Here is a 108,764-nt window from a genome sequence, read left to right as displayed (position 1 = left end):
AAATACTCTGTCTGATTAATGCTCCAATTTAAATCAGATTTTATCTTCACTACTTAATGCTACAAAAGATATTTATTTCCCTGAAGGAAATATCACGAGGTTGGCTGTTGTTATCTCCGACCCCTTGTTTCATGTCACCTTTGTTGGTGGAGCGGTTGCCATTAATCTAAGAAAGAATCATAACTCCCACCTTCAGCGACATGCATGAGATGGCTAAGCTAAGCCGTCTCTATCATATAAATATTACGAACAATTAAAATCTATAAACACTTAAAAAGCACAAAAAACACAATGAAAATGGTTGTTATATTTATGACATTGTCACTTTCAAGCAAAGATGCAGCAGTTCTTGGGAAAGAACGCCGAGTGCGTCCTTTAATTCGGTCCACGAAATTGTTGACATCTTACATCTTGATTAATCTCACCCGCGGACGTTGACACCCTTCCTTTAAGTCCGTGCAATAATACTCCATGTTCTATAATATCCTCAACATTTAATGGAGCCTCTTATATAATAAATAATATTCACGTGTTACGTTTATATTTGGAGTTAGTCATTTATATTTGCTAACAGAAACTCCAGCGGTTGCTTGCGCTTGTTTGATACGATACGTATAGTAATGGTAACGAGATTCACGTGTTCTCACACGACTCATGTGACACGAAACCGCGTAGCGGTCGTCACCAGCACGCGTCCGACGCCGTGGCAATCGCGCCCTAACTCGCACGTGCGTTCCGCCGCTCGTGTGATGATCGATCTGGATCTTGGACCGTCCAGATCGATGGATCTCTTTCATCTCGACGGCTGAGATCGAGGGATTATTCCTCACGCAGATCGACGAGGTTGGGCCGATTTGGTTCGTGCTTGCTGGCCCGAGGTTCGACCTAGGTGGCTTCGGCGTGGCTTCGAATTGAGCCGCCCAACCTCTAAAGTAAACTACATAAGGGGAGCGAAACATCTTGACGTGTAAGCTCGGCTGGCTCGGGTCGCCGAGAGTGGGAGCCGGCTCCTCTGCACAAGAATATCGTACCGCCAACGAGTGCTTATCGTCATCATCGGATGCCGGTGTCCAACTTCGGATCACGATGCCCAAACCCGTACATGAGCAGGTGGGGGATCCTCTCCAATACTACTTTGTAAGGGAAGCTCCATCTGTCAGATCGAAACCGTTCAATAAGCTAAAAGAACTTACGATCTATATATCCAACGGTCATATCGAGGTACTTCTTCACGATCGTCGGAGAGAATCCCAATTTGACAGATTTGGATCCCCAAATACACCCGGTCTCGCTTCCCACCCGTCAACGGATCGAAGAATTCTGTTCATCCCCCGAAACTCCTCTTTGCCAATCCAACCCCTCGGCTTTCCAAACTGGAAGCTTCGATGTCGGATTTCTTCTGGAGCGAGGAGGAGCGGGGCATGGCTGCCGCCGTCCTCGGCCCCGTGGCCTTCGACTACCTCGCCGCCAGCCGCACATCCTCCGACGGCCTCACCGCCGCAGCCTCCTCCGCCGAGGCCGACCTCCAAAGCCGCCTCCTCGACCTTGTCGAGGGCCCCCCCGACCGCCCTTGTCTCGGCTGGAACTACGCCATCTTCTGGCAGATTTCCCGCGCCAAGTCCGGTGACCTCGTCCTCGGCTGGGGCGACGGGTCCTGCCGTGATCTCCGTGACGGCGAGGAGGCCGCGGCGGCGGCTGCGGTCGCGAGGTCCCCCGGTGACGATGAGTCCCAGCAGAAAATGAGAAGGGCCGTCCTCCAGAAGCTCCACGTGTATTTCGGGGGTTCCGACGAGGACAACTACGCCCTCCGCCTCGATCAGGTCACCGACGCCGAGATGTTCTTCCTCGTCTCGATGTACTTCTCCTTTCCTCGAGGGAAGGGCGCGCCAGGTCGGGCTTTGGCGGCCGGGAAGCACCTGTGGATCTTATCGCCCTCCGACTACTGCTACAGGGGCTTCTTGGCGGCGTCTGCCGGGTTCCGCACGATCGTTGTAGTGCCATTCGATACAGGCGTTCTCGAATTGGGATCCGTTAGATCGCTAGCTGAAAGCCCTAATTCATTGCAGACCATAAAGTCGGTGTTTTCGGGTACGACGCCTGCGGGGATGCCGCAGTCTCGCGAGAAGTACGAGAGGAATGGATCAGAGGCATGCCCAAAAATCTTCGGAAAGGATCTAAATCTGGGGACTTCTAATGTCAATGACAAGCCTCTAGTTACAAAGGTAGAGGATAGTTCTTGGGATACACAACTAAAGAGAGGCAGCGGGGATTGGGTGCTGTTTCCTAATGTTCGGAAAGGAATGCAGAGTTTCAGTTGGAACCATGTCCGCGGCCCGAGTTCTCATCAGCAGCAGTTTGGTAATGGCGCTGTGATCACTAGCAGTGAAGTCGGCGATCACAGTGATGGAGTGCGGGGAGATACTTTGCTTGGGCAATTGCAGATTCAGAAGAATCAGCATAACCCCCAACAATCACTGCAGCCACCACTGAGGCAGATCGATTTTAGTGGAGGGACTTCGAGAGCTGGGACTTTGATTGCCCACGTTGGTGCACTGGAAGGGGACCATGCAGACATAGAGGTTTCATGTAAAGATGAGAGGGTTGGCCCACCAGATGAGCGGCGCCCAAGGAAGAGGGGAAGGAAGCCTGCAAATGGGAGGGAAGAACCTCTCAATCATGTTGAAGCAGAGCGCCAGAGGAGGGAAAAGCTTAACCAGAGGTTCTATGCTTTGCGTGCGGTGGTGCCTAATATTTCAAAGATGGATAAGGCATCTTTGCTGGGAGATGCCATTGCATATATTACGGAGCTCCAAAAGAGGTTGAAGGAGATGGAGTCCGAGAGGGAGAGATTCTTGGAATCCAATGCGATGGATCATAGCATCCGAGTGCATCAACCTGAGGTTGATGTGCAAGCTCTTGAGGATGAGGTGATTGTGCAAGTCAGCTCTCCATTGAATACCCATCCTGTTTCTAAAGTTTTTCAAGCTTTAAAGGAGGTGCAGGTTAATGTGGCAGAATCAAAGGTCACAGGTGGTGGAGAAACTATTCAGCATACTTTTATCATCAAATCACCAGGCTCCGAACAGCAAATTAAGGATAAGATAATTGCTGCTTTGTCTCATGGAAGTGACTCAACAGAGCAATTATACTAACAATGACCCAGACGGAGTAGGAAGGATCATGTTATCTTATCACTTTGGAGTCTGCTGCAAATAGTGATATACGTGCTTTTCATGGTTTACTTGTCCTCATCACCTCAGTCAAGATCTGACCTTGCACAGCATTTGACTAACCTGTTGGTTCACCAATAACTCTTTTGTTATTTGTGATGGTAAGAATCTTCATGATAATGTTTTACTGACAATTTGTAACGTACACTTATTTCATAAAGTGCTATATGTTCACTATTTCATAAAGTCCTATTTGTAGTGTACACTTATTACAGTTTATAGCTCTATCTATATGCAGTATGTCAGGGCAGAGAGTTCTGGTCATCATTTGGTAATTAGCAATGGCGTCATCATATGCCTAAGAAACCCATGTGTAAGTTCTTCATATGTTCAAATCCTAGGTTGCCTAGATATCAGCAATTGGATGTCTCTCCCGGTGGGCACTTAAGATAATTTTCATAGAATGGTTGTGCGTTTCTTCTTGAGAATCTGTATTTGTATTAGCTTTCTCCCTGTTTTTGTATATACATCTTTTATTGAAAAATTGTGGAAAGTTGAAAACTTGAAATGAAGTGGTAGTACTTTTGTCATGCTTTTCACGTTTGCAATAAAGTTAATGTAGTTGAGATGAATATGTTCAGGTAGATGTTTTCACTTATGAGCAATAAAGAATAAAAGTGTTTTAATATTCGAATAATTGCATATAGCTCTGATAGAGGATAAAAATAAAGGAAAACTATCCGAGATGGTATGAACATATTTAAAGAATACTTTTACATGCATTGGTTGTGTAAGGTGAATCTATTAAGATTAGTGATATAAACAGTGATAAAGGGAGATCCAAGAATTCTATGTTCGAAACAATAAAATGAGATTTAATAGCTCTAAGTTTATTGTCCTATAAAGACCTTACTGATGTGAAAAACTCCAAGTAGATGGCCCCAAACAATCGGGACATTATGACTTGTTGTTGTGTTTTTACCATGCCGAGTTGTCAAGATATAGGTGGCGACTTGTGCTGCACTTTTAGTCTTCTGAGAGGATTCTGGTGTTTGGTTCCTAAAATTCTAATATCTTGGGCTTGACCAGCCTACACATGGTAAGTTGGATTTGATTTGTAGGTCACTATATACTTAGATGATAAATTTGAAGCTGTCTTTCTTGTCGAAAGGGAACTAAAAGAGAGATCCAATTATTCTCATAAAAAAGGAACTAAAAGATATCCAATTAGCTCTTTTTTCACCATTGGGCACACAAACTCTGTATCTTGTCACATTGTTTAGGTCTAAAGTCATTCATTCATTTGCACATACTTATTTTCCTAGCTACGACAAAATTTTGAGTTGTTCTACTGTTGTGTGAAGATGACAGATGTCCACCGTTCTGTTAAAATTCTCTTAAAAGATGAACCAAAATAGATCCACTTGCATATTTATTATCAACTTTGTAGCAAACTATTTATCTGATGAGAGTGCATACTTTAGATTGTGTTACTATTACATAAAGCTGGACCATATGCTTATTTTCATTGACCGCTACTACTAGCATGACGAGTCCCTTCATGGCAATATGCCTCTTGATTCTCCTTGGTGGGTGGATGAATGAATTTTTCCTTGATTGTACTGTGGTCTAATTGATTATGAGTTAATATCAAACTTCAATATTTATCTGGATGTTTGAATTCGAGGAACAGAAAAATAGGTTGGATGGCTGAGAAATAAAGTTGAAATTGCTTAGTAATGATTTATTTTTTCATCCATGATCCTTCTACATGAAACTCCTCATTTCTGTTCACCTTATCAATTATCGACTGTATTGTAGGAACTGGGTGCTACCCTCGGCATAAAACAATACTTAAAGACTTTGTTATAATCATATAATTAGTCTTTTGTGTGATATAGTCATCTCTTCTTTCTTTAACCTGGCGGCTGCCTTTGGTGTTGTGTTGGTATTTTGTCCATGCAGGTTTCCTACACTGGTAAATCTAATGCTGGCTAGAGTGCGACATAGGCTGGTATTTAAATCATTGAATGTGAGATCTGATGATAAAGCAAATCTTGCTTTTGTAAAGCTTGTTGGAAATCCTTCTATTTTCTTAAGAAACATAAAGATGTTAAAATGAACAAGACAACATGTGAATTGATTGTAAGTTTTTGCTTTTTTTGTGTGTTTCTTCCATGATGTATCATTACCATGCTTGCACTTCAATTTTTTCCTGCTCCAACACAGAAATTTGGACATGACATGCTCAAATGCTATGATAAGAATCGCGCAACTAACTTATGCAAATATGTAAGGCAGAATTGTGTTTCTAGTTCACTTTTGTGCACAAAGATGTGTATTCTCAGCAACCATCTATCTACTACTACTGACATGTTTTCCTTATTGCTTGGTCTAAATTGACCACAAATTTGTTACTGTAGTTTAGCTTCCTCTTTTTGTGGTGAATAATGCTACTTGTGCATACATGTTGCTTCATGGCTTGGTAAATCGCAGTGTTGCTATGTGGTTGGTGACAACATTTAAATTTATTTTTGAAGCTCACATGACAAAATGGCTGTCTAAAGGTTGTAGAAGGATGAAACTTTTTCCTGCATCGAGGTGCTGGTGGTGCTTCGGTTCAGTTTCTTTTTCTTTTGTTCTTTGATTCTGAGTACATGAGAGTCTGTTTCCCTTGCTGAAGCTTGTCAATTCTTTTCATGGCTGTTTGGTAACATCACAGGTTACATATACATAATATGGGTATAATATCTGTCCCAAAAAGTAAAGCTCATAGATGGACTCACCCTACAGGTCTCTCTATGCATTCTTGACGACAGGGAGTGAGTGCACAAGGAAAGAGACAGGAAACATTTCAAGAACACAAATGTGCGAGGCCGAGCATCCCGACCCCGAAGGAATCGACGAGGCGCCGGTTCAACCCAGAAGGGACACACATGAACGGTGACGAGGAAGGAGGGACCGACGGGGCAATCGATTGCGTCACCCATTGCTGTCCCCGTTGTGAGAGGATGCGGCCGATTGGTTATCTCGATTGGGACGCACATGATTCCTATGGTGGTGGCGGCCGCGTACGTCAAGCACCGGGGTGGGCGTTTCTTCGGTCCGGTACGCTCGCTCTGTACGTTTAGCAGCTGTCGTTTATTCTTAACGCTAAAGATGGTAACAGGAAGCCCCAGGCTGCGTTCCTCCCCGAGTCGCAAGGTAATTGGACGACTCGACGAGGTAGCTTAATATACCCACCTTCGCGGTGTTCGATAACCGACTGTGACACAAGTCGTAGCGGTATGCACACCTTCCCGGTGCCGCAACCGAGCTGTTTACCAGAAGGCATACCTAAGGAGCAACGCAGAGCTCCACGGAATTGACACCGACTGTGGTGTGCTTACTGCCCATGCCATTTAAAGCGCCCTGTTTCCCACTACTTTGCCGTTTCGGGCCTCTCGGCTCCTCGTCTCTTTCATTCCTTCCCTCCCTCTCTTCTCTCTTTCTTGTCTTCACCACCTCATTGTCGTCGAAACCCTAGCGTTACTTTGCGTCGGTGGAGGTGTCCTCGTGTCTCTGGCTGCCGTTTTTTAAACTAAAGTTCGTCTCCGCGGCGTCTCGTCTTCTTGTAGGAGGTAATGGCTATCGTTCCTCTGTCCAACGAAACACTGCATCGCTATCAGAGCATCGTGAACGTTTTGATCCATTCGAAGCCTTCTTTCTTGATGCCCTTCACCTTTCTTGCCGCTCTTTCTTGTTTGTGTATGTTTCTTCGTGAGGGTTTGTATTCTGCATCCCCGTCCGACAGTCCGTGTGCTAGGAACGTCTCGGTCCAATCGAAACCTTTTTGCCTCTGCCGTTCCCCCGCCTTGTCGAACTTTTCTTGTATGCGTTTGTTTCTTCGTGAGGGTCTGCTCGCGTACTTGCTTTCTTGAACCGGGTGGGGTGTGTCGTTTGTTGGACCAGCGGAGAAGTCCCAAAAAAACGACGGAAACCTTGCATCGTTGCTTAGAGCGAAAATAAAATTTTGATCCGATGGAAATCATCATTACTTCAATATATCACTCCGATTAGTCCCACCTCTCGGACTAATCGGAAGTGGGTCTTAACGAGAACGTTATAATAGGCAAGTATCTCATTATCATTTTACGGTTTGATCTTGGCTATGTTGGGTCTTGACGAGAACGTTAAACTCTTGAGCGAAAAAAATTACAATATCCTGACTAGTCCTATATCGGAAGTGGGCCTACATCAGTAGTTTGAGTCAAATGAAGTTGATAGACTTGTTAGTCCAAGTGAAGTTGATAATCAATTATGTCATGTAGGTTTGATCGGTTTAAGTCAGTTTAGGATGAATCTAAAATAACTTGATTAGTTTAAGCCTATTTGACCTAATTGAAATCAATCAAATCTAAATTATACCAGCCTAGGATGATTCCAAATCAGTTCTATAAGGATTTGAGATTGGTTCTGTTAAATCGTAATTGAATTGAATTTGGTTTAAGCCAATTGAGCTATTTTAATTAGGATTTTGGTTGATTGAGGATTATTGAGAGATTGATGTTTCATGTATTTATGATTTGATAAATTTAAAGTTTTTTTTAATGTGTCATCTGAAAATGATTATTGATTTTTATTTTTTTAAGCTTATGATATTGATAAGAATGTTACCATGTATTATATGTGACTATGCTAGTGGTTCACACTGGAAGTGCAACCTGTGAAAGGAGCTATGGATCTATCACAGTACGGAGCCACCAATGGACATAATCTAGCATATCATACATCAAGCATGGTCCATCGTAATATTTTATCATATTATTTTTTGGATTCATGCGTGAATGAATAAATTAATGTAAATGAATGATCATGGTTGTTTATAACTTTATATATCCTTGCTAAGAGTAGGTAGGGCGATTCCCTTCGAGGATTAACGGGTCATCCGACGTGACGGTTAGGTGGTTCATCTATCTGCTATTGAGAGTATGATATGGGTTCTCTCCATTTGCTGTTGAGAGGAATCCATCCCGTAAAGTATGCCTCTCCATCCGTTGTTAGGAGAGTGTACCATCGGGTATGATGTACGTATTTGTTATCTAACTATTATGTATGTGTTGCATGTGACTAATGTATGATTTTATTTATTGTATAAGAATTATCATTATTTTTCTGATGCATAAGTTTTATAATGGATCGATATATTATCATTTCTTATTAAATTATTAACATTTGTATATATTTCACGAGTATTGAAGATTATTTTTATGATTTTTCAGATGTTCTTACCAACATGTGTTGTTGTTGATATATTTTTATCTTATATTTATTTTCAAAGTAATTTGTTACTTTGTAATAGGTCTGAGGCTTGAGTTAAAGAGCATTTTTTATCACTTGTGGTCGTACTAAGAAAATATGGTCCTTTTTCTAGTTAATAAAATATTTACTATATAAAGACAGAGATTTGAATTTAAGGATGAAAAAAAGGAGTGACTTCTATAAATTATGAATAATAAAAATGATGATTTATTATTATTTTTTATAAATTTAGGATATGATAATTTAATGGTATCGGAGTCGATTAAGTATTTGAGCATGGTGAGGGGGTTTAAGTAGGAAAGAGCTACCCGTGGATGGAGTCAGAGGACTCGTCATGACGTTGAGTCACAATTAGGTTACGCCTCATATGCACGATGCTAGAGTTTGATCTGGGCTATACTGGGCATTGATGAGGATGTCAAGCTTGAGTGGGAGAAATTATAACATCACGATTAATCCCACATTGGAAGTGGATAAGATTAAGAATGACTTATAAAGATATGATGATTATATTACTATCAACTTTCGCTTAAGCATTTTGTCTAGTGGTTTGGGTCAAACGAAATTGATAAGCCAGCTAACCCATCAAACTTGGGTCGTGATAGGGAGGATTGTGACACGTGACTTTCTTTGGTTCTATATGTTTCTTGGTGGTTTCTTTGATCATTGAAGACATTGTTGTTTGTTTCTTGAATCATGGAGGCTCTTGTAAGTCAAGACTCCTGTTTCTCCTACCATGAGCCAGACCTTTATTTTAAATCTTTCATATATGGTTTTTGGAATAAGATGGTTCTATCACATTATTTTATGATCAAGTTCTACTTCTTCAGATTTGGCCTTCATCAATTCAAAGCAGAGCCTAAGCTTTCATTCTATCAAAAAAAAGAAAAAAAACCTTAATGCATGATATCATTGTTTAGTTATTTATCTTTGGTGTTGGAATGTAGCATTTCCTTTGCCTTGATATTCATAAAGTAGGTTTTTAAAAGGAATTTTTAGCTGTGCCCCCTACCTTTTCTTGGTTTATGATCGACTCATATTTTGAAATTTGAACTGCTTGATTGGTTTTATTGTTTCTACATTTTAAATCTATATTTAGAGAAGAAATGTTTTAAATCTGAAACTTATGAGAAAAAAAGGTGCATGCTGGTCAGTTTTAATTTTTAAGCTCCAATCTCAAATTATACTTGTTTTATGTAAAGAGTTTTATCCATTGTTGTCCCTTTGAGTCACAGACTATATGTTTGTTAAACATTTATTTGGTTTTTTAGATTGGGCATCGTGTGGTCAACAACATCTTACTATGTCATTTTCCCCTTTTCTTGAATTTATCTATTATGGATATAATCTGACATCTTCAAAATAGTCTTGCCATGTGTTATTATTTTGCTTGTATTTGTCTTTATACTCTGCCCTTAAAATTTCACAAATTTTTTCTTCATAAAAGAAGCATTAAATTACTGTTAGTAAGAAAAATGGCTATAATGTGCTATTATGATTATACAAGTTTAATGTATCATTTAACCTGACTTGTTTCTCCATTATAGTTCTCCAGTTAATATCACTAGAAGGTGTTTTGCTGTAGTGATTGGTTTCTTTCCTTCATATATTCAATTTGTTTTAGCTTTTATACTCAATTCTTATGTGATAGTTAAGTTAATTTGGTATACACGAAGCAAGTTCTTTGTTATTGAAAGTTGCTTAAAATGCTGTTGGAGGTCAAAGCTAAATTTTTCATTATCATGCTCCTCAGAGCACATTGTTGCAAATTTAACGTGAACTGGAAACTGATTTGATTGAATGCATGTAGCAATCACATGATTCACTGGACATGGCATGAGTCATACTGGTGCTTTCTTGTGTCTTCCAGACCCTTAAATTTGTGTTTATCAGCAATTCTGTATTCTTCATGTCTATGTGGTTTGGAAGCGGCATATATTGTATACATAAATCTGTCACTTGTACTAGAAATTTATAGTTCTTTTTTGTCTTTCATACAGTAAATTTATCAATATTTTAAAAATGGTTTACCTATGATCACATGATTCAGAGACATGCATGTTTGATTTTTTAATTGAATTTTATTTCAAATTATCGTCGACATGATCTTGACATGGTTGACTGAAGTAAGATTTGTATTATGTTATGCTTTCACATTCAGGAAGATGGCAAATCGAAGGTCATCTAAAAGATCATATTTAGAATTCTTAGATGGAAATGATGATGGTGATTCTAAAGTATACAGATTTCAAATTCTCCTGCCGAATGGTGCAAGTGTACGGCTTATATTTAATGATCTAGGGGAAGATATGTTCTTGGATGAGTTTATACACATCATCAGAAAGGAACTTGAAAAAACTGCAGAAACAACAACAAAAGCTAGTCGAAAGATTTTCTGGAATGGAAACATCTATCTGGAGGATATGTCTGACAACAAGATTAGAAAGAAAATCTCTTTTAGCCATTTTCGCACTAACAAATGTCACATACTAAGGCTTCATGTATGTATGTTAGACATCGCATTGTCTGCTATGTTAGTTCAGTCCGATCTCTTTCTTCTAACTTAAATTTAACTTTAGTCATCAGTTTGATTCTCAATTTTTATTAGTTTCTATTTTCTTAATCTAATTTTTCCTCTCTTTTGTTTATTTTTTGAAGGATGAGGGAGGTGAATCTCTTGATACTTACCATGTAAGTGTTCATTTGTAGGCTCTGTTTTTCCTAGTTCCTATAGTACTTAAATTTAGTGATTCACAAATCTATATTTGCAATTGTTAATTTTTTATGCCTTCTGTGTATTTCTTATTTGGTTCTATCTGGCATTTAATCAATTTGATGTGTTGTAGAAATTGCTTTGTCCTATATCGCTGTGACTTGTGATGGACAAAATATTGGTTTCCTTGTCATTTTGCAGAACATGTGGGATCTGACACCACATACTGATCTGCTAGCAGAACTTCCAGCAGAATATACCTTTGAAACTGCTCTAGCTGACTTGCTTGTGAGTTACTTGAAACATGTGGTTGAAGATTCTGATTTCTTCTACTGTTTTTATGCCATGATGTTCTTGTGATTGTTCTGTCATATTTTTCTTCTTTGGCTGTAGGATAATTCTTTGCAAGCTGTATGGTCTAATGGCTCTGGTGAAAGGAGGCTAGTTAGGTAAGCAAATGAATGTTTACTATTTAAATGGAGCATGACCAAAAATTACTTAGAAAGTTATCAAGGCAAGTGGTGTGTTCAAACTTATGGGTTGCTGCATGTCATGCTTAAACACATCCTCGTACCAAGTTTGTACGGCTACAATATACTTTTTCGTGCAAGACATCACTATTTGTGTGCCAAGGCATCATTGGTACATGCAGTATATAGGCATTCATGCAGCAAATGGTTCAGTTTTGCTCCAATATATGTTATTTAGTTTGATTATTCATGCAAATGTTAATTTCATTATTAGTTTCTTGCATGTTGTGGTTTGTTTAGCCTATGATTTTATTATGAGGTATTATACATAATGCTTTTAGTTACACTGGTTGTAACTAATTTTGATGTAAGGCAAAACTTTCTTTTAACTTGCTTCAAAAAGAAAATATTCACATTTTAGCAAAGACTTCGTCATTTTGTGTTTTGGAAACTATTAAGGATGAAATAACTAGCAATTAACATGTGAACTTAGATGCCTTATACCTTTTGATAATATGATCTGTACTACATTGACACAGAGTGACAGTTGATGAGCAAAAAATCGAAATTTTTGATAGTGGCCAGGGGATGGATGGTAGTGAGGAGAACTGTATCACAAAGTGGTATGTTATCTATGGAACCCATTCCTTTCCTGATGATCTTGTTTGCTTGCATTCCTAATGTCTATTATGAATTGATGTTGCAACATAATATTTGATTCTTTAATTGCAATCTGTATTCCAACCTCCGTTGCTCATGAATGATATTTTAGTTCTACCATTGTTCTTGCTTAGTTTTTCAATAACCTTTCCAACCCGTTTCATTATTCATATTTTGCATGATGTTCTATGATCTAGATTTTGTGAAACAAATGTAATTCTGAGTAGCTCAACAGATTTATCATATAACATCTTTATTATTTAGGGTCACTAGATTTTGAATTAGATGATCAGCCTCCTACTAGAAATTGATAAATAAGGTGAGCACATGTGAATTTGACAGAGGGGAGGAGCGAGGGAGATATAAAAATTAGTCTAAATGTTTGAAATAAAAGAGGATTTACTGCTGCGATTGCAATGTGATGGCAGCTTAAAAACTGTGATATGGAGCTTTTAAGCTTTTCACGATAGATTTGACATTTTCCCAATCATGTAACTTTAATAAGCCTCTTTCTGCCAAATAATTTTAGAGATCCGATCATCACCCACCACCTTCTGCCTCTCTCGAGCCAGCCTTCGATGATGAGCTCTTTCCAATTCTCAGGCCTTACCTATCATTGCTGTTGCTGCTGTTGGGATTCGGCCACCGTCACCCGGTCACCTCCCCGTACACTTCTCTCTAAGCTCTCTCCTTTCTCTTAGTGATGGGCACCCTACTTCTCAATTCCTTTCCTGTTCTCTGACTGTGATAGCTACATAGTCAACCCGTTCTTCCGTACTACCTACCTCTTCTCTCTGCATAAACTGAAAACAACCAATCAGCAACCGGGATATCTAACGTCTCAGGAAAGGAATATCAATGTTCAGGTAGAATTTCAAGCTTTCACATTGTTGATTCTTCTTGTTGCATATTTTTTTAATTCTTAATTTCTTTTTGAGCAAATTCTGGGGCAACAAAATTGAAGTAAACAAGTTAGAAGGAGGATCTTTCTAAATACAAGTTGATTAAAAATAATTGTTTAATTTTTCTGGAAACTTTTTAGTGATTATTTCTAGTCATATATATATATATATATATATATATTAATTTTGATGTCTTTAATTATCTTAACATTGGCATGGTGATGATTTATAAGCCACCTATGTTACCTTATTTTAGCTGTTGCTGGCATTTTCTTTCTTTATATGTTATTGGGTTGATACACGATGTGTATGTTCTTATAGGGGAAAGATGGGTTCTTCTAAGCATAGGGCTTGTAGAAGCAAGGCCATTGGTACTAAAGCTCCATATTTAATGGTAAACATTAGACACACAGACATATGTAATGACTCAAAGTCCTCTTTCTATCATAGTCACTGTGTTTTGAAGTTTCATGGCTTTCTTTTATGCTTTGATGGATTGTACATGATGTTCGGTGATGACCTTATGATTTGTTTTGTGGTTTTATCCAAAAATGTTTCTTTTTTATTAAACTATATTAATGAACAATTGAACATAACAAGTATATTAGTAGGAGCAAATGACACTTTAGTCCATTTGTGGTGTAGAAAAGTATACATGGTTTTGCATTTGTGGGTAATGATGCATAAGCTGGTTATTTGAATGAGGCAACATGTGCATCTTTTGTACCTTGTTAGACAATGTTTCTTATTTTGCGTATAGTGTAAGTATATGACCCAATGATCATCAATAAAGAATAATACCATTAGTCTACCTTTATTTATGTTAGTTATAAACTTATAACTATTTGCTTGGTGAGAGATTAGCTCCATGCCAACAAATAGTATTTTTTCATGGCATGCCAATAATTTGTGAAGGGAGGGGAAGCTTCATAAATCTGATACCTTTCATGCAAGAAAGGTTAAGGAACCTAGAATGTGCTCTTGGTTAGCCACCTGTTCTTCCCCTTGCAACTCTTGCAGTGAGATGTGGTGGAAATTGGTCAATGATCTCTTCGCTTACAGTGAAGCACAAAGGCACAGATTAGCCTTCCAACCTCGATTGATTTGGTTGGGATTATATGGAACCTATGATTTTATGTTCTTCCATAGCCCTTTTTTCGATTCGTATGGCATGGAGTGCATTTCTGCCAATCATTTGTACTTGATGGAGATTACTTGATACAGACCAATAGTTTAGTACTTTTTATTTTTCTAGTATTAGATGGTTTATGTCTTTTGAGTTTTCTTCCCATTGCTTAGGTAAGTTTGATATGGTATTATGTTCAGGAAATTGACTAATCTAAATACATGGTTGATTGTTGTTGTTGTAGTATCCATCCTACTTTGCACTTTTGGTAACTTCTTGGGAGATTCATTTATAATGATTGAAATTTTATATGCATCTTTTTGTTGTCGTCTTGGATCTCTTTCTCAGTGTAACTTTTGTTAAATTTTTTAAATTGTTTGGTTATTTGTTTATTGAATTTTGAAAAATGCTGGCTACATGTGTTATTTGCATGCATTTGTATTTTGGCTACAATATGCCACACTTGTGGGTTTATCTTATGTCACCATTGTTTTGTTAGATCTGTTTGTTATTCTAGTAAAAGTTCTTTGATTAATGACAGATTATCTTTTATCTTTAGTTCTGCAGAATGTCTATATCCTGTTGTATGATAAACTTATGTGACTACTTCAGCAAGACATGAACCTGTGTACCTTCACTAATTATATGTGGTACATGTGCAGCCTTTCTTTGGCATGTTTGGTTATGGTGGGCCAATTGCCACTATGCATTTGGGAAGGCATGAACCTTATTTTATTTCAAGTTATGCTTAAAATTAAATGACACAAATTATTCGAGTACATTAAGACAGATTAACTTTTTTGTTTTATGCTGGTATTATCTCTATTGGTTGCAGGCATGCTACTGTGTCATCAAAAACTAAAGGTTCAAGGAAGGTGTATTCTCTATATTTTTCAAGAGAGGCTTTGTTAAACCAATCAACACCGAAATGTATCTGGCGGGTAAAGTACTTATATATGACCTTTGTGAAATTTATATTTATGATATATTTTATTATAAAAAAATGTGTGCAAAGGGCTAAAGATATTTTCTGTTCTTTCTTTGCTACATTTCAGACTGATGGGGGTGTGAGGGAACCTTTAGATGAGGAAACTCAAACATCACCTCATGGGAGTTTCACCCAGGTTTCATTTTGCAAACTACTACTGTCAGTTACTTCTTTCGATTTTGGTGATACTATTTCTATATAACGACAACAGCAATAACAACAACAAAGCTGTAATTTCTATCTCCTTGGTTATTATTTTAAGTGATGTGCATTGAATAAAATAGAATAGAAGTTTAGCACGATTTATTTTACTAAATGAAATGACGTTAGTGCTTGACTTTTCAATCAAGGGTGGAATGTTGGCATTGCGAAAGACACATACTTGTATGTGCGATTGTGCGTGTGTGTGTTTCTCTCTCTCTCTATATTTATATATGTATGTTATGTATGTATGTATGTATATTTGTCTACATTATATCCGGTTGAACTTTGGTAAGGAATATGAACTAACATATCGATGTGATGTTATGATCTTTTATTTATTGGTCTGATTCAAACTCAAGTATATAGGGATGGTTGAATGGTTGAAGAAGCTCAAGAATTTGCATATGAATTGTAAGATTTTTAAACTTATACATGTGAATTGTAAGTTAAAATATACATATAATGTGAATTGATTTCTGTTATTTATCACCGAAACATTAATGTATTGCTTGAGGTTGGTTAATTTAAAAAGGAATTCATCTTTTTCCATCTAATTTTTGTCCCATTTGCATTTTGTCCTTTTCTATTTGATATATGCTCTTTGCCCATATGATTTGGTTGGTTTGCTCCCATGGTTCTGCTACCCACCATCCAGAAAGAGAAGAAGAATTAATGATTGAAAAAACTTTGCGACACCACAAAGTTGTTCTCCAATCAACAATCATTCATCTTATTTATAGGTATTTTCATCTTTTCTGATATGAGGCTGGGTACTGCAGACGTAGACATGCAAAACCAGAAGGGCAAAGTGATTCAAATGTCTATGAAGTTTATTTTAGGCTTAGATTAGTGGATTGAGTGGAGGTAAAGGAAGACCTAAGAAGTTTATGTTAGAAATTTGATATTCTTGGTCTGAACAGTGATATATTGTTATGATAAGAACTATAGAGTTCAGAATCACGTGTGAGATACAATGCAATGGACAACATTATGCATGTTAATAGATCCAGGGCCTATGATGACTAGAATTGAAATTTAACTAGAACATCAGCATGTCATTGATTTATTTACAGAACTGGACTTAATTAAAGATGAGTCAGGAGGTAGATTCACTGAAAAAGTTTGTTTTGGATCTGGCCATTTATAAAAATTGAATCAAGTGATGAAAAGTGCCAGTAGAATTTGTTACTGATTGCAACTATAGATCTTGAGTGTAAGTAAATGATTAAAGAAAATAAAATTTCAGGAAGGGGGAAGAAAATAATAGAAGTGGCATTGATGTGGGATAGGGATTCATGAAATGGATGGATGACAAAGCCTTAATGTTGACAACAAGTTTCATATAAAGATAGGCTTATGGTACATACATAAGCATCAACATATGAGGAAGGTTGTGGCAAGCAACGACATGCTTGAAGGATCTGAAAATAGGTACTGATTTGAAGATTACCTAGTATGCCATCCTCTCCAACTGCTGTTTGATCCATGGACAGACAACAGACAACTTGGTGAATCGAACATCCAAGAATCTAACTTGAGAGGAATTTAGTGCGTCAACAATGCTAAAAGCCATAAACAGAGCTGTTTTAAGGACAACTGTTCTGAATGTAAGACTGGAAAGAAAAGCGAGAAGGGTAAGGGGGCATCTACTCTGGGGATTACAGGATAGCACCTACAGGTTATGCTCTCTAAACCTCATGTGTTGATGTCTAAATTGCATCACTAAGTGTGAACGAAAAAATAATTTTAAAAAAATATTTTTTAAGCTGTACACATTTGGAAGATAATTTTTTCATTGAATTTTAAAAGCATTGCATCTTCGGTATAGTAAAATTATCTGAAACTAGTATTTATAGGCTAGACCGCTAGAGGGTGGTTACATTAAACTAAATAATTAATTCTATGAAGATGTTAATAATTATGATCATCATTGATTTGATCATAAGGTCTGCTGTTATGGTTCAAGAAAAGCAGCTTCCAAGCATTTTCTTCTTAAACGTGGTTACAGTTGAGATTTGCTGTTGATGTGGAGAAATGGTAAAGTGTCACTCTGTACCCTTTTCTTTGGGTGCTTTCTTTTTGTTAGAGCTGCATGAATACGGTTATCTGTCTGTAGGCGGTGGTTGACATTTTTTCCTTGAAAAAACTTGGGTTGTCTCATTCTGTCTGAAATTGAATGTGTCCCAGGGTTCTCAATTTCGATGTGTATCGCCCGGTACGGGCAGTACGTACCGGTCCGAGAGAATACCGGTGCATGGATTGTCCTCTATTGAGTAGTACTAGTGTTTTGACTGGTACCGAGACGTACTAATCGGTACCGAGGCGTATCGACCAGTATCGTGGCATACCGACCGTCACCGAAGCATACCGATCAGTACGCCCTGACTTGGTAGGTAAAGGTTTTTTTAAGGTTTTAGGGTGTACCATCGATATGCCCTAGCGTACCGACGATATATACCATTACGTACCGTACCGAGCAGAGCTCAGTATGTCGATATGGACCAGTATTCAAAACCCTGATATGTTGTCCTATTAGTATCCTTCTCCGAATGAAGGAATTGATGAATAAACATCTCCAGCCGGTTGAGACATCCCAATTTTGTCTCACTTGAAGTCTTGCCATATATGATAATGATACAACTCGTCTTAAATCTTCTTTGAATATTTTCTTTATTAATTAGGACCTGGTTGTTTTGACCTTTTTTCTGATTAAACAATATTTGCAGTAAGTCCATGATAGAAATGATATAAAGGAACTTCTCATCATATTGGGGGTGTATGTGATATGTGTCAAATAGCATGTTGGTTGGTGCTTTTCAGCTAGCATGATGCTTATAAGTAGAAAAGATGCACTAAAGCTAGACCGAACAGACAAAATTGTTGTCATTTTGTGATGAATTTTGGTGTACAATCTATGTGCTAAATTATGAAAGATTGGATTAGTCTTAGCTCTGAATCCGCAATGGTTTCTTTTGCACCCTCCTGCACACACTGATACACGGGCTGAAGAGAAACCAGATAATCTTGCTGAAGCAAGAGAATGAGAGATTGCAGCAAGTTGACAACGATTATTAATTGGATTAGATAGTTTTCTGTGTTATACTAGAGAAAACATCAGAAAATAGTTGCAGTGATGGGAGGAAATGTTGGATAAGATGTTGACAAACATCCGAGGTAAAAGAGGTAGATGACCATTGGTGAAGATGTGCTGGATCTGTTACCCCAGTTGAATTTAAATTACAAAATTCTTTATCCATGTATATTCTCAATTATTTACTGAGTGGACTCCTTGACTAAAATATGTGTAAGATAAACTGATAAAGTATTTATGTAATCTAAAATTAGACAGGATGAGTCCATTAACAGAAATAATTTATTATGCATATAGGCTGAATCCAAACCTTATTTTGGTCTAATGTTTGGGTGCTCAAACTTCAAGATTTTCAAAGTTATTCAGAGAAAAAAATGGAAATAATCTTTTAAAATATTAAAGAGAAGAAAAGGACTACCCATTCTGAACAATGGCTAATCCTAACTCAACCGTGAGCTTGACATGACCTGGGCCCATCCAAGCTACGGTAACTGCTGGTAGCTTTGTGGCACTGCATATCAGTCTTCTCCACATCTCGAGAGTGATATATCCTGCGTGCACAACATCATCCAATATAATGTATTAGAGGCAAATTCTTTTATTATACCATATGTTGCAAAAGTATAATGTATTAGAGGCAAAAGTATGTTGGGGACTTTGTTTTTGATAGAATGTGAAACACAATGTATTATGCTTGCTAGTATTAGTGTTGCTGTTGCATTATTTTACTGATTGTTGAAACGTATTTCATGATCTTGGTCATGGTAGAAGAGTTTTCTTCCTGGTCTCTCTCTTGTAACCATGGTTTTTTTGTCTTTTGACAGGTGGTGATTAGGGATCTTAAACTAAGGTGCTTGGACATATATAAACTTCAGTGCTTCTTGAAAGATATTTATTTTCCATATATACAGGTCTATCTATTATGTTATTTTTTAAAAATCTTATTTCTCTTATTTGGAAGTTTGTTTCATATTTTTGGGCTTGATTCCCTATATTTCTTCTTAGGCAACTCACTGATATGCCTAGTTTTCGTTTGTTTGATAGTATTGATCATGATACTTTCACTTGTCAACTGATATCACATTTGGAAATAAAGTGCTCATTGAGTTTAGCATTGATGATTTCCTTTTGGTATTTCATATTTGCTTGTTGGGTTGAACTTGGGGTGGTAAATATGAACTTTTTTGCATGAAAGTTTTTTAATTGCATAGACTTCTGTATGTCATTGAAGCAACTCTTACAATCATTTTGATTTTTTTTGGCCAAATATCTTTTTTTTAATGCCCATCCAATTTGTAATGTGGTGTTTTGCTTTATGACCTAACTCCTATTTTCTAGGATAAAATTGCTATGAGTCTTTGTCTATTGTTGCCACATAAAGCCTGTGTAAGTGTTATGGGTATATGGAGTTATGGACTATTACTTTTTGTGAACACGGGCACATCAAGATTGTTTGTGTTGTCGTTTAGGAATTTTTCCATGTATCTGTGCCAATCCAAAATATGAACTGGACTGATGTTGAAACAGCAAACTTATGTCAAGGGCAGGCATTCAAATGTTACTCAAAAGAAGCATGTAGACTGATTCAAAGTTTTGTTAAGCAATGTAAGCGTTTGAACCACAGGCTTAGTTCCACTTTTGGAGTTACAAGAAGTGAAGAAGGGCTAAAGCACTGGATCAGAACTACTGCTGGATGAGTGGCACACGAAAAGAATAGAGTCAGCCAACTGTGGTTATATTGTAGTGGCTATGCTGTTAGCTGAGTGGTACCACCAGTACCGCCACTAGGTGGACATGAGATACTTTCATATACTCGCCAAGCTAATATGAAGAATCTATATTTATAAGCTACAGGACCATTTAACTAACAATATAAAGGCGTGACAACCATAGTGTTAGCACCAATACCTTTTTCATAACTTTAAAGGCATTGATTATTAGGAACGTTAAATGAAATTTGCCCTAACCAGCCTTGCTTTTCATAACGTGTTCATCTCTGAAATATGAGGACTTCCCTATGGAAAGGAATATATTCAAGGTAGTCCAGGTCTTATAGCTTGTTGCTAAAATCCTAAAGAATTGGTCTTCCTCACTATTATGAGCATATCTTTGATTGCAAGTCATGTGGCCCCTAGGCAATAACTATTTGCAAGGGTGAGCCAAGGTACAACCTCTTTCATCCCTGAATAGATCTGCAAGAAAAAGAACACTTTAGTTGAAGAAGCAAATGACAAACAGAATACCATCATTGGTCCTCAAAGTGACCATACATTCAAAGAAATTTTTTAGGCAAAAAAATGGGATACTTGCAAGTTCGTTTGACATTACACAATTGTTATAGTATAGTAGGTTGGAACCCAATGAACATAATTCACTAGTCACTTGAACCCCTCCAACAAGCAGGTCCACTAAACTAGTTGGTGGCTATAGTGACCTATTATCTTTGTATTGACTAACTTATGAAATGGCATACAGGTGTCAAGCAGTAGCTGACAGTGTAAAAGTAGTTGGCATCTGTGGAAAACAATATGTAGATAGATAGATTTTGCTATCTGAATGATGTGATTGGTTATTATTTAAATAATCAGGAAAGGTTGGTATAGTTTAATTCTTAAGCTTAGTGTTAATAAACATAGTTTTTAACAATGTATCAATTTTTTTTCTTGTTATGGTGCAGTGTGATACAGAGTACACTTCACGAAAAACAGCTATGCCAATTGAGTTCGAGGTTTGACAATTAATTATTTCTATTAAATTTTTACAGTTAGTCTGAAATTGGTGATTATTTTTCCTGCCTTGTAGAAATATGTGAATCTACATGCATCTGGAATTTACTATGGAGCCATCATTAATCTATTAGTTTGTAGGGTCACAATTGACAATATTTTTGACGACCTACTAACTCATATTTTTGTATTCTTTTAAAGTTCAAATGGGGCCCTATGTATTCTTGCTTCTGTATCTTGTATTGGAATTGATCTGACCCAACAAGATTACTGTAATTACTATTTATAGATTAAGGAAGGGTGTAACCTATGAAGATTTCTGAGTAATTATCTGTTATGAAAAAAGTTGATAATGTATCATGGAAGGCAATACAATGTTATTGATCTTGAATAATGATGCGTTAATCAAGGCTCAAAATTTTGTATACCGGTATTGTACCTGTTAGGGCCAGATTGGTACATACCAATTTTTTTTAAAAAATAAAAAACTGAAAAAAATAAACTGCCTGGTGCTGTAGAGTTTGTATCACCTTGTACCTTGTGCATTGCTTTGCTTACCTTTGTTTGTGTGTAACATTAATCTGTCAAACTGGTAAAACCGCATGTATCATAACATACTGGCGGTGTTGGAACCTTGGCATTAATGCTTCTATGTTTATTTTCCATCCATTGGCTCTCTGACTATTCCTCAGATCTAACTATTTGGGAATTTGAAAGTATTTGGTAATTCTAGGGTTCCACTTGGTTGCTTGTATTTGAATTGCATTAAGTGCAAGTCGTAACCCAAATTAGGTAGACAGTTGCCTTCCTTGGTGGTTGAAGTGTCTGACATTATTGACTAGCAGATACATCCATAATTATTTGGCATGACTTGTAAATGTAGTTATTTGAGGTCATTTAAGACTACATACCATGCAAATCAAGCATATATCAATTCTTCCATATATGCTCTATTTTTTTGTGTTCCCATGCTGTGTGAAATTTTGGAATGTCTAGTTATGAAGTTTGTAAACTTTAAAGGCATGTCTTTGATATTTATCAGATTACTCATGAAACATTTAAAACTTTTGAAGGCTATTCATACTTTCATAGTATCTGCAACTTTGTTAAGATTCCTGTGTAATTACGGGTGGTAAGTGTAACACCCCTCATTTCCGAGTGTTCGTATAATTTTTGGTGATAATGTAAGCATCTATTTTAATTGACAAAAGAAATAGAGTATGAATTAGAGGTAACTTATTTTTAAGATTTGGGAGATCTGTTAAAAAAAAAAAAAAAAAAAAAGAAAGAATCTGAGGACCTATATGTAAACCCTAAGGACCTAATCGTGAATATGATAAAAACAAGGACTAAACTGCAAAATGCACCAAATGACAAATTCCACCGCTTAAGCTTCTCTGCCTTCGTTGTTAAGGAAGCAGAGGAGGCAGCTCGTGGGTGATCAGGGAAAGAAAGAAAGAAAGAAAGAAGAAGAAGAAGAAGAAGAAGAAGAAGAGGAAGAAAATTGGGGCTTTTAGGGTTCTTGCTTTAATCTTGTCATTTCGGGTCAAAATTTCCAAAGGCAAGTGTTCTAACCCCATCCTACAGAAGTATTAGACTCTGTTTTTATGTTGATTCAAAATAAATTGGAAGATTTCTATTTAGAAACTGATATGTCTCTCTTTGGACTTAAAACCATGGATTCTGAAATATTTTCGGTATATTGACCCCTATACACTGTTTCGGCTATAAGTTTTAGCACAAAATGTGAATTCAGGCAGGAACTATTTTGTTTGTAATTAGACTCTTATGTCTTTCTTTTGACACCGATTTTGTAGAATTTGGACACCGAATACTTACCCAAACTTTTCTTTCAAATGAGACTATAGATGCTGTAAAACAGACTTCAAGATTTCTGACCTATCGATACTAAGTTATCTATAACTCCCTGTTGAGAATTCTGATTTGTACCAAACTGATTTTATTTGAAACTAGATTTGAAAATATTTCTTTGGACATACAGTTTGAAAATTTTGGAGTTCAATTGCCCACCCTACCGTCTGTTGAATCCGACCCTATAAATTCTGTAAAACAGTGATTGTGATTTTGACCTTGTGTTACCAAATCAGAGGTAACTCTGTGTTGGGAGCCCTGTTTCATATGAAATCTGTTCCATCCGAATATAGATTGATATATGATTCGACCATAGCCTTCTTATGGGTATTGGAGCATAATTGTTATTCTGAAATATTTGTTTGATGTGCCACTGGAATTCTGTCCGAAATCGAGCTTTGGTCGATTTCGCATATTCTGTTCCATTTCCTTTGGATACTTGAGTTCGCCTAATCTTCTTATTGCAATTGAGCTGATTATAATTGCTTGGAATCCCTGTACACTCTTGCTTTCATTTCTTTCCTAAAATGAATACTTTTGTGAGAGATTTGTTCCTTGCATCACACTGCTTTTGAAAAGGCACATGTACGTTTGGTTGTTCCGCGTGTGCTTCCGTTATATGCTACTTTTTGTTGAAACTGCCTTCTTGTACTCTGGTGTGTGGGATTGTCTGGACCTTTGCCAGAAATGGTAAAGGGTATGCGCTGATTTGCCCGCTTTGTGGGGTCCCGCTTTGAGGGATATTCTGGTATGCGCTTATTTGCCCGCTTTGTGGGGTCCCGCTTTGTGGGATATTGCTTAGAGCCTGCGATGCTCTGCCGGCCCCTTTGACTTCACCTAGACGTGGGTGGATGGAGCTCCCAGACGTGGGAGACTTTTGTCAGGTGGTCATTCAGAAATGGATGAATCACATTCTGACTGAGATCCCACTACACCCTCTATATGTTTGATATGACATCCAGAGTTTTTGTGAGTTATTTCTGTTCGTGCTCTGGATAGTTATGATATGATTGCAACGTCAAGGACGACGTTTGAGCTTCTGTACGACATATGAGTTTGATATGCTCTGAAATGCTTCATTCACTGTTGATTTTGCTTCGTAATGTTCCATATGTCGTTGATGTGATTTGGAACATTTTAAATGCCATTGATAAGCTCCGATATGTTTCCTTTGTTTCTGATATGCTCCAATTACTCTATGCCCCATCTGTCAGGAACCAAATATGTATGATTAAAAAGGACAACTATGATTTCTGCTCCTAATGATATTAAGTATACGAAATCGTATATTCTGCTTTGTGTTTGAAAACTGCATCTCTTTGGAAATTGTACTATTTTGATATGGATATGTTAGTCACTTGCTGAGCTCTTTATGCTCACCCCATTTGTTGATAAATTTTTCAGGATAGCGTATCGCTTGCTTAAATGTTAAGAATGGGCTGAGACAGTGGAGAGTTTAGAAGACGTTGGGCAGAACTTTTGTTAGCATATATGTAGTTGTGTATAAGTTACTCTGCATATTATGAAATGTGACGATGAATCTGGACCTGTGGATTTTGTGTAAGATAAAGGATCCCTTGTGTATAGGATTTTGGAATGTTAAATTAAATTTGTGTAATGATATGAACTTATGGTAAATCGATGATTCTGGTGACTGCATAGATTTCCCCACTTGTGGATTTATATTGTGATTTTTATTTGGTGAGTTGAGTTCAGATTGCATGAATTATCGAGTGATGTATGCTATGTTTATGAATTGCACAGGGTTATGAATTGATAGATTATAGAGGTGAAATTTGATCTGAATGTTTTCTTAGTGACCTCAAACGTGTGTTTGGATCCTGGGTTAGTTGAGACAAAAAAAAAATTTTAAATATCATGGATATTTTTAGGGGTGTGACAGAGGTGGTATCAGAGCATGATTTGAGAATCACTAAGAATATTATCTTTATTTGAGGTTTATTGACTGTCATTAGAGATTGATCAAAGAAAATATTCTTTTGATGTTTTAGGAAGCAAGGTATGAATCTAAATTTACTGAGCTCTCTAGGTTTGCCATACGTATGACTGATGATGAATCTAGAAAAGCAAGAAGGTTTGAAAGGGGATTACGACCAGCAATAAGAAGCCGAATGTCAGCTTTAAAATTATAAACATATGCTGATACGGTAGAAAGAGCTTTGAAAAATTGAAAGAGACATGGAGGAAATTCAAGAAATCATTGGCAAGAACCAAAGGAACAAATTTACTAGCAAAAGCAGGAGAGAAAATGAATACGAAGATAGTAACAAGAGGTTTAAGACATCTGGATTTGAGAAAAGGAAACCATGGGGGAGGACTCAGTTATGTGAAAAATGCGGATTAAATCATGAGACAAGTCGGTGTTTTCGGGTGACTGGAGCATGTTTTAATTGTGGAAAGCTAGGTCATCAAATAAAAGATTGCCCACTGAACAGGAAAAGAGAGCCACTGTCTCCTAGACCCTCAGCCCATGCTAGAGTATACGCTATCACTGAACAAGATTCTAGAGCTTCTAAATCAGTGGTGGAAGGTATTCTTCATGTTTCTAAAAGAAATGCAAAAGTTTTGTTTGATCCCGGCTCCAACTTATCGTTTGTTTCAAAATACTTTGCTTGTCACTTGGATATTCCACCTAAATCCCTGGATTATATGTTATATGTAACAACTGCTGTTGGAGATTCATTGGCAACAAACTTGGTCTACCCATCTTGTTTGATCTCTATTGGAGACCACGAATTCCTTGCTGATTTGATTCTCCTAGAGATCCAGGGCTTTGATATTATACTCGGCATGGATTGGTTATCTTCTCATCACGCTAGTATTGATTGTTACAAAAAAATAATTACTTTCTGCATACCAGATCAGCCTATATTTTTCTTTGAGGGCATTAAGCATGATTTGCCTCCTTGCTTAATATCCGCACTTCAAGCTTATCATCTTATGCAGAAAGGTTGTTTTTGTTATGTGGTGTGTGTAAAGGAGCATTCAAATCAGGAAACCCACCTTGATGAAATTTCAGTGGTCAAAGAATTCCCTGATGTATTTCCAGACGACTTGCCTGGTTTACCTCTAGATAGAGAGGGTGAATTTGCTATTGATCTAGTCCCCAGTACCGCCCCAATATCTAAGCCTCCCTACAGAATGGCACCACTTGAGCTTGAAGAATTAAAGAAGCAAATACAAGAATTATTAGATAAGGGTTTCATACGACCCAGTGTGTCCCCATGGGGTGCTCCGGTACTATTAGTGAAGAAGAAGGATGGAACATTGAGGCTTTGTATTGATTATAGACAGTTGAATCAGGTGACCATCAAAAACAGGTATCCCATACCTAGAATTGATGATTTGTTTGATCATTTGCAGGGTGCACAAGTATTCTCTAAGATTGACCTGAGGTTAGGTTACTATCAGTTGAAGATCAAGGAGGAGGATATTTCAAAAACAGCTTTCAGAACTCGATATGGTCATTATGAATTCTTGGTGATGCCCTTTGGTTTGACAAATGCCCCTGCAGCTTTTATGGAACTAATGAATAGGATATTTCAACCGCTCTTGGATATCTGTGTAATTGTATTTATTGATGACATATTGGTGTATTCAAAGAGTAACCAGGAGCATGAGGAACACTTGAGAGATGTGTTGTCCATACTGAGAGAAAAGAAGTTGTATGCGAAGTTCAGCAAATGTGAATTTTGGTTGAATGAAGTTGCTTTCTTAGGTCATGTGATTTCAGGGAAGGGTATATCTGTTGATCCAAGGAAAATAGAAGCTGTAGTTGAATGGGAAGTACCAACAAATGTAACAGAGGTTAGAAGTTTCTTGGGCATGGCAGGTTATTACAGGAGATTTGTGGAGGGATTTTCTCGAATTGCTCAACCTCACACCAAACTCACTAAGAAGAATATGAAATTTGTATGGGGCGATGATTGTGAGCAAAGCTTTCAAGAGTTAAAAAGAAGATTGACTAGTGCCCCTATTCTCACTATTCCAAGTGGTAGTGAGGGATTTGTAGTTTATACTGATGCTTCAAGAAAGGGGCTAGGATGTGTTTTGATGCAGGAAGGGAGAGTAATTGCTTATGCTTCTAGGCAACTTAAAGGTTATGAATTGAATTATCCAACTCATGATTTGGAATTAGCAGCAATCATTTTTGCTCTAAAGATTTGGAGACATTATTTGTATGGTCGACAGTTTGAAATCTTCACTGATCACAAGAGTTTAAAATACATTTTCACTCAGAAGGAGTTGAACATGAGGCAGCGAAGATGGATAGAACTTCTGAAGGATTATGATTGTGCCATCCGTTATCACCCGGGCAAGGCCAATGTTGTAGCTGATGCACTTAGTAGAAAATCTACAAGTTTTATGGCTAGTCTGGTCGTGAAGCAATGGAAGCTAATAGAAGAAAATTTTGATTTGAAAGCTTTGAGGAAAGAGCAAGACTCGATGATTTTGATGGCCTCCATTCAAATGCAGTCTGATCTTATGCAACAAATTAAGGAGGGACAATTACGAGATCCACACTTAATCTACTTGAGGAGTGAAGTAGAAAAGGAATTGAAGCCACAATTTCAAGTTTCAAAGGATGGCCTATTGAGATTTGGGGAGAGAGTATGTGTACCAAATGAACTAGATATCAAGAATCAAATCCTAAATGAAAGTCATACTTCAAAGTACGCCCTACACCCTGGGAGCACTAAGATGTATAGAGATCTTCAAAGTTATTATTGGTGGGAAGGCATGAAGAAGGAAATTGCAATGTATGTTTCAAAATGTTTGACGTGTCAGCAAATCAAAGTAGAACACCAAAGACCTGGAGGGTTGCTGCAACCTTTAGTTATACCGGAATGGAAATGGGAATGTATTACTATGGATTTTGTTTCAGGACTACCCAGAACCTCGAGGAAGCATGATGCTATTTGGGTTATCATTGATAGGTTAACAAAATCTGCACATTTCCTTCCGATTAATATGACTTATTCGCTTGATAGACTTGCAGATTTATATGTTAATGAAATAGTCAGACTTCATGGTATTCCAAAGGAGATCATCTCTGATAGAGACTCCAGATTTCTCTCTAGATTCTGGAGAAGGTTACAGGAATCTATGGGCACTAAAGTTAAGTTTAGTACTGCATATCATCCTCAGACTGATGGTCAGTCAGAAAGAACAATTCAAACACTTGAGGATTTGCTTAGAGCCTATGTTATGGATTGGAAAGGTGAATGGGATAAGGATATTTCACTTGTCGAGTTCACGTATAACAATAGTTATCATTCAAGTATTCAGATGGCTCCGTATGAAGCTTTATATGGGCGAAAGTGCATAACACCTATATGTTGGGAGGAAGTTGGGGACAGAAAGTTGTTAGCACCGGACAAGGTACAAGAAACTACCGAGAAAATTCAAGTTATAAGGAAAAGGTTAAAAGCTGCTCAGAGTCGTCAAAAGAGTTATGCCGATAATAGGAGACGAGATATTGAGTTTGAAATCGGAGATTTTGTATTCTTAAAAGTCTCCCCTTCCAAAGGCATTATAAGGTTTGGGAAGAAAGGAAAGTTAAGCCCAAGATTTATTGGACCTTTTGAGGTTCTTGAGAGGGTTGGTTCTGTCGCTTACAGGATTGCCTTACCACCAGCATTGAGCCATGTCCATGATATATTTCATGTCTCGATGATTAGAAAGTATATGTATGACCCTTCTCACATCATTAAGTATGAGCTGGTGGAGTTCGATAAAGATCTATCCTATGTGGAAGAGCCTATTCAGATTATTGATAAGAAAGAAAAAGTCCTAAGGAATCGGGTCGTCCCACTAGTTCAAGTAAATTGGAGACATCATTCTGGAGAAGAGACAACTTGGGAGCTAGAAGAGGAAATGAAAAAGGTGTATCCTCGTCTTTTCATCGAATAGAGGTACGATAAATTTAGAGGACTAAATTTTTCTTTTAAGGGGGGGAGAGTGTAACACCCCTCATTTCCGAGTGTTCGTATAATTTTTGGTGATAATGTAAGCATCTATTTTAATTGACAAAAGAAATAGAGTATGAATTAGAGGTAACTTATTTTTAAGATTTGGGAGATCTGTTAAAAAAAAAAAAAAAAAAAAAGAAAGAATCTGAGGACCTATATGTAAACCCTAAGGACCTAATCGTGAATATGATAAAAACAAGGACTAAACTGCAAAATGCACCAAATGACAAATTCCACCGCTTAAGCTTCTCTGCCTTCGTTGTTAAGGAAGCAGAGGAGGCAGCTCGTGGGTGATCAGGGAAAGAAAGAAAGAAAGAAAGAAGAAGAAGAAGAAGAAGAAGAAGAAGAGGAAGAAAATTGGGGCTTTTAGGGTTCTTGCTTTAATCTTGTCATTTCGGGTCAAAATTTCCAAAGGCAAGTGTTCTAACCCCATCCTACAGAAGTATTAGACTCTGTTTTTATGTTGATTCAAAATAAATTGGAAGATTTCTATTTAGAAACTGATATGTCTCTCTTTGGACTTAAAACCATGGATTCTGAAATATTTTCGGTATATTGACCCCTATACACTGTTTCGGCTATAAGTTTTAGCACAAAATGTGAATTCAGGCAGGAACTATTTTGTTTGTAATTAGACTCTTATGTCTTTCTTTTGACACCGATTTTGTAGAATTTGGACACCGAATACTTACCCAAACTTTTCTTTCAAATGAGACTATAGATGCTGTAAAACAGACTTCAAGATTTCTGACCTATCGATACTAAGTTATCTATAACTCCCTGTTGAGAATTCTGATTTGTACCAAACTGATTTTATTTGAAACTAGATTTGAAAATATTTCTTTGGACATACAGTTTGAAAATTTTGGAGTTCAATTGCCCACCCTACCGTCTGTTGAATCCGACCCTATAAATTCTGTAAAACAGTGATTGTGATTTTGACCTTGTGTTACCAAATCAGAGGTAACTCTGTGTTGGGAGCCCTGTTTCATATGAAATCTGTTCCATCCGAATATAGATTGATATATGATTCGACCATAGCCTTCTTATGGGTATTGGAGCATAATTGTTATTCTGAAATATTTGTTTGATGTGCCACTGGAATTCTGTCCGAAATCGAGCTTTGGTCGATTTCGCATATTCTGTTCCATTTCCTTTGGATACTTGAGTTCGCCTAATCTTCTTATTGCAATTGAGCTGATTATAATTGCTTGGAATCCCTGTACACTCTTGCTTTCATTTCTTTCCTAAAATGAATACTTTTGTGAGAGATTTGTTCCTTGCATCACACTGCTTTTGAAAAGGCACATGTACGTTTGGTTGTTCCGCGTGTGCTTCCGTTATATGCTACTTTTTGTTGAAACTGCCTTCTTGTACTCTGGTGTGTGGGATTGTCTGGACCTTTGCCAGAAATGGTAAAGGGTATGCGCTGATTTGCCCGCTTTGTGGGGTCCCGCTTTGAGGGATATTCTGGTATGCGCTTATTTGCCCGCTTTGTGGGGTCCCGCTTTGTGGGATATTGCTTAGAGCCTGCGATGCTCTGCCGGCCCCTTTGACTTCACCTAGACGTGGGTGGATGGAGCTCCCAGACGTGGGAGACTTTTGTCAGGTGGTCATTCAGAAATGGATGAATCACATTCTGACTGAGATCCCACTACACCCTCTATATGTTTGATATGACATCCAGAGTTTTTGTGAGTTATTTCTGTTCGTGCTCTGGATAGTTATGATATGATTGCAACGTCAAGGACGACGTTTGAGCTTCTGTACGACATATGAGTTTGATATGCTCTGAAATGCTTCATTCACTGTTGATTTTGCTTCGTAATGTTCCATATGTCGTTGATGTGATTTGGAACATTTTAAATGCCATTGATAAGCTCCGATATGTTTCCTTTGTTTCTGATATGCTCCAATTACTCTATGCCCCATCTGTCAGGAACCAAATATGTATGATTAAAAAGGACAACTATGATTTCTGCTCCTAATGATATTAAGTATACGAAATCGTATATTCTGCTTTGTGTTTGAAAACTGCATCTCTTTGGAAATTGTACTATTTTGATATGGATATGTTAGTCACTTGCTGAGCTCTTTATGCTCACCCCATTTGTTGATAAATTTTTCAGGATAGCGTATCGCTTGCTTAAATGTTAAGAATGGGCTGAGACAGTGGAGAGTTTAGAAGACGTTGGGCAGAACTTTTGTTAGCATATATGTAGTTGTGTATAAGTTACTCTGCATATTATGAAATGTGACGATGAATCTGGACCTGTGGATTTTGTGTAAGATAAAGGATCCCTTGTGTATAGGATTTTGGAATGTTAAATTAAATTTGTGTAATGATATGAACTTATGGTAAATCGATGATTCTGGTGACTGCATAGATTTCCCCACTTGTGGATTTATATTGTGATTTTTATTTGGTGAGTTGAGTTCAGATTGCATGAATTATCGAGTGATGTATGCTATGTTTATGAATTGCACAGGGTTATGAATTGATAGATTATAGAGGTGAAATTTGATCTGAATGTTTTCTTAGTGACCTCAAACGTGTGTTTGGATCCTGGGTTAGTTGAGACAAAAAAAAAATTTTAAATATCATGGATATTTTTAGGGGTGTGACAGAGGGAAGTGTAATATCCCATTAGTCCCACATCGGAAGTGGGGAGTGTGTGTGATTAGCTTATAAGGGCCTGATGAGTGTACTACGTTACCTCCCGCTTAAGCATTTTGGTCCGCCGTTGAGGACCAAAATGGAGTTATCGGTCAGTTAGCTCATCAGACCCGGGTCGTGACATTTGGTATCAGAGCCGACCTAGCATTAGGGTAGGGTGAGAGGGCTGCAGTAGGAAAGGGCTACTCGTGGATGGAGTCAGAGAACTCATCACGGCGTGGAGCCACCACTGAGTTAAACCTCACATGCACTATGCTAGGGTTCGATCTGGGTTATGTCTGGCCTTGACGAGGACGTCAAGCTAATTGGGTTGGGGATAGTGTAATATCCCATTAGTCCCACATCGGAAGTGGGGAGTGTGTGTGATTAGCTTATAAGGGCCTGATGAGTGTACTACGTTACCTCCCGCTTAAGCATTTTGGTCCGCCGTTGAGGACCAAAATGGAGTTATCGGTCAGTTAGCTCATCAGACCCGGGTCGTGACAGTAAGGCACATATGGAGTCCAATGTCCACATCTTATGCTTGCCATGGACCAATTTCCTGTACCATAGGAATTATTTTAATCTAGGAGATTAGGATTTTATGCCTAATAAGCTTGCATCTGTCACTTGTTGTGACCTCTGTCTTGTTTGGGACTATCTGTTGTGACCCATGAATTGCCAAAATCGAAATATTTTTATCAGTTCTTCATTTCCTCTCCTTCTAGCCATAGTACCTCACCCAACTATTATTCTGCCATTGGCATGTGCAGTGCCTTGGCTAACACGTCTTGGCCAGTATTTTGGTCTGTGGTAGTCAGCACAAGGGTTTGCACATGTGAAGCCAGTATCTTGGTCTGTGTCAGTCAACACAGGGGTTTGCATACCTTCATAGGTTAGTACCAAGCTGTGTTAGTAAGTTATCTATACAAACCCTATGCCTGAAACTGACAAAACTTTCTCGGTTCCTTTTGTTTAAATGCTTGCTTATGCAGCTAGTAAACTTAGTATTTCATCCTTTTTGTAGTTAGTATAGGCTGGTACATACCACTTCAGGATAAACTGCAGTCCTTGAGTACTATGTATATACCGGTTGCATCATTTACGCAATTGGATTGTTCAGAAATGGGTTGATGTTGTGATCTAAGGCGTTCTACTGATATTTTGGTCTTTAACTTCTAATAGTTCATTGAAGTTTCCATTTTAGGTGAATGACATTAACCTTGCTGAAATTCAAGGAGGAGAGGTGGCAATTACTAATTTACTCTCTTGTAATGGTCCTGATTTCATCATGCAACTAAGGTTCATGATTAAATCAGAAAATCCAGGTATGTTAGCTGCGATTTTGCTGTTTTATCTTTCTGATGGATGCTATATTTAGATGTTTCCTTTTGTTTTTCTGGTTTGTTATTTGTAGGATCATTAGGTTTTCAAGAAGCCAATGCACAATTGAAGTGTGTTTACTTTCCTATTGTTGAGGTACAGTCTGCTATTTCTTGTTTCGGTTTCAGAATTGTATGTGTGATTTATATTTTTTATAGGGGAAAGAGAACATTGAGCGAATTCTTGAGAAGCTTGTTCAAGATGGTTACGAAATTAAAGAAAATTTCGACGCCTTTTCTCGTGTATCAATACGTAGGCTTGGTCGTCTCCTTCCAGATTCCAGATGGGTAAGATTCTATTCTTATATGCAGTTTTAATGTTTGTAAACGTCATCAGAAGTTTTCCATTTGGGAATGATATCTTAAAATGCAAAAGTTTGAAGTCTGGGAGTTTTCAACAAGTTTGGCAGAGGCTCATAAATTTGTTTATGATGTTTTAGTTTATGATACAAAAGTAAATATAGATGAGAGGAGATTGATTGAATTGTAAAAGAAGTCAATGATATTTTCTTAGATTAGTATCAACTAATTGAGTATAATTCATAGTCATATATTTGAATAATTGATGGGATTCTAATTGTTAACCTCTCTAAATTATTTTTTTGCTGATCATGAAAATTAATGTAACTGCAGAATTGACCTGCAAGCAACATCATGCAGTTTTTTGTTTCTAGCTTTATAGGACACATGCGGATTAAATCTTGAAAAAATTTGGAAAAAATGTTTAAGTTTTTTGCTGCTGTTGTTTCTTCATATATTTGTAGAATAGCATCCTCCTGGTTGGAAAGGGCTGGTGGACAATTGGGAAAACTGGCAAATTGTGGGAGCCATAATTTTGTCCTAATTGTTGATACACTCTTTGTTCAATCTGTTATTATTGGGTTGCTATATTCCTATTTAGGTTAATCAAATGACTTTTAATGATGCTATATTCCTATTTAGGTTAATTAAATGACTTTTAATGATGCTATATTCCTATTTAGGTTAATTTAGTTTAGCGGCTAAACTTTTGCCACTAATTTCAGTGATGCAGATTCGTTTGCTTGTTGGTATCGTGCATCATTATTTATTACATAATGTGAAGACTTGTTATTATGATCTGAAATTGTATTTCATTTGAATTGACTATTGTCAATTTTGAAATTATGATTAAGAAAATTTTGCTTATTGGTCCATTTCTTACCTTACATAGAATACTCTTCCTTTCATGGAAACTAAACAAAGAAGGGGAGATAAAGCTCATTTATTAAAGAGATGCTGCAAAAGGGTGAAATGCTTTGTTGGTAACATGATTTGATTGGTTGAAATTCTCAAATTAACACCTTTTTTCGTTATTCTTATTGTGTGCTTTAAGATGATATTCTTTCTTTCACAATTTTTTACATTATTTTTCTGTTGTTGTAGAGACAGATGCTGGTTTTTCTCCTACTCCTTCTAAGGTAAGCAAATTTGTTTTAAAAAAAATATGATAGGTTTTCATGAGCACTTGCATTAGTTTTTTCTTAAATAATATTGTTGATTCTTGATTCTTTCCAGATTATCTGTATGATTTATCTCAATCGTCTACTATTATTTACTTGTCAAATAAGTGAACAGTATCCTTTCTCCGTAGATGTTCTCTACTCAATTATTTGGAATATTAACTCATAATTTTTATCGAGAACAGAATATTCTGTTGGTCATATGACTTGTGTGACTGTTGATCCTTATTGTTTTCAGCTTTATTACCATGTAACGATGACTTGATCCAGGAGTGATTCTGTCTTGATCAATTTGGGCGGTTTTGGCCAAACTTAGCCAGACCCAATTGATTCATCAACTTTTATTGTTGAGAATCAAAAACACAAAAAGAATAAGTAGAGGGAGAAGAGAAAAGAGGAAATGTTTGTAATGCCTATTCAATACAAAATTTTCGGATAAGATTTTGGCAAAAAAAAGTTTTTTGAGAAGTGTTGTATGCTAACATTTATACAAACACAAAAAAGCACTAGAATGACGAGATCTGCAAAGTTTATATATTGAATAATTAGTATATATCAGAAATTGTTAAAAGAATTGTATGCAAGGTTTGATAAAAGATGTTGAGTGTTGGCAAGAGAAATGAGGGTTATGTGGTCTTCTTTACAAAGTAGTATCTAGTGGTCACAGTGAACTCTAGTATTGCAAACATAGACAATTGAGGATTATGGTTCACCGATCATGTCGACCAGGCATATTGGTCATGGTCGGACTAGTACCTAGCAGTTAGTATTGGCATTTTGTGTGTCGGTACATTAGTACATACCCATAAACTGAAAAAGGGCTGACGATCAGTTGAAATTGACAAAACCTATTTCAGGGTTTTTTGTCCTAGTTTATTGGTATATAAAATAAAAATATTACCTAAAAATGCATTAATAAGCCTCTAATTAGCCATTAAACATGATGGAATAAACTCGTAAGTCATTGAAGGTCAATACATTGTCAATCTAAGCTAAATTTTCTTCAAAACCTCTAATTATGTCTTAATTAATCATTAGTCACTAATCAATCTAGAGTTATTGATGTTCTTTATGCTAATTACCTGACATGATAAAGAAAACATAAGAGGAAGCTAAATACCGTTACTTGGAGACAAAGTCCACGGGTATTGAGTTCGAATCCCTCTTTTATCCAAATCAAGAGGTTGATTTTCACTAATTACTGATTTGAGAGATTAAATAAGTTTAATGAGTGAGACTGAGAGTAAGAGCGAGTGAAAGGGTGAGATTACATAAGTTTTATAAGCCCAAAACAGCCCCAATGGTTAAATCGGAGTGACATTGGGTACAGTTGAAATCTGAAATCTGATCATTACTGACCTTGCAGTAACTACCAAATTTCAATCATATTGGGCTAAAATGGGTTGGTTTGCATCTCGGCTCACTGAGTAACATCTGATAGCAAACACTAGGAGTGTTGCACACAGAAATTCAAGATTGTGGTCTTCATTGTGAAGTTGTATCTAGTGGTCACAGTGAAATAATTTTTTTTTTACTATAATGAAAGAAAATCAATCATGAGAGAGTTTTCTGGTTCTGCATAATTTTATAATGCTTTATCTTTTACACATTATTTTCTGTTCCATCTTAAGGTCTTTATTCATATTGTTGACAATGATTTTTTTTCAGTGCTTCACAGAGTTTGCCCTCTTTTTCTTCTAACTTATTTTTTTAAACATTTTGAAGACTGATTTGGCACATCATCACCCTTTTACTCGTGCATTGAGGAACTTTGGCAACATTCTTTGTGGAAAAGAATCAGGTCCATTGAACTTATGAGGAATGAATATGGTCGCTCTCTATTGATTTGATTACAGTTTTTATCTACTTTGTTCAAGCAATTGCAGCTAAAATTTTGACATATGAAATTGTAGAGGTAACCATTGAGATACTCAAAGATGGAAAACACTCCAGTATTTTACAATTAGAGAAGGAATATCGAGATTGGGTAATTCAGATGCATGATAGATATGATGAAGAAATCAATTGTGGTGAGGATGAACCTGTACATATTATTGGCCCTCAAAACAAGAAACAACTTGGTATAACTGCTGATGGTAAGTTCAGGGCTTAAATCTGCATAGTTTATTTGCCATTTAACTTCTAGATTGGTGGGTCTGGCTCTAGTCAATTATTGTTCTGAATAAATTCGGTGATAGATGATATAAATATTTTCCCATTATTCATAGTTGTGAGAGTGCACCAAGCTATAAAGAGAAGAGGCATAATATGGGAGTCAGGACAAAAGGTTAAAATTTTTAAAGGTGCAACTGGATGTTTGAAAAAGAATTTGTATGCAACTCTAGAATACATTTTAATAGAAGGATTTCAAGGTGATGTGGGTGGTAAGTACTTCATACTGTTAATCCCTGTGCTTTTCTCTCTCCATTTTTCTTTTGAAAATATAGTTTTATATTATAACTCATGTTGTGTAATATTTTCCACAGGTGATGCACGACTAATTTGCAGGTAGTTTCACTTCAATTATATATCGTTTTGATTGTGTCACATTAGTTAACCAAAGTTATTGACAATTGTAAAGGCCACTGGATTGTTCTGATGAAAAAGGCTGCTCGATTTTGGTGGATAATGGAAATGCAAGCTTGGATATGCATGATTCTCTATCTTTTCCAATAAGTCTAATTGATTCTGAAAATGTTTGTACTTTCACCATGGACTTCTTATATTTCTTATGTTGCAGTCATGCAACTGTATGTTGTCTTATTTGTATTGATTTCGAGCTGCTTGTCAGATTCAAGCAATTGACCTTGCTACATGGAATTGCCAAGTTGAGAAGCATAAAGGGAGACTTCCTTCCAGAATCGACATAATAGCTGGTCAACAGTGTAGCCTGTTAGGGATCAGTGGGGTTAGCTGTCTAATTTTTTATATTTCTGATGAGTATTTATAACTTACAAATGACAGTAAAATTTAGATTCTGTTCCACACAAGGATAATTCTAGTAATTCAGACTCTAATTATGTTACATTTCACTTCAGGAACTACCTATGGAAGCTCCTGTGGTTGCTGGTTTTACTCCTCCTAGAGAAATTGTTGCTGTTATTAGACCTGCAAATTTTAGCTCTTCGATGGCCTCCAAAGGCCTAGATCAGAAGAATATCGTGAAGAATGAGTTTGAGATGACCTTGAAAATTAGTCATAAATGTAGAGCTAAGCAGAATGAACAGATGACACTTGCCCATACAAAAAGTGTTAAACCTTCATCACATACTGGCATCAGTGGATTATATATATTTGGGTTGCAAGATATATGTTCGAAACTATTTTATAAAGCCGGAATTTATATATTCACCTTCTTTGTTGTAAGTAATTTCTTAAAATTTACAACTTTGGTATCTTGATTATCCTTTGGTCAAAATTAAGTATGAAAGTGTTGTTATCAGAATTGTAAAAATACCAATATCAAACACCTAGAAGCACGAGTAGTTGTGAAGCCTGACACAAAGGTTTGCAAGTGGCGATTTGTGTTTGATGAATGGGGCCCTTTCACTGATAAGCAACTACTTTCTACTAGGTATGACCTCTTACAAAGGCAGTTGATCAAATTTAAATTGCTTTTTTGATACATGTTGATGCCCTTTGATGTCTAGGTTTTATAATTTAGCAATAGTTGAAAATACACTTATTGGCTTTATTTTTTTTAAATTTTTGTTAAGTATTTGGTGCTTAAGTTTAGAGTTAAGAATTGATAAATAAAAGTTTAATGGTCCTTGGTATACCTTACCCACTCTCTCATCACCTCTGACGTTATTCTTGCATTAAGTCTCCTTTGACCTGGATGACTAATTTGGAAGATAATCATGTTACTTATGTTGTAGTTTTATTTGTTCTAATCCTAGCATCATGGTAAAATATTTCTAGTTATCCCTTTTATTTTGGGCATATTGTATTTTTATTTATTCATACAATTTATTTGTTGCTGTATGCTATATCTATAAATTCACTGCAAGATTCACCACCATATAAATATTTTCATATTACTTCCTAATTCTTGATAACATCTATGACCAGGGTTGGTTCCTATATTTCGTATCTTTCTGTTGTGTGTCTTGATCGGTACTCAAATCAAATTCCATTTTCAAGTATACCTGAAGCTACGATAAAAATATTTGTGGAAGAATGTATGCTTCTCCATGTTGACAAAATGAAAATGATCCTTTCATCTGATCAGTTATTGTTGGAATTAAAGGTTAGTAGAAAGCATATGCTATTTTAGCTGTATTTTATTCAGTTTTGTCAGTGCCATATGCGATCTTTACCATTGCACTAATGTTGTAGGATATATTGATTGAAAGCAGCAAGCTGGACATGATTCAGCCAAGTTATGAAGCTGTGTTGGCGATATGTTCGCAAGATGGTCTTTTCTCTGCTGAAATTCCATGTAAAGGTTGTTCTTTTCATTAATTTTATAAAGTCAGTCATGTATCTAAAGTTTTAAACATTATATCTAGTTCATGTATATTCACTTGATATTTGAAACAGTCATGCCTGGTACCTTATCTTCCGTGAGGCTGCAAACTTCTCTCCAGGAAGGAGAATATTTGGTTCCAGAAGAAGTGATTGAAGAACTTGTATTAGAGGTAATTGTCCTAAGCTAGATTTTTATGCTAATTAAAAATGCAAGTTTTTCATGTGGTCATATAAAACTGTTTCTGCAATTCCATGAGCTTTTTTGTCTGTATGCAGAATTTAATATGATGAGTCTTTGGTGATTCAACTAATTTGGCAATTGTTTCCTACCATTGGAAACATCTTTTACCTAAGAGCTCTGTGAGAGTATGATACATGTAAAGAACAATGATAGTCGATGTAAACCAGCTTTTCCAAGCATCTTGATAGCATCCAATCACTGATTGCAAACTTTTGTGTATATTAACACAAAGATAGACAACTAGATTGGATGTAGATCAGCTTCTCCGTACATCTGTATGACATCCTTGGAGGACGTGGTTTTTGATAGGGTCTGCATGAAAAAGATCCTTTAGTTACTAATCCTCCCATTCCCAACTCAGTTGCAAAATATTAATTGCACGATCAGTTCAATAATAGGTTCAGCTGAGCTGAAGATTGGGAATGTATTCTTGCGTGGAATGATGGTATTCTCAGTAATTGTGCTTCTCATGAGTACACATCCCCTAAGGTAACACATGTCAGTCAATTATTGAATAGGAAGTTTGTATCTTTTGAATGGTTTTTCCAAAATTTGAAGATACAGTAAGAGATTATTTCTTGCTTAGTAGTTTGATTCCAATCTAGTCTTAATTTATTTTACTTTTTAATTTGAAATTTTTTTGGTTATGTTATCCCTTCAAATTGTGTGGTTAAATAATTAAAATTGTCAGATGTTTGATGCTTATGGTAATCATATTGAAGAAGGCGTGGAAGTGTTCATCCACACTGATGGGTTTTCCTTTCAAGACCACTTAGGTTATATTCGAAAGGTAAAGTTCTGGTGAGTTTTGGTGATCTGATGTTTAGAGAATTTGTTTCATAACATCTTCCTCTTGGTTCTTTTTCATGTTGATTTTGCATTTACTGTTAGAGAAAAAAATCTAGTAAAAGACAAATGATAGATTTCTAGACGATATATATTTTGATTTGTAGGACTTCTTCTATGATGCCTATTTTTGATGATTAATAGTGGATTTAGAAATCATAATCATGGCGGCATAGAGAGATACTCAAGCTTTGATATTTTTTTACTAGTTTAGTATTTGCGATCTAAATTTTAATTAAACTTTTGTCACTGCATCTTCCACATTGCGCTTTTTTATATGGAGCTCAGCTTTATCTAAAATTCTCCGATAGCATCAATGTAACTGTTGCTACAATGTAATTATTGCACATTTTTATGAGCATGGTTTCAAATACCAATGATTGCATTCTCATTGATTTTGACTGGTCTTGCCAAGTATAGGATTGGACCTTAAACATATTTTTTGGTTGGTATTATTTTTGTATTATTCCAGTGATAATGGATGGATTTTTTAAAAAAAGCAATAGCTGTCCAAGTTATTGAAATAGGTGCCTGTTGGTATTTTTTTTTAAATTATTCCTTTCATTAGATTTAAAAACATATAAAAAATGCTCATATTATGGATTCAAACTTAAGATCTACTAAACATACAATGCACAAACCACTAGGATGTCTCGATAGGGACACCTATCGGTATTTAAAATCTTGATAATGAGTGCTTTAAATCATATCATCAACTTTTATAAGAGGTTTTTGATAATTTTCTGAATATGTGCAGGGCAAAATCATTTTGTATCTTTTTATTTATCCTTAATTTTTTTTTCTATTGCTGTCAATGATTGCATGCATTTATCTTGTAGTTATTTCATAATATTAATTAAATTGTCTTCCAACCTGTTTGTTCGCCTCAGAAATAAGAAAAAATAGAATTGGTAAAACAATCCATCCTGTTTGGGTTTATTGGGTCTTAATATAAATTTTCTTGGCCCAAGCCTATATTTGTTGAGGAGAAACTAGTCCAACTCGACGTTGTTGATGTTTATACTGATCGATCATTGAATGGAATTTGTAATTTCTTCATAGCAAGCTTCCTTCATATTAATCTAGAAGTTTTTCTCATATAAAGCCAGGATTAATCAGACTTCAAAGACCTCTCATAAGGTTGAAAATTGATTTGCCATACTACAAAGGAATATGGAAGACCGGATCCCTAAATATGTCCCTCAACTAGAATGAACTTTCTGTTTTCTTTGATCAATATGTTATAAAATATAAATCCCTGACTCTGGTTTGTAATCTTAATATGTTTTTCATGCAATAGACCCATGGGTTGTGCAAATATTGGTCTGATGCGCATTGCAATTTCTTGAGTAAATTATGTTGATGTTGAACCTTGAATTGGATATCAAGCTTTTCACCGAGGGTTGGGATGCCTCAATTATTTTCTTAATGAAGGGAAGGTTTGATGGGATTAGTTGTAACTTGGGTTTATGGTTTTATGCATTTTTGTTTATGCGTTTAGAGTTTCATTTTATTTAAATTTATAATTCACTTTGTTTGGCATTTGAAATGAGCTCATGTGACAATTTCAAGAACGAAATCATGCTGTTGAACAATGAAAGTCATGTGACAATTTTCATCAAGATATGCATTATTATAAGCTTCCAGTAACCTTAGGGATATAGTAATAGGATTTATTTATGTTCTTGGGTTTAGTTTTATCATCAACGTTGGACATGGAAGAAGTGATTATTCTAAATAGCCATCAATCTCCCTGAACCTAAATGCATTATTTCTGTTTTTTTTTTTGTCAGGAAAGATACTTTTTTGAATCATTACTGATGATAGATCTTGTTGGCATTGACTAGTGTTTTCCATTGTATGAGATGCAACATATTTAACACACTATAATATGCAAACTTTCCTTGGCAACTTTCTTAAACATGAAAAAACATGCCCAATGTAACTAGTGCTACATCTATTCATTATGCTGCAAGAGTTTTTTTTTCTTCATTATCTACGATCTCATCGGATAATGATTTGTGAGCCAATTTAGCATATTAACTGAATATGATTATCTCAATATGATTCATCTGTAGGTGAACTGCAAAGGATGTATCGATCTTAGTGGCCTTCTAACTGTGTCAGCTAGTTTTGGTTCATATGGTACTTTCTTTCATCCTTTTTACTGACATATTATTTCTCTCGATTTTTGTCTTGAAGATGTGTTAAGTGTTAATATCCATTGTTGGGCATGACTGAGTATAGACCAATTGCATACCTAATACAATTGGTCCATATTTCTCAGGTAATAAGTGTTATTTTTCTATTGTTGGACATGGCTGAGGCAACAAGAATCTTGGATTATTTGTGCTTTGTAGTTTATGTGTGATCTTAGACCAATACACATAATTGCACCTGCAACTTATTAGCAAGGTTCTATCAAGTATCAACATCAGGTACTTCACTTTTCTGTAGAAATTACAACAAAAAATCAACATATTTAAGAGTCTCCTTAGCAGCTGCTGATTTATGAACCATAGTGATAAATCTGAATATTATATGATTATATTGTTTGAACTTTGATGTACTAATAGGAATATTCCAATGAATTTTTGAAATTAGATGATGGATTGAATTTATTCAAATTTCTTCTAGGACAGGACAAGTTATATGAAGCAAACATCACAGCTTTAGTAGTTAGACTTCATTAGGCCCTTTTGGAGCATCTAGCCTGGAATGAAGGGTAAGAAAAAAGACAATGTATCAGATATATACTATCATTTTTTTTTAATTAAAGACAATGTATATCTTTTTTTACTTGATCTTTTCAAACATTAATCCACCACAATGATGATATGTTCTCTTCTAAAATTTGCTACCTTAAGGTCAAGCTCGTGCTTGTGTTTTATAAGAACTTTTAGTTAGGTCTATATTTTATTGCTGGGTGATCTTCCTTTGAATTTCCTCGATTCCTATATTTGCTTCAAATGTTCTATTTGCAAATACATAAGGAGTTTTCTTTGTCCATCACATATGTATTTGTTGGAATAATTGCAGAATAGTTTATATTATTGGATTTTCTGTTTCCTTCAGTTCTCTTTTTCTTGCTAACTTTGTGCAATACAGCCCACCTTTCAGTTTCGTATGATAAGGAGATTGTTTATAAGAAGAAGTTCCAAGTTGCACAAAGGGAGTTGAGAGCTGTGTCTGGGGTATGCAGTATATGTTTTTGATTTCTTTCCCAAATAAATGTTTCCATGGCATATTAAGAGTTTTTTGCCTGTGAATATTTTCTTAAATGTTATCCTTGCAGGTCTCCGGCATTCATCCGATAGGTTGTCAATTGGAGAATGTTATATTTGAAGTTTTTGATCCTGATGGACAAGTAGATGAAAAAATACATGGTCAATATCACACACTTAGAATAGTATCAGATTCATTGAAATTGGATGATACAATTCAGTACACTTTCCATCATGGCCGGTGCACTGTGCCTTTTGTCCCAGTTCCCCGCAGACCAGGGCCTTTTTGCTTTTCGGCTTTTCATACACGTTACCATGATCTTTGCACTGATATTGAGGTTTTGACCTGTTCGAACCCATCCTTGTATATTCTTTCACATCTGACCTGCTTACATTAATTCTTATCTTGCAGGTCAATGTTTTGGAGGCTTCAAAGTTGGAGCTATTTGCTGCAACAGAATCATATGGGACATTTCAATCTCAGGTTTTAGATCATATGGACTCATCAAAGTGTCTCTCTCATCAGAAGGACCTCCTAGTGAAGTACATTTCTCATCATACTCAGGTAATTAATTCATCACCAAATTGCTCATTGTAATTATGATTTTTTGTCAATTTTAGTTGCTGCTTCGGGGCTGTCACTGATAAGGTATATAGTGTGATATTTTATGTGCCATTCCATGAATAGGCGTAGCTGCTTGTTCATATCTTTTGTACGAACATAGTAACATGTATGCTGTGGATTACCCCATGTGCCAGTTCAGTGTGTATGCCCAATGCTTTCATCCATGGTTCATTTTAGTTAGCCAGGTTGATGAATTAAGTTTTGGGGATCATGATTTATAGAGCTCAGTTAAAGTGAAAGGGTAAGGATTTACAAAGCTTAGTTGTAGCAAACACGTGTTTGGCTGATAAGTAGAGAACGTTTATATGAAATGAAACCCAGATTTATATCAGATTTTGGTGAAAATTACATTCCAACTATGTCCAGAACTCCAGATATTTTATTTTCATATGTTTCTAAGGACCTATTTGATAAATTCAAGAATTTTTTGGAAATTAATAAAAAAATCTGAATCAGATCTAGAACTCACTTTGGAATTTTACATAATGATATAATTTTCCTAGACCAAGGATATAAGTTTTTCTACTCATGGTTTCCCTATTTTTTGCAATGAACATAGTTAGTGCCTATCACTTATAGATTAAGTAATTCACTGACCTGATTATGCCATATCTGGTTGCAAGTTGGCTAGGCATGCATACCTTCAAATCAATGAGTCCTCATGATAAATTTATTTCACATAAATGACAATTACAATGTAAATGATCAATGGAAAGTTTACAGATTACCTTTGTGCAGTTTACAGATAATCTTTAATGCCTATTTAGATTTATAACAATATAACAACTCATTAGAACCTCTGCCATCTTCCTCAGCCATCTTTATCCCTCCTGCATTTTGCAACGCAGCATCCATTTTGTGCTGGTGAAGCATCTTCCTTGTTCGAGGCATGAAAAAAATGATCTCTGCAGTCTTTGATGAAACTTATATTTTGCATTGCAGTTATAAACACAGCAGTTTGTATTTTGGTAGATGATGCTGAATGAAAGTTTGTGCTTGGGGCTTGTTGATTGTGGATCAAACACGGTGGTAAATTGGAAATATGTTGGCGTGAGCTTTTGTGCCATGCTGAAGACTGCAGATGTTGGGCCTCCTTAAATTCTGCATTAGTGGTAGCCTCATGTGTGGGCTGACATTTATGGGTCTATGGGATTTAGTCCTGATGGAAGACTTGAGCTTTTAGATGACATAAGACTGGAAAATAGAACATAACAGGGTAGAAAAATAAATTGGTGGAAAAAACAAACAATGACACGTGGAAGAACTGAGTGAGGAAACAACTATAAAACAATCAAAATCAGTTTTTGAAAAGATAGGGAAAATTTTTCATAGAGCCATGAACAATCAAAATTATGGTATCTCATTTAATGATTGTTGTATCATGGCAGAGTAGCATGTTGTTTGCAACACCTCTGTGTTTAGTTGAATGCCCTTAAAATTTGGCCTAACAGCCACTAGCCATATGTCAGCGCTTTTGGCATGATTTAGCATGCCAGTGTGCCTTTCTGGCCCAATATACTGGCCCATGCATCATGTAGAACATGGATTAGTATTAGATGCATTTTAGAATTATCATCTTCCTTTCTCTTCTCATTGTACTCCATTGTACTCCACTGTATAAATTTTTTGCTTCAGTCTCCCATACTGGATAGATAAGCTAGTAAATGTGCTTTCCACAGATTCTTGATGAAAAAATTACTGAAGTTGGATTGAAGATTGGAGAGCATGAGAGGAAACTAAAGACACTGAATGATCAGAAGATACAGGTTGAGCAAGATATTCATGATCTGCGAGGTTCTGAAATTGTTTTATTACTCCTTTAATTTGAAGTTAAATTCGTCTTATATAGATATCTTGGATTTTTTTTTGTCTTTTGAATGAATTACCTTTTTATTTTGGTTTTGATGCATTGCAGGTAGGCTTGATCATTTTGTAATGAGAAATGTCTATGGTATTAGTGTCATGCCTTGTGTAAACCTCACAAGTTTTTATGACTGTGTCATAGTAATTAATAAACTGTCTTTCTTGAGCCTATATAACTGCCATCTCGTTTGCTAAATATGATCCACTGCACTATTTTACTATGTCAGGACTTTTAAGATCTAGGGCACAAGTGCCACCCATGTTCTCATCATAAGGACACAAGATCTCTTTTTGACTCATTCGTCGAAGATATATAGTGTATGTTGACTGCTTTCAGCAGTTGAATAAATTATTCAACAACAATGCATTAATGAGGTTAAAACTTATATATCATTATCATTATTGTGTGAATTTTCCGGGAATTTATTGGACATGATTAAGTTCTGCATCATGTATGAGACTGATCTGAATCATTTAAGACAAGTTAGTGCTTACATGACTGCTCAATGACCCTTAAATTCATACAAGAATTTCAAAGAGAGTGTGGTAAATTCAAAGTCATTTAATTATGGTAAAGAAACAGTACAAAAAGTGAACAAACAAAACAAAACTATAAAAATGTTGAAGTAATTGAGCAGGATGTTTATTTTTTGCTTATGCTGTATCAGGAGATGTTAGCTCTCATGAGTAGAACCATGACCAAGTGGTTTCCAAATCCACTAGTAGAATGTTTATTTTTCCTGGCATTGAGGAGTTGAAGAGGAGCACGTGCTTATATAAGTTATACATGATATCATTAGTTGATGCTAAAGTGCTTATCTGTACATTATGCTTAAGTATCTATATATCATAGCTACTTAAAGCATGACTTTTTTCTATTTTGGATTTGAACATCTCAAAGCATGTATTGGCTTGAGAGTCCATATGTATGGAACACACGAAGAATGATTGAAAGCATACTTCCTTGTCTGTCTTCTATCCCTGTTCATCATACATATTAGACTTATTAGTTATTCCATATTTTAAGTATGAATTGCATTTATTAGCCTAGCCGTAATCTGTTCATTCCTTGTTTTTGATGGCTGGGCTTACTTGTACCACAGGATATGTAATTGTACTAAATGTTGCTGATTAACCCCAAACAACTATATATATGTGTATATATATATATATATGTGTGTGTGTGTGTGTGTGTGTGTGTGTATAGTTGGCTTTAAGGTTAATCATATAGTAAAGGGAGTTTGATTCTAAATTTTGGTAAAATTCCAGTGTTCATTGGACCTCAATATTTGAGCCAAATTGAGTCTTTGAGTTCTTCAAGAGAGGAAATCCTTAAACGAATAGAACGAAAAGGTGATACTGCCGCTGCTATTTGCTGCTGTCTTTCTAAAGCTATCCAGAAGCAAGAACCTTGGAAGTGCTTTACAAACTGTACGCAAGATGTTGTTGGCCTTGTTGCTCTTCTTGGAAATGTTAATACTAGCAAAAATAGTAGGTAAGTTTTTATCAACAAACTTTAAGGTTCTCTAATTCAAGACAGTTATATCTTTTCCTGAGAAACTAAATCATCATTGTCTATATTTGCAGGATGTTTTCACAGTTTTTGGGTGAAGATAATATGCTTGCAATTGTTTGCAAATCTTATGAAGCTGCAAGTAGATTGGAGTATTATGATGAGGCTGGAAAAATTGATCACCAGCAAGCTGTTCATGGAGCTGCAGCTACACTCGGCATTAACATAAGTAGGAGATTTCCTGTAATATGCCTCGAAGACATAAGGTGCAGATTCCTTTGTCTAAATTTATTCTCAAATGTGCTTAGGCAAGAATATTAAAGGCTTAAAAAGAACACATTTTTTGAATAATATAATCATGCCCTGGAGCCAGAATTTGCCAAATGAGGTCCACGAACACATTTTTAAAGCTTAAAAGGTTCCAATAAAAATATTTTTTCAAATATGATAAACTAAGGGTTAGAAACTAAATCTACTATCACCAAATGTCTAACAATTTAAATAATAATTTTCTTATATATGTCAACAAACCACAATGCTAAAGGACTATTAGTACTCATTTTCAAAATCGGCTTTTTATACTCCTGGTTCTCGGTATCCTATTGTTGAACCTTTTCTGATGAAATTATAAAAGTTTTCAACTGTGTTAGTGGATTACTGAAAAAGATGATAGTTATTTACCTTTATGCTGCACAAAACTAATTTTGAAGTCTTATTACAATAAAGTTGGTTTAAATGGATTTGTATGATTAGTATGATACTTAGCAGTGTTATACTACTAATATGAATCAAATATTTGTAGTGAGGCTTTGGACCAAAATGATATAATTGATCTGCAAGCAAATCAAAATTTCTTAATATTTGTGAATGATAATTAAGGATTCTTAATTTCTTCACTGTTCAAAGTTGGTGACCTTATTTTATGGTTTGTGCAGTAGGTCATGAAAAAATTAATGTTGATTCAATCACATAGAAACCAGAATTTTTCTTAAATCATATTCGTCTGCAATTACAAACTCCTCACTCTCAGGCTTTGTATATCCATGCACATGAAAAACACTTATAATTGGAAATAAAAAATTTTCTGAAATTAAAATTTTCCTCTCATGTATTAGATAAAGGGGAGATTTCTGATGTATTTAGCTCCTTCTCACACATATCTCTGTTCCCTGTCCATAGAAGTCATGTTTGCATCAAGGTACTATCAGTAAAGTGGCTTACTTTTCCTTTCACAAATGTCTGAAATGTAGATCTATGCCTCATCGTTTTGGGCCTTAGATACACTGGTGTACCGTCCATACTGATAAACAATGATTTTTAAGTTGTTTTTAATATTTTTTGGTGGTGTACCATGTTGTATTGTACCTGTCCATATTAGTTACCTTTTAGGATTCTGGAAATCACTGGTACCAGTATTTGGTTCCTTGATATTGACTATGCTCTTGCAAGAGTTCACATACTGATTATATTGGATTAAATGCTGCAGACCATACCAAGGTCGAATCATGCCTAATGATCCTCAGAGGAGACTATGTTTGTCAAATCCATTGTTGCAATCTGGGGCAGTTCCTGCTGGATTTTTAGGGTATGCGGTGAACATGATCAACTTAGATATTCATCACTGCAATACAAAAACACTTTCAGGTCATGGCCTTCGGGAAACCTTGTTCTATCTGCTGTTTGGTGAAACTCAAGTATATCAGACTAGGGCGGACATGAGACAAGCTAGGTCCTGTATTAAGCAAGGAGCTATTTCTCTGGATGGTGGGATTGTGAGGGCCAGCGGATTTATTTTACTTGGAGACTGGTGAGTGCATTTCTTTCAAGTGTGCTGTATTTCTCCCTCTGTTGCATGTTGGCACTCTGTTTGATATTTTCACTTTTTGTTAATTTCTAATCTGATAACTTTATTTTTTATCACAAGAATGTTTATATATCTAGAAACTTAGATAGCCACCTAATGGGGTCATTTGACTGTTGGTTATATGCTAATCTCAAGCAACAATTTGTTTTGATAGCATTACTGTGTCTTTTTTTTTTTCAGTTTGGACAAGTTTTCTGCAAACTATTATTCGCAATACCTAGCATTGCATCCAAAGATCAAACTTTTGTGGTTTATTGCTGTGCTTGTTCAGTACCTCATGTTTGCCTTGAAATTATGGATAACCCGTGCAATGGATTTGTGTGGTCACACATTGCTTAAGCAGATTCAAAACAATGTTTTTTTTTTGTTCAGCTGTGAATTGTATCTCCTGCACACTAATATTTGTAATACTTATCAAATCAATGATAGTCCACGTTGTTTTGTTGTGAATTGTGAATTCTGCCACCTGTCACCACTTGTCGCCACCTACCTCCTCGTGCCCACCATGAATTGATCTCAAGTATTCCAGGTTGCTTGTGGAGGGATGTGGTTGAAGTTTAATCATGTTGTATTTGTCTTTCTTATATCCTCCTGTTCTTATGAAAGCATCATCTATTTCATGTTCTGAAGGATCAAAATCTATAACAAGAGATGGCCTCTTGTTCAAAGAGCTGATGAAACCCCTAATGCCAGCAGCAAAGGTTGGCCACAACATACTGGTCATGAGCACACATGACACTAGCCATACTCATACTAGGAGTCGAGCCTAGATCATGGCCATCACTGCCTCCACTGATGATCTTATATAATCGAAGGTCGATTGAATTGAAATGGACCAGCACCACTGGCACTGGAAGAGCCATAATTGTACTAAGATGGACCATATCAATATCCGTCTCAAGCCCTTCTTGTGCATACGATAGTGTTTGACATGGTGCATGAATGTCAACCACAAGCTTGTGGTCATTACTTCACATCACTCCCTTGACTCCCGAATATATTATAAGTAAGTTGCTCGATTATCTATCTACCCAAGTCATTTACCAGTCTTAGGACTTTACTAGCATCCAAGGTTTTGTGCATTTAGCCAGTGTCTCGAAATCCACAAACCAAATGCTACTCCAGCTTGGTTATTTTTCCGTTGTTATCAGTGTAGCTGCAGTGGATGCACTACCAAGAAAAGTGGCCGGCATGTTGCTACGAAGGATTAGTACTTTACTGTTCAATATTATTTTTCTACATGCATTTCAGATATCTAATTTAAATATGTACACTTAAAAAATGACTTATATCTATGTTAATCTGCATGGATCAAAGACATTTTCTCAGATTTGGCATAGAACTGCTGGATTCACACAGATTTTAGCTCAGATCTACAAGAATCTAGGTTAGGTTCTTCTGAATGAAGGCTAAGATCTACTCAAATCTTCTCTTGACTTGTGTAATTTAGCATGAGACCTATGTGGATCTAGACTAAATTGGTGCGGATGTGGAGATGTACAAAAATCTAGGCTAGGTTCGTGTAGATCTAGCTTATTGATTCTATAGTCCGAATCCATGTGGATCTGTGCTTTTGTGGACCGGATCCAAACAATTTTCAAATTTTCAGGTGATTCTTTATTGGGTGCTTTAGCAGGTTTCCTGCTTCTATTCCTATGTATCGATCTGCATAATATACTTGATTTTATTCTGTACAACTGTTCCGAAATATGTTGACCGATATAGATCAAAGTGTTACATTATATACTTGATAACTGCTGTATTATTTTACAAAATTGCAACAATTTCTTGATTGCCTTAGTGGCAAACAACTTTTATAGATCTTTATCTCTTTTTTTTCTTTAGTGAACCAGATGTAATGTTTCCTGTCATTGGAACGCAAGCACATAGAGCATTTTCACAGGATATGGTAATGAATATAAAGCAAATGGAGGAGAAGAAGGGTCTTCTGACAGCAATCCAACAAGAAATAGTAAAAGAATATGAAGCCTACACAGAGGACATGGCCAAGTTTAAAAAAAGAAGTGATAGGTTACGTGAGTTATTGACAGAAAGTTCTTCAACAACAAATTTACTGGAGTGGAAATGACCGCCCATGGTGTAGTTCATCTGGTACAATGTTATCTCTGAGAATCTTTTTTGTGTTTTGTTTGACCATAATTAAATTTTGGTACAAAGGTCAGGTATAGTTCATGGTGTATGTAGTTCATCTGGTACAATACTATCTGTGTGAATCTTTTTGGTGTTTTGTTTGACTATAATTAAATTTTGGTACATAGGTCAGTTGCATCTTGATAGGTTAGCATGTTGTTGATTGTACCGTACAGGAGTGAGGACCAGAAACAGGCAACTTTGACAGACATTATCAAATATTTTCTAAATGACCTAGAATTTTTCAGTGATATTCATATATCTGGAAGTAGCATTACTTTTGGTCAGCTGGAGCATACATGTTGATTCTAGATTAAACTGACCGCATTAAGTTTTTTTATTATTATATGTATCAAAATATTCCAAATGCCGCAAGGAATGATTGGAAACTAATGCTTATTATGAACAATTTGGTACTTTTAATTAGAATATTTTTATTGTTTTTGTTACCATGAGTAAAACATTAAAGGAGGCAGAGAAACAGATCGATTATTTTCAGAAAGCAGTAATTATTCTATAGTCTACTTCCCTTTTGTTTTACTTGAAATATACAGAGTTTCAACTGATGAGTTTTTTAAACTCGATCAAGTCTTCGAGGTAACTCAGATGACCCCTGAATTGAGTTTTTGAGTATTGTTGTTAAATTCAGCAGTTGAGATTTTTTTTCTTTACTTGAGAATAAGGTATGCATCCAAGCTTGTACTTCATTGCTGTTAAATTCACCTTTGTTGATATTTTTTGCTATAATCCTAAGGTGAATTCATTTATCCTTATCATCCCTAGAATTTGATTTACGTGACTGCTGTATGTTCATATAGTTAATTCACTTTTCAGTAAGTGCATGAGTTTTGGTACTTCCAAGCTCATTGATCTCATATGCATCGAAAGGGTAGCTGTAGTAGTTTAAGAGAATCATTGTTGCTCTTCTGATCTATAAGCTTAAAGCCACAAAAAGCCTTTGTTCTGCTTAGCATATTTTTAATGAAGCCCTTGATCTAAAACCTACAAAACTGTAATAACTGAATGTGTCACCATAAGAGGATTGACACTGCTTAGGGTATTTTTGTGTAGGCTTATTTGGTGCAAAGAAAGCAGAAAAATAACTACAATCTGTTAATGATGCTTGCCCACATATTAAGCAATCACAAGGACACACAGTTGTCCAACCATATTTGTTTGCATCTCACCATCTCATGTTCCTGAATCGCTTGAATGCTAGTTCTTGAACTCTTTTTTTGCTTCATGTTCTCTATGATGTTGCCGTTTACTGGTAACATCGAACTCGGCATATAAACCTTGTGGCAGCTTTAGTGTGCAGAAATTTGTGTTGTCATGGAACAGAACAGATTGGCATCTGAACACACCCATCTTCTGTTGTGCAGTACGACTCTTGTCATCGAGATAGGCGTATACTTGCAACGCCGTGACCAGGTGGTGCCGATCTACCACTGCACCGTCTTTTGCTCACCGCCGACATCTCTGATAACGAAGACTAACCTGTCCACCCGAAAAAGCGAACACCTAAGCCGGGACACAAACGCGGAAGGTCGTTCGAGAGTCGGTGTCTTGCGCAGTCCCTTTATACACGATAATACTAATAATAATAATCATAATGATAATCTCAGTTTATATTAGCAAATAAAAAAGAATTATCTATATTCTTCTTTGTTAAACTGACTCAGTGTAAATGGCAAGACTGTTCTTTTAAGTGAAAACGAATATAAATAAAGCGAAAATTGACACTGTGTTGACGTGAAATGCAGGCCAATGGCTTGATAAGTCTATTCATCCCACATTTGCGTTTCCTTTTTCTTTTTATTCTTGTGGAAAATTTGTAATTACTTTTGATTTATATTTAACGACCGGCGATCGATGCATCTGCAAGCAACGCCCCCAAAAGGAAAGAAGGGAAAAGCACTTACGTTGTGGTTTACGCAGCTCCACTTCCCCAGACGACGAGAGAGAGAGAGAGAGAGAGAGAGGGGAAAGGGCTTCTCCTTGCGTTGTTTGACCGATGGAATCGGAGAACATCGAGTGCGTCTCGGTGTCGGATGGGATGGTGGAAGAGGAGGAGGTCGCCCATGTTCCCCACCCCTTCTTGAAGCCTCGCGGCAACGGAAGCGGGACCGTCAGCGGCGGCGGCGTCGGAGGAGGGGGCGTTCCAGCGCCGGTGATCGGCCCTGTGGCTAGGGTGCATGAGTTACTGGAGTGCCCCGTCTGCACCAACTCGATGTACCCTCCGATCCATCAGGTTAGGTTTGCCCCTTTTGGAAATTGTTGTCGGATTTATTCGGAATTTAAGTGATTATTGGTATTAAGTTGTGATTGTTGGCTTCGATTGGTTCTTCTTTTTCTTTTTCTTGTTTTGCTTCGGCTTGTCGGTCTGAATCTCCAACGGAACTGAAGAGTTAGTTGGCGTAAAGTTGCACTTAATTTCATTCTTGATGGTTAATGTGCGATCTTGCTTGTGCCTAATTTTTATCTTGTTCAAATTGTCGACGCAAAAAGTGTTAAATACAGATCACAAACATCCTGTCTTTCCTTTTATTCGATTACTATTCTTCATGAAATCCTTCATTTGTTTTTATTTGTTCCCCTCAATCATCGAGAAAAATGATACGAAATTAGGGCCATTTCAGTTTTCTTTTTCTTTTCTTTTGTTACATGTAATTGTAGTATTCCATATTAGTTTCTGCTTAAGACCCATCTTGTCAGCTGGATCTTATGTGATTGCTGGTGCTGATAATGATATGGCTTATTATTTTATTGGAGTCGTGGATAATGATCTAAATCATATTCGCATTATTGTATCCCTGTTTAGTCGAAGGTAAACCTGGAATTCCATTGTTTACAGATTATATGTTTTTCAAGCCAAATGGCCTTCTGAGCTTATGACAGACCTTCACTTTGTGAGAGAGAATCCTTCTTAGCTAGGCAGTGAACAACAATATAAAGGACTATGCTATGTTACGAGTTGGCAAATCTTACTCAAAACTCCAGTTCATGATGCCTTTTCCTTTACCTTACCTTGATTTGGCAGATGGGTTATTGGTTCAAGGCATTTTGAAGTCATTTTAGATTCTTGATTTGTTTTATTAGTTAACCTTTCTTCGGAACATGCTCAGAACTTATCAGTCCATGCCCCTGCTGTACATGTTTGGTAATTTTTGTAGAGTAGTTGAACTTTCGATGAAGAGAAATACTTCCTTTTTCATTTGTTCACCTCATCCGATCAATGTTTGGTCTGCCACTGGGGTATCTACAATTAGTAGAGATCCTTTCTTATTCCTAACTAATAACTGACACATTGTATTGAGCTAATAAAGTTGGCTAATAAAGGGGTCTCGGTCACCAATATGATATGTTAATTTTTATTTTTATTTTTAATTTTTTCAACCTCAAACTAAGGAAGATAAGGTGCCTGTAGTGTTTACAGTGTCCATCTAGTATGTGATTATGGTCCTTGTAACCCTTTGGCTTTCCTTTTTTCTATGATCACATAATCAGAGATTAACGTGCATTAGCTTGCATTGGGCTGGGGTTTAAATAATCAGATTTCACTATTTCCAATCTAGAAAGAGCCTATGATGGACAGTTACTTGAACCCACCCTTCTAAGTTGATTGTTTTTGCCCCATATAATTCCATATTATATATTGTTTTGAACTCCAAAGTCCTAATTGGATGAATATAGACTTTTGACCACAAATGAATTTTGGTCAAGCATGTGAGAGAAATGGTGGGCCTCATGGAAGGCGAATTCATTTTGGAAACAAACACATACATTGGCCATCCTCTGAATGGAGACTGGTTGACCTTCCATCAGGCCCACCATGACAAAACAATATGAACTATTTGGTTGTTTAATCAATAATATTTTCTGTTCTTCTCAAGGGTCAAAGAGGTTAATCAAATGCTCTAAGTTGTGGGTGTGTGGTTCCATTGTGTTGTGCTTCTGTGATTTTTTTCACATTTTTCCCATTTTTCTTCATAATCCAATTTTGATCTGGATCATCTCCAGTTCAATCCTTGGTGAGATTGATTGTATAGGGCCTGTCCTTTCACCATATATTTTGCCAATATCTCTGTCCTTTGCTGTTGGCCAGCTGTGAAACCTTATGTCATTTATTGACTGTGTGCGTCCTTTTTAGACTTTCAAATGGCTTGAAATTTCCTCTGTTAATATCCAAAATGCATGATCTTTTTTGTTCTCAAATATGATGGAGGTTGATTATGATGCTTAAAAAGATGTCAATTACCAATAGAGACTTCTACTCAGGATGTTTATTATCTTCTGTCAAATTTTAATTTTTTACTAGGTCACACTATAATTCATATGTCATAATTATTTTTCCCAACAGAGGCTTCTACTCAGGATGTTTATTATATCTGCTTTCAAATTTTAATTTTATATTAGATCACACTATAATTCATCTTTATTACCATGACTTACACTGATCAGAATATTTGCAGTGCCACAATGGACACACTCTGTGTTCAACTTGTAAGTCCAGGGTGCATAATCGTTGCCCTACGTGTAGGCAAGAACTTGGGGATATCAGATGTTTGGCATTGGAGAAAGTGGCTGAGTCACTTGAGCTTCCTTGCCGATATTTGTCATTGGGATGCCCTGAAATTTTTCCATATTACAGCAAGCTCAAGCATGAAGCTCAATGCAATTTTAGGCCATACAACTGCCCCTATGCAGGTTCTGAATGCTCTGTTGTCGGCGATATTCCTTTCCTAGTTGCCCATTTAAGAGATGATCACAAGGTAGATATGCACATTGGTTCCACATTCAACCATAGATATGTAAAGTCAAATCCCAGAGAGGTTGAAAATGCTACCTGGATGTTGACTGTAAGTAAAACACTCCCAAGTTGACTGATCCTGATATTCACTTCTTTTCTAAAAGTATTTTGTGTATGTGATGTACTCTGCAAGAAAACTATGATGCAAGAAAATACTATTAAGATTATACAAGAGTATACTTTTGGTTTTGTTGTATACCCATTTGTTCTAATTTGGTGTCATATCATTTGTCTTTCATCCATGTTTCTACTATTTTCTTAATTGGGATCTCTCTCTTCTCTCCTCTGCAGGTGTTTCACTGTTTTGGGCAGTATTTCTGTTTGCACTTTGAGGCCTTTCAGCTGGGGATGGCTCCAGTGTACATGGCTTTCCTTCGTTTTATGGGCGATGAGAACGAAGCAAGGTACTATAGCTACAGCCTTGAAGTTGGTTCAAATGGCAGGAAATTAATATGGGAAGGTATCCCTCGGAGCATTCGTGATAGCCACCGAAAAGTCCGGGACAGCCATGATGGTCTCATAATCCAGAGAAACATGGCACTCTTCTTCTCTGGCGGAGATAGGAAGGAGCTGAAACTGCGGGTCACTGGTCGCATATGGAAGGAGCAGCAGAACCTTGATGCCGGAGTGTCTACCCCTAATCCCTGTAGCTGATGGTTAGCCAAAAAAAAAAAAAAAAAAGAGCACATGCTGCTGTTCGTGTTTGTACCGACTGGGTGTGTTTGCCACGATGTTGTTGTCCTCAGTTCTTGCCATCCGCTGTATTTCCACCATTCGATTAAGTTGATGATAGGGAGAGGAAAATGTAAGAATAGCTGCGCACCCTTACATCATGTTATTATGAGAAAGCAGGCATGCATTTCTTTCATTCTATTTAATTAATGATGTGGATCTCAGCTCTATATTTTGATATATTGGGTGCTTTAAATGCAGTGACGAACCTCCCAGCGAGTAGTGGAACAGCTGCATGTTACTGGTATGTCTTCTTACATTAAACTCGAGGTTGCATATTTATTTGCATCTATGGGATCATCTTTCTTGAGGAAAATAATCCAATCGATGTGCATCACTGTATCACATGATTTATAAGCTTTTTTTACCTCTTCCGCTGCAGTTTGAAAGATTGTGTTCCACTAACCTCTACACGCCGAGCAAGACATCGCACTCCTCACATCCGATGGGTGAGAAGTTTCGCTTGAATACTAGTGCGTTCTTTGCGTCTCGACTATGCTTTTGAGCGAATCATGTAGAAAGAGGACTCGCTTCCAATTATATTGGGAGCATCAAAAGGATGGTGTTCTTTTGACTGGACAAGTTCTCTCTCTTCCTGGCTAGAAGATGTGTGGCTAGTGCACGAGGCTAGCTGTCACCTTCTCAGTCCTTCCATGCCCACCATGGCGCACATATTAACGAGCCTACCCCCGGGATGGTTTTGAAAAGACGGTAATGCCCTTTACGTCAGCCGGTTTGCCAGGATATGCACCGTCCGATGCGTTGGACGCCGTCAAGGACTGACCGTCGATCTTGGAGCCTTCTGATCTCTGATCAAGGGACTCCCATGGCTCGCTTCTACTCCTTTTGTAGATCGAATACAGTTGGTGATCAAGGATGGAGGAGGAGGCAGAAGAGAAAGGGAAGGGAAAAGAAAGAAAGAGAGAGCTAACAGCATGTCGTGCTTTTCGCCAATTCTTGTTTAATTAATACTTACTACTCATGGTATTGTTTCCTTTCGGTTGATTTGCTTTTCTTCGAGACAATTTAGCAACAACTTTCTTTGTTTCTACAGGGGGAAGGAGAAAGAAGAGCCTTCCTTCTAAGGTCCTTTTTGATGAAGCCAGGAGGCTACAGCGGAGATCGTCGAGAAACAACAAGCTACATACATATACTGCAAGCAAAAGCTAAAGAAGCGATATTATTATTCCTCAGTTCAAGCAAACAGCCATATCAATTCTCGACCCATAATCGACTTACATGAAGAGTCCTTTTTTGCCCATCAATCGCAAACCGTCATTTAAGCAAACACGCTACGGACACGAGAGTTCGGACTAAGGTAGTGCACGCACCGGGAGTCAATCGGACTCGTCCGTCAATTCGCGGTTGTAGAACTCGGTCCAGCCCCCATCGACATCGACATCGACATCGCCATCGAAATAGCCATCGAGATCCTCCTCGTCGTCGAAATCCTCGTCCTCCTCCTCCTCCTCATCCTCCTTCTCCTCCTCCTCCTCGCTCGGGATGACCTCCCGGCGTCGGGCGTAGCCGCGGGAGGGCGCGTCAACGGGCGGCAGGAGGCGCACGATCGGGCGGTAGAAGTCGAGGGACGAACCAAGGCGCCGGGAGAAGGCCGAGGAGGCGGCCCGGGCGAGGATCGGCGGCCGGGCGGACGCCGATGCCGCGAGCCTCCGCAGGGCGGTGGAGGCGATCGCCGCCGCTCGCTGCATGCTTTCTCTACCTCTCCGCGAGACGAGGGGTGGAATGGAGGCTGCTAGGGTTTTTGGGTGAAAGCTTCTCGTTAGGGTTTACGAGCCGGCTTTATAGATGCTGGGGCGTCTGACTAAACCCATAACGCGGACTCGTCGCACGTCACCAGTGCGGTACAACAAAATTACTGTTGGTGAGGAAACCAGCACAAATTCTCAGCTGCAGGCTAATTTTCCGCACCAGTAATCTTCAATTGCACCTTAAATTAGAATGCTCTGCAATTAGATTTTTCATAAAGAGAAAGTTTGAAGAGAACTCAACAACTACATTCGATCATGATGTATTTAGTTGACGAACAGCACTCGAAATGTACAAGTATTATTCAAGTAACAAAACAGAAAATATTAGGAATGCAAACGATCGTAGTTCTCAATAGGGTTTTCCGGTGCAAGAAACAGGCACTGACAGTGTGAGGGATCTCATTGTATATGACTGCAAAGTGAGAAGCAACTTCATGGATAACACTATTCATGACTTGCAAGGATCAATTCCGAGACAAATAGTTAACCATACGTATATACATTCGACAGGAAGATAAATGTACTTCAACTAAAATTTCACTGTCGGAGAAACTCTGTGTAATCCGTGTGTAAATTTATTTGGAAAGAAGCTTCAAAAGATGTGAACAAGGTGGGTTCCATGGGAAAGCCCCTAGAGAATGTACACCTTTGCAATTGGTCCAGTCCCTCTAGCATCCATCCTCCAAGAAGGCTTTCTCAGCCCAGAATTATCTACAGACCCTAAATCCAAAGATGCCAAGGCTTACAAGTCACCAAGCTTATGTCTAAAGAAACTAAACTTTCTAGGAAAAAATTGTCTCATCAAGCTAACGAAAATGGAGTTTAGCTCGAGCCTCATTGCAATGACAAAGCAGCGGCTGCTCCGGCTTTAACTTTCTGATTAAGAAATTCATCACAATCAGCTCCTTTAACAGAGAACTCCATCAAAAGTTCCTCAAAGAGCTGCTTTAGCGAGGATCTGAAACTAATTGACAGTCTCTCGTCACTTCTGTCAACATCCTGCGCCTGCTCCCAGATGACGGACCCAACCGGAGCACCTGACATGTAAGCTCTACATGCCGCAAGAATGGTGTGCCCTTTGTTGCAGAAATGTCCAGCAACAAATTCTGCAAAATGCTGCAAAATAGGGGGGCAAAAAAAAGAAGTTTATATTTAAGAAGGGTGGAAGGAGATACAAGACATGAATATGATACAATATGGACAAGCTGGCCGAACAGAAGTAGGAATGACATGGCATAGAAACAGCAGCCACTACATATATTACTATTACTCACATTATAGACAATCCATGATGTCTCATATATGAAAATTGTAAGAAGTAAAACAACTATATATATGGATTATTAAACATTCACAAAAGTACTTCAATTACATTTGCAATATAGATTAAAAGAGTAAGCCAAAATCCCAAATCACATGGATGATGCCAAATTGACCTTTAAAGTCTTGTGAAGATTGATACAAGCATCCTACATGTGTATCAAATAATATGCTCTGAGCCAACAGACAAGTGCCCAGAGGCATCCTCTGAGTGTCAATGTCTAACAGGAACGTGATGTGGACATGATAAGCATTTTGAAAGGTCAATGCTTAAAGGGTGGTAATGGTTCAAGAAATTTTCTGTGATCATTAAGATACTAAGACATAAGAAGCAAAAGTACATGCGAAAGAGCTTAAACACTATGCATAGGCGTTGGTGATTCAGATGATCAACATGTGCTTACTTTTGGAGGTCCTCGTAACGAGTACAGCATTGTCCTGCAAGATAGCAGGAAAATTTCCTCATTGTAGGCCAAGGATTTCACATGGCCCTCAGCCGTGTTTGCTGTCAACTCAAATCCAGGCTCATTGAAGTAGGGCTTTTCATTTAGAATAAGAGCTTGAATGGAGACCAAGACCTGCAGCATAGTTGATTCTGATGGATTCCACCTTTCACAACCTTTCCCATACCAAGTGTTGAGAAGGCTAAGGCAGACCTTTCCATCTTTATACAAGTTTGGATTAAGGCAAAGTCCATGAGAGTGGTAATGAAGTACCTGAAAGATTTGAGGAAAAACCACTGTTATGTACTAATATTTAAGAACATCACAAAAAGGAATTGAGATAACTCAGATGCTGATATACCGGAGGTTCCTGTGGAAATTTCGGAGGAAACTGAGCATCAAAGAAGAATAGGCCATCATGGTATGGAGTTCCAGCCGGTCCTACTATAACAGCTCTAAGTAGATCCATTCTGTCCTCATATACTCGTACAAGTATAGTATCTAGGGAGAGCAAATGGAAATAGCTCAGATAAGATCATCAGAAAGTGTTGTCACATAAAATTCTCATAGTAACTAGAGGACACAACCAAAGTGTTGAATGAAGAGTTTGGATATTGCAAAGAGCATAGGATGTCAAAGTTTACAAATCACAACGCACACCAGTGCATTCATGGAAAAATGAGATATTAAGCCCGTTGTACCATGGCATACCGCTCGGTACGGATGGTACATACTGGTCTAGTAAGGGACCGGCATGGACAGTACATACCAGTTTGTTGATATGCCCCACTGTGCCATATATTGGTACGTTGGTACGTACCGTACCAATGGCCGATCAGTACACCAATATGGACCGGTAAGACGAACCATACTCTCTGCTACAAGCTAAAATAAAAGCTGGATGCCAAAAATAATAGAAGAACTGTCAATGGAAAAGCCAAATTCAACCTTCAGGAAACAGCTTTCATCTGATGATCAACAATACAAGGTAAAAGATAGAAGACTAAGATTATTAACGAAAGCTACCATGTGAGTTAAGACTATTCCTCATTGCCTATTCAAGGAAAATATAAGAGAAGCAGTCGTCAGCCTTTCTGACCAGGTTTTCAGGGTACAAACAATTCCCACTGATATCAAAAAATGACCCAGATTGCAGATCACATTAGGAAATGAACATTATAAATGATATTGCAGAATATAAATAATGGAACGGATGCCTTGCAAGACTTTTTGCTAACTCCCTGGTTAGACCACCAAAGAAAAAGAGAACCGAAAAGAATAAAAAATGGAAAATGAAAAAAAACTATGAAAGGCTTTCTTTCCTATTTGTTACAAAATTGATGAATGTATGTTTGAAGTTAATTCGGTTTTGAGTACGAAGCACAATAGGTAAATTTACAGATACTATAAAGTATAAAATGAGTCAAATAACACACTAGTAAAGGTGGCTTTCTTTTCTTCATTTTTGTTACCCTACTACAATAGGCCATTTTTGCACAGAAATCCTTCTATTTGCAAGGTAAAACTACATGCATAAAGTCTCCTTAGACCCCATATTTGTGGGATACTTGTGCACTTGGGGAGAGAAGTAGCATTTACTAGTGTGCATGTGGTAGTCAAATTAAGAAAGAATTTTCCTTGTTTATGCTTCAACATTGGCCTTTTTTTAATTTTCCAATTACAAAAATTGAGAACATCTCTTCCAAAAAATCACGAATTCATCTATAGAGCCATATGAAAGAAGAGTTCAAATTACATTTCACGCTTTAGAAAAAAAGCAAGATAATTACAATAAGTATTATCAAAATCTTATAAATGTGAAGAAAGCCTTACATCACCATTGGAGAAATCAAGAAACAAGATGAGCAAATCAATAAAATTGCTACACTTTTAACAAATATGATCTCACCTGGTAGATTCTTTTCTAGCAATTTCCACTCTTTCTGAATTTTCTTCATCCAATCTTTTGCCTGCTGATGTTAGCATGCCAACATAAGAATATTTTGGCAAAAAGATTATAGGACTTTTGGAAATACTCAGCTTACCATTACTGATGAATATGTTTTAGCAAAATGATGATCTGAGAAATCTTGAACAATGTTAAATTGCTTAAATGAATTGAATTTTATATCAGTCTCTTGCTTAGAATTACTTGAACTTTTAGGTGCCGAGTTATCCAACCATGGTACAGTAGCCTCTACCCCAGGTGGTAGGTCCAAATCATCAAATTGAGCAGCCAATTTGAACCCGTAATCAATTTTGTCATCTTCTTCAAGGTAAAATTCATATCCTTCATCTTCATCATAGTTGTAGTCCTCTTCTTCATCATAGACATTCTCGTCTTTGTTGCAATTATTCTCCTCGTCATCGTTATAATAGTTGAAATCTTGCAAGTATACTTCTGAACTTTTGGAAGTACTTGCAGAAGCATCATTTTGCAAGCCATAATATGCAATGGAACCTAAAATATTGTTGGGTGATACAACCTACAGAAGTGTGTCAAGAGTCAATATATGGAGATAAATCCATTATAATAACAATTCCAAAATCAAAATCATAAATAAATTTGCAAAAACTGCTCAGACTTTACTTGTTTTTGCTTCCCATCCTCATCATATATGACTGTTTCCCTGGCTTCACAACCCAGGGTGCTTTCACATATGATCTCAGTGGAACTTGGATCAACATCTCTATGAATTTGACTTGACCCCTCGAGATTAACCTAGAATGTAACAATGGGTTCTAGTTTAGTGATCATTAACCATTAAGTCAATTCAAGAATCTGTCAGAAGATGTCAGACTACAGCAAAAAGACCGTCAGAAGGAAATACAGGAATGGTGGAACTTGACTACATGTACTGAACAAATTTAGAAAACTGGACAAAATTGATATAATGACTCAAATTTCATGCCAATCCTTCATGAAATACCTAAATTTGAGCTAGTATATATAAAATATAATTCTCCTTGGAACACAACATTAGCTAAGCTTTCTAATAGTCTACAAGCTAGCACATGAAAACATTATTTAAAACAACTCCTTCAAATTCAACTAATTGGACAATTGAATAAGTGAAAGGAAAATATGCACGGCCTAATAAGTCAATTTCAGCAGGAAAGTATCTAAAATTGATCTTGAGTCACATCGAAACTAATGAAACTATGTACATCTTTTTAGTATAGACCAAGGATCCTAACATGAATGGAACTAAAAAAGAATGACAGAAAAGAACACTTCTATGGTGGTGTAACGATTGTAAGCGCCCCTTAAGTATTGTAATGCCTATATAAATCGATCACGCTTTAAGTCTCAGAAACTCGCAGTTAGAAAGACATACACGTATTAAGATAGGCCTCATTTTTACATAGAAAAAGTTGATTCCACATGGAATAAGTCAGAGGTAAAACAAGATTTTATGATAACATATGAAGAGATTGATAAGGAGGCTTAGGCAACGAAAGTGAACCATATGAGGCAGCAATAGAGAAAAACAACACTTGGAGATGCTGCAGATGAAAATTTGAACTAAGCAAAGTTGCAAATGAGCAAACTTTTGGAATTCAAACACATCCTTGCTTGAAAACAAAAAACATGTCTAGATCACAATGTCTAAATATGTTGGTACTTGTTTATGTGTATATGTCAGCAGACAAACTCTTCTGTTATGCTACGCTATGGTGCTTGTGGTTGACAAACTTCTGCTGATCAAGATAAAAATTATGATATTGATTGTGAACTACTAGTGGCATTCAATGACTCCATCAAAAACATGTTTGGTAGACCAAATGTGAAGCAGGAATTGGATATCCTTGGAAGATCCAACTTCAAGTTACTTGGCTCATAGGAATTAGATTGACCATCACTTCTATTAATGATTTCAGATCATAAAAAGCTGCCGAGATCAACTATGTGTCATGCTTTGACCAGCAAGGTGCAAGTATCAGTTACCTGCCAATCACCAAAGGCAATAACTAGTCAATGACTGATGACCATCCAGAAATGATCGACCGAGAATCAAAAATGTAGTTGATGATTGATTGGAGACCAACATCAATGCCAGCAATCAGTAATCATGGGCCGACCACTTGTAACCATCTACCCATAACCAGTAACCATTCCCTGATATGACATGATCAATGAGCGAGAGTGATAGCAACCAATGACCAGCCATTGATTAAAAGCATTGGACAAGGATTTGTAGTTGATCAATGATATACTGACAGAGAGAAATTTTTTTTAATTAAACAATAAAACTTAAAGTCACCTTCTGGTCATACATTGTTTACTTAAGCTAAATCGCATACATTGAGGAAGATCATACTCCTATTTAGAAGAAATATGTGAGACACAAGAATTTTCCCAAAATCAAAACCTTCACATTCACTCCACTAATATCTGTTATCCTTTCATTATCCTCAAACAAAAAGATACTTTTTAGGCGGTTACATATCTTTGGGAGTCTCCTAGTAACAATTGTCACAAAGACTGAGATTTAAACTCTATAATTATACATGGAGGAGTTTGAGATCCCCTCTAATTACTGAATAGATTAAGTAATCGAACCACCACTACCTCTAATCCACCTATGCAAACCGTCCTGATATTTTACCCGTACAAGCATAAAATCCTATGTTGGCCCTTGAATTGGTAAGACCAAGAAGACACAGGTGACCCAAATCAAACGTCCACCAATCTAATTAAATTGGTTACGTAGACATCCGAAAACTCACTCCATCGCATATCTTGAAAGAGGCACTAAAGAATCCTAAGATTCTCGCTTGTTCGCGATTGAACTCATCATAATATCGCATCTTGGGAAGTCGACGTCTCGTACGCGATGTCATCAGTACGACAGAAGAAGAAAGCCGCAAACTCTCAAGAAAATAGATCAACAATACCTGGAAGCGTTGACGCTTAATGCCTGACGAGCTCGATCCCGTAGGCGAAGATACCTCCATGGGATCAAAGAGTCGATCGCGAGACGGCGGAAGAGGTAAAACGCGACACGTGCGGCGAAGACCCGAGGAGCACCACCGGGACACGCCACCGCGAGGGGGAGGGGCCGATCGGGCGCTTCCGTCGTCACCGAGAGCCGGTGAGGGTTTCGAGAGGACGAGCGAGCGAATGGGAGAAGCAACAGCGAGAGTGGGAGAAGACTATTAATTTTTGGTTGGATGTTCCTCAAAACCACCTCTTCGACCCTTCCCTTTTATACGTGCGACGCTTGCGAATCGACATGGTTCCATGCGGGTCCCACAGCCTCAAGGTACACTAACCGGGTGTAACTCTAAGTAGTCAATGCGTATTATGAAAAGCAGGCAACACGTTTGCCGTTGATTTGGTTCGTCATATGTCAGGATCAGCTGTCCATAACGAAACGCCAAACATTTGGTTAGACCGTCTTGTCCACGATAAAATTGCACGTTTCGAACAAATATACGATGAAAAGCTGAATTCTGCAATTCGTCATGCATCCGATCACAGGGTCCCGGTGCCGGGAGTTGTTTTCCCACGAAGATAAGGGGTGGAATGCTCGTTCCATTGACATGTGACCCGGTATTACGTCCAAATTACGTATTTAGCCCCGATAAGGTCGAGGCCGGAGACTTCGCCGTCAACGGCGACGGGGAACTGTTTGCACGTCACTGTCACTCTCTTCTTCTTGTCCCTGAAAAAGCCAAAGGCTACAAACTGGATGAGTTTTCTGGAAATTACAGGGTTACTTTTGGCAAATCACGTCATTGACATCAAATTAGCCGAATAATGCCTATTTTAGACCCAAATTATGATCTAATCGATTGGCTTTTCATACACATGAGAGGTAAGAGACGTCAAAGTACAATTAATCATGTGTTCATATGTGCTAATCCAACCGTTCCTTTGTTATTATCTTATCTAATTCATCTATATATATATATATATATAGATAGAGAGAGAGAGAGAGAGAGAGGGGTATAGGTCCTGATATCTATCAAAGGAATAAACAATCAAAAAGAGTATGGGTATATTTTACTATAAATCAAATAAATAAATAAATAAAGATAAAACAAAATAAAAAGAAAATAATCTTTTTCTTTTTTTGGATTTTTCATCCCATTAAGTCATTGCTTGATCATTAGTAGATGTATCTTCCAAGAAATATATTGATAAAGTAAATCGATTTCTGTTAATTTTGAATTTATTTCATCTGTGTCTAATCTGAATTTAACTTAGTTCTAATTATATTATTTTATAATATAAAAATATTATCTAAATTTAAACATTGTAGTAGAATTTGTTTTATATCAAAGAGTCTCAAACCGTTCAAAACAATATGAAACATACGGTACATACAATCATCCTCATTTCGGATGATCCAATCTAACATAGAAAAAATAAAAAAGAACTCTAAAACAAGAATAGGCCCATCCAACTTGACATTAAAAATAATAAAATAATAATTAAGATTTACAAACGAGAGCCCTCTTCTCACCATGTTGTCGTCGTCGTCACTTTGCGAGTCTTATTCTTAGTGTCATCTTCTCATGACGCCATTATCGTTTGATATCATCGTTCTCGACATTCGCCAATTGTATCTCCTTTCTTCCTCTTCATTTTTTGCTCCTGACAAATATGTATTAGTTCAATTAGATTATCAAAACAAGTTCGATACTTTTAAACAATGATCCTTGTTTTAGACACATATAACTTAGATTTTTAATTTTTTTCATATGAGTTTTGAATCAATATTGATTGTGTTAGAGTCAGTCACAATTATATATAACTCGATTAATAATTTAACTTAAGGAATACAATATAATTTTTCTAAGATCATGCTAGACAATAAATCGTCTCTCTTAACATTCAACCTTTAGTTACTCTTAACAATTAACCTAATATTTCACTACTTTTACTCATTCCTTCTACGTTCCGAACGAACATGAACACAAACTAAAGAAATTAGTTAATCATATTTAAGAATATTAGAAGAATAAATCAATTAAAGTACCGAGACATTATGAGATATGGTAAATGATTGAGAAAGTAACAATGTTAACATAACACTATCAATTGATTGTCACTTAGGTAATGACATGGTATCACGGACTTAGTTGGTTTTGTATAAATTATGAGGCACCATTGCGTGTTTGTCCACAAAGGTTAGTCTCCCCAAAACCTTTTATGGTCCCTTATAACATACAAAAAAGAAAATGGGTTAGAGAAATCATCTCACTCGGGATCCACAAACAATAATTTCAGTAAACTTCATAGCAAATACAAATTACGAACAGACTTAATAAACTCTGAACGGTCGCATAACAAAGGATCCAAAATGGTCCACTACATACTATTTAGAGCTTGTAAATTCTATTTGTAATTTACATTGGCCATAAAGTGTTTATTGAAATTATTGCTTATGGATCCCGAGTGAGACGTTTTCTCTAACACAATTTTTCTTTTGTATGTCCTAAGGGACTATAACATGTTTGGGGATGTTGACCTTTACGAACAGACACGTAAGGGTGCTGCACGACTTAGGTAAAATCAACTAAGTCCATGACAATGATCAAAAGAGCATGCACCCTTCCCTTGCTGTCATCAATAGGAGTACAATCCATCGGCCTCTACCCAACTCGATCTCCACAAGGGTTGCAGGAACTCGTCATAGAACGTATTAATCTATGGTGGCATGGCCCATCCCCTATTTTTTCCCTTCCTTAGGCTATCTATCGTGAGCAACATAACCCCACCAAACCACAGTTTCGAAAAGGCCCACACACCTAGCAATAGAAGGCGTTAATTCCAAATGGCATGGCCCAATTTTTCTTCCCTATCTTTTCAGACGCCTAGCGCAGGGCCATTCTTGTTTGTCCTAAACAGGCTCTAACCCTAACAAACAAGACATCCATTGTCATCCTTCCATGATACTACCCATCGAGAGGTGCGCCCACCAACCATAGACATTAATAAACCCCGGGATGATGTAAGAGGCATTCCTACTCGCCACGAACCTCACGTTATCGATGGCTCAAGTATAAAAGTTAATCTTAAACGCTCAAATGAGACAGTTAAACTATTTCTCATTTCTCTATTAACTTAATCATTGGAGGGGGTCAGCTCAAGAACATCCCCTTACTACTGATCACTTGTGTAGGCACTTCAGCAAAACTAAAGTGCACCTTGGAACGATACGAGATACACCTCGATAAACAAGCAAAACATCATGATCATACCAATCAGGTCTACCCTCACTTAGATCGCTCTCATGTGACTCTCCATAAGATCCTCAGATGAATTTATATTTTTGAGATCGAACCAAGCCGTATTGATTATTTGATAAACGTCATCAAGTAAAATGAGGTTGACTTTATCTCACACAATTTATGGCTTAGGAGGATTTGTTGCTAATGTTATTTAATAACGATGCAATTTCATGCCAAGATTGGGTGTTGCAATTGCACGTGGGACTACTTTAGAATTTGGGACATCATTATATATTTATATTTTTTGTTTAAATTCTTTAGATCTCTCTGCAAACTCAATAAAACCTTCTATTTTGTATTTTGAATTATATTCACCACAACAATAAATTTTAAAATAATAGAAAAAAATATAAATACTACGATATTTTTATTTTTATTTCCTGGGCTTTCTTAACGGGTTTGATTGTGAGAGCCGAGTCCGGATCCGGATCCGGCACAAAAGATCCGTTTCTTCTCCGCCCCCGTGACGTTCCGCCGTTTATATGCCTCGATTAGGGATTCATTCCTCCTTTTGCGAGGCCTGGCGGCAAGAGGTGGTGCGTCTCCCATTCCTTCCCCTCTCTTCCGTCTCCATCGATATTTGGTTTTGGTAGCGCCAGGGTTCGTGGATTCGGTGGTTCTCCATAATTTCTTAACTCGTTTCTTTTCTCATGGATTAGGGGTCAATTCAGGGTCGACGCTAGGCTCTCGTCCTCTCCAACATGGCGGATCGGCTGACCCGTATCGCTATCGTTAGCTCCGACCGATGCAAGCCGAAGAAGTGCCGCCAAGAGTGCAAGAAGAGCTGCCCCGTCGTGAAAACAGGTACTCCGATCCGTTTTTCCGCCTCTAGATAAAGCAATCTGTTCCTCAAGTTCGGAAATCTGATAGTTAACTACCGATTTTTAATAGGTTCTGAACTAAATTATGATTCAGGAAGGGTTATTTATTTGTTTAATCCTTTATTTTTCGTGTTAAATGTTACACACCTTCCAATTTTTTGGCCGGAATGCAGTTGCCTAACCAAAATTATTTCACAGTGGTGTCATTTGTAAGTCTTGTTTCGGAAACCGGTAGGTTATAATAGAAAGGAAGTTTTACCATTTGCTCCCAATTTATCTCTAGACCATTGCCCTTCATGATTCCATTTAAGAACCAAGTTTAACATTGGCTATAGTTGCTGAAGCTTCTAGCTTTTAAGGGGCTTAACCAATATGTAATTTATTTGTCTGGTCTTCTTTGTCGATCTTATGATAACCTCCCTTAATGGGTAAAGTTGCAGCAGTGTAAGCCAGATCAAGAACTTCATGGATTTCTTTAGGTTATTAGTGGAGGAAATTGTAGGATTATCCTCCTGGTTTCTTGCTCAGTGCAGTGTTAGGATGCAATAAATGGGCTGAATAGTGTGAAACTTGTTTCTTATTTATCATTTGTAGACCAGTGACTTCTGTAATTGTTTATTACAAAGCTAGTGATCATGAATTCGGTAAGCCATGTAAATTGCAAGAACATTTTCTACAAGTTACTGATTTGAATAATAGTATCATTAGATGAGATGCCTTCATCTATTTTGTCGTATTGGTATCTAGTTCCACACAAAGTCCCCACTGGCTAACTATTTAGTCTTCTAACAATGCAAATTCAACAGTTCTATTGTTGCTGCTCACACTTGCCATTTCATTTTTTATTGTAAATTACCAATGTTTTCATAACTTAGCCTTCATACTGTTTTGCCAACATCTATTTTCATGGGAGTCACATTGGTTTTTTTTTTTTTTGCTCCTGACAGGAAAGCTTTGCATAGAAGTAACCCCTGCCTCAAAACTTGCTTTCATTTCTGAGGAGTTATGCATTGGATGTGGTATATGTGTCAAGGTATATCTTTTCTTTGGTTTTTATTATTTATTTTAGGTGTTTGAGCATCTTAATCTTTATCTGGATTTGTTGTTTGGTTGTAGAAATGTCCATTTGAGGCCATTCAGATCATCAATCTACCGAAGGACTTGGACAAAGATACAACTCACCGTTATGGACCAAATACATTTAAATTGCACAGGTTGGCAAGAAAAAAACAGAAAAGATGCTATTCTTATTTGATTTCCCTCCCACTCCAAATGTAGTGTTTTTAAAATTATGTTGTTTATACAGATTGCCAGTTCCAAGACCCGGACAAGTTCTGGGCCTGGTTGGTACAAATGGTATTGGAAAGTCCACTGCGCTTAAAGTGTTGGCCGGGAAGTTAAAGCCCAACTTGGGTCGATTCAATGTAATACCTGATGAAGAATCTTTTCTCTAGTTGTTTCTGAACTATGCTGCCTGTTGTTTCTGAAAAACTTTTTCTCTTTGCAGAATCCTCCTGATTGGCAGGAGATCTTGACATATTTCCGTGGCTCTGAGCTTCAGAATTATTTTACTCGTATACTGGAGGACAATCTAAAGGTGGTTAGAAGTGTGTTTTTGAATTAATATATGTTGTACACTTTCTTTTTAATGCAAATATTCTGCTTTTGTTTCTTTAATTGTAGCTTGCTGTGGTAGCAGAACTTCAATCATGATTCCAGTCATAACTCTTTCAGATGGTTGCTTCCATTTTTTTCTTTTCCATTTCTTGTTGAGACATGATCTGACCATTATATCTGTTTTGAGAACTTTTACTCTTGGACCATGGCTAGAATAATGATCATATGGAAGATAATCTTGTTACATTTTGGTTTGCAAAGAAACTAAATTGGGTTATGTTTCTTATATCTCTGATGATTTTCTATCAAATGTTTGCTGTTTGCAACTGTTGAACTTATTTATCAGTTGTAGTTTGATCTGCATGATGCAGCCTTTATCTTGTATTAAAACTTTTAATGTCTTTGTACTGTTTTCAGTTTATTTCCTTGTATGTAGCTATTTATATGTGCTTGAGCCATGTAGAAATATCCTTGATCCAATAGTATATATAAATACTAATTTGTAATTGATGGACAATTATCATGACATATGGAGGAACATATTGTTCTTATTATTTGTTTTTAAATCATGATTAAAGTTGTGAAAATATATTTAGATGTGGTGTCTTTTTAGACTGGTATATAGAAAAAAAGATAAATATAGGGGGCTACTTGGTGGTGTGCTTGGCATATAAGCATCCATGATGTGAATCAAAATGAATACTGGTATCAGTCATACACAATGAGTGGGGGTTCAAAGTTAAATGAGATGCTGTATGTAATCCTTGTTCTATTCATTTTTCTTAAATCATGGGGCTTACGGGCATCTGAATATTTGAGGTGCAGATTGGTTGTAATCGTTCATAGCCTCATCCGGATATATTAAATTAATTTTGCAAGTTTCAAAATAAACAGGGAAGGAACAAGTCTGCATATTGGTTTTGCTTACACAAAATTGTCTCATAAGTCGTACCTATTGGTATGACATTATTTCGGCAATGGTAGCTGTAGTGATATTTGTGTTGTATCACTTTGTCATTATGGTTAATGTCATAGGATTCCTCACCTTCCTTTTCATATTTTTGCTAACTTTCTAGTATAATTCAGGCAATCATCAAGCCACAGTATGTTGATCACATTCCAAAAGCTGTTCAAGGGAATGTGGGACAGGTGCTTGACCAAAAGGATGAGAGGGAGAAGAAGGCACAACTATGTGCTGACTTAGAATTAAATCAAGTTATTGATCGAAATGTGGGGGATTTATCTGGTGGAGAGTTGCAAAGATTTGCTATTGCTGTGGTTGCTATACAAAATGCAGAGATTTATATGTTCGATGAACCGTCAAGTTATCTTGATGTGAAACAGCGGCTCAAAGCAGCACAAGTTGTCCGTTCCCTGCTCAGACCTAACAGGTATTTCGATCTCCCGATTCAGTAAGCTGTTTTTATTTCTGTGGGGTGTTTAACATCTTGTACACTCTCATTTCTCCTTGCTCAGCTATGTGATTGTTGTGGAGCATGACCTCAGTGTACTGGACTATTTGTCCGATTTCATTTGTTGCTTATATGGGAAGCCAGGAGCTTATGGAGTTGTTACATTGCCTTTCTCTGTACGTGAAGGAATAAACATTTTTTTGGCTGGTTTTGTTCCTACAGAAAATTTGCGGTTTCGAGATGAGTCACTTATGTTTAAGGTAGGACCTCATGTTCTTGTAGACATCTGCTGAAATATTTTTCTATTGTTATCTTATATTGTTGGATTTTACAGGTTGCTGAGACTCCTCAAGAAAGTGCTGAGGAGATTCAGACTTATCAACGCTATAGATATCCGACTATGAGTAAAACCCAAGGGAATTTCAAGCTTAAAGTGATAGAGGGTGAATTTACTGATTCTCAAATCATTGTAATGCTGGGTGAGAATGGGACCGGGAAGACAACATTTATTAGAATGCTGGTAACAACCTTTTATTTCTGTTTTCTTTCTTGCATGCCTAGTTATCTTGACCATCCATTTCCGTTGAGACTAGATATCAATTATTGTGTTTAAATACATCCATTCCCAATCCAGTGAGGGGTACTGACTAGGATGTACACATTTATTTTATTGAAAAATCTATCCTAAGATGGCTGTCAACCTGAATTTCATTTTGATTATCTGATTTATGCCTTTGACAAATTTCAGGCAGGATTGCTGAAGCCTGATACGGTGGAAGATTCTGATGTTGAGATGCCTGAATTTAATGTTTCATATAAGCCTCAGAAAATTAGTCCAAAGTTTCAATATACAGTGAGACACTTGCTGCATCTAAAAATTCGAGATTCATATATGCATCCACAATTTGTGACTGATGTTATGAAACCATTGCAAATTGAGCAATTAATGGACCAAGAAGTTGTGAATCTTTCTGGTGGAGAACTGCAACGGGTAGCATTGTGTTTGTGTCTTGGGAAGGTTGGTATTTCCATAGCTTATTGGTATTTCCATAGCTTATTTGCTCTACAAATTATATTGTGTAAAATGTAAGTAACCTAGGTGGTTTTGTTCTTGCAATTGAGTAGCAAGAGTTCTAAGCTTATGAATAATTAAAAGTTGAATCTCAGTGATCCTGCATAAGAATTTCACTTAGTGACGATTTTTTTCGTTTCATCTGACCATAATGTGAAAAGTCCTTTTTGTTGATTGATCTCAATTAGCTTATGAATAATTAAAAGTTGAATCTCAGTGATCCTGCATAAGAATTTCACTTAGTGATGATTTTTTTCGTTTCATCTGACCATAATGTGAATAGTCCTTTTTGTTGATTAGGACTGTGTGCTGCGACAGCTGCTTGATGTCTAAGCAAATAGATGCTTCTATTATTGGTAATGGTTGCATCCAGATTTTCTGTAGATTTTTTGTTAAGTTCCCAACGATCTTTGCCTAGTTGTGATCTGCTGATTAGTGAAAAGTCTTGTGTCTTAACATGCAAATGCTTTTTTCTCTTTTGGGAATGCTCTTGATGGTGAATTTTCCATCTCTGATCCTGTTTTGTCATACTGATTCATGTTATTTGGTCAGCCGGCAGACATTTATCTGATAGATGAACCAAGTGCTTATCTAGATTCAGAGCAGCGTATTGTTGCCTCAAAGGTGATAAAAAGATTTATCCTTCATGCGAAGAAAACTGCCTTTGTTGTTGAACATGATTTCATCATGGCGACCTACCTGGCTGATAAAGTGATTGTGTACGAGGGGAAGCCCTCTGTGGATTGCATTGCTAATGCACCTCAGTCTTTGGTATCCGGCATGAACCTGTTCTTATCTGTAAGTGGCAAAACTGTTATCTGTTACTTTCGTCTTCTTAAGAAAAGAGAATGAATAAGTGTATATTTTTTTTTATATGTCATCTTATCTGGCATGAACCTGTTCTTATCTGTAAGTGGCAATACTTTTATCTGTTACTTTCATCTTCTTAAAAAAAGAGAACGAATAAGTGTATATTTTTCTATATATCTTAATGGGCTAGGTTCAGATGCAGTTTACTGGTCATATTTCTAATAATTTTCCCTGACTTTTTTTCCTTGAGACATCTTTTTATAAGGTAATGGTTTTTGAAACTCTTAGACTTGTGGTATTTTGTTGGAAAACACTAATCTTGTTGAATCTGGGAATTGAGAGATTTTAAAAGTGAATAAGATGAAAGTACAGCTTTCGTGGGAGTGGGATGTTAGTTAGGGGCCACTCTGAACTAAAATTGTGAAACATGATGAACTAACTCTTCCTTTGTTGCTGCTGTTAGTGATAGTCTGATCCCTGAAGGAGGATGTATCCAAGTGGGAATGTAGGAACGTATATCAGATTCTTTTGTCATTTGATATACGTTAGGTAATAGTTGCAATGCTAATTCTGACACTGGAGTCCCGAATATGATTATTTTTTTTCCAAACATAAATATCGGAGTTGGACAAAATAGATTATTTTGGTCTTACTATAATTGTTTTCGAATAAGGCACTTGTTGAACACAGCATCTTCAATGTTTTTTGTATTTCTTTGTTTCTCTCTCTTAATTAATCCTCTTTTGCTGAAGAAGAATGAATGTTGTGTTTGTCTTCTTTGCAGCATCTTGATATCACTTTCAGACGAGATCCAACTAATTACAGGCCCAGGATAAACAAGTTGGATTCTACCAAAGATCGGGAACAGAAATCTGCAGGATCTTATTATTATCTTGATGATTGATATAAAATTATGTTGTGTTATACTCAGGTTTCTACGGCCTTGTGTGACGATGGATGAGTGTTATTTGGCAAGTAGTATAGTATGTGGAAGCATGAATCTTAGTGTCTATACACACTCCTGTTACCATGCTGATCTTTCCCTGCTACATTGCCTTGCAGGCTTCTTTTCATGTTTCTTTGTTGGATCCCGAAGATGAAAATGTGGGGCAAGGAGTCGAATCCATGAAGGCAACAGAAATTACCATTCATGGCCCCCTTGTTTCGACCTGTTAGTCCATGATTGCTTCTTCAGTTGCCACTTATAGAATTACTTTAGACTTTGCTTCCCTTGTCACTGGGAGCCTATTTTTGAATAACAAAAATCAGTTGTATTTTGATAGTAATTTACTTTTTTGATTGTTGTTGTTGGTATACTGATGTCACCCAGTGATCCTTTTCCTCAAACATCATTTGGTGTATACGACATGTTAAAGGTATATTTTCTTGTATCGAGCAATATCTGTCGGGGTCAATACACGAGGAGAAAAATTCCATATCTTGTTTGATCTGTTGTTGCTGTGCTCTACTATTAGTGTCTTTCTTTCGGCATTATGTGTCGATGTTGAGCTTTGTGGATATAAGCTATGAGTGCATAATTGCACGTTTTAGGTTCCCATGTTCCAGCGGCAATGGTCATAAGGCCATTGCTACAATAGCAGAGAGACCTTAATCCTAATCTTGGGACAGTCTCTAACAAATCTATATTTCTTTAGTGATCTTGTCATTTTATTATTTTCATTAAATATTCGTTGGGTCTTCCCTTATCTCTCCTTGGCATTTGTTGAACATATTCATACCATCTTTCATGATTTGTAGTTGTGAGAAAATGATTTGCATGCTTGAGCTTATATTATTTGATCCAAAGAGGAAGAGTGAATCTATTGACATGAACAATAAAATACAAAAAAGGCTTCATAATCCCACACAACAGTGACAACAATGCAAGCAACACCAACACCCACACCTTTGCCCCAAATCACAAACCAACAAAGATGGACTGCTCCCCACACTTTTGTGACATCACACTGACAGGTCTTTATGCTAATGTTCTGTGAAGAAACAATTTTACTGGGGGAGCGGAGTGTGGTCGGTGCACATGTAGGCATAGGTGTAGACAAGCCCAGCCAGCCCACCACCAATAAGTGGACCGACCCAGTAAACCCACAGGTCGGCGAAGTCGCCGCTCGCCACTGCCGGCCCGAAGGAGCGCGCGGGGTTCATGGAGCCGCCGGAGAAGGGGCCGGCGGCGAGGATGTTGGCTCCGACGATAAGGCCGATGGCGATGGGGGCGACCGTGCCGAGGGAGCCCCTCTTTGGGTCGACGGCGGTGGCGTACACCGTGTACACGAGTGCGAAGGTGATGATGATCTCCATCACCACTCCCTCCACGGCTCCCACTCCCAAACTATGGGTTGGCGTGTCCTGCGAGGCCCAACAGCGAAGGATTTAGTTCATAATGGGCTCATATTGGCCTCAACCGAGGCCCATCACCTCACGCAGGAGAGACATGCAGTACAGCAGTCGGTCGGTCTTACGAGTCCGGTAGCGAACTTGAGGAGGAACGCGCCGACGACTGCGCCGAGCAACTGCGCGACCCAGTAGAGGAGTCCGGTGAGGATGGTGATCTGCCCCCCGAGAGCCAATCCGAAGGTGACCGCCGGGTTCACGTGGCCGCCGGAGATATTGGCGGCGATCGCGACGGCGACGAAGAGGGCGAGCCCGTGACAGAGGGCCACCGCCACGAGCCCCGCCGCGTCGAGGGCCGCGCCCGACGTCAACTTGCCTGCAATGGCACCACAACCATTCACCGCCATGAGACTATATATATGTATATACATATGTACGCACACAGGGGATATATGAAAGAAAGACTCACCGTAAGCTATGGCAGAGCCGACGCCGGCGAACACGAAGAGGAGCGTGGAGATGAACTCGGCGAGGTAGGCCTTGAGCGAGGTGGCGCTGAAGGAGTCATCGCAGCGGCCGAAGGCGATGCAAGCCATGGTCAGGCCTCAGGAGGTCGGAAGAGATCGAGGGAGGCGGGCAAGTTTGGTAGTTCCAAGGAGTTGCGAGCATATTTATACGCGCCTCCACGAAGTCTTTTCTCTTCTATTTCTTGCTTGTTCTCTTAGAGCTTCGAGCATCGGGGTGGGTGAGGGATGAGGTGTAGAGATTATCCAACGCCAACCCACCAGCGATGTCCAACGTGCATGCATTGATTGAATTGTCATGTACCACGCCAAGGGGGGGGATTCGCGGAGACATGGAGATGGCTTTGCATCGGTGGGTCCCATCCCAAAGAAGAGCTTATCATTGGATAGAAGACAGCAGCTGCGTGCAGAAATGAAATGGATAAGGCGATGGCTGACAACGATGGCGAGCAGAAGAAGGATTCAAGAGATGGACCGGTAAATGACCCAAAAATAAGGATATCACCATGCTGTTCTCAAGGTCGTAAAACTGGGCAAATTATTCTCGGGCTTGTGTGGATCAGATCGGATTACGTGTCGGCCTAATCCGGTCAACACAGTGATCAGTTTGGTCAAGTCGATATCCAAAAGCCTGTCACAATTATATTTTGTTTAATGGTTGCTGCATTATCAGGTGTAAGTTCACGTTGTCTGCAAACAAAATTAAGAGACACATGCAAAGTTGACTTAACCTAACAATTATCATCATCAGCATATATAGTTTATTACATTTCTGCAATCTAATATGTTGACGAAAAAGGAGGATATCCGCTGGATTATCCCTATGGCATCATTCAAACAGATACCAATGTTCTAAGCTCCAAAGCATGACTGCACGAATACAAGGAAGAACGCTTGTCACGTTCGACCATGCCACTATCCACGAATATGGATCTAATATCTCGAATAAAATACAATGTAAATAGTAAAGGGCAAGTCTCGATGGTACGGAAGTAAACCTGCTTTGGCCAGTGAATGGCACGAGCTTCCCATTGGCCATACATGTTTTACCTTTTTCTCACCATATATCTGATGTACCTGCTCCAAAGATCTACAGATTTTGATTGGACCAGCATGTTTCTTAGGGAACTTGCAATGAGATCCTAACAATAGTTCTTACTAGAAAAACATGATTGTGATTGAACCATGAAAGTTAAGGCAAAATGTGATGAGCATACAAGTAACCTATTCAATCACACAGGAGGATTGTGATATTACCAAATCATCAGAACCACCACCACTAATATAATTACTTTAATGGAGACAGATGGAGTGTTTCAAATGTTTTATCCTTGACAATTCTGTCGGACAAATTCTTCCGACTAGCATGATTCTCTCTAAGCATAATATAGAATCAAAATTTTATGAAGCAGTCTACCAGCACACTACCATTAGATGGTGGCAAAGATAAGGAGATCAAAATAAAATAAAACAAGGTGTATATTTATGACAATGCAACCATTGGTACACAGTTACCAGACGGATGGACTTTATTCGCCTACATATAAGGTAACGGAACGATTACTGGGCAAGTGTCGGACCTACAGATATCAAACACCTATGTAGTCACAGCTAGAGAAAGGAGCAGGTGGCATCCTTGATGATCACATTAAGATGCGAACATTAATACCTGCAACATAAGCAAGGTCAACCCATGCATGTGGAACAAGTGTGTAATTATTTCCGAACAGAAAAGTTTATGCAACATAAAAGGAGAGGGAAGTACAGATGTATATAACATATACCTGAATGAAGATACCTAGAGGGTGAGATCAATCGATTTGCATGCTTTCAGGTAAGGGAATTGACGTGCAGCAATGATAATATCCACTTTCATCAAATTTGAATCTCTGGGACAAATGCACTTCTGGAATGTGGTACTCCCCCCAGTCCTCCGAACCATAAACTCTGAAAATGTGGCGTGCATCAAAAGAATCATGTCTCTTTGTCCTCCTACCTTTCCTGGAATAATTGTCCGCATAATCAGAAACTTCAACTTTTACATGGCAAAATGGCTCCAAAAAAATAGAAGCACTAAGAACCTTTTTCTGTGCCTTGCATTCATCAAGGTTGCATGTAGCTGCATTTTAGGAAAACACAAATGACTTTAGTGCTTTAGTGTTACAAGGAAAACAAAAATACTAGGTATTATATAGTTCAACTAACTGAAAATTCTTCGAGAATGAAAGTGTGTCCAACAAAGAGAAGCTGGTGAGAATACTGGGTAAAAGAAATGAGTGACAAAACCTAGCAATAACTTATCCTACTAGCTTGCAACTTCAATTTGAGATTTTGAGGTATAAAAAGAAAATTACCTTCAAGGCTTGCTGAGCATCCTTTTCAAGAACAAGACCTGCTTCGACATAGGCATCAATTATGACTTCTGCAGGAGTTGGAAAAGGTCAAGTAGCAACATTTTGGCATGACAAGGTTGACACATTTATTTAGTGCTAAACTATGTGCTTCTCATATCAAATTCTACTAAAAATGGAAATGTTTTGGATACGGCAGGCACGCGACAATCGTCCCTCTCCACCAATTTCCTTCACTGGGGCATACACAACTCGGGCCTTAGCAGGCGAACCTCTCATGCACATCTGCAATCAAGTCCATCCTCAAAATTTATTCCACAGGAAAAATGAGAATGATAACAATGAAAAGGCCAGCATCATAATCAGCATTTTCATGATCCCAAGATTTCTTGTAGCCATAAATTATTCCTGTCACCTCAAAAGTCTTGCTCCACTACACAAATAAAGAGGATCTTTTCATGCAGGCATGACTTATCAACAGAGAAACTAGCCAGATCCCAGATAATGAACAGTTCCATAACATGTTTCCATCAGAAAGAACCAAGTATGCAGTTAAAAAGCACAATCAACAAGTTTTTGTTTCCTTTCTACTATCTTGATAAGTATCAACCTCATAAAGAAACAACAAAAACAGTACCTGCTCTGACGATGGAAAAGTGATAATTAAGCATCGGCTGTAGAACCTCGTTGATCACTTGGTAGTGTGATCAGAAACAATGCATGTATTTGGGACTACAAGGCTAAAATGAACATAGGGAAATGAGTCTTACCAGTCCTTGGAGTCTTATGTAAACAGGTCGGTTTTCCAGAGCATCCTGTACTTTTGAAGATATTCTCTGTAATGTACAAAGAAAAATATGCTATTATCCAACAATCTAATAACCACATGAATTATGTTTGTAGGAAAACATTATAACCTGAAGAACCTCAGCAGCTGTAGCAATTCGCTCGTTGTTCCACAATTTCAGCATAAGAACAGTCAAATGAAATGTTTTTGGCTTAATAAATATAGATCTATCAATGCCCATATCTGTAATTGTACAATCAGAGGAATCAATAATATCTGAGGAAAATCTGAAAGAACAAAAGAATAAGATAAATTTTCAGTAAAAGTAAAGAATGCAGGCTATTCTATCCATCTCCTACAAAATTTTGATATCCATTAGCCGGACACAAGATAGAGAAAGTTATTCATAAAGTACACGAGACAAAGGTGGCAAATACTAAATTCACTTTCTTAAAGCCCACTTTACTTGCTAAGCATCAAGGTTTGTCATACCACGATGTACCGCCTGGTATGAGTTGTACATCAATAGGAGATCGGTATGGGTGGTACATATCGATCAGTTGGTATGTCCCACCATATCGTGTTGGTGCATCAGTACATATCATACCGATAGCTGATTGGTATGCCAGTATGGACTGGTAAGACAAACCATGCTAAGCATATAATACATTTAAAATTATACCACTAAGAGAGTTTTAAGTTTAACTACATAAAATGGCAAATCAAGCATACCAAAAGCAGATAGAGATTTACAGCTATTGAGATCTGGAATACTGACTGATGCTGGAACAAAACAGTTTTCTGTTGCTGGAACACTTACTTCTTCGTGTTAAAATATTTTATAATATATTAAAATAGCACTAAGAGTTAAATTCAAAGATACTCATACCTATATTATAAATTCAACCATTTTAGATCTTATCCTTGTGTCATACTTTAGAGCAATAGCCCTGTCAAATTTAAGAATGCATATCTGTGTCCACTCTCCATATCAGAGTTTGAACATATTGTCCACCCATGATGTTGTTTCATAGTTTAGAGCAACAGCCATGATAAATTTAAGGATGCATATCTGCATACACACTCCGCATCAGAGTTCGTGCAACATAGGTCCACCCATGATGTTGTTTCGAGGTGACAGGACTTTAGTCATCTCAACTACTCACTTTCATGAGTACTTGGGTCACTAACTTATTACTGAGGAAGTTAAATGATGCAGAACCAATCTTATCTATCTCTTAGTCAAATAAATTTGATTAGTATAGAGGTTATTTTGCATATCATAAGTTGTCACATGGCTAGATACTGAATAATTATTATCTACTTTTCTAGTTTACTCAAAGAAAATAAAATTTGAAAAGAATTTGAAAAAAAATCAAATTATGATTGTGATTGAAGATTCCAAATCCTGATGGAAGATTTTGTGAAGATTGATCTCTACGAAGATGAAAACATATCAATTAAGATATTATCTTCATCGAAGAAAAGATCAAATCATACATTTGATTTGATTTAATTATAATTTTTCACTTTTACATTTTCCTTTTCTTTTCTTGTTCTTAGCCCATAAAAAGGGACAAGAACATTGTAATGCAAATCAATCAGCGATGGATCAATGAAATGAGTTCTTTTCCCACCTTGAGTGTCAGTGATGTGAGGCCACATTTGTTTTTCGATGGCATGATTCCATCGTCCACATGCGAGATGTGCAGAAGTGGGAGGCCTTCATCCTGGGAGTGTTTTCTTCAAGCCCGAGTGAGTCCAGTGGTCATCCATTTGTTTTCCTATTATCTTTCAATTACTATCTTCTATTCCTCTCTTTTATATTACGCTATTATTAAAAAATATTATGCCACTCTCGTCCTACATCATTCAAGATTGTTCATCATCTAATCTCTGTTTTTCATGTGAACTTCAGAAGAAGATGATCTACCTGTCAAAGACGAAGCTCTAGTAGTAGACTTGTAGTCCATAGCATTTATCTTCACTTTTACACATTCCTTTTCATCTTGAACTTCAAGCCTAACAGCAACCTTCTGTCTTTCTGATTGATTGTCCTCATCATCTGTGGTACCATCATTTGATTCTTTTTCCAAATCATCATCATCGCTAAATGTGGAATCCCCAATTATAGAGTTCTGAAAACAGTTTAGCTTCTCCACCAGTTCTGGGTGGAGTGCCAATGGTAGGGATATAAAGTGAGAGTAATCAAGCTTTGGGCTTTCCACAGCCTGGAAAATCAGAACAATAAGGTATTTACCAAATGGTGCATTACTGACTTCATAAAACAGTGTGCAATAAGAACTGCCATCATTACATATATAGCATATACAAGTCTATACAGATAAACTTGCAAGTCGAACAACATAGTTGGAAATCTATGATAAACAATAAAAGACCTAAGAAAAGAAAAACACAGGCACACATTAAAACCAGTATGCATAGCATGAACATATGTTCTGAACATAATCTTTTGCAGCAGACACCCTTAGACCACTGATCATAAGAAATTATTAATGCCACAAGTTACCATAATTTGAATTTAGGATCCAAAAGTATAGCAGTACTGGTTCTTCTCATGAATGTTTGTCTATCACAATGTGGTTCTCGATCATCTCTTCAATTACCCTGATGGGCTTTGCACTATAACTCAATCCATATATATCTAGATTGTACGGTGATAAAAGTTTAACCTATGCATGTGGGACATGAAACATAGAGATGTGATTGTTTTAGTTGTTAATTTATACATAATTGAAATTAAATTCAGATCTATTGACTTCCAAACTCATAGTATTAAAATACGGGTAAGAATTTTCAAAAAAAACTATACTCACCTACAGAATATTTCAAGTGCTGATTGCAATGAGATGCTTCTGACTAAATATTAATAAATGGACTGGTCCCATTTTAGTTAGTTTTTACCTGATTTCGTTAATTTTCTATTGTTCTAATTCAAAAGCTTGATATGAATATGCTAATCAGTGTGCACCTTCATAGCCAATTAACAAACTTATATCAGCCAGTTCATGTAGACACAAAAAGGAGTTCAAATTTTGCACCGACCGATCTGTACCAGTGGTATTTATTGGTCCAGGGTTAAATTGGGACAATGAACAGGGCTTTTTCTGTACCAGTGGTATTTATTGGTCCAGGGTTAAATCGGGACAATGAACAGGGCTTTTTGCGCAGTCCAGTTCATTTTTTAAGGGGAGGCAGGCTTAGATGTTTTAGCACCTGTAGCCACTCGCACATGAGACTCTCTCCTTGCGCCTTGTGTTGGCGCACGCCTATGGCCCCTGAACTGATCGCCACCCATCTTCCCAGTGTTTCCTCCTCCGTCTCTACTCCACTCCTCTACCCCTCCTCTCCTTCTACATCCCTTCTTGGTACCACACCATGAACCAACATGCCAGGTGTTGGCACACTGTGCAAGTCAAATTAGAGGATTCATATCTCATGAACTCCATAAGACTTATTGCTAACTGGCATGAGTCAAAAGCATGAAAAGCCCGCTTGTTATCTAACCCAGTTTATAATGCACTAGAACATGGTAGAAACATTGGTGGTCTTTTGGATATGACTTATGTAAACAGTTCATAGACAAGGGACAAGTCAACCATTAAAACACTAGATGATAAATTAAAGTGCTCTTAAGGTTTACCACCTATAATTAGTAATATGATGCTGAAATCGCATGACTGTGGTATAGATACATACCTGAGGGGCTGAGACAATCAAAATGTAACCAGATTTCACAATATACATCTTTTAGTTAACTGAAATTACTGCATAGACCTTATAACATTTTTTTGGCAAAAGTATACATTTTCATGCTAGTGAATCAATATGAAAAACCAGAGATATTTCCTATCTAAATTACCTAACAAGAAATTTTAGAAAAAAAAGAATGTCCCTTGCCCTCGAGCATTCAAGAACCCAATGTTTTGTACAGAAAGGTTTCACATAATTAGCTGTTGCAATTATATATCAGAGCAACTAAGAAACTAAGCAAATGTTATTTGCATACTATCCTTCTTATTAACTGATGAAGTTGGCTACCAACCTCTTCGAGTATACTAGCAATCTTTTCTGATGCTTTAGCAACACTTTGAACAGTACCCTCGATAGCTGCAAAAAGGAGTCTATCATTATAACTTACCATGTAAGAGAGCAAGCAATAATAACACCAGGGTACCACATAATTAAGCTTTCTCAAGAAAGTCATATAGTTCAAGGTGAACGGTAGATATTTAGTCATCTCATAGGTTTTGTATCTTTTTTCAGCCAAAAGTCATCTCATATGCAGATATTTAGTCAAATAGAATACTATATGGGAATGAGCGCAGCAACCACATCTCTTAACAAAAGAATCTTTAAAAAAACAGCAAACAGGCTTTTACCATACCAAATTTTGGTTATTTACTTTATAATTCGAGTACAAATGTGGAAAGTTATAATTTATTCCAGCAGGCGCATAACTATTCATCAGTTAGTTCAGTTATATTTGTTTAAACTTAATTGATTAAGGGGTAGAATAATCAAAAGAAGATACACAACTTAAAGATGAAAGATATAATGATGAATGAAAGATAACATTCTTGACCATTTTATAAACGATTGCATGAATGAATGAAAGGTAAGACAGACAGTAGTGTTTGATAAGGAAAGTTGGCATTTTCTAAGTTGAAAGGAATGGTCAAAGAAAAACAACAGAATGACAATATCAGGAGCTTGGTTGACAAAAAATGGCAACATAGTTTAGTTTGGTTTAGGATAAAGAAAACTTACAAGCCCATAAAGCATGTTCATTTAGTTGGATCAAATTAACTCAAAAACAAAGCTTATATGGGGTACAAGTGAACTAATATTTGGTTGGGTCATGAGAATTATGTCAACTAAGAGTACTATAGGTGGATGGAATTCAGATATAGGTGGATGGAATTCAGATATCAAACTTGAAGTGGTGATGTCTACAAGTCTAATTAGAGTTCAGTGAACAATAGAGAGTAACAAAGGCCAGGTTTTTATCTTGCTAAAATATTGGTGAATGGTTCCATCTAAAATGTAAAGGTAGCCAACAATATCTTGGCCTCAGGCCAGTTTTCCTTTTTCTTTTTCTTTTTTTATGAGGGGCAGTAGGTGAACTAAGAGCTAAACAAAACTTAGTTTAGTTGCTCCATGTAGAATCTTGCAACAATTTTCTCATCTTACATCCAAATATTCATATGCTTGTCATTCAGAAGAATGTGACCCTCGTTTCATTATGCATGTTGATTCCTTGGTATAAGAAATTAAGCCTGTAAAAGTCTTCATTTACAGTAAAGCACCTGCTGATCAATGAGGTATTTCTTACGCAAATGTTTGGTTCTTATAACATGTAAGAAGCTTACACAACAGATAATCCTGTAATCTAGAAACTTACAAGTTGCAAGTAATATAAATCAAAAGAAAATTTAGTATGTCCAAAAGTTCAAATATGGTGTTTTACTAATAAAAGTACACACTTACTGATGTTACTGTCCTCCTTAGATGAAGGGAATACAATCTTTACCCCCAACTCTCCCTCAATTTGTTTCTGCATAGAACCTCTACAAGGTAGAAGAGCCTATCTTGGTCAGAACTAAGAAACTTCTACACTGAAATTATGCAAATTAGCAATAAACTAAAAGATACAAAAAAGGAAAAAAATCATAAAACTTATACCCTTTTCCTTTAATAAAGCGAATCAAGGAAGCACCAACCTGCAGAAAAGATTAAATATTTATTAGCATCTTCAATAATTATACGATATGACAGAATAGATTTTGAATGATTAGTAATACAGTGAAAGCAATTACCAAAGCATATAATATTCCAATTAACAGGACAGTGCAAGGCAATATGAGGCTTGTCACTTAACAATTAGAGAAATTTGAAGAAATTGGACTAACAAACAGTTGACAATGATTTGTGGTAATACTAAAGTTCAATATTGCATATTAATATTAAAGACAAGGAATTGATCGAGTGAATAGACAATATACCATAATCTTAATCAGTGATCTTGTGTACACTACAGCAAGGTTCGCTAAACTAGCCGGTTTGGCATGGTTCAACTGGTATTTACTGGTCCGACTGCCTACCACCGACCGGTACATGGATAAACCCAATATTAAATATCATATATTATATGTTACATGTTACATGTTATATTTCTTAATGTTTGGGGCATCCAACTCTTGAACTTGCAAGGAGGCCAGCACCGCTGCCGCTCACCACTCACCGCCAGCCCACCCACTGCCCTCTCAGCACCCCTCCTCCTCTACTGCCGCCTCTTCCTCCTTGTCATCCCCTCTTTTTCCTTCTCCTTCTTCCTTCTTCCTCCTCCTCCTCCTCCTCCTTGTTTCCTTCTCCTTTGCTTACTCTTCCTTCTTCCTCCCGTCCTCTCCCTCCCCTAATGGTTCGCAGTAAATTCCGGCATACCGACACACCAAAAATCAGCACAGAAATTAAATATGTATTGAACAACTAGAAAACAATAGATAGAGATACCTCAATAGAAATTGAATGTCTTTCATCTCCACTGCCTAATTCAGCACCCGTTGTTGGGTTCATCACCTGTACAGCACCCTCCATAACTCCTTGCTCAAGGGCCCCACCAGAATTGGAGGTAGTACTGAGATCATGACATGTGGACACATTTTCTGTTTCAAAATCGTTGCCATGATCCACGGCACGAGCACTTGTAGTTAGTGTCATGGAAATGCCCATAACAGAGTCTTCCTGGGTGGTGATCTCTTTATCAGAAACACCAGAAGGTTTGTTCTGATGCAACTCTGGGAGTTGACACTGAACATCAGATCTACTGTGATCAACTGCAGGAAATGATTTGTTGAAATTTGCTTATGAAATATACATAGCATCATGAAACTAATTAGCTATAGAAACAACTATAATGAAAGGATCAAACAGACAAAAAAGAACCCTTTCTAGTTTCTATCACCAGGAGAGAATATCATGGAATCAAACAAAAAACATATACATAAATCAGCATATATGATGCTATCTAGTTGCAGTGAGACTGCTGAATACACAGGCATAAAATAGTTCCAACCTAATTATAAAGAAAAAGAAAATGCAATAATGAGTTCATATCCACCAAACCCATAGACGGTTGGTTAGCTAGTCTCATGAAGTCAAGAGACATTCCATAAAAAACTGTGGCAGTAAGAATCAGTAAATGGTTCTTTATATTTTGACTAAGAGTTATGCTGAAAGAGGTCTTTATCTGAAGCATGCCATCCCGGAGCATGCCGCTGGCATGTTACTATCCTAGCAAGGTATTGACATTGTATATGCATGCCTATATTTTGAGCATGTAGAACATCGAATTGCGCGATAACAGCACCCTACTATACCAGAAATAGGACATCACATCGTTGGAAAATCCGTAGCATTCTTCAACAAGCAACAAACAAGGCATAAGTAAAGAAAATACATCATAATTTAGTTTCAAATGACAATAAACTAATCATGAGAATTGCACAACAAACTTAGTCATGTAGAGACTTCAAAATAGAGGAAGTTGTCGTAGGCTTTAATACTTATTGATAGATAAGAGTCACCAATTGATCATCATAAGTAAAATTCAAGTTGGCAACATTTTAAGTCCTCCGTCTCTGAAAACAGTATACAGATTGTGCCTGGATAAGACTTTTTCTTAGTCAAGTAAAACAAAACCAAACCACAGAAAACTTCTTGGAAAGGAAGGGAAGGGAAGGGAAGGGAAGAAGCTTAAACATTCTGGAATTGGTTACCAAGTAAAACCTTGATTGGCTGATCTTGCTAGACTGCTTATAAGCAGTCAAGTTCATGCTACCAAAGGCCACACCATCACAGTAGAATTAAAGACTATGCATGAAACCATTCACAAAAATTAACTGAACTAGTAAAACCTTCATTTGAAGCTGACTGGGTGGAGATTGGCCTCCATACATGCATAATTGATTTTCGCTTCTTACGCCTGTCCAACTCCGCATGCCAGTCCTTTGTGCTAGCCATCTTCCAGATAAGACTCAAACTCTGACCTCTGGGACAATCCTGACATATCCAAGAACAGCTTGAGAAGTATCCATAAATTTTAACAGAAAAGAACAAATGATGTATGAAATACAACTTAAACATTAGAAAAGAAAGTTATAAACTTCCATTTGAAACTAAATATAGCTCCTCAAACACTGGTCAAAAGGGACAACCTAATCAAACAAAATTGACGTTAACATAGGAAATAAGTGACAATAACACTAACTTTGTTTAACCGAGCAACTATTTCATCGTAACTTGAAACCCCATGCCGCTATCATTTTTCTTTATTTATATACGATTAAAGGAGGGCTATTTTATTTCCAACTAGAGTAGCATGCATGATTAAAAGAAATAGATTTATGGACCAAGAAAAATCCCCAATAATTAGTAAAAGTGTAACGGAGGACTAAAGAAAAAAGAAAATGGGGATTCGAGAAATCAAACCTGAAGGCGGCTCAACGGGCTCGAGAGAGGAGCATTCGGCGGGAACGCGACTTTGAGCAGGCAATGGAATCTGCCACGATACGAGCAAGGAATCAGCGGTCTCGCAGCAACCGGCCTTTTGTTTCAGGGCTAGGGAAAAGAAAAAAGCGGAAAAGGGGGAGGGCGAATCCTTCACCTCGACGACGACTTGCAGGCGATCATCTGGGTAGGGGTAAGCCGCGCGACCCTTTTGCCTCGCGGAAGAACAAGGGTTTGCCACGCATGATGCACGTGCGGTTGCGGGTGGAGGACCGAGAGTCTTCCGCGTGGGTGAGTCCCAGAGCTCGCGGACGCTCGCACTGGCCACTCAGTCTCTCACCTCGTCACCCGAGAAGTCACCGAAATCTCCATCTCGGTGGACCCTTCCTCACCGTGGCCATCTCAACGGTAGAGGTTCCCTTGATTGGAGTTCAACCCAATACAATTAATGAATTTAATTCAATTTTATTATTTTAGAAGTGAAATTACGTACATTAAGTCACGAAATGACATTAGAAGCCGATCGATTTGGCTCTGTTTGATCAGCCTTCATAATTGGATTTTGATTTTTTGCTATGTTTAAAGAGGGACTCCGGCAAACAGAATTACATTTATAAATTATTTTAAATAAAAATTATGACGACAAAAAAAGAGAGAATTAATTATCGAGAGAAATGCAAATTCAATGGTATTTTTATTCTTTTAATAACTACAGAAGCTGAACCCACACCCCTTCACCTGGCACCGCACGGTTCACTACAAACAGAAGATAGTACCCAGGAGGCGCCACCACTCCTGAGGGCGGCGCAGTCACTGCAACCGTCCACCTTCCCAATCCAGCAGGCGACAGCTCCACCGTACTCAGTATCAGAAGCCTCTGGTTCATGGAGAAACCATGCGTGGTGAACGGCGGCGCATACATCGTCACCTTCAAGTCCCCCAATTCCAACCCTAAGTCTGCTACGTCGAACACGACTTGGAAGCTCGTTCCGTAGGTCACGCTGCTCGGAGCAAGCTCCTTTACGATCCTCGGCCGGTGGACCGCCAATGCAGGGTCGAGGTACGGCGGGTAGAACCTCTCCAACCTGAACTCGGTCGGGTATTGTGCCGTGTAGTTGTACCTGTTGTTTGGGTTGCTGCCGGCGACCAGGATGCTGGTGTCGGGTAGCACCGCGCTTGTCGAGTGGTACATCCTCGGGATCGTGGTTGGCGTTAGCGTCTTGAACCTTTCGTTGCGCCTCGATGACGGCTGGTAGAGGAGGGGCTCCAGGTTCGGTGACTCGGCCCAGCCCCACCCGGACGTGCCCTTGGTCGCACCATTGATGATGAGAACGTCAGCGGTGGGGAGGAGAAGCATGTCGGCCATGACGCGCGGCGTCGGCATGACTTCCGTGTGCCACCTCGCGTTCGGCTTAGTGATGGTGAGGCGGGAGCACCGACGGAGTGCCGGAATGAAGACCTTTTCCGCGGCGAGCGCAGCAGACTTGTGAGAAGCACCGCCGCAGATGATGACCTCGGCGGGGATGGGAGCGGTCGTGCTGCTGCGGAGGCGGAGGGGGAGGAGGGCGGAGGCGGCGGAGGCCGGGTAGTTGTGCGAGCCGTCTTTCAAGGGCGGAAACTCACGCAGGATGGTGTGCGTGCGGGGGTCGAGGAGGATCGATCGGTTGTTGGCGAAGATGAAGAGGTTGCCGTCGGTCGATAGGTGGAGAAAGGGATACAGGTTGTTCTCCTCGTCGTCGGTGGTCTCGATGAGAAACGGGAGCTTGTAGTTGGAGGGGTTGGATTGACCGGGGGCGGGGATGAACTCGTAGCTGAACTCGCGGCGCCCACCCACCACGATGAAGCTGCCGTCGGGCAGGATCTGTTGGGTGGCGTACCTGGGAACCAACCATAGTAATTCTGAGCTCGTGCATGCATCAATGAGTACAAGTTATATGGATCAATATGATCAGACCTAACCTAATATATATAATTCGACTCTTTATACTCTTACGAATGTAATATTATTCTCTTAGTTCTCTTCTCAATCTCTACACTAAGAAATTGCAAGTAAAAGAAGCTAAACTCGTCAAAGAAAAGCTACCATCTGTTGACAGAGAGAGCAGCCGGGTACTCGATCCAATCACACATCGGGCAAGTCTTGAGGTACCGGACCGCAGTGGCTCCTTCATGGAACCCACCGGACTGCACCAGCGTCCCATCGGCGGCGAATCCTCCCGACGAGCACCAAGTGTTCGTCAACACCTGCACACACAGTCACGGCCAAACCGAGTAACCAATCAAGCCAAAGCACGAATAGAAGCAATCCATTCCAACCTTGAGCGGCCGGAGCTGGTCGGCCACGAAGTCGTATTCCGCGGCGTGCGCCCAGCAGTCCTCGCCGTTGGTCTTGTTGGTGGGATCGGGGCGGCAATTTCCGGCCGGCAGTGGGAGCAGGGAGGGGCCGGAGTTGGTGGAGTCAAAGAGGATGGCCTTGTTCTCCTTGGTGATGACCAGGTGCATGGCCGACACGCCGGAGCTGTTGCGGATGAGTTCCCAGATACCGGTGAACGAGGTCTCATAGTTGGGCTTCTTCTGCGCCGGGCCAGCATTCAGCAGCGGGTTGATGGGGTCGAAGAGGAAGGGCTGGGCGACAGCGGAATCGAAGAGGAAGAGAACGAGAACGAGAACGCGAAGTAAAGGAGTCGTCGTCGTCTCCATCGACGTCGATTCTGAGCTTGTCTTCTCGTTCGCCTGTAACCCTTGGTTAATCTCTCGTCTTCGCCGCCTCTCTTATCATGGGTTTGGATGGTGTTCCGTTTCGTGAGACAGCTTGTGGTCGATTAATTATTGAGTCATGCTGTGGTCCGATATAGGACGGATATGGTTGGCTACACGCAATTTAGGAGGGCCATCGGTCAACATCGGACGGGGAAAGGGTCAACGTTGACATGGTCAAAGCAATGGAAGTCATGTTGACCTTCTTTAGGAAGTGCTTATATTTACCTTTCTATTTGTACCTTAATATACCGCCGCCGCCGCATTAGATTTATGCTGTAGCAGAAATTGACAACCTCGATTCACTGTCGTTCCTAATTAGAAGAACAAAGAAAAAAATATAATATAATCAAAATACCTCCAAAATCTTGTCAGATATTAATACCATGTATAACTAGTCAACGTATCCCATGATGGGATCCAAAGATTTAGGATCACATCGATCAAATCTGTTCAATGGTAATGATCGAGTTTGACGTTCGTTAAAACCCCAAATTAGCTCTGGGATCCAATAATCGCGGGCCCATTTCATGGTCACGTGAGATCCAGGAAAAGGGGTTATGGGAAGAACACGAAGGAGAGAACTCATTGCCTCGAGTCATAAATCAAAGAAAATTAGCGACGAATTAACGACGACGTTGTAAGTAATCGACTAAATTTTGACCCATAAAAAGGGTTTCGTCATCGGTGAACAAAATAATACAATTTTGGTGGATAATTAATGCTTTGTTTGATGATTAAATGATCTCGAACGGATCAGATGTTGAGCAGACCATACATCATAGAAATGTAGAACCCGATGTAACTCATATCGAAGAGCTTTCATGGCATCATGATTGGTGCTAGCAAATCACAGCATGCTTGGTTCTTCGTGACATTGAGCCAGGAAGAACAGTGTTCGTGATGGAGTACAAAGAATCACTCTTTCGGCTTCCAGCTTGGGTGTGATATCAACTTCCTAATTGCTCGAGAGCTGCATCTCCGATTCCTATTGCAAGCGTCATGCTTCTCTTGATGGCAACGCCGATGACGGGCTCAGGCATTTGACATGTAAATCAGCATCACTCACAGTGACAATCTGAGCTCTAAATCCAGTTCTGATGAGTTGCTCGTGTCGGAGTTTTGGCTGCTGGTAGAACCGACCGAGTGACGCCGGTCGCGTCGTCCGTCGTTCTGCATGAAGGACTCCGAATGAGTACGGAAGTCGAAACCCAGATGTGATCGGGTTCATGGAAGACATACATACCTCCGAGCTTTGTTCGATGAGCGGCAGCGTCGCGGTTGGCCGTCGAAGGTGATGTGGTCGGAGATCATTTGCGTCGTTCAAGGATCTGAGAATCGAACGCGAACGTTGAATTCATTCATTCTCCCATCGTATCCTCGTAAGAGGCTGATATTAAGATCGATTACCTTGCTGTTGCACCGGGATAAAGCTCACCGTATCTGATCTCGGTCCCTGTGGAGCCTCCAAATCCCATCTGAAACGATGTGAGATATCGTCAACGAAGGCGAAAGAAGATTCTGACGCGTTCATGAAAGGAATGAAACAAATAGAATGCTGATCCCCGGTAGCGTAGTTTAAGCTTAATCAGATCTAAGGCTTTTTCGCCTGCAGGAATCATGATGGTCATACCATGATGTTAGGATGAGCACCAAAGAGAGAGGATGAGGTGGTCACCGTTGAAGGCGCTCTCAGATCCTCCTGCACGATGACATGGGGGACAAGATCAATTCAAGAAGCATAGAGATCTTGCAGAAGCGTTCGTGTGTGTTTTTCAGAAAGGAGAGAAAGGGAAGAGAGACCTTGTTGAGATCGCGGGGAAATGGGGAGTGAAGATAGCCGGCCATCATCTCATTCTGCAACCTAATCTTCTCCAACTGAGCCACCCCAAGTCCTCTTTGCGGCTGCTTTTGCTTGTCTGAGTTGCTCTTCTTCCCCCTCCTCGAGGACCCAACTCTTCCATTTCCCAGCTGACCGAGGTTGCAGCTTCCCATCTCTCCTTCAGGACTTGAACTTGGAGAGGCCACCGCACCACACACCATATAGCCGAGAGAGAGAGAGAGAGAGAGAGAGAGAGAGAGAGGGATTGGAAGGCGTCTCTTAAGCTTCTCCACAAAGCAATTATTGCAAAACTGGAAGCGATTTCTATGAAGATTTGGTGCAATATTATAGTGTATTTTCCTACTGCATTCCCTTTGTTGCTTTGCTAAAATAATGGCGATGTGCTAACAATCTTCATAGATCAAGTTGCCAAAGATGATGCTGCTACGTGATTCTTGGTCTCCAAGACAATATACGCTCGGTTAACTTGGCAAGTGATTGATCACAAGATCCATGCTCCTCGTGGCACATAAAAAACATGCATCAATCATACAAGATAGATTTGAGAAAGATGACCACATATCAAACATTAAATAATAGTATCAAGAAGCTTCCTTGGCAGTCCCATGGAGTGCTCGTCATGGGGGGAATATTAGGTATACTACCTTCGAGGGGACTGAGCAGCAATTAATCTAATAGCAGACAGCTCAGAATCAGACAAAATAGGCCTAAAATGCCAACCTAACTCAAAAACTCTTCCTGCAAATTTTCACCCTCGCTTGTATTCAAAGCCATCAAGCTTCATACACATGGAGGAGACTCCTCCATGTGTATGATTGTAATTGGTCAGAAATATTTGTCGCATCAATATATTTATCCAACATAAAGGACTCGATATCAAAGTTTAGTACACCAATTATATGAGTTCATTTGGCACCCATGGTGGTGGTGCACAAAGTATGGCAGGTTGTAAGAGGCCAAGTGCAACTTGGACATGTCTGATCCCATAATCAAGTGATTACCATACAAAAAAATACTTGCAATTTGGGCCGATTGACATGTGTAGTTTGTCAACTTGCAGGTCTCTTAATCTGGAAGCCACTCTGAACTTTCAAGCCTTTAGAATTCCAAGAATCTACATTTCCTTTTTGCTTTGACCTTCTTTATCAGCTCTCTATCCTGAAAAGAGAAGACATGGAGGGCCTAAAGAAATAGACATCCAACAGTTTCTGAATTATTAATTGTGTATCTAGATAATGAATCAAATCTTCACAATCATGAATGGTATGCATGTATATATAAGAATAAGAATAAGAGAGAATATATGCTTTCTGCCCCCAATCTCTGTAGCTAGGATCAACAAATATGACAAGTGAGCTCAATCACATTGATTTCTTTCCACAGTTTCAAGCATGTTGGAAGTGGTTGATTTTTTTCCATTTGGAATCCTCAGATCTAATTTTGCCAAAACTAACAGGTGATTATGTCATTAATCTTATCAATAAGATAAAGTAAGCTGTAGTATTTCATAATTGCAAGTATCAGCTTTGATAAATAGCAAAGAAGTTTCATATTGGGGATGGATGTTCAGATCCAGAGTATAATTATAGTTCTCAGAATATGTGACTATAAAGGAACTCAATCTAGGTTTTCATGCAGTCACATGCACCAAAGAGATGTCCTACTTGAAACATGAAGTCCATTGACAGATGATATATATGTATGCATGTTCTGTGTTTTTTATCCTTGCACCTCATGATGATGAACAAAACCTGTCATAAGTTTCTCTTAGAATCTGCAGTCAATCATGCAGCCTCTTTTAGCTGCTAGAGTAGAATTCAGATATCCTACAATGCAACTCCCACTCTGCAGAACACACAGCATCTGTAGAGAGATGCAGAAATCTGACATCCATATGGAAAAATTATGTGCAAGCACAGATCCAACACTATTGACAAACTGGGGTCATCATTGATTGACCTCATTGCTCTAGAGAAGTAGCTGTCCAAGGAATCAAAATCTTCTGCAAGCTAGTGGTGGTTTTATTTACATTGTTTGAGTATTTAATCACCAACATGACAGCTGTTCTTCTTGAGTTGATTTGTTTTATGAACTGACACTTTTCATGCCTCTCAAGCATGGCTTTTGATGAAGTTGGTGGCAAAACCTTTGCCAGAAGACAGCATTAAGGACTGATTATTAAAAGTCCAAGGCCACAGAAATGACTAGCATGTTTAGTTCCCAACCACATGTCTTCTTCTGGTACATCTTTGTTGACTACCATTAGTCTTATGAGATCAAAAGAAAAGGATTGCTAAGGGACAAAGCACTGCTGATATCAGATTCAACTATTGTATTAATAATCTCCACTCACTTGGGTCATTTGCAGGTGTCAGCAATTGCAATACTAGTTTTTTTCTTTCTTTCTTTCCTTTTTCTTTGATTTGGAAAAAAAAAAAAGGAAGCAGAAGCTATCATGAGATTATAAATACTCCACTTTACAGAGTATGAAATACATTTAGAAGTCCGGTCAGAAAATGTCACTACCATGTAGCATGACATATGGTAGTCCAACATTGATAGGTAATTCAAATAATACAGTAAAAGTCAAATAATTCAAATCATACATTCAAGATTGTTTTATCCACTTAGGAATACAACACAAGAAAGCACTCCAAGTAAAGCAATTTATGTATGCTTGCGTGTACATCCTTTATTAATTCTCATTTGCTTGATGATAGTTCCACCAGAATCCCTGCCACAGGCACTTCTCCCAACACTGATACCAGCAAATCCATTTCATTGGAATGATGATGTGACCAGCAAAGTAGGAATGATGAAGTTTACAGAATAAATCAAGTAGAAAATGTTCCAGAGATGAAATGTACTATAGAAAGTGAATGAACAAGATACTGTGAGCTGGATAGGAAACATAGAACATCTAATCCAGATTACACTCACATGCATTCTTCTTGGAATAATACTTTCTCATCCCACGTTGCCAATAAACTAAATCCTTCTGCAATGAACTCATTAAATACAAAACCCAAGTCACTTCTTGGTCTTAGTTTATGTGACAAAGTTCATATACCTAATAAACACTAATCTGGCCATGGGGAATTCTTTTTTTGTGAGAATAAAAAAAACAGATATGTAGCCGCATCCAGAATTATTTGTTTGCATGGATGATCATTTTAAGTTTATTTAATGGTTCCAGTAGATGTTAAAGAACCCTTTCCTTTTTCTTTTTCTTTTTTTCTTGGTAAGTTGGGGACTGAGATGGTGATGAATCCCATTTCAATAGTAGCAAAATTCCTTCAGTAATATAAATTTAAAAGAATAACAGAGAATTCAATCTTCTACAGGCAAGCATAAACACAAAAAATTATCTTAGTTTGATGCTTGTGATAAGGTCAGATTTAGCATAACATTGGATTCAAATAGGTTTCCTAGTGATGACTAGTAATGGATCCTACCATATGTTGCCCACAAGATGCCTTGACTCCCAGAATGGGAGACTCTGCAAAGGCTATATTTAATTGTGTTGATTGAGAAGTTAGAGAGGCAAAACAAAGGCAGCCATACTCCAAGGAGATGGATTGATCAAACAATCCATCAATTTCCAAAGCACAAAAATGATATCTTCACATACTCCTAGGAGATCCCAATGCAAGGAAATGTGCTAATTTCATTCTATTCAAACTCAGACATGATTAAAACTTAGGTATCCAAATCCAAACTCGATTATAGTATCTAATTTCCTTGTTGAACCAGTTCTAAATTCAATAAAAAGTATCCCAATCCAGTTTAAACAAATCAAATCAGGTTTCCAAAAATATTTGTCCTGATGTTATTATCACTAGCAACAGGATACTTGGGAGTCATACCCCATAACCCAGATCTACAGATCAAAACAGAAGGGAGGGAAAATCCATATGACCTAAGATAATGTCTGATAGCTGAAGCACACCTGATCTCCAGCATCAGGCTGATGAGGCTCTGGTGGCAACATTGAGGAAAGCAAACTGTAAACTATCAGGATAGCATCTAACAGTTGTTAGCTGTCTCTGATAGAAAAAGAGTAGAGTGAATTCCAAAATCTGAATAACATATCGGCTTAAGATGAGAAGAGACAACAAGAATATTGCCAATTTATATTTTGCATAAAAAAGTAATCATTAGTGGAACAAAATGAAGCCAAACATGATTGCAGATTCATCTCCAGGTCATTATAAAGTTACAAGAAAGCACATGCACGAAGAAGTGGATTCCTAATTAAAATCTCTTGCCCTACCTACTTATAGCCAACTTTATGAAGTGTTTAGCCACAGGTAGTAAAATTTCAGTTTCCATTGAGGCCATTAAGGGTGATCTTTAAGTTGAAAAAAAATTGTCATCTACGAGTTGAATCTGCTACTTCTGCTGTTTGTTCTTGTCATGATAGCTCGGTCGGCTGATTGACGTGAACGAAACTAGCAGTCACAAGTCACAACATGCGGACTTAGTGCTGGAGATTGGATAAAGATGTGTTTCATCCTGGTTACCATGTCACTCAGCTGTCTGCACTTTCTTGAGTGGGATAAGGAACAAAGCGCCAGAGATCCACCGCAATATTGACCTCTTTCTTTTTGTGAAATTTATAAATTTGTGGCACATCAAACCGGAGCTACAAAACCAGAAAACAAAATCACTTGCCTGCAGGATGGAAAAGATGCAAACAGTGCTAGAATTTTTGTTCTGCTATTTTTCTGCAGTTATATAAAAAAAGTTTACCAACTCAAATGAGGTTCAGCATGTACCTAGCTTGATCACCTATTATGAACTAATCTATGCTTCAGTTTTCAGATTAAATAATTGGATATCTAAACACGAGAAGTCAAACTGGATTGTGATTCAAACTCTTGTAGTTATGAACAGAGCAAAAAGGGTAACAGGACAATGATCGGAATACCTCACATAAAATATCGGCGCTTCTAGCATTGCAATCTCGAATAGCTGTTCTTTTAATGTACTGTGAAACATCAAAGACACAAATTAAGATGAGGATGTACAGTCACCGATTCCTAAAACATAAAGCAATCATGTGATAGCTAGTTCAGTTTGATGGACTTCCTAAAAACATGCAAATAAAAGCAACTTACATCTCTGGTTGTAGTCTTGTGCAAAGAATAGACTGCTTGAGAAGCAACCTGAGAACAATCAGAAAAGAAATTTACAAACAGATGGTGGTAACCGTGACAGGTGTGTGAGATAGTAACAATCCTCACCTTTAAAGCCTTGGCAAGAAACTCCATGTCAGATCCTTTTTTCCGAGTCCCAAAAGGAGGGTTCATCACAACAGTGTCAACCACATCATCTACACAAGGTATTTAAGACCTAAAATAAGCAAATACTTGACAATTCAACATTTCAACAAACATACTTTACATTGTTAAACAAAGCTATCATGGAATTTTGGTTGCAACAATCCAACACACCATGAGGATTGTCATGCTTGTCTATGCTGCATGATACTCACATATTATCTGCCCAGGTACCATTCCAAGTATAAAACCCATGAAAACATGCCTCGCATGTGACATTAGAAACCTAACATGGTGCTGCAAGGAGCGACATCACATGGCATGTACCATGACAACCTAGGACCAGAATGTGGTTGAAAGTTTCTTTTAGGTATAATATAATCAATATGCCCCCTAAACTTCAGTTATAAGCAAATGATAGGAGTTGGAACTGCTCTTCTGATTCTCACAGCACACTTCAAGTAAATTCCAATAAGATCCTCACAATGTCCAATAAATTCTTGCAAAAAGATAGTCTAATAGATGCTTCTTATAGAAGATACAGGTAAGCCAAAAACACGATTATGCATAAAAAATCATAGTCAAGGGCTGCAATTACCTCTCCATCTTAACTTGTTGACGTCACACCAGATGAAATCTATGTCCAGCTGCATCAACATATATTATCCCAAGAGCACATGTTAGCCTTAAATTACATGACTTGTCACAAAAAAAACCTAACAAAAAGGCAGGATAAGTATAGACTTTATTTGTGACAATTAGTTAAAAGGATAATATTATCTTACACATAAAAAGCAGCCTCATTTAAGGGCATATAAGTACACACACAGATGTATACATATGTATATTCAGATGTGATATTCCTACAAATTTAAGGTCATACAAAACTTCAGCTAGGCTAGAAACTCCATGATCCAGGTTGTGATGTTCTTTCAAATCTTCCATCAAAATCAAGCACATAGAAGGTCATGAAATTCCTTCAAATCAAACTTAATAATTAGCCCATCAATCAAGTTGCTGCTTGTCTCACATTATATGCCTGTTCTAAAGGAATCAGCATGACACACCAATGCATATCCCATTCCTATGCCTCCCTGCCACCCCACCCTTAAAGTCTACGTAGCTAATTGCATCTTGGTTATTCTTTGAAAGCTTTTACAACAACAAGCCATAGATCCCATGCACTCCATCTGTGCGGATAACATTTTGTTGCACACATAACAAAATGACCATAGTGAAGGCCTAGTATGTCATTTATTTCAGGTTAAAGAAATCATATTGCAATTGGGAATCTACGGTGATACCTCCATATCTGCAGCGTTTATTGAAGCAATTTCTAGAGATTGTGGATCAATGTCAATGCCAATAACCTGCCTGTGCATATAACACATAAAGTATTAAATATTATATCCACATAAATATTGGCCATCAAAACTAAATGCTATAACTAGTAATTAAGTATGCCTTTTCAAACTAGCACCAAAAACGAAAATGTGCAAATGGCAAAGGGTGAGGGATTGACCAAATGGAATAGAAGAACAATAGGTACTCACTCTGCACCCAAAAGTGCACTTGCTAAACCTAATGTACCACAGCCACAACCGAAGTCAGCCACGACCTTGCCACTTATATCACCAAATGTATTTTCGGCCTGTTAATGGTCACATAATAAGAATGTTATAACAAGCGGTATTGAATGGTTTTAACTACCATAAAAACGGCATACTCAATTCAGATGATAAGAGAATTACATAAGCATTCACCATCAGGGAAAAAGAAACAAACATCTTATAGGCAGTTCAAACAAATTATCAAAGCAAGATACGCAATAAAATGTATATTAACTGAACTTTTCATAAGATCAGCAACCTCGTAGCACCTACATCTAAATATTAGTGTATATTACTTCAACATGCTTCATTCAGGTCTTCAAATTATTGGAGAGCTAACAACATTTTAGAGCAATAGAGTTGTCATTGGTATTCTAAAATTCCAACCAAATCCTATAACTAAAACTCCAACTAAGATGTAAAAGATAAAGCTGTCAAAGAAACATCAACCAGAAAGAGCAAGACATCGATAAAGAAACGGGGAAAATCGGCATGGAGAAAAAAAATCTTTTTTTCCTACATGTTCATCCTCGCCAAGTCTGAATTCGGGGCAACAACCACCAGAAAAACAACAAGAAAAGGAGAATACCGTATACAGCAACCGGGACGCAATGTGTGGTCCTGTCGGATACTGCTCCAGTTCCACCTGCGCAGCCACGTATAGAAAAATCAAATCAGAGTGAAACGAAACAAAAGAAATGTTTTTTATCAATATGTTTTAAAGAAGAATCCAGGAAAGGAGCAATGAAAGAAAGACAACATCAAAGACCAGAATCATCTAATTTGCGAGGAATAAAGAGAAGAGCACGGCAGAAGGGGAACATATTCGAAGGCAAAAGCAGCAAAAGCCTACCTTTGGGTGGGAGAATTGTTGGAGCGTGCCGAGGAGGCCCTCAAGCTGCTTCAGCTTCATCTCTCGCGGTATCCGGTGGATGATGGGCGGGCGATGCTCAAGACCCCCAACAAAAAAACTCCCTCTCACGAACACCTCTCCGTGCCGATGCCCTAAACAGCCGATAAAATCGGCATAGCGTACAAACCAATTTGTAACGTACCGTTACAAACTATTTGTCGTTTGCGTAATAAAATGAATATGACGTTTCATCCGTGTCAGCCGATGAAGGCTGACAGTGCAGGCCAAGTCATCACACACCGTCGCCATTTATTGGGGCCCATAACTGACGATGGGAATCGCTTCTTCAAAAATAAGCTTACTCATGTCACGTGACTCTGGCACACAGGACTGGTGGGGCCCGCAGATCGTGCCTTCACTGACGAGCCACGTGTCATGAGACTGCCCGATCCGAGTTTAACTAGGCTTGAGCGGATTCGTATGTTACATATTTGGCATCGGAGTCGGATACTCGTGATTTATCTGATAACGGGTTGGAGTTTGTGCGATATCGGATTTCGCCCGATCCGTTGTCATCCGCTACACGGTGGTGGTCACGCTGTTACACGCACGAGTCGGTGTGACGCGCTGAGTGTCTCCCTCGAGTCACCAGCCAGATAAGAACGCCATTCCATTTGCAAAGGGCACAGGTCCCGCATGTCTTAAGCTGCGGTCCCCGCCCGCCGTTTCACACGGAGAGGAAGCCCCCCCCTCTCTCTCTCTCTCTCTCTCTCTCCCCCCTCGCCTGCGTTTGTCTCTTTGCCTTCGTCTTCTTCTGTCGCCACGAGAGGTTGCCATCAAGGGAAGAAATGCTGGTCATCTTCTTCGGTGCCTGTCGCAAACACACAGGAAGAGACAAAAGAACCATAAACACAGGTGCGTACGAGATCATAGTGTTGTTTATGTTTCTCTGTGGGAATCTAAAGGAATTAAAGTACTGTAAGACACATTATATGTGTAGGTGAAACGTAGACACATTCATATCAGTGATCCAAAGAACTCTACTCTTTGCATTCTGTCCACTGGTGGCACTTCCCATTCTCAATCAAGAAAGTGTTCCCTTTCTCTGTTCTCAAAGACACAAAAAATAAGAAAGCAAGGATAAAGATCCAAATGGAGTGGTTGGTGGTAAATCACTGTCACTGTGTGCATCATCCTTCTCAGGAAATCCAAAACGGTAATATAGAAGATGGGGGGGGGGGGGGGGGCACAGTTCATATCAGAGGGCAAGTCCCAGCGCCGATGTTGGCAAATCACTGATGTAGAGTAGACCAACAGCTGCTTTAGAAAACAAGGATGGTTGTCTGCAAGCAGCTTGTGGGTCTCTATTGTTCAGGTGAGGAGAGTGTTCCCTCATCCTCTAGCTAGCTCTCATTGATTGCACCATTCCCCTCTCAGCCCCTTTTGCACATACTGCCATCCAATGTTTGTGGTTCTGTCCATACCTTTTATGTTATCCTACAAGTTGCCATTCATCATGTAGGACCTGATTCCAATGAGCAGATTAATATTTAACTCGTCTAGCTTGGACAAGATTTAAGCATATCATCTGTGAGAATCAAACTGTAGCTATAAACAACTTTATCCTTCAATGCATAGGGTAAGATTGCAGAATCTAACTCATTTTGGAAGATGTTTGCCTATGCTCCCATCAAAAGCTCCCAACTCAGAAAGCAACACACTGCATCTGGAAGAGACATGACTGCCAGTTGATAATTTGCCATCTCATTTACAACTAATTTCCCTGTTCATGATCACATAATATCAAATTCTCTTTTGCTTTCTTCTTTGATTGGTCTGATATTGGGATATCCATCATAGTAAATTCTTCACCGGAAACTTAGTGCACAAGTAATGATAAAAGCACATACATAAGAACACAATAAAATTTTCAACATTAGCATAAGATTCACCACTCTGCAACTCAACTGGTTGAGATAAAACAATCTATTACCATCATAAGAACAACCTTCAACACAGGCATTGGCAATGTCATAGTCTGAACAAAATTAGCATGCAGTTTGTGGCTTAGAACTTTTGTCACTCGAATAATTGGGACACTGTAAGGGAGAATAATCTGGACAAAAGGAAGACAAAAAAACTATTATAACTAGCAATTTGGTCAGTGAAGCAGGATATATCTATCAAGCATATTCAATACAAACAACACAAAGTAGATGGAGTAGTTTGCAAGTAGAAAGCACAAAGGAGGCATTGACAAGCTACTGGATGCAGAGTATACATATAAAGAGGATAATAGGATTAGAGGTTGACAGATGAAATCAACACACAAATAAACCCATGGAATACACTGCATGCTTAGTGCACATTGTTTTAAGATAAAGGAAACAAGTGGAGCATCACCCCTAGAGAGAGAGAGAGAGAGAAAGCCTGATTCTTAGGGGGGGGGGGAATAAAGCTAAGGGAAGATAAAAACTTCCCACCATTTTGATTTCCCATATTCCAGTCTAGCTCTAGGTGAATGATTGTATGAAAGCATTTGTATCTTTCAATGGACAATATCATCACCCTTAAAAGCTATGTGACACAGAGTAGGTCCCCACACACCAAGCTTCTCAGTAAAGCTGTCATGGTGAGGCAGGTTTCACCATGCATGTCTAGGGCTCAAAAGAAAAAGAAAAGCCTGCATGAAAGTGATCCAACAATTGAATAACAGAAACAGGGAATTTCTTCATTAGGCTTTTAGGTAAACAGTGACATTGGTCTGCCAGCCAAAGCCCCTTTGCAAAGAAGAAGAATGAGACATTAGCTTGCAGACACTGAAACCTGATATTTTTCTAACAAAGATACCACACAGTCATTGACTTGTGCAATTAGGTGAAGACAAACTCAGGATCTTACAACTGTGTTTGCAAAGGACAATAATCTCTCCCTGAGAAGTGAAGGCAAACGACAAAAGGCAACAGCAGTAATACAACATCTATAAAAAGAACTGCCCGAGAAACAGCTTCCAAAGTCAATGTGGACTTGCATGATTTGCATTCCATTTAGAAATGTCATGATTTAGTATCGGTCTCCAGAAGGAGATCATTCGTCGATTAGATATGTCAAGATTTTAAGGTAGTTTTTCATGTTTAAACTTGAATAAAAAATAAAACAAGCATCGTTGAACATTTTCGAGCAGGCAAAGATGACCAGATTGTAGGAGCACAAAGAGCAAGCCAAATATTTACATGAAAGGTAGACATACAAACTGAAAGCACGATCCGACAAAGTTATGTCCCTAGAGAAACTTAATTAACAAGAGTCTTTGGTCCATCGGAAATAGCAATTCAAATAATATAATAGACAGAGAACAGTTGCCAACTAAAACCCCTAAAGCTCTTGGTCTCAAGGAGGGGCCCTTACAGCCATATGTAGGACAACAAAGGTCCCTAGTTCCGGCTCTTGCACTTCTCCATAGCCCTTGGAGCTGCAGGGTCACAGATTAAGATTTGTTTAGCAATAGTTTGTGTAGTAGTAAATTTGAACTGGACTTCAATTGTCCAAATAAGGAATAGATGACTACTAAAAAATCACCATGTTACAAATACAAAATGAAAATTTATGGATTTGCAAAATAGAAGTGAAATTGAATATCAGCATTTTGGAAGCATCATTACAGATTGCGAAGTTTGTAGTTTGGACTGTAGGTTATTCAGGATTTCGGTTTGCCTGAACTTACCGAGTCCAATTGCATCAGAACCCTTCAGTAGTTCGGACTGTAGGTTATTCAGGATTTCGGTTTGCCTGAACTTACCGAGTCCAATTGCATCAGAACCCTTCATGATCCTCAACCTTTTGCAGGAATCTGTGAACATCCTGGAATTGCAACAGAGCACAATGAATGTAACCTTTATTGTTAAGAATCAAACAAAAGGTGAAAGCTCAGAGAAGCGATTCCATGTCATAAATTATTCTGATAAAGGCTGGCCAAAAAATATAATATTCTAAAGCTATTATGATATAATGCTTCAAAAATAGCTAAGCTTCAAATTGACTTACTCCCACGGCACATCACCAACAAGCATCCAGTCTCCATCCTTGTCTTCGTAAGTAAGAACATATTCAGACCCATTTAAAAGATCCATCAACCGACTCTCGGATAATCCATCTCTGCTTGGTATTCCTTGAGAATTACATTGTCCTGATATTCCAAGAGGTTTAGAAGCACAAGTAAATTTCTCATGCTACAAAACTATCAAAGATGAAAAAAATTGTTCCGATTAAATTTTCGCCACGATGTTCAGGTGTCCATTTGAGGCACCGGAAAAGAATTAAATATAGCATGGTTCAAATGGCCCTCAACAGAGCTGAATGGAAAGAGCAAATCCATGTAGCCGACTGCAAGTAGTTGAGAGCTTACGGTTTACATGAGAAACATACAATGAAGTACCTAAACCAATTTAACCGAGCATCAACAAAAGTTTCGAGGATAAATTTAAAAAAATCACTTATCTAGGCATATACGAAGATTTAAAAAAAATCTAAAAAGGTGCAAGCAAGGTTGATGTAGCAGAGGTTCCATGAGACTTGATCAGAAATAGTAGAAATTAGTTTGACAGCTCCTAAATTAAACGAGGATATTTCCCCAATGGAACTCAATGGCCAAGATCGACAACTCCCGCATCCTAGACAGTTGGAAACTAGAGCTTCTGCATATTACACAGTTAAAAGAAGCTTGTAATGTCAAATGCATATGTGTAGATCTGCAATAGGAACTTCCAAGTGTAGAAGAACCAGAGAACTCACCAATTGTGAAGCAACTGAACATCTTCTCCAGCGCCGAAGAAAGCTCTCTGTAGTCTTTGTATGTTTTAAGGTCAACTTTCCTAAGATAAGGAGCACCTTCCATACTAACCTTCACATACAAGCACCCCAACCCAAGCTTCCCATCTACATCTTCTTTGTACTTTGGAGGGTTCGTAGCCATCGTGTTCTTCCGATAACTTCGGATCGGTGGCCAACCTACAACCTGTGCCCTGTCCCAGCGCACCCTCAATGTTAGACCATCCCAACAATTCAACATAAAGCAAACTTAAACATCACTCTGAAACTTTCTCCAAAGAAAAATATTGATCCTTGAAGCTAAAAGACGCAAACTGGTGGAGGTATTTGCTGAAAGGAAAGTGTATTCCACAGCTTAAAATCTAACTAAGAGAACAGAAAGCATGCTGAGACCATCAAAATGAATAGCAAAGAAATAAGAAAGGGAATTCTCTGAATGTTTTTCACTTGAGATGAATAGTTTTCTGTAGATTTGGGGTTCAAGAAAGTAGAATAAAGGAGCAATCAGATAAAATAATGAACACAAGAAGGTTAAGGAAGCTTTCAACAGTAATCCATATAAGAAAACGCTGCAAAGAAACAAAGAACTCCTCGACAACTTGGACAATATTTCTTTCATCCTTCTGTTATGCGACCCGACAGATCCAGCAAAGGTTATGTATTGGTAGATGACACCTCGAGCAACCACACAAAAGTTCTTTCTTCTTTGTATCTTTTTCTTCCAAGTTATGGAGAAGTAGAAACCGAAATCAAACTTGCGCTATGAGAGAAAAGACGAACGCAAAAGAAGGACGAAACGAAAAAGATCGCATTTTGCTCCCAAAATCCCCACTTTTAGCGACCTTACGAGACTTACTTTGCTGCAGGAGCCACTTCACGATGACTCTTCCCCGAGTTCCCCACCTGCCCGGAGGCCGCTGCATCGTTCCCCACTCTCCCCAGCCCAGGAGGCTTCCCGCCGGCGGAACCCTCACCCTTGGGCGTGAACAAGACGCTGCCTTTTCCCTTATCTACCTCGGATCCAGCTTCTCCAGCGGAGAATCCCCACTTCGCGCTTCCCGCATCTATGGCGTCGCAGAAAACCCTCTTCGCGCCGGATACGAAGCTCTTGGGGGAGAGCAGCTCGAGAGTGATGCCTACCTTGTCGTCCCGGTCGGGGGACTCCGACCCGGGAAGTCCCAGCCTCAGCTCCGTCTCTTTGAGGTTGAGGGCCCCATCCTCGACGGCGCCGCCCGTGTAGTCATGCTCCGGAGACGGTGACATCGGCCTGTGCAGAGGTCAAGGAAGAGAAGAAGACCGTGAGAGCAGCAGCGGCCAAAATTCCCAGCTGGGAGAGTGAAAACCAAGCAAAAAGTAGCGACCTTTGGGTTGGAAATGTGCGTGTGCAGAGAGAGAGAGAGGCTCTGGTCGTTATTTATGGAGAGCTGTAGTTACTGTAAACAATGGTCTCTGTACACCAGCAGTGCAGGTGATGATTGTAATGACGAACAGTTTCTGTAACACCAACATGGATTTCTCATCCAACGCCGGTGCAGATGACTGATAACAGTGACAATATTTTGGATACAAACTCATCATTATCTTTATAGCTGCAGCATATTATATCACATAATCAAACCATTACAGTGCGTTCTGTCTGACTCGAGAGGCTGTCCATGAACACCTCCACCCATTGCCATCATAACACTAAAAGCTCCACCATTTACTCTGCCGTCTGTATGTTCGATTCATCCAGTGCTTTCATGCAACTCTTTTGTTCTTCCTAGCTTTCAGTGGCTTAATGCCACACGATAGAAAGGAGGAGGAGACCTGTCGGGTACTTGAACGGGGAGAAAATAAAGATGAGCAGCAGAAGCGCTAATAAAAGGGGAAAGAGAACGGAAAGAGGAGTTGCTTTCTATGAGCAATACAATAGAGTAAGAAGAAGAGAGAAGAAGTATCTTTATTATACTCGGTGGAGCAGCGCCACCGACAAGATGACTGCGTGGCTACCGCGGTGTCTCAGACGACGACGCAGCCTCTGATTCTCTTGCCCGTGTCAACCCCTCCGACAGCTGTTAACCTGCAATCATAAGATACGAAGCATGAACTTGGAATCCACATTCCTGCAGGCACTACAGTTTCTTATCAGGAAGCGCTTGCAAGGTGACACGCAGATTAATCCATATTCCGCACGCATCTCAAAGCATAACGGGCGCAGATCTGGCGTCGGGTCGATGTGCTGCGTTGCAGAGAATCCAAAGCTATTTCCATATTTGATTTTTTTCTTTTCTCAGTGGACTACTTTGGATATGAAAATAATTCTCGTTAACATAAAAGTATTTATTGATCTGAAGACAATTACAAAAGAGGTGCAAATTCCCAAATTATCCACTTTACATATAAAAAATTACGGTCCAGCCCGTTCCTTCTGCAAGGGGCCGATCCAAAGCCCACATAGATGAACTCGGCCCATTCCGAAACCTTATAT

General features: G+C 38.2%; 11 protein-coding genes across 27 annotated transcripts; 4 read left to right on the top strand and 7 right to left on the bottom strand.

The window, feature by feature from the left end:
• The first annotated feature begins 1,135 nt into the window (after positions 1–1,135).
• On the top strand, positions 1,136–3,760 carry LOC135651221 (transcription factor MTB1-like). Its single transcript, XM_065171141.1, has 2 exons — positions 1,136–3,331; positions 3,469–3,760. Exon 1 carries the CDS (start codon positions 1,386–1,388, stop codon positions 3,150–3,152), a length of 1,767 nt encoding a protein of 588 aa, XP_065027213.1. The 5' UTR covers positions 1,136–1,385; the 3' UTR covers positions 3,153–3,331; positions 3,469–3,760.
• Positions 3,761–5,769: 2,009 nt separating this feature from the next.
• Positions 5,770–53,248, top strand: LOC135651219 (structural maintenance of chromosomes flexible hinge domain-containing protein GMI1-like). 6 transcript variants are annotated; one of them, XM_065171136.1, is made up of 38 exons: positions 5,771–6,278; positions 10,633–10,972; positions 11,130–11,162; positions 11,386–11,472; positions 11,578–11,633; positions 12,194–12,277; positions 13,538–13,610; positions 15,005–15,060; positions 15,178–15,283; positions 15,398–15,466; positions 19,450–19,536; positions 21,303–21,353; positions 33,080–33,200; positions 33,290–33,351; positions 33,414–33,542; positions 34,447–34,537; positions 34,659–34,693; positions 36,461–36,536; positions 36,649–36,831; positions 36,964–37,243; positions 37,317–37,431; positions 37,527–37,643; positions 37,774–38,097; positions 38,179–38,309; positions 38,807–38,984; positions 39,074–39,182; positions 39,278–39,375; positions 40,138–40,236; positions 42,371–42,437; positions 43,401–43,486; positions 43,588–43,854; positions 43,929–44,081; positions 45,821–45,935; positions 47,274–47,499; positions 47,592–47,783; positions 49,004–49,324; positions 51,227–51,493; positions 52,915–53,248. In XM_065171136.1, exons 2-37 carry the CDS (start codon positions 10,637–10,639, stop codon positions 51,468–51,470), a joined length of 4,857 nt encoding a protein of 1,618 aa, XP_065027208.1. In that variant the 5' UTR covers positions 5,771–6,278; positions 10,633–10,636; the 3' UTR covers positions 51,471–51,493; positions 52,915–53,248. The 6 variants fall into 6 exon arrangements, with proteins under 6 accessions (XP_065027211.1, XP_065027208.1, XP_065027207.1 ...); XM_065171138.1 differs by lacking the exon at positions 52,915–53,248 and having other exon boundaries at positions 5,772–6,278; positions 34,665–34,693; positions 36,964–37,119; positions 37,222–37,243; positions 51,227–51,681; XM_065171137.1 differs by lacking the exon at positions 52,915–53,248 and having other exon boundaries at positions 5,772–6,278; positions 36,964–37,119; positions 37,222–37,243; positions 51,227–51,681.
• Positions 53,249–53,402: 154 nt separating this feature from the next.
• On the top strand, positions 53,403–58,019 carry LOC135651223 (E3 ubiquitin-protein ligase SINAT4-like). 3 transcript variants are annotated; one of them, XR_010501806.1, is made up of 5 exons: positions 53,403–53,783; positions 56,005–56,391; positions 56,634–57,147; positions 57,276–57,318; positions 57,457–58,019. XR_010501806.1 is itself a non-coding variant. In XM_065171146.1 (3 exons), the coding sequence occupies exons 1-3, from the start codon at positions 53,547–53,549 to the stop codon at positions 56,994–56,996; spliced, it is 987 nt and encodes a 328-aa protein (XP_065027218.1). In that variant the 5' UTR covers positions 53,403–53,546; the 3' UTR covers positions 56,997–57,210. The 3 variants fall into 3 exon arrangements, 2 of the variants coding, with proteins under 2 accessions (XP_065027218.1, XP_065027219.1); XM_065171146.1 differs by lacking the exons at positions 57,276–57,318; positions 57,457–58,019 and having other exon boundaries at positions 56,634–57,210; XM_065171147.1 differs by lacking the exons at positions 53,403–53,783; positions 57,276–57,318; positions 57,457–58,019 and having other exon boundaries at positions 56,012–56,068; positions 56,110–56,391; positions 56,634–57,190.
• A 222-nt stretch (positions 58,020–58,241) lies between these two features.
• LOC135651222 (putative ubiquitin-conjugating enzyme E2 38) lies at positions 58,242–65,787 on the bottom strand. 3 transcript variants are annotated; one of them, XM_065171143.1, is made up of 7 exons: positions 65,506–65,787; positions 63,197–63,328; positions 62,652–63,092; positions 62,516–62,579; positions 60,968–61,107; positions 60,568–60,879; positions 58,242–59,959 (listed from the first exon to the last, which is right to left on the bottom strand). In XM_065171143.1, exons 1-7 carry the CDS (start codon positions 65,563–65,565, stop codon positions 59,678–59,680), a joined length of 1,431 nt encoding a protein of 476 aa, XP_065027215.1. In that variant the 5' UTR covers positions 65,566–65,787; the 3' UTR covers positions 58,242–59,677. The 3 variants fall into 3 exon arrangements, with proteins under 3 accessions (XP_065027215.1, XP_065027216.1, XP_065027217.1); XM_065171144.1 differs by having other exon boundaries at positions 62,516–62,576; XM_065171145.1 differs by lacking the exon at positions 63,197–63,328.
• A 3,500-nt stretch (positions 65,788–69,287) lies between these two features.
• On the top strand, positions 69,288–76,020 carry LOC135651723 (ABC transporter E family member 2). 3 transcript variants are annotated; one of them, XR_010501914.1, is made up of 13 exons: positions 69,288–69,386; positions 69,510–69,654; positions 70,619–70,704; positions 70,788–70,885; positions 70,978–71,095; positions 71,179–71,268; positions 72,375–72,679; positions 72,765–72,960; positions 73,035–73,220; positions 73,449–73,718; positions 74,325–74,570; positions 75,367–75,553; positions 75,645–76,020. XR_010501914.1 is itself a non-coding variant. In XM_065172096.1 (12 exons), the coding sequence occupies exons 2-12, from the start codon at positions 69,552–69,554 to the stop codon at positions 75,484–75,486; spliced, it is 1,818 nt and encodes a 605-aa protein (XP_065028168.1). In that variant the 5' UTR covers positions 69,288–69,386; positions 69,510–69,551; the 3' UTR covers positions 75,487–75,596. The 3 variants fall into 3 exon arrangements, 1 of the variants encoding a protein (XP_065028168.1); XR_010501915.1 differs by having other exon boundaries at positions 75,367–75,565; XM_065172096.1 differs by lacking the exon at positions 75,645–76,020 and having other exon boundaries at positions 75,367–75,596.
• Positions 76,021–76,369: 349 nt separating this feature from the next.
• On the bottom strand, positions 76,370–77,581 carry LOC135651725 (probable aquaporin TIP2-2). Its single transcript, XM_065172099.1, has 3 exons — positions 77,401–77,581; positions 77,060–77,307; positions 76,370–76,946 (listed from the first exon to the last, which is right to left on the bottom strand). Exons 1-3 carry the CDS (start codon positions 77,525–77,527, stop codon positions 76,590–76,592), a joined length of 732 nt encoding a protein of 243 aa, XP_065028171.1. The 5' UTR covers positions 77,528–77,581; the 3' UTR covers positions 76,370–76,589.
• A 1,309-nt stretch (positions 77,582–78,890) lies between these two features.
• LOC135651724 (uncharacterized) lies at positions 78,891–89,499 on the bottom strand. Of its 2 annotated transcripts, none has more exons than XM_065172097.1 (15): positions 89,280–89,499; positions 89,105–89,174; positions 88,531–88,675; positions 87,128–87,450; positions 86,300–86,337; positions 86,105–86,184; positions 84,660–84,724; positions 82,527–82,824; positions 80,724–80,836; positions 80,577–80,642; positions 80,001–80,091; positions 79,810–79,877; positions 79,537–79,574; positions 79,240–79,456; positions 78,891–79,124 (listed from the first exon to the last, which is right to left on the bottom strand). In XM_065172097.1, exons 1-14 carry the CDS (start codon positions 89,303–89,305, stop codon positions 79,267–79,269), a joined length of 1,611 nt encoding a protein of 536 aa, XP_065028169.1. In that variant the 5' UTR covers positions 89,306–89,499; the 3' UTR covers positions 78,891–79,124; positions 79,240–79,266. The 2 variants fall into 2 exon arrangements, with proteins under 2 accessions (XP_065028169.1, XP_065028170.1); XM_065172098.1 differs by having other exon boundaries at positions 87,128–87,411; positions 89,280–89,448.
• Positions 89,500–89,816: 317 nt separating this feature from the next.
• LOC135651673 (aldehyde oxidase GLOX1-like) lies at positions 89,817–91,850 on the bottom strand. Its single transcript, XM_065171965.1, has 3 exons — positions 91,439–91,850; positions 91,206–91,366; positions 89,817–90,999 (listed from the first exon to the last, which is right to left on the bottom strand). Exons 1-3 carry the CDS (start codon positions 91,820–91,822, stop codon positions 89,832–89,834), a joined length of 1,713 nt encoding a protein of 570 aa, XP_065028037.1. The 5' UTR covers positions 91,823–91,850; the 3' UTR covers positions 89,817–89,831.
• An 819-nt stretch (positions 91,851–92,669) lies between these two features.
• LOC135651675 (protein SPEAR1-like) lies at positions 92,670–94,001 on the bottom strand. Its single transcript, XM_065171969.1, has 5 exons — positions 93,683–94,001; positions 93,513–93,581; positions 93,290–93,357; positions 93,126–93,210; positions 92,670–93,052 (listed from the first exon to the last, which is right to left on the bottom strand). Exons 1-5 carry the CDS (start codon positions 93,920–93,922, stop codon positions 92,945–92,947), a joined length of 570 nt encoding a protein of 189 aa, XP_065028041.1. The 5' UTR covers positions 93,923–94,001; the 3' UTR covers positions 92,670–92,944.
• A 2,161-nt stretch (positions 94,002–96,162) lies between these two features.
• On the bottom strand, positions 96,163–101,635 carry LOC135651674 (uncharacterized). 5 transcript variants are annotated; one of them, XR_010501900.1, is made up of 12 exons: positions 101,468–101,626; positions 101,204–101,260; positions 100,558–100,655; positions 100,309–100,378; positions 99,603–99,651; positions 98,969–99,057; positions 98,843–98,890; positions 98,653–98,712; positions 98,246–98,367; positions 97,672–97,768; positions 96,663–96,720; positions 96,163–96,480 (listed from the first exon to the last, which is right to left on the bottom strand). XR_010501900.1 is itself a non-coding variant. In XM_065171968.1 (10 exons), exons 1-9 carry the CDS (start codon positions 101,525–101,527, stop codon positions 98,254–98,256), a joined length of 645 nt encoding a protein of 214 aa, XP_065028040.1. In that variant the 5' UTR covers positions 101,528–101,625; the 3' UTR covers positions 96,163–96,480; positions 98,246–98,253. The 5 variants fall into 5 exon arrangements, 2 of the variants coding, with proteins under 2 accessions (XP_065028040.1, XP_065028038.1); XR_010501901.1 differs by lacking the exon at positions 96,663–96,720; XR_010501899.1 differs by lacking the exon at positions 97,672–97,768.
• Positions 101,636–104,658: 3,023 nt separating this feature from the next.
• On the bottom strand, positions 104,659–108,164 carry LOC135651672 (auxin-responsive protein IAA21-like). Its single transcript, XM_065171964.1, has 6 exons — positions 107,656–108,164; positions 107,151–107,561; positions 106,259–106,488; positions 105,512–105,653; positions 105,192–105,328; positions 104,659–104,939 (listed from the first exon to the last, which is right to left on the bottom strand). Exons 2-6 carry the CDS (start codon positions 107,555–107,557, stop codon positions 104,902–104,904), a joined length of 954 nt encoding a protein of 317 aa, XP_065028036.1. The 5' UTR covers positions 107,558–107,561; positions 107,656–108,164; the 3' UTR covers positions 104,659–104,901.
• Between the last annotated feature and the right edge of the window lie 600 nt (positions 108,165–108,764).

Source organism: Musa acuminata, chromosome BXJ3-10 (assembly GCF_036884655.1).
Source record: "Musa acuminata AAA Group cultivar baxijiao chromosome BXJ3-10, Cavendish_Baxijiao_AAA, whole genome shotgun sequence".
Classification (NCBI taxonomy): domain Eukaryota; kingdom Viridiplantae; phylum Streptophyta; class Magnoliopsida; order Zingiberales; family Musaceae; genus Musa; species Musa acuminata.
This window is presented reverse-complemented; position numbering and strand designations above follow the sequence as displayed.

Bases quoted from the DNA above. Each gene is read 5' to 3' on its own strand.
- LOC135651724 (XM_065172097.1), bottom strand. From the start codon at position 89,305: ATGATCGCCTGCAAGTCGTCGTCGAG. The intron at 89,175-89,279 runs GTGAAGGATTCG...GTATCGTGGCAG, and splicing joins GCCTGCAAGTCGTCGTCGAG to ATTCCATTGCCTGCTCAAAG. The intron at 79,575-79,809 runs GTAATTTTCTTT...CCTAAAATGCAG, and splicing joins ATGCTCAGCAAGCCTTGAAG to CTACATGCAACCTTGATGAA.
- LOC135651725 (XM_065172099.1), bottom strand. From the start codon at position 77,527: ATGGCTTGCATCGCCTTCGGCCGCTGCGATGACTCCTTCAGCGCCACC. The intron at 77,308-77,400 runs GTGAGTCTTTCT...GTGCCATTGCAG, and splicing joins CGGCTCTGCCATAGCTTACG to GCAAGTTGACGTCGGGCGCG. The intron at 76,947-77,059 runs GTAAGACCGACC...TGGGCCTCGCAG, and splicing joins TCAAGTTCGCTACCGGACTC to GACACGCCAACCCATAGTTT.
- LOC135651223 (XM_065171146.1), top strand. From the start codon at position 53,547: ATGGAATCGGAGAACATCGAGTGCGTCTCGGTGTCGGATGGGATGGTG. The intron at 53,784-56,004 runs GTTAGGTTTGCC...GAATATTTGCAG, and splicing joins TGTACCCTCCGATCCATCAG to TGCCACAATGGACACACTCT. The intron at 56,392-56,633 runs GTAAGTAAAACA...TCTCCTCTGCAG, and splicing joins ATGCTACCTGGATGTTGACT to GTGTTTCACTGTTTTGGGCA.
- LOC135651675 (XM_065171969.1), bottom strand. From the start codon at position 93,922: ATGGTGTGTGGTGCGGTGGCCTCTCCAAGTTCAAGTCCTGAAGGAGAG. The intron at 93,358-93,512 runs GTATGACCATCA...ACATCGTTTCAG, and splicing joins GTGCTCATCCTAACATCATG to ATGGGATTTGGAGGCTCCAC. The intron at 93,211-93,289 runs GTAATCGATCTT...TTCGATTCTCAG, and splicing joins TATCCCGGTGCAACAGCAAG to ATCCTTGAACGACGCAAATG.
- LOC135651222 (XM_065171143.1), bottom strand. From the start codon at position 65,565: ATGGAGGTATCTTCGCCTACGGGATCGAGCTCGTCAGGCATTAAGCGT. The intron at 61,108-62,515 runs GTGAGATCATAT...TGCTCTCCCTAG, and splicing joins GCTAGAAAAGAATCTACCAG to ATACTATACTTGTACGAGTA. The intron at 60,880-60,967 runs GTATATCAGCAT...CAAATCTTTCAG, and splicing joins AATTTCCACAGGAACCTCCG to GTACTTCATTACCACTCTCA.
- LOC135651723 (XM_065172096.1), top strand. From the start codon at position 69,552: ATGGCGGATCGGCTGACCCGTATCGCTATCGTTAGCTCCGACCGATGC. The intron at 70,705-70,787 runs GTATATCTTTTC...GTTTGGTTGTAG, and splicing joins GATGTGGTATATGTGTCAAG to AAATGTCCATTTGAGGCCAT. The intron at 71,096-71,178 runs GTAATACCTGAT...TTCTCTTTGCAG, and splicing joins CCAACTTGGGTCGATTCAAT to AATCCTCCTGATTGGCAGGA.
- LOC135651673 (XM_065171965.1), bottom strand. From the start codon at position 91,822: ATGGAGACGACGACGACTCCTTTACTTCGCGTTCTCGTTCTCGTTCTC. The intron at 91,367-91,438 runs GTTGGAATGGAT...CTGTGTGTGCAG, and splicing joins ACCAGCTCCGGCCGCTCAAG to GTGTTGACGAACACTTGGTG. The intron at 91,000-91,205 runs GTAGCTTTTCTT...GTTGGTTCCCAG, and splicing joins GCTCTCTCTGTCAACAGATG to GTACGCCACCCAACAGATCC.
- LOC135651219 (XM_065171136.1), top strand. From the start codon at position 10,637: ATGGCAAATCGAAGGTCATCTAAAAGATCATATTTAGAATTCTTAGAT. The intron at 37,244-37,316 runs GTAGTTTCACTT...ACAATTGTAAAG, and splicing joins GATGCACGACTAATTTGCAG to GCCACTGGATTGTTCTGATG. The intron at 42,438-43,400 runs GTACTTTCTTTC...TGTGCAATACAG, and splicing joins AGCTAGTTTTGGTTCATATG to CCCACCTTTCAGTTTCGTAT.
- LOC135651674 (XM_065171966.1), bottom strand. From the start codon at position 101,527: ATGAAGCTGAAGCAGCTTGAGGGCCTCCTCGGCACGCTCCAACAATTC. The intron at 101,261-101,467 runs GTAGGCTTTTGC...GTGGCTGCGCAG, and splicing joins AACAATTCTCCCACCCAAAG to GTGGAACTGGAGCAGTATCC. The intron at 98,713-98,842 runs GTAAGTTGCTTT...GATGTTTCACAG, and splicing joins ACAAGACTACAACCAGAGAT to TACATTAAAAGAACAGCTAT.
- LOC135651672 (XM_065171964.1), bottom strand. From the start codon at position 107,557: ATGTCACCGTCTCCGGAGCATGACTACACGGGCGGCGCCGTCGAGGAT. The intron at 106,489-107,150 runs GTAAGTCTCGTA...GCGCTGGGACAG, and splicing joins GAAGTGGCTCCTGCAGCAAA to GGCACAGGTTGTAGGTTGGC. The intron at 105,329-105,511 runs GTAAGTCAATTT...TTGCAATTCCAG, and splicing joins GTTGGTGATGTGCCGTGGGA to GATGTTCACAGATTCCTGCA.
- LOC135651221 (XM_065171141.1), top strand. From the start codon at position 1,386: ATGTCGGATTTCTTCTGGAGCGAGGAGGAGCGGGGCATGGCTGCCGCC.